Genomic DNA, 104,512 nt, shown 5'->3' on the forward strand with positions numbered 1-104,512 from the left:
CTGACAGGGTTTATTGTTTACAGCTTTAGTTGGGAAAAAGACCGCCTATATATATCTGAATTAAGAGATATTGAATCTAACTGAATCAAAAACAAAATTGGATCAAATTACAACCTTGTGAAACAAATTTGAATCATCAGGTTTTGCAGTTCAATACCCAGCTCTAGTGGATACTGTTATAGATTTTCACTTTAACTCACTTATTCTCTTTTACAGTCTAAGTCATACAGGTTTGAGTGACATGAGGGTGAGTAAATGAAATTCTGGATGAATTATTACTTTAAACATGATAAAATGTGTTAAATGCAGAGGTGGACAGTACACTGTAAAAAGTTTTCACCAGTTTCAACTTAAAAACTTAAGTTTAGCAGCTACCTTACTTTTTTAAGTTAAATCAACTCATTTTATTGTAATAAGTTAAAATGACTTGTAGTTTTAAGCTGATTTAACTTACAATTTTAAGGCAGCTGCTGAACTTAGGTTTTTAAGTTGAAACTGGTGAAAACGTTTTACAGTGCAGTTAAGTATTTTTACTTCTTTTAAGTCATTTTTTTATATATAGCATAACGTCATACTTTTTACTGCACTACATTTCATAAATAAAAGTTGTTGTTTGTTTACCTTTCATACTTTAGAACATTAAAAAAGTAGTTCTTTTTTGTACTCAAGTAAATCCTTGAATTACTTTTACTTGAGTAAAAGTAAAAAGTACTATATTTCTAATGCAATAAAGCATTAAATTATATTTAATATCAAAGTGCAGTAAAAAATGCAATATTATGCTTCGGAATATTGTGTAGGTGTAGAAGTTTTCTAAAGAAAAACACTACAGACTCTTGAAAGGTACTTTTAAAGCAGAGTAAAAATACTTCACTACTGTCTGCCTCTGGTTAAATTTGGTTCATTTTTTGCTGAACTATTTCTTTAAGAGGATCTGGTGTATTCGTGAGAACATGTTGTTCCTCACATAGTGACCAGGTTCACACACTCTGGTGTCAGCGCTCTAAAGCTGCACTATAATGAACCCCTTTTCCCGTCAAACCATTAGGAAACCCTCAGATCAGACGCAGCAACATCGGGACTGTGAGAACCTGGCGTGACGCGCTGCAGGTGAAGTCATTCCGATGTGTTTGTGATGTTTACCAGGCCTGAGTGCACAAACAAGCACAGGAGACACGACACAAGCTTCGCTAAAACCTTCAAGACCTTTCAAACCGAGAGGAAAAAGAACAACAGGGTCCGCTGGAACAGCAGGATCATCGTATCGATCTCTGTCTGTCAGCAGAGCGATTGTTTAAAGTAAATATTAGCGCACACATTACAGTCTGGCACGCCGCTCGCATTAACCATGGAGACCGTAAACTGTTTTTCACCTCTGACACAAACTCTCCGTAACGCCTCTGTTTTGAAGGACGGATCGAGTGCAGGTGTAAAACATGAGGTCATGTGAGTAATGAGACATGAAACGTATGATTATGCAAGTTAAGAGCATAAAACTCTTATAGCGAAGTCTCTGCCAGCGGCGCTCTCTGCCAAACTCTAATGAATCTCTAGTGGATGCGAGCAGGTCCGTCCTGACTAATGCTGGAAACTCTTCATCGGCCTGCTCTGCAAAACAACATTACGCAGCGAGAGAAAAGCGCTCGGCGAAGGGAAGGGATCGGAGAGCGGTGGCGGAGGCCGAGAGCGTGCCGTCGGGAGCGGGTGTCGTGTGAAGCTGTGCTGTGGTCCTCCAAAACCCTCCGGGACTGTTTCCCACTTCCCACCAGGACCAGAACCCAGCTCTGATTTACTGTGGGATAATCAGGCCTGTTTACCCGAGCTGGGGGGCACAGTCTGTGTGGCCACGACAAAATCATCTGCCCTGAGAGAGAAAGAGAGAGAGAGGCGGATGATAATATCATGCCATGATGACATGCAGATCCTGCAGCTCCACACAGACACTGGAGCAGATGCAAGAGTCTGCAAATTACACCTTTGCATGCGAACTGTGAACAGATGTGAGGAGCAATTAGAGAGGTACACGCACACACACACATTTCTACTCTAACACACACACTCAACCACAGTGGGGATGTTCCTTAAAGGGGTCATCTGATGCAAAACTCACTTTTACATGTTGTTTGAACATTAATGTGTTGTCAGTTTGTGAACACAACCACCCTACGATGATAAAATATTAAAAAGGAATCTTTAAAAGTAAAATCCCCTTTTTGAAATCAGCTCATTCTCAGCTTCTTGTGGTTGTGACGACACACAGACAGAGGCCCCTCCCACGATAGTTGATTGACATGAGCATCTTACCTTAGCCCCGCCCTCACCGAGCTGAAACAGTCCGACTCTGATCTCCATTGTGTGACTCAGGTGCAGACGAAGACTCTAATTGAGCGATTGAGGTGTTCTGTTGTTGGATGTCATAATGAACACAGCAGTCGTCATTTACTCCCGACAACCGAGCCGCTGAAGATGCAGACGATAACGTTACTTTCGTTTTTGAAAGGAAAGCGCTGATCCCGATCTACATATGCGTCTATGTTCATGTGAATCATTGCTGATGCAGCTTCACCCACAGCAGAAGAGAGTAGAAGGGTTTTTTATGCATCTTTGCAAAGGGCCTTTCTTAATAATGTGCTTGTTGGCAAGTTTCGCAGCTAAACGTGGCTAAACGCAGCTAAACACACCTAAACACAGCTAAATGCGGCTAAAGTAAACATTACGTCTCATAATCCCTCAGCAGAGAGGGGTGAGCAGAGCTCATTTGCATTTAAAGGGACCATGCAATAAAATGAGTTGAGTTTTTGCAGAGTTGATTTTGACAAGGTAAAAGGGTGTTTTTTTTACACTACTATTGAGAATTTTTAACCAAAGTATATTAGAGACTTTTCATTAAGACCATAAAGAATCATATGAACTTGTGAAAAATGGGCATCTGATGACCCCTTTAATGCTGGAATACACTACACCACTTTTAAAATCGGAGCAGATTTTTTAAACAATAACACTAACAGACTTTGAAGTTGTTCCGATCATGAGTTTGTTGTGATCGGAACGACTTCAAAGTCTGCTAGTATGATCCTCAGTCCTGTAGTGTATGATGCCTAGTTTTCCTCCGTCACTGTTTACAAAGCCGATAAGTGTATGATGCATATTGTTCAAAAAATCTGTTCCGATTTTAAAAGTGGTGTAGTGAATTCCAGCCTTAAGATACAGCACACTCGGTCAGATCAGTCTGAAGATCTGGGCTGAGGTTGGAGTTTGTCGAGCTAAAGCTCTAGTCTCAGAAGAAGAATAGTAAGCTTAAATAGCATTTCAGTAAATTGTTTTTCTCAACTTAATTACAGCTATGTATATGGACAACAACTTTTCTCTCTTCCCAGATAGATTCAGATACACAGATCATCTGTGCAGTCGTTCAAATAAACAGTGGAATAGTTAAATCACTAATTGGCATCATGACAGTGACATCTCACCAGATTTTATGGGTGTGAGTCACTCTTCCAATCCCAAATCCACAGGAAATTTCAGAAACCCTTCCAGAGACGGAGAACACATCCACCACATCAAACACAGACTTAATGGCTGAATTTATAATCAGTATCAGCCAATCAGAGAAGAGCTGAAGGTGTCTGCTCTCCCTCAGTGAATGAGTCACAGCAGCATCTGACACAGAATGAACTACAGCAGACCAACTTACCCATCCACACAAAGACACTGCAAAAAATGCTTTTCTTACTTAGATTTTTTGTCTTGTTTCCAGCCAAAATATCTGAAAATTCTTACATCAAGAAGGATTTTCTAGACGAGTAAAAATTATTTTCTTGTTTTCAGAAAAAACAAGCCAAAATTAAGTGATTTTCTGTTTAGAACAAGCAAAATAATCTGCCAATGGGGTAAGCAAAAAAATTGTATTTCAAACAGAAAACTAGATTATTTTTCTTACCCCATTGGCAGATTATTTTGCTTGTTTCAAGCAAAAAAAAAAAAAAAACACTTAATTTTGACTGTTTTTTTGGAAACTGGAAACAAGACAACAAATCTAAGTAAGAAAAGCATTTTTTCAAGCCTCACATCCTGTTCTTTTGGGTATATTAAAAAAATGGTTATTGCAATTTTTTATCTCACAATTCTGACTTTTTTTCGTGCAAATGGGTCAACTTCACAATTGCAAGTTTATATTTCACAATTCTGAAAAAAAAAGGCAGAATTGTGAGATAAAAGTTTTTAACCTTTTTTTAAATTTTTTATTTAGTGATAGAAACTTGCTTTACTAGTTAAAAATTTTTTTTGGCAGTAACAATATTTTATTGCCAACAGCATTTTATTGACAAAACAATAATTCTGAACTGAAATGCAGTTGCAGGCTTTGACATGCCCACTGATCTCAGAATCAGGTGTGAAGCTTGTGCTTGTGCTTGTGTGTGTGTGTGTGTGTGTGTGTGTGTGTGTGTGAGTGTGTGAAAGCAGCACATCTGTATCTCACAGCACAGACAGACGTGTGTGTCGATGGTGAAAAGTGAAAGTTCGTGACTGTAGAGCTCAGATAGTGATTGCTGAAATCAAGCTCACGGGTCAAAGCATTACATCACGCTGATGATGACAGGACCCCCGTCACCCACCCAAACACATGCTCTTGATGGACACGCCGTCTGGCAGCCATTCTGTCTCAACACAGACCAGAGAAAACACTGCATACTCTCACTCTCTGTCTCTCCAGAAGATAATGCCACACCACTATAACTAAATATATTCAATATACACATTTGACTATGTTTTTCTGCTGTTCAGGGATTGTATTTTCAGAAAAGAGTACAGCACTGATGTGTGAATATATTAACTAGATAAACAAAATTACATAAAAGATTTAATCTTGTTTTAAAGGAACACTCCACTTTTTTTGGAAATAGGCTCATTCTCCAACTCCCCCCGAGTTAATAAGTTGATTTTTACCGTTTTGAAATCCATTCAGCTGTTCTCCTGTTCTGGCGATATCACTTTTAGCATAGCTTAGCATAGATCATTGAATCCTATTAGACCAATAGCATCGCGTTCAAAAATGACCAACGAGTTTCCATATTTGTCCTATTTAAAACTTGACTCTTCTGTAGTTATATCGTGTACTAAGACCAGCGGAAAATGTAAAGCTGTGATTTTCTAGACCGATAAGATTAGGAACTACACTCCCATTCCGGCGTAATAGTCAAGGAAGTTTGCTGCCGTAATATGACCAAAGCAGGCGCAGTAATATCACGCAGCACAACGTGACCAACTGCATGATCAGGGAGCGTTCCTCGTTGGAAGTTACCTGGGAACTATTTTCAGGCGCTGTGTGATGTTACTGTGCCTGCTGTGTGCTTATTACAGCAGCAAACTTCCTTGACTATTACGCCGGAATGGGAGTGTAGTTCCTAATCTTATCAGCCTAGAAAATCACAGCTTTACATTTTCCGCTGGTCTTAGTACACGATATAACTACAGAAGAGTCAAGTTTTAAATAGGACAAATATGGAAACTCATTGGTAGTAATGTTTTCCTCAAAAAACTTAATTTCTTTGCGACATGAACAGACATGAATATCTTGTATGAAATGGGGGTGAGTAAATTATCAAGAATTTTTTATTCTGGAAGTGGAGTGATTCCATAACCAAAAACAAAAACATTTTTTACAAGAAAAAACAATGCAACAAAATAACCCAATTTTTAAAAGTCTTGTTAAGTTTTAACCACATGAGTGACTTGGAGTATTATATTGTTTCATTTAAAAATGCTTTTAAGTCAAGAATTATTCTCTGCCTCTGTTCTGTTTGTCGACATCACAAATAACTTGATGTTCCACATTTGTTAGTTGTTTCAGATAAAAGCATCTGCTGAAATGAATAAATGTAAATATAACAGTACAACTGAACTGAACTGATCATATTTCACAAGGGCTTACACAGATTTACAATCCACGCACCGAAGACTGTGTGTGTTTGAGGTGATCTGAACTCCAGCGACGGCTGCTCTCAATCTCTCTCTTCTCCAGGCGCCGCAGACGCTGAAATTAAAACCAGAATGTTTGAGCTCATTCTTTGCGTTACTACTGTTCAATTATGATTTACAAGTGAGCGCGAGCGCTGTGAAATCTCACGCAACAGTGTGACCCGAAGAACAGGATCTGTCTGAAAGCGTCTGCAGACGATCAGACTGTTCTGATGTGAACATCCTTCATGAGCTTCAGCTCAGTGCATCATGAACACTGAATGTGCCAATTTAAGAATTCAGATTTATTCAAACAGAAACATCTCAGAATGTCACGTGAAGGTCAGAGCGCTTTCTAAATGCAGTGTTGCATAAATGAACAATGCATTTAATGAAACGTGCATTGAGACTCCAGCTCACCTGTCTGTCTTTCTCTGTCCTCATTCAGAACCTGTTGATCATCTTCAGAGGTGAACATGAACTCTTTAACCTGTGTGGACTTCAGCAGCTTTATAAATCTTGGGCTGTAGCTGATTAAAGGCCAGGGGAGCATTTCTGAGATGATGAATGAAGCATGCTGACATTTAACTTTACTGCCATCAGCCACATCAAAACACACACACACACACACAGAGAGAAATGCTTGTTTGTTTTGAAAGTAAAGCTCCAACATGAGTTATTGTGGGAATTCTGGTTAATTCAGGCACTGAACACAAAAGAAAGTGAGTGAAAGTAATTTTATGCTCCACAAAAGACATGATAACTTTGGGAAAAAAGGTGCAACTTTTGCACCAACTTTTATAGGAGAGGTAGTGCAAAGAAAACCATTAAAATCAGATTGTGGAGGGAGATCCAGCGACTTCAATGAAACATGAAATGTGACCCTGGACCACAAAACCAGTCAATATTTATAAAAAAATAAGCTTTTTTATTGATGTATGGTTTGTTAGGATATGGCAATATTTGGCGGAGATACAACTATTTGATAATCTGCAATCCGAGGGTGCAAAATAAATCTAAATATTGAGAAAATCGCTTTTAAAGTTGTTCAAATGAAGTTCTTAGCAATGCATATTACTAATCAAAAATGAAGTTTTGGTATATTTACAGTAGGAAATTTACAAAATATCTTCATGGAACATGATCTTTACTTAATATCCTAAATATTGGCATAAAATCGATCATTTTGACCCATACAATGTATTTTTTGGCTATAATGACTTCTTTCTGTAAAAGACTGTAAAAGAGAATAAGTGAGTTAAAGTGAAAATCTATAACACCATCCACTAGAGCTGGGTATTGAAACAACTTCACGACTCAAATTTGATTCACAAGCTTGCAATTTGATCCAATTTTGGTTTTCATTTTCCAATTTTTCCAATTTCTTGATTCAGTTAGATTCGATAACGATTAATTCGGATATATAGGCAGTCCTTCTCCCAACTAAAGCTGTAAACAATAAACCCTGTCAGTTGGTACATTACATAGATTGTTTCTTGGAATTTAAGAATTAATATTGGTTCGTCAAAAATAAAGATAAATTCAAATCAATTTAAGAAATCAATCATTTCAACCCAGCCCTACTGTGAGAAAAATGGCAAGAAAGAATTTGCACTCAGAAATTGCTAGTAAATTTAACACAGAAACTGTAACATTGAAATAAATGTAAAATTTTAACTAGAAAAACTGAAATATGTGACCCTGTTATAAGGATCCATTTCTTAAAATTGAGAGCTGAAAGCTATTTGTAAATCTGGAATCTGAGGGTGCAAAAAATCTAAATATTGAGAAAATCGCCTTTAAAGTTGTTCAAATGAAGTTCTTAGCAATGCATATTACTGATCAAAATTAATTTTTGATATATTTACAATAGAAAATTTACAAAATATCTTCATGAAACATGATCTTTACTTAATATCCTAATGATTTTTGGCATAAAATTAATAATTTTAACCCATACAATGTATTTTTGGCAATTGCTACAAATATACCTGTGCTACTTAAGACAATTCGAAAAAAGAAAAACCAGTTCTTAAAGCAGAAGTGTAAACTTTCAGCAGTTGGTGGTGCTAGTGAGTTCATTGGTCCAGAGACTAGTCAGACCCGGCCTAATCAGTTCACCAGAGGTCAAACCATATGGTTCTTTGGGTCACCACAGACCCCCAATCTGAAGATGGTGTCAGAATAGAAAGGATATTAGCAACCCTAGTCGGCTTCTACAATTAAACGAAACATCAATGAAACATTGACATTTGAGTTGATAAAACGTTCTGTGCTTTTACCACAGATTTTCCATTTTTTCCTCTCCTCTGTGTCCATCCAAAGACTTGAGCAACTCAAACCGCAGCTATTTAAAGAGCAGCCCACCGATAACAGCCGCGATCCCATGAGCTCACTAATTACGAGGGAATGTAGAAAGCAGCGGCTTAACCCCAACATCACCCGCGCCTCAGAATAGACTGACCTTAAACCCGGGGAGCAGGTGAGAGCCAAACGCCATCCTTCAGACAAAACAAGCTCGCGCTTTCATCGGCCTCACATACGTTCCCGTGTTTATTGATATTATACGCCGGTGTTATTCTGCGTAAGCCCAGAGTAAACAGCCGCGATGTGACGCGGTGCAGGATTGCATGTTGGTTTGGATTCAGGTGCAATTAAAGCGGCAGGAGAGCTGAGAGAGTCGTCTAAAGTTCACAGACATCTCTCTCTCCTCTTTGATGTGTTCCTCGCTCTACCATTTCAGCAATAAACTCAAATGACCGCCGGGACTGTAAACACGTAGCGAGCGGGAACCAACAGTACTTTACAGTCCACTGAGTCTCCAGGACGTTCTGTGAGAGGAACGTGTTTATGTGAGGATGAAACTCGTTAAGAGAAGCACTGTCAAAAATCATTGTGGTAAAACAATTAAACCGCTGGGTGAATGTTAGACTTATAATAAAACACAACCACATTTACATTTAATCCTTCAGCAGATGCTAAAAATCCAATCAACTCACAAACAAACAGTAAACACGACCCAGACGACATTTATGACCTGCGCTCGATTTATGCTGATTGTGTTTTATGCGGTGTAATATTGGCCGTAAAGAAGGATTCAACTTTCTTTTGCACAATAAACCATTTTAACGTTCATACGCAGAAGCTCAGGATCGCAGAAACACATCTGCGTTTGATGGTCTTCCCGTACAGAATCACAAACATCCTCGGATCGCGTGCTCTTGTAAAACTTCATTATGTATTTAAGGTGAAGGGAAGCGCACGGCTTCTGCGTTTGCAAATGACCGTGAGCTTTCAGATCGGCCGTTTTACGAGCGATCGTTTGGGAAATGAAAGAGCAAAGCAGAGGTCTGCGTGTCTGTCGGCCGTACGCGACGCTTCCCTCGGGGCTGGAGCGCTGGGAACGTTTGATGTGCTGGGAGCCGCGGAGGCCAGGTGTGTAAAACTGTAAATTTGCCTAAATACAAACAGGAAAAGTGAAAGAGTGCTTGACATTCTGCAGAGATGAACCACTCCAGCAGTGAACGGCCCTCTGTTTAGCTTTTTCTCAATTGCGGCCCGCCTCGTTAGATTTATGACCCTCTTAGATTCACTATCAGCCTTTGAATTCGACTCTGGCTTTGATGTCTGTCTGTGCCACACCAACAAATGACAGACGAGACCCTTCGGATCACTGCGGGGTCTTGAGAAATCCTCCATCTGACGGCATGTGATTTTTCATAAATGTTGAAGCGGTGGGCGTCGATGCAACAACGGTTTCTTAAGAGTCTGCGTGCAGATCTCGCAGGATTCGTCCCACATACCTCAGAGAGAGAGAGAGAGAGAGAGAGAAAACGGCCGCCGCTCTTGTTTACGGCTCCCTCTCTCGTCCACCCGAGGCCTGGCCAGCAGAAACGGCCCATTCTCGCTCTCTCTCTTTCTCTCGTTCTCTCGCGCCAGCATCCCACTGACAGCTGAGTGGCTGAGACGTAATTGCAGAGAAGTGAGGTCAGCAGGAGGCTTTTATCTGAGATCGCACAGCGTTCAGCAACACGAGAAGATGCACAGCGCAGACGGGCTGCCCCCAAACTCTCTCTCTCCGTCACAGTGGAAGTTTCTCTGGAATCGTCGGGACTGAAGCGCTCATCCTGGAAGCAGAGGTAAGCTGCTTTCAAATATGTTTTTAAAAGGAATTATCCTAACATTTGACAGAAAACAGACGGAGAGACAGAGTGAAACAGAGACAAATATACTACTGACATTTAAAGTAGCAGTAGAGCAAGACTTGGACCCTTAGAACAGAAATGGAGCAATAGTGAAACATTTAGCCAACAATAGTGTGATACTGAAACATTTAGAGTAGAAACAGTGATACTATGACATTTAAATGAGAGAAAGAGCAACACTGAGACGTTTAAAGATGTGATAGAGCAATACTGAGACATTTAAAGCAGAAATACTGAAGCTATACTGAAATATTTAAAGTAGTGCTAGTGTGACACTGAGACATGTAAAGTGGAGATAGAGCAATACTGAGACATTTGAAGTAGACAGAGTGATATTGAGACATTTGAGGTGGTGACAGAGCGACATTGAGCCATTCAAACTAGTGACAAGAGTGACACTGAGACATTTTAAAGTAGTGACAGAGCAAACTGAGACATTTGAAGTAACAATAGTGATATTGAGACATTTGAGGTAGCAACAGAGCGATACTGAGACATCTGAAAGAGTGATAGAGAGACACTGATGCAATTAAAGTAGCGATGGAGTGACACTAAGACATTTAAAGTAGTGATAGAGCAATATTGAGACACCTGAGGTAGAGATAGAGAAATATTAAGGCAATTAAAGTAGCAATAGAGTGACATTAAGACATTTAAAGCAGCAATAGAGTGATACTGAGACATTTGAAGTTGCACCAGAGCAACACTGGGATATTTAAAGTGCCGACAGAGCAACATTGAAAAATTAAGAGTAGTGATAGAGCGACACTGAGATTTGATGTAGAAATAGAATGACACTGAGACATATGAAGTAGCGACAGAGCAACATTGAGAAATTAACAGCAGAGATAGAGTGACACCGAGACATTTAAAGTGGCAATAGAGCAACACTGAGAAATTACGTGTGCCGAAAAAGCGACACTGAGAAATTAAAAGTGGTGATACAGTGACAATGGGATATTTGAAGAAGCGACAAAGCAACATTGATAAATTAAAAGTAGAGATAGAGCGACACTGAGACATTAAATGTAGCAACAGAGTAACACTGAGACATTTAAAGTGGCAATAGAGCAACTTTGAGACATTAAATGTAGCAACAGAGTGACACTGAGAAAATTGAGAATAGTGATAGAATGACACTGAGAAATTTAAAGTAGTGATAGAGCAACACTAAGAAATTAAAAGTAGCAACATGGAGACATTTGAAGTAATGGCAGAGCAACACTGAGAAATTAAGAATAGTGATAGAGCAACACTGAGACATTTTAAGCAGCAACAGAGGAATATTGAGATATAATTGAATATTACAGAATCGTGTGCTATGCCAACTCGGACAATTCCAAGTATTTGTCATTCTCTTCAGCCTCAGTTCCAAAATCTGTCATTTGATAATCAAACGTCTTGCAGTGAATTCTGAGTAAATATCAGTGTTCAGTTAAATTCAGGAATCCTTTGTGTGTCTTACATCATTACTATGTTTTCTATAAAGCAGTATTATATAAGTCTATATATTTGTAGAATCTGTTTGATACATGTTTTCTATTGATGATTGTGGAACTGACCTGTCTCCTGTATCTTCATCAGGAATGGACAGTGTGAAGCGTCTGTTTGTTGATTTGTGTCACTAACAGCAGAAACGCCAGCTCTGAGGAGATTCTGCTGCTGCAGCAGGAGGTCTGAGGATCGTACCAGAAGCTTGAAGATCCAACCCGAGTTTTGCCTTCAGTATGTGGATCATGAACTCTTTGAGAAACGCAGTATAATGCGCAGATGGACGCTGCAATGGAAACTGCCTAAGTTTGCGTGTGGACTGTGGCTGGTGCTGCTGGTCAGCCGTGTGTGCGCGTGCCATGGAGAGCGGGCCGCGTCTGTGACCGACTGCTCCAAACACGAGCGCCACATCAGGAACTACGACTACATGGAAGGAGGGGACGTTCGGATCCGACGCCTCTACAGTCGCACGCAGTGGTTTCTGATGATCGACGAGTACGGGAACATCAACGGGACGCAGGATCCCAACAACTGCTACAGTAAGAGCTGCACTCACTTCTGACGCATCTGAGGTCTTCATGTCTCTGTCGAGGATAATAGCACTGGGTGACAGACGTTAGATGATGCTTATTTGAATATTTGAAAATACTGAAGTTGCATGATAGTTTCAACTGAATGTACATTTATTTTTGACCTGTATCTAAAGTTCATGTTTAGTTGATGATGATACAAGGGGCAATTTTAACGGGCAACTTTTTTTGAGCAATGTTGCTTGGGCACTTTCCCATTGAGAATGGGTAACACACCTCTATCTGGATCGTTTAGATCAGTTGTGGGCTCTGTATCACACCTGGCTGCTCGTTGACCGCAACATTTGTCAAAGTTGCCCGGCAACAGTGCTCAAAAAGTTACCCAGTGTATCATCAGCATTAAGTTCTAGTAGAGCATGTTTTCCCACTGAATGTGAGGGCGAAGGAATCGTCTGGTCAGATTTCCTGTGGGATTGAGAGCAGGTCGCGTGGCAGTTTGACGAGGAGTGACAGGCGTAAAGAGAAACAGGTGTTTGCAGGCATATTTATAGCGCTTGGTTGTAGGACTTAGTTATCAGATGTGGTCAGAACGGAGGTGCAGTTCAGTGATTGCAATCTAGTTTGTGTGGAGGGCGTCAAAACAACAACAAAAAAATGAGACTGGAGGCTGATGTGTTGTGCATGGACACATAGTGAGTTATTAAACTGATCAAATAAATATTCAAATAATTGATTATTGACTTTAATGATCACGTATATAACATCAGGCCCAAACACGTACGGTTACTACTCACGAAAAGATGTTGTGTTGGCGTGACGGCGTGAGTCTCTGCTCTGGAGGGAACATGATTACGTCAGCTGGCGCTGAAAAGAAGAAAAATGGATACAGCCAGATGTGGCCGACAACTGCACGCACGGAGCGCATGCGAGACATGCAGTGAGGGTCAGAGAGGGGCGGCCAGCGCCGCAGGAGAGGAAAGCAGACGCGTTCTGAGGGTCTGTCAGAGTTGTGCCGTGACAGCAGCTTATTATACCGCTGGAGCTGCTCACATGTGAAGCAAACACTTCCAGAGACGCACACACGCAGCTCCAAACGACAAGAGCCGTGTCCGCTTCTCATCCAAACACAACAAACAGACGCTTCAGCTGTCAAATATCTGTGCAACTGGAGCTTTAACTCGCTGCAGATCGTAATTAAACAGTCTCATACTGAGATTTGGCGACGTAGGAATGGATTTTGATCCATTTCTGTCAAGTGTGTATTTTTGCACCATTAAAAAAAATTGCAACAATAATTTCACTGCAATACAGCAGAAGTATTTTAACAGGCCAAAAATGGCACACATTATCTTTAAACCCCATAAGCTCCCAAACACTGTCAAATAAAGTAATAATTACTACAGACTAAGAATTTGATGTTATTTAAATACTACATTACAAAAAAGGCTTATCTTAGTATTTTTGTCTTGTGTTTAGTCAAAATATCTACAAAAAATTAAACATTTAGATCTCTTAAAATTAAGATCTTGTCTTGTTTTTAGTTTTTCACCCTGGAAAAAAATCTTTTTACTTACCCCACTGGCAGATCATTTGACCTTTTTTTTAAGCAAACTGCACTTTATTTAGTTTTTATCTCATGTCATTTTGCGTATCTAGTAAATGTTTCTTAACTTGAAAATTCTTATCTAAGAAACTTCTTTTAATATTTTGAGTGAAAATAAGACAAAAATACTAAGATAAGCCTTTTTTGCAGTGTACCATTGTTTTGAATTAGATTTTTGTTCATTTTAGTTAAAGTTTTAGTAATTTTTGTCATTTTTATTGGTTGCTAAATGTGTCAATATAGTTTTGATTCACTTTTACAAAGTTTACAGTTTTCTTTTGTGTGACCCTGGACCACAAAACCAGTCATAAGAGTAATTTTTTGAAATTGAGATTTAAACACCATCTGAAAGAATGAATAAGTTTGCACTGATGTATGGTTTGTTAGGATAGGACAATATTTAGAGACAACTATTTCAAAATCTGGAATTTGAGGGTGGAAATAAATCTAAATATTGAGAAAATCGCCTTTAAAGTTTTCCAAATGAAGTTCTTAGCATTGCATATTACTAATCAGAAATTAAGTTTTCATATATTTACGGTAAGAAGTTTACAAAATATTTTCATGAAACTTCATGATTTTTGGCATAAAATAAAAATGTATTATTTTGACCCTGTTGGCTATTGCTACAAATATACCTGTGCTACTTTTAGTGAAAGTTAGTTTACATTTTAGTTTTAGTTAACTATAATAAATCTGCCAGTTCATATATGACCTTAATAAGAATTAAGTCATTTCTAAGGACATTTCAGAGCAAATTTGTCTCTGAAGTTCAGCGTCCGCTATGAACACACCCATGTCTTGTGCGTTGATGCGCTCAGGCCGGTCCGCTGTGTGTGTTTCAGGTGTTCTGGAGATCAGGACGGTTTCGGAGGGTGGCGTGTTGGCCATAAAAGGACTGAAGAGCCAGTATTATATTTCCATGAACCGCACCGGAATGTTACAGGGCAAAGTATAAAGCCATCCGTCCTGCAAACACACAACAAATACCAGTTAATCTGATTCCAGCTAACACACACTCATCGTTCATTTAAGAGTAAATATAACAAATGCGATGGGTAACCCAGCAAACCGTACACAACATAACACAATACATCTCGTTTCTGACGCCCCATACGATCTGTTCTTCTTTCCCACACAGAAAGACTACAACGACAGCTGCAACTTCAAAGAAGTGTTTTTAGAGAACTACTACACGGCGTACTCGTCCGTCAAATGGACTAAAAACGGCAAAGAGATGTTCATCTCTCTGTCGCAGAAGGGCCGGCCGCTGAGAGGAAAGAAGACGAGGAAAGAGAGCATCTCTTCTCACTTCATCCCTCGAAAGTGCAGGGAGGACGAGAAGAAGCTGGCGTGAAAAAACACCAGAGACGGCGTCTGCTCCGCTTTACTCGTCCGATTCATCAAAACCCTTGATTCACACAAGAAGCAGTGGACAAAAGGCACGTTCGTATAGGAAAGTGTTTCGGACTGGTGTAAACAAACAGTTAGAAATGCTCATCGGTGTTTTGAGATAAAGCTATTTTTGTATTTCATAGAGATGTGTATGTTTCCGTTGCGGCACTTTCACCACCGTTAGAGCCCATAAGAATGAAAACACCAAATAAACACTGCAGCGCATTTATACAGATGATTATTCTCATTCTGTACAGCAGCGCCGTGTGTGTTCTGTGTGTCTGACACGGCTTGAAATATCACACCGTTTATATACATCCATTTATAATGTATAAATACACCTACATCCCTTCCACATTCATGCTGACCACTTTTGATTTTCCTTTAGAGACATTCCCTTCTCATTTGCAGCCCTCACTTCTATCTGGAAGCCCATTTCCACCACTGAATAAAAACGTTATCTCACAATTCTGACTTTTTTTCTCACAATTGTGAGTTATAAAGTCAGAATTTCATGAACTTGTAATTTTGAGAAAAAGTCGCAATTGCGTGATTGTAACTCACACATTTGAGAAATAATGTTGCAATTGCATGATTTTAACTCACAAATCTAAAACTTAAGTCAGAATTGTATGGTTTTAATTAGCAATTCTCAGAAAACAAAGTTGCAATTACATGATTTTAACTCAAATCTGAGAAATAAAGTCAGAATTGCATGATTTTAACTCACAAATCTGGGAAAAAAGTTGCAGTTGCAAGTTATAAAGTAAGAAATTCTATGAACATATCAGTCTTTTTCTCCTCAGAACTGGACTTTATAACTTGCAATTGCAAGTTCATCTCACAATTCTGAGGAAAAAAAGTCAGAATTGCATGATTTTAACTCGCAAATGCAAGAAAAAAAATCTAAATTCTGAGTTTATATCCTGAAATTCTGATTTTATGTCTCGCAATTCTGAGTTTATTTCTCACAATTGTGAGTTTATATCCTGAAATTGACTTTATATCTTGCAATTCTGAGTTTATATCCTGAAATTGACTTTATATCTTGCAATTCTGAGTTTATTTCTCACAATTGTGAGTTTATATCCTGAAATTGACTTTATATCTTGCAATTCTGAGTTTATTTCTCACAATTGTGAGTTTATATCTAGGAATTCTGACTTTATATCTCACAATGGTGCTTATATCTCAGTTCTGAGACAAAAAGTCAGAATTGCGAGTTTATATGATGCAATTCTGAGAAAAAAGTCAATTGTGAGATAAAAAGTCACAGTTGCTTTTTTATTTTTATTCAGTGGGCTTCCATACTTCTACAATAATAGCAGTTCCCTTATTTAATTTTATTCAAATTTAGTTTTTCAATCTTTGGGTTTGCCATTTATTCTAATTCTAAAAATCCCACGTGACTCATCAGTGATGGTGTTTATTCTAATACAGTGTTTGTCTTTTTCATTTTCCTTTTCCTCATCAATCCACCTTCATCTTGAGACACAAGACAATGGGATTTATTCTGGTAAACTTTACCTTGACGTTATTTAGTTTCTCATAAGCGCTCTAAAGCGATCGTGTCCACGTGTTGTTGTGTGTTATTTATGATATTTATGTGCCGCTGGCTCTGAGTTGATGAACGCAGTGCTGCAAACACACACACAGAGTTTGCAAGAGTTTATAAGTTGCTGCTATAAATCTGAGGTTTTATATGATTATAGATTCATTTCAATAAACAGCTATATACCTTTCTATGGAGTGGCGTGTTGTGAGATTTGTTGGTGAGGCCTTTATCTGGACGGGTGTTTATACAGAACGGCAAACACGCTTCTGATCCGCTTCATGAATCATGCACTTATCTGGTTTTCTCTGTTCAACAACTGAGAGAACGCTCATCTCAGATTACGTCCATGTTGTCCAAAAGGTTATTGCGACTTATCTCACAATTCTGACTTTTTTTCTTAGAATTCTGAGATATAATATAAAGTCAATAAAGTCAGAATTGCATGATTTTAACACTCAATTCTGAGGGATAAAGTCAAAATTGCATGATTTAAACTCGCAATTCCGAGAAAAAAAAGTCAGAATTGCATGGATTTAAACTCGCAATTCCGAGAAAAAAAAAGTCAGAATTGCATGGATTTAAACTCGCAATTCCGAGAAAAAAAAAGTCAGAATTGCATGGATTTAAACTCGCAATTCCGAGAAAAAAAAAGTCAGAATTGCATGGATTTAAACTCGCAATTCTGAGAAAAAAGGTCAGAATTGCATGGATTTAAACTCGCAATTCCGAGAAAAAAAAAGTCAGAATTGCATGGATTTAAACTCGCAATTCCGAGAAAAAAAAAGGTCAGAATTGCATGATTTAAACTTGCAATTCCGAGAAAAAAAAAGGTCAGAATTGCATGATTTAAACTTGCAATTCCGAGAAAAAAAAAGTCAGAATTGCATGATTTAAACTCGCAATTCCGAGAAAAAAAAAGTCAGAATTGCATGGATTTAAACTCACAATTCCGAGAAAAAAAAAGTCAGAATTGCATGGATTTAAACTCGCAATTCCGAGAAAAAAAGTCAGAATTGCATGGATTTAAACTCGCAATTCCGAGAAAAAAAGTCCGAATTGCATGGATTTAAACTCACAATTCCGAGAAAAAAAAAGTCAGAATTGCATGGATTTAAACTCGCAATTCCGAGAAAAAAAAAGTCAGAATTGCATGGATTTAAACTCGCAATTCCGAGAAAAAAAAAGTCAGAATTGCATGGATTTAAACTCGCAATTCCGAGAAAAAAAAGTCAGAATTGCATGATTTAAACTCGCAATTCCGAGAAAAAAAAAGTCAGAATTGCATGATTTAAACTCGCAATTCCGAGAAAAAAAAAGTCAGAATTGCATGATTTAAACTCGCAATTCCGAGAAAAAAAAAAGTCAGAATTGCATGATTTAAACTCGCAATTCCGAGAAAAAAAAAGTCCGAATTGCATGGATTTAAACTCGCAATTCCGAGAAAAAAGGTCAGAATTGCATGGATTTAAACTCGCAATTCCGAGAAAAAAAAAGTCAGAATTGCATGGATTTAAACTCGCAATTCCGAGAAAAAAAAAGTCAGAATTGCATGATTTAAACTCGCAATTTTGAGAAAAAAAAGTCAGAATTGCATGGATTTAAACTCGCAATTCCAAGAAAAAAAGTCAGAATTGCATGGATTTAAACTCGCAATTCCGAGAAAAAAAAGTCAGAATTGCATGGATTTAAACTCGCAATTCCGAGAAAAAAAGTCCGAATTGCATGGATTTAAACTCGCAATTCCGAGAAAAAAAGTCAGAATTGCATGGATTTAAACTCGCAATTCCGAGAAAAAAAAGTCAGAATTGCATGATTTAAACTCGCAATTCCGAGAAAAAAAGTCAGAATTGCATGGATTTAAACTCGCAATTCCGAGAAAAAAAGTCAGAATTGCATGGATTTAAACTCGCAATTCCAAGAAAAAAAGTCAGAATTGCATGGATTTAAACTCGCAATTCCGAGAAAAAAAAGTCAGAATTGCATGGATTTAAACTCGCAATTCCGAGAAAAAGTCAGAATTGCATGGATTTAAACTCGCAATTCCGAGAAAAAAAAAGTCAGAATTGCATGGATTTAAACTCGCAATTCCGAGAAAAAAAAAGTCAGAATTGCATGATTTAAACTCGCAATTTTGAGAAAAAAAAGTCAGAATTGCATGGATTTAAACTCGCAATTCCAAGAAAAAAAGTCAGAATTGCATGGATTTAAACTCGCAATTCCGAGAAAAAAAAGTCAGAATTGCATGGATTTAAACTCGCAATTCCGAGAAAAAAAGTCCGAATTGCATGGATTTAAACTCGCAATTCCGAGAAAAAAAAGTCCGAATTGCATGGATTTAAACTCGCAATTCCGAGAAAAAAAGTCAGAATTGCATGGATTTAAACTCGCAATTCCGAGAAAAAAAAGTCAGAATTGCATGATTTAAACTCGCAATTCCGAGAAAAAAAGTCAGAATTGCATGGATTTAAACTCGCAATTCCGAGAAAAAAAGTCAGAATTGCATGGATTTAAACTCGCAATTCCGAGAAAAAAAAAGTCAGAATTGCATGGATTTAAACTCGCAATTCCGAGAAAAAAAAGTCAGAATTGCATGGATTTAAACTCGCAATTCCGAGAAAAAAAGTCAGAATTGCATGGATTTAAACTCGCAATTCCGAGAAAAAAAAGTCAGAATTGCATGGATTTAAACTCGCAATTCCGAGAAAAAAAGTCAGAATTGCATGGATTTAAACTCGCAATTCCGAGAAAAAAAGTCAGAATTGCATGGATTTAAACTCGCAATTCCGAGAAAAAAAAAGTCAGAATTGCATGGATTTAAACTCGCAATTCCGAGAAAAAAAGTCAGAATTGCATGGATTTAAACTCGCAATTCCGAGAAAAAAAGTCAGAATTGCATGGATTTAAACTCGCAATTCCGAGAAAAAAAAAGTCAGAATTGCATGGATTTAAACTCGCAATTCCAAGAAAAAAAGTCAGAATTGCATGGATTTAAACTCGCAATTCCGAGAAAAAAAAGTCAGAATTGCATGGATTTAAACTCGCAATTCCACATTCCATGTTGTCTGTCAAACACACCAAACTACAGTTTTAGATTAAAATTTAAATGCAACAATAATATCTTAACACAGGGTTTTACAGCAGGTCCTTCGTGTAAAATCTATAAAGTCCTGAAGTTTTTAGGATCATCTCAGACTTGCACACACTCCTGAGTCTGACCCAAAGCGAGTGAGCGTAGGTGAGTTCCTCTGCCAAGTCACGCAAAGTTGGTTTTAGCGGATAATTTGTAACATGTCCCGAATGTAAACGGCGGCTGACGGGCCTCACGCTAAAAACCACATTATTCATTTCTCAGATAAAAGGCTCTGATTCGGATCATCTGGCTCAGGAGACGTGTGCGCTTCATCACCGTCTGTGAATCTTTTCTCAGACTCGCTTGTCATTTCATTAAGATGTCGTGGGTTTGATCTTTTATGAAAGCGTGTTATCCTGAACTAACGTTCATCTGGTGTTTGTTTGTTGGTGGTGTGTTTGAAAGCCTTCAGCACATCGCATGAGTTCAGCACATCTGAGCCCAAATAAAATCAAAAGCGTGGGCGATTCTGGCAGCGTGACCCGCGGACACGTCGACCTGCTTTATCAAAGCCTCCAATCCAAATGGAATCCGTTAAAGCCTAAAACAACACCGAGACTGAACACATACGAGCGAATCCCTCAAGATTAGGACCGGCTCACATTTCAATATCAAAAACACACTCAACTAAATAAAGCGGACTGTAGGAGCACTGCGCAGTCAAGTTAAACACACAGAATTCTCACTACCCGAATGCACAAAAACAAGCATATACATGTCAAATTTTAACTATTTATACAAGATGCTAATATTTAAAATATTCAATTAAGTGAGGGAAAAACTATTTTGTGGCAAATAAAAAGTTAAAGACGTTATGACAGATAAAAAAATAAACTATGTTGTGCAGCCATTTATTTAATACAAAAAAAATGCAATGTTCTGTTATAAAGGAATTGTTACATTTTCACAAGATTAAATTACATTTTGTGAATTCATTTTTCAAGAGCAGAAATGTAATAAAACTTTAAAACTGGTCCAAAAAAATACAACATTTTAACTTGTAATATATCCCCAAACAGCTGTCAATATCAGACAAAAATATTATATTTAATAAAAAAAATCCCTCAGAATTATATAAACTATAAATATAAAGATATAAGAGATATAAACTTGCAATTCTCTGAGAAATAAAGTCGCAATTGCGAGTTATAAGGTCAGAATTCTGAGATATAAACTTGCAATCCTATAAACATATCAATTGTTTATTTCTCCTCAGAACTGGATTTTATAAGTGTTTATATCTCACAATTTCGAGGAAAAAAGTCTGAACTGTCAGACACAAAGTCAGACTTCTGAGAAATAAAATTACAATTGCATGATATAAATTCGCAATTCTGAGAAATTAAGTCAGAATTATAAGATATAAACTCACAATTGTGTGAACATATCACTCTTTTTTTCTCCTCAGAACTGGACTTTATATCTCGCAATTCTGACTCTATAACTCGCAAGAAAAAAAGTCAGAATTGCACGTTTATATGATGCAATTGTGAGAAAAAAGTCAGAATTGTGAGATAAAAAGTCGCAATTACGGGCTTCCATAGTCAGAAGTAGTTATTTGTGTAAATGCAATGCAAAACTAGAATGCAAAACATTGGCAATTTCCCCCCCATCTCATTTTTTTGTGCCTTTAGAGGCTCCATAGAGCACTAGTAATCCCGAGTTGGAAATCTGAGAAAGTCTGTATCTAGATCAGGAAGATCTAATCAAATTTTGCTTTGAAAAACTGGCACATCATTCTGATCCAGATTAAACTTCTTGGACAACTGGACCCAAGTTTCCTATGAGGATCAGAGGTGTGTTCTCCTCAAGAGGGAGCTGCTGACCTTTGTGAAGGTCTGTCTGTTTAAATCATCGTCACAGATGGAGACTGAGCTCATCTCTAGAAAACACTTAGATTTAATGCCCATCATCTCATCACAAACACTGTGCTCATGAGAATAACACGCATCATGTGAGAACATCACATCTTTCTGATTTGTGACACTGACCTCAGGAACGTCTACTTTATCATACCTGATCCAACTGAAGAATCATCCATCTAGCCGCTGCTCTACTGCTCTTTCCTTTCTCTACAGCCGAGACAATGATCAAAACATCCAGAACTGATGGACAGAGAGACATTCAACTAAACGTATTAAAGGTTTATAATTAATCAGACATCTGGGTAAAGATGGAGTTCTGGAGCTTCACTCTGGTCTCAAGCGTCTGCAGGTGGTTCCTCAGGGATTCAGCATCGCTGTTTGGAAACGGGACTCTGGCTTTAAGATCTTCGTAGATTTCTCCAGAGTGCTGGAAGAGATGAGAGGAAGACTCATCCAGATTCTCCTCACAGGTCACCGGCCAATCCACCTGAAACACCACAGACACCAGGAACAGCTGACAGGACCGCAAACACATCACATGTACACGTATGTGCCCAAAAAACTGAATATTGAGGGAAAGTCATTTCAATAATTTGTTTCAAATAGTGAAACTTGTGTCATATTAGTTCACTACACACAAAGTGAAATATTTCAAGCCTTTGTTTCAATTTTGATGATTAAAGACAAAAAAAACCTTAGCCGTCTGAAAAGTGTGTTACTGTACTGTATTATGTCCTCAGTACTTTGTTGGGCCTCCTTTTGCACTAAGTTGAGGTGTTATGGAGCCCAAGTTGATGGAGCTTTGATATTGGTCTTCAGCTCGTCTGCATCTCGGGATCTCTGTTCCCTCATCTTCCTTTTGACAATACCCCATAGATTTTCAATGGGGTTTAAGTCAGGCCAGTTTGCCGGCCAATCAAGGACAGTTATTCCATGGCTAGTAAACCAGCTACTGGTAGTTTTGGCCAAATCCTGCTGGAAAATAAAATCATCATCTCCAAAAAGTTTGTCGGCAGCAGGAAGCATGAAGTGCTCTAAAATGTCCTGGTGGACAGCTGCGTTGACTGTGGACTTGATAAAAGACAATGGACCCACAGCAGCAGATGACATGCTCAATCCATCACTAACTGTGGAAACTAAACACTGGACTTTAAGCAGCTTGACTTTGGTGCCTCTCTGGTCTTCCTCCAGACTCTGGGACCTTGATTTTCTAAATGAAATGCAAAATTTGCTTTCCTCTGAAAACAGGACTTGGGACCACTGGGCAACAGACCAGTATTTTTTCTCCTCAGCCCAGCACAGACGCTTCTGACGTTGTTTTTGGTTCAGGAGTGAATTCTCCAGCTGTAGCCGCTGTCATGCAGATGTCTATATGTGGTGGTTCTTGATGAACTGACACCAGCCTCAGTCCAGTCCTTATGAAGCTCCCCCAGATTTCTGACCCGCCCTTGCTTGACAATCCTCTCAAGGCTACGCTCATCCCTGTCACTTGTGCACCTTTTCCAGCCACATTTTTCCCTTCCTCTTAACACTCTGTTAATATACTTCGATACGGCACTCTGTGAGCATCCAGCTTCTTTTGCAATTGCAATTTCCTCCTTATGGAGGTTGTCAATGATGGTCTTCTGCACAAGCGTCAAGTCAGCAGTCTTCCCCATGATTCTACTAATGAACTAAGCCAGACTGAGACCGTTAAAAGGCTGAGGAAACCTTTGCAGGTGTTTTGTGATAATTAGCTGACTAGCTTGAGACACAGGGAGCCTACAATGTTGAACTTTGTCATGATATTCTAATTTTGTGAAATACTGGATTTGGGTTTTTTGTCTTTAATCCATAATCATCAAAATTGAAACAAATAAAGGCTTGAAATATTTCACTTTGTGTGTAGTGAACTAATATAACATACAAGTTTCACTATTTGAAACAAATTATTGAAATAAACAGACTTTCCCTCAATATTCTAATTTTTTGGCACATACCTATACTGAAAGTCTGAGATATGAGAAAACAACAAGTAATGGAGTATTTTCATCAATGGGCCATATTGTCGGCCCTGAATGTAAACAATGCCAGTGACCCGAACAAAACTTGCATATTTTAGCTGATTATTGCTGCTGAAAATGGTCAATTTTTGTCATGTTTTGGCCTGTACTAATCGGTCAGACTGGATAAAACATTTGGAGTACTATTACAGGCTGCCAAAAGTTAAAACAAATCAAGGAGAAGAGTGCAAAAAACTGTCTGAGGAACAAAAGGTGTTAAGTGGTTGGCCAAACTCAACTGGTAATCTTGTTCTTATAATTTCTGGTCAGGTAGGTGAAATATCAGGCTAATATCTTCATTAATTCTGCTCGTACGTATCTTTACCACCTATTAACTTTAGTTGGTCAAAATATTGCAGCCTTCCCTGCTTACTGACTCCTTCTCTATATGATTTAGCAACACACATTTTTTCCATGGTTTAGACAGCATTAGTTACACAGCAGAACAGTGTATTCAGCAGTACATTAACCGCGCAGTCAACACTGTTGTTTACATCTGAGTATCTCCAATGTGGAGGGTAACTGACCAAATCGTGACGTAACTACAAACATTCTACAGAACACATTTTCTAAGACTCCATAAATCAGTATTAAACACTGCCACTTCATTCTTGTCTCGTTTGTTTCAGTAATGTGTATTTAATTGACAGTTTTTCTTCACCTGTTGGTTTGTTGACAATCTAAAACACTCGGACGGAAGCAAACGTCATCAGACGTAATTTGAATATTCATTCTGATTGGTCAGATTAGTAATGAACGACAGCTTTATGCTTTATCACTATAAAAAAGTATTTAAACTTAGCTGTTTTATTCTGGTTGATGGTTACTATTGGAACTCACCAGTCCTTGACATTGAGTAAATTCGTCCAGTGAGCAAATGTTGTTCTTCTCCGCGGCGCGTTGCGTCTGTTTCTCCATCTCAAACACCAGCGTCGCGTCTGTTGCTAGGAAGCCGCCCGCCGCTCTTCCTGCTTCCTCCGGTGCGGTAGTGTTTCCGGTGCGTGGTGCACACGTGGGTTTGTTGTCGTGCTGCTGTGTGCGGAGGGTTCGGGTTCTGTTCGGTGGTCATGTCGGATCAGGAGAGTAGCGCTTTGAGCGGCCTGCTGATCGCGTCGCACGCCCCGCTGGATGACGCGCAGCGCGCCGGCCGGATGAAGTGCTCGCGGTGCGGCGCGTCCCGCATGTTCTACTGCTACAGCTGCTGCGCGCTGGTCGGACTGGAGCCGCGGGACGTTCCGAGCGTCAAGGTGCGTCAAAACATCACATGAAAGAGTGACGCGATCATTCACGCCGATCATAACGCGCGTTTATACTGTCATGCGTCAGTAACGATCGAGAAAACATCCTGTAGATTCGAACTGTGCGCATCTAAAGGAGCAAACCAGCCTATAGAGTCCATTCTGTCATTATTTCTCGCCCTCATTCTGTCCCAAACACGGTCTTTCTTCAATAAAACAAAAAAGGAGATGTTTAGCAATGTTCGAGCTGTTTTTACAGTCAATTAAAGTATATTTACATTTACTTACATTGACAAAAAATGCTAAACATCATTTAAAATGACAAAAAGAACAATAAAACGTGACCCTGAACCACAAAACCAGTCACAAGGGTTAGTTAAAAAAAAAAAAAAAAAAAAAGTTTCCTACTGATGTATGGTTTGTTAGGATAGGACAATATTTAGCTGAGATACAACTATTTGAAAATCTGGAGTCTGAGGGTGCAAAAAAAAAAAATCAGGTTTTGTGGTCCAGGGTTACAAATATGAAATTTAAAGTATTAGTTACACGAATTTCCAAGAACTGAATAACACAAAACAGGGTTTCTGTGGCTCTTAAAATGCCTTTATTCAGACCTTAAAAGCTCTTCAAAGCAGAGAGTCTTAAATTAATAAAGTCATGCCATTAAATGTTGCATGCACTGCAAAAATAGATGTTCCTCCTTAGTATTTTTGTCTTGTTTTCCAGTACAAATAACTAAATATTTACTAAACAGATACATTTACTGGAGATGCAGAATGAGCATATGAAGTCTAGTTTTCTGAGAAATTGAACAAAATTGAGCGAGTTTATAATTAAAACAAGAACAAATGCGACTCTAGAGCACTAAACCATTCTTAAGTAGCACGGCTATATTTGTAGCAATAGCCAACATTACATTGTATGGGTGAAAATGATACAGTTTTCTTTTATGCCAAAAATCATTAGGATATTAAGATCATGATCCATGAAGATATTTAGTAAATTTCCTATCACAAATATATCAAAACGCAATTTTTGATTAGTAATAGGCATTGCTAAGAATTTATTTTGGGCAACTTTTTAAAGTGAATTTTCTCAATATTTAGATTTGTTTTGCACCCTCAGATTGCAGATTTTGAGTTGTATCTCAGCCAAATATTGTCCTGTCCTAACAAACCATACATCAATGGAAAGTTGATTTACTCTCAATTTATTAATCCCAATTTCAAAAAACAATTTTGACTGGTTTTGTGCTCCAGGGTCACAAATATCTGTCAGTGTGGAATGAAAACTTGCTTTCCTTTTGAATTGAACTCACTTTATTTTGATGAATTTCTCATCAAACAAGACTGTCACTTTGCAGTGTGATCAGAAGATACAGTAAAAAAGTTAATTTCATATTCTAGTTGATCTCTCTTTTTTTTATGCAAAATCAAAAAGTAGTGGAGATCTGTTGGAAGTTGCATTTTCAAACTCTGAAGTATTGCTAATGCCAGACATTTACATTTAGAAACCATATTGATTTATGTTTCCTTTGGTTCCTTAAATGTTAAAAAGGTGTGGGGAAAAAGACCCTGCAAAAACCCAGTCAAAATATGATAAAGCTATTTTCTAAGAATGTGTGAGACTTCAGATTCATTAGTCACTATTGGTAAATAACTAGACGAATAACAAGTGTAGTAAATGGTAAAACTATTGTCACAAACCAGTGTTTATTATGGAAGCCTGTTTCCTCCACAGAATAATAGAAAAAAAAAAAAAACGGTTATTGCAACTTATCTCACAATTCAGACTTTTTTCTCCGAATTGTGGACTGTAAACTCACAGTTGCGAGAAAAAAAGTCAGAATTCTGATAAATAAAGTTGCAATTGTGTGATAAAACAATGGATTGTAAGTCATTTCATAGTCCTCAGAACTGGACTTTATAATTTGCAATTGCAAGTTTATATCTCACAAATCTAAAGAAAAAAAAAAAAGTACCTTTTTTTAGTTTTTTATTCATTGGCGGAAACAGGCTTCCATGGCTATGATAGTATTTAAATCCTTTGACAAAAACCAGTTTGCAACTAGGGTTGCAAAAATGTGGAAAATTCCCAGTAAATTTCGGGGAACATTCCAGAAATTTTTCAAACTTTACAGGATTTTTTGGAATCTTCCTGGGATTTTTGGAAAGTTTCTGGAAATTTTCCACCCCTTTCCAACCCTATTTGCCACAAAAAATAAGTGGACATGAATGACACAAAGTCTCGCCCATTTATATCAGAAATGTCTGTCGTTCCTACGTTAAAAATAAGATGGATATAGAGAAGCAGAAACCCTTCTGGTGCTCGAGTTGAATATAAATGTGCGCAAATAGAGCTGTTATGAGTTTAATTTGTGGACCGACCCAATTCTTCACGGCTCCTTGAGGAATTAACAGTGTTTTAAGAATGGTGGTTTTGGATTTACGAGTTAAATACGGCCTGCGGTGAGCATTACTGGAAGAAATGTTCCACAACACGAGTGACTCCATAAATCCAAAACCACTTTTCTAAAAACCCACTGGAAATTCCTGAGGGGAAACGCATGGCTCGCAAATACTCATTCTTCTCATAGTTGCAGAGAAACAAAATGATTTGAGAGCAGGATTTCGGTTAATGTTAGTCACACACGGCTATCAAATGAATAAACATCTCCTTTTTTAACCCGTGGAAAATAAATGTGTGTTTGGAACAGTCGGCGTTTGTTAAAGCTCACGAAACGTCTGTCTGCTGCTTTCAGCTGCCGCTGAAGATCGATATCATCAAGCACCCCAACGAAACGGACGGAAAGAGCACGGCGGTGCAGGCCAAACTGCTGGCGCCGGGGGACGTCACCATCTACACCTACCCCTGCATCCCCGAGCTGGACCAGAGCGCAGAAAACGTGAGCCGGACCTCCGCAAAACCGCCGTGAGCTCAGGCCGGCTCCAGTAACACGCTCTTCTTCCCGCAGATCGTGCTGGTGTTTCCCGGTCCAGACGCCTTGACCGTGGAGGAGCTGTGGGAGCATTTCTCTCCCGACGGGAAGCCCAAGGTGAAGAGGTTAAAAGCGACCGACGCGGAGCCTGAATCTCACAGCTGCCCGATCCAGAGAGTGGTGTTCATCGACAGCACCTGGAACCAGACCACCAGAATCATCACAGACGAACGCCTCCAAGGTGCAGCGGATTGGTTAACTTTGGTGTAAAGCTGCAAACACACGTGGAGAAGAAAGACAAACAAAAAGCAAGTGCAAGAAAAAAAAAAACTGAAACATGGCCTTTAATTACAATGTGAGGTGATGCTGGAAATCCTTATCCTAATTTGGTGTTTGTGGTCGAAAATGAGCATCCTTTTAAAAAGGATTACTCCACTTTTAGAATAAAAAATTTGTGATCGTTTACTCACCCCCATGTCATCCAAGATATTCATGTCTTTCTTTCTTCAGTTGCAAAGAAATTGTTTTTTGAGGAAAACATTTCAGGATTTTGCTCCATATATTGGACTTCAATGGTGCTCAACGTTTTGAAAGTTAAAAATGCTGTTTTAGTGCAACTTCAAAGGGCTCTAAACAATCCCAGCTGAGGAATAAGGGTCTTATCTAGTGAAACGAGCTGTAATTTTCATAAAATAATTAATATTTATACACTTTTTAACCTCAAATGCTCATCTAGTCTAGCTCTGCAGAGTTCAAGACAGTTAGGGTGTGTCTAAAAACTCCCATCTCATTTTCTCCTTCAACTTCAAAAACCTACATCGCTGGTTTACCCTTTTTTTGTAAAGGGTGTTTGATCACTTTGTAAACACTGGGTCGGTACTTCTGCAGCGATGGAGGACGATTCTGAAGTTGGAGGAGAAAATGAGATGGGAGTTTTTAGACATACCCTAACTGTCTTGAACCAGAATACACAGAGTTAATGCAGAGCTAGACAAAACGAGCATTTGAGGTCAAAAGGTATAAAAATTTACTTTTTTTTTTTTTTACCAATCGTTTCACTAGATAGGACCCTTATTCCTCGGCTGGGATTGTTTAGAGCCCTTTGAAGCTGCACTGAAACAGCATTTTTAACCTTCAAAACATTGAGCACCATAGACGCCCACTATATGGAGAACAATCCTGAAATGTTTTCCTCAAAAACTTGAAACTGAAGAAAGAAAGACTTGAGCATCTTGGATGCCATGGGGCTGAGTAAATTATCAGTAAAGTTTTATTTTGGAAGTGACTGTTCGTAGTTTCATTGATCTGAGCTTATCTACATATCTATCTAGTTTCTGAGCAAAAAACAAATATTTATGGTTCAAAAACTGAGGAGAATAAGCTCAGATCAGTGAGGCCTACAAAACTGAATCCAGTACTTCTCATAATATAATACATATTAAGAAATTCATAAGCGTTTTTTTGTAGGCCACAAACACCAGAAGTGTGACAAGGTAGGGAGAAAAAAAATCTAAGAAAGTACAAAAGTTATCCAATTTTTTGCTGAAAATGGTCATGAGGGTTAAAACAAGAAAGATCATATGGTTGCATACATCAAATGATGACTCAAATCCACACGATCCAAAAATTATGAATAAACTTTGTACAGAAGTTATATATATTGACTAGTGAATCAAAATAAATGAACTAAAAAAATACTAACGTTATGTTGGATAATCCATAAACTACAAAAAAAAAGCTAAATCCACATGAAACATGACAGTAATTCTTCACTTGCTTTTTTAATTGTCTTGTTTGGGGTATTTCTTTTGCAACTTTTCGTCGATTTCTTCAGTTTATCTCAGACTAAACGCATGTCATTTCTTCACAGCTTTACCAAACGTGGAGCTGAAGAGCAGGAGAACCTGTTTTTGGCGACATCAGAAAGGATGTCCGGACACGTACCTGGCTACGATTGAGGCCATTTACTACTTCCTGAAGGACCTGCACTGCCACTACTTCTCCGAGTACACAGGAGAATACGACAACCTGCTGTTCTTCTTCTCATTCCTGCACAAACTGATCAACAAAGCAAAACAGGCTGCTGGGAAACTGTGACCCGAGGTCAAATCACATCTGTTTTATTTGAAAGCTAAATGGACTGGATGCAGTTTGTCACAGTGAGACTGAAATACTTTTATTTACAAGTCAAAGGCAGCATGCATTCATTGATTGGCTTTTTTAAGGCACTTTAATGTGTAATAAAGTGGTTTTCTTGTGCGCTTGTCTCGTGTGTGTTAGTAAAAGGCCTCTCTGATCTTGGCCTGTAAACTGTCGCAGGTCTTCTTGGCGTCTCCCAGCAGCATAGCAGTGTTGGGCTTGTAGAAGATGGGATTGTCCACCGCCGCGTATCCCACACCCAGAGTACGCTTCATCACGATCACCTGCACAAACACACACACAACGCTCTGGTCAGGACCCATTCACTGCTGCGGTTCATACTAGGACTGTTCATTTAACACATTTATTTGATGCAATTAATCTTGCAACTATCAATGCATCTAACACAGTGCCCTGTCCTTCATCTTACACTGATGCAGTTTCTGATCAACATGATGCAGAATGATGGAGTCTATTAGAATGCATTTATATGGGCCTAAAATTCAAGATATGAGGGCAAAAATAACCCTCTTATATGTGACCCTGGACCACAAAACCAGTCTTAAGTCGCTGGGGTATATTTGTAGCAATAGCCAAAAATACATAGTATGGGTCAAATTGATTGATTTTTCTTTTATGCCAAAAATCATTAGGAAATTAAGTAAAGATCATGTTCCATGAAGATTTTTTGTAAAATTCCTACTATAAATATATCAAAATGTACTTTTTTATTAGTAATATGCATTGTTAAGAACTTAATTTGAACAACTTTAAAGGTGATTTTCTCAGTATTTTGATTTTTTTGCATCCTCAGATTCCAGATTTTCAAATAGATGTATCTCGGCCAAATATTGTCCTATCATAACAAACCATACATCAATAGAAAACTTATTTATTGAGCTTTCATATGATGTATACATCTCAGTTTTGTAAAATTTAACCTTATGACTGGTTTTGTGGTCTAGGGTCACATATTTATATCATTTGATATGGTTTAGCAATATCACACTAGAAATAGTGCTGTTTTTTTCCCCAATATCTGCACCGTTGCAACGTTTAGTAAAGAAGTTCATATTGTGTTAAAATAGTTATTTTGCTTAAAGGATTTGTTCACTTTGCAGAACAAGAATTTACAGATAATGTACTCATCCAAGATGTTCTTGTCTTTCATAAAGAAATTTGAGGAAAACCTCTCAGGATTTTTCTCCATATAGTGGACTTCTGTGGTGCCCCGAGTTTGAACTTCCAAAATGCAACTATTTATATACTTTTTTACCTGAAACACTCGTCTTGTCTAGCTCTGCCTGAACTCTGTTTTTTCCCAATTCAAGACAGTTAGGGTATGTTGAAAAAACCCCATCTCATTTCCTCCCTCAACTTCAAAATCATCCTACATCACTGTTTGACCTTTTTTTGTGAAGGGCGTTTGATGATCTTTGCACGTTCACTTTGTAAACACTGGGTCGGTACTTCTGCAGCGATGGAGGACAATTTTGAAGTTGATTTTGAAAAGACTACGGAAGCCCGTTTCTGCCACTGAATTAAAAACAAATAATTGTGACTATATCTCAGAATCGTGATATTTAAGTGAGTTATAAAGTCACAATTGCATGATTTAAACTCGCAATTCTGTGTGTCTGGATCATACTTTTTTCTCCTCAAACCTGGGCTTTATAACTCGCAAATTGTGAGTTTATATCTCACAATTCTGAGAAACAGTGTCAGAATTGCGAGACACAAAGTCGCAATTGTGAGAAAAAAAGTCAGAATTGTGAGATACAAAGTTGCAATCTCAATTTTTTGTAAAGTGCATTTGATCTTCTTTGTAAACACTGGGTCGGTACTTCTGGAGCGATGTAAGACACTTTTGAGTTGAGGTAGAAAATGAGATGGGAGATTTTCAACATACCCTAACTGTCTTCAACCAGAGGACACAGAGTATGCATGTGCATTGCAGAGCTAGACAAGACCAGCATTTGAGGTTATAAAGTATATGAAATATTTTTTGTAGGAAAATAACTGATTGTTTGGCTAGATAAGATCTTTATTGCTCCTCTGGGATTGTCTGGAGTCCTTTGAAGCTGCACTGAAACTGCATTTTTAACCTTCAATCCGCTGAGCACCATAGAAGTCGACTATATGGAGAAAAATCCTGGAATGTTTTCCTCAAAAAAAAAACTAATTTCTTTGCGACTGAAGACAGACATGAACATCTTGGATGACACGGGGATGAGTAAATTATCGGGATTTTTTTCATTTGGAAGTGGAGTAATCCTTAACATCTCATCTCAACTAAAACTGATGTGCAATTAATTTTATTTTGCAACCGGCATAGAGTAAACCTCACACCTGTTTGGACTTCCACACTTCCAGCACGGGCATCCCGGCGATTATGGAGTTGGGATCCTCCTGTGCGGCCGAGTTGACGGTGTCGTTGGCCCCGATCACGAGCGCCAGGTCGGTTTCTGCACAACAAACACAGCGAGAACGATCAGAAGGTCCGTCCGCCGCTCTATTAGCCGCTCTCATGCGATGGGATCGGGTTTCTCCTCGCTCTACATGCTTATCTGCGCCAGCTAAACAAAAACACGTGCTGCCCTCCGACTCTGACCGCACAGACGCCAGTTGCGGCAACACGGGGTTGCTGGGATACGTTGCGTGTCTAGGCACAATTACATAATCAAAGTGAATTATTACAAAGATCAGAGTGCTGTAGGACTCCACATGTGTCCCGACCGCTGCCAAACAACTTTACAGCCGTCTGCGGATCCATCCGACTCAAAGATAGAACTTGACACTGCATGCGTGAGATGCACATCAAATCACATGCTCTTTGCTTTATATATAATGCAAAATGAAATTTGCATGTGGGGTACTAAAAGAAATGAATACTTCCATTCATCAAGGATGCATTAAAATGACCAGAAGTGACAGTAAAGGCATTTATAATGTTATAAAAGATTTCTGTTTAAAATAAATGCTGATCTTTTGAACTTTCTATTCTTCTGTGAATCCTGAAAAATAAAATGCATCATGATTTGCGCAAAAATATTGTGCAGCACAAGTTTTCAACATTGATAATCAGAAATGTTTCTTGAGCAAATCAGTATATTAGAATAATTTCTGATAGATAATGTGACACTGAAGACTCAAGTAGTGATACTGAAATTCAGCTTTTTCATCACAAAAATTGATTCGTTTTTAACAGATATTTACATAGAAAACTATGGAAGCCTGTTTCTGCCACTGAATAATAAAAAAAGTTTATTGTGACTAATTGTGAGATATAAATGAGTTATAAAGTCAGAACTGCATGATATAAACTTGCAATTCTGTGAACATATCAGTCTTTTTTTTTCTCCTCAGAACTGGACTACAAAGTTGCAATTGTGAGAAAAAAAAGTCAGAATTGTGAGATACAAAGTGGCAACTACGAGAAAGTCAGAATAGTAAGATTAAAACGTCGCAAATTCGAAAAAAGACAGAATTGCGAGTATATATATATATATTGCAATTTGGACTTTATAGCTCGCAATTGTGAATTTACATCTTACAAAAAAAAGCAATTCTGACTTATTTTCTGAGATATAAACTGCAATCGCGAGTTATAAAGTCAGAAATGTGAGCTATAAAGTCACAATTACCTTACATTATTTTTTATCCAGTGGTGGAAACAGGCATCCATAGAAAATAGCTATTTAAAAATTTGAAGAGTGTTACTGTATTTTTGATCAAATAAATGTAGCCTTGGTTTTGAAAGGGGCTTCTTTTAAATGTCTGAAATGTAGTGTAGACAGATACTACAGATTCAGAATTAATGTGATGGAAAACATAAAAATAAAACAAGCGTCATCAGCGTTTGTGTTGGATCTGACCAGGGAAATCCTCGTTGATCTCGTCCATCTCCAGAACCACGTCGTACGGGACGCCGGCCTCGGCCAGGAGCACGTTGAGCTGTCCGGGCATGCGGCCCGCCACCGGGTGAATCCCAAACCTGAGAGACGCACACGTGATGTTGGTTATTGGATCAGGTTTACATCAGAATGATTCACTATCAAACGTTTCAACATCAGAACACATGGGAGTTTATCCCTCATGCTGTAAATTCGCCATCTGCGCCGCTCTGATGTAAATACTCGCAGAATGTTTTACACTTTCCCTCTTTATTTACAGAAGGGCTGCATTTTTACCAGTGTTTTTTATTAGACACAGATGTGTTTTGTCTTCTTTTTAACAGAGTTACGCCGACGACCTGCCAAGCACTCGAGACGTTGGACGTGAAGTGTGAGAATTTAGCATGCCGTTATTTCTGGAGCTTATTTTGATCCGATCTGAACGAGCGTGTGACCGAGTGTCTGACCTCACGCTCTTGCCCTGCTCTCTCAACATCTTCACCATGTCAGCGATCGGATACTGAGCCTTGGCCGCACACAGACCCCATCCTGTGAGGAGAAAACACACACACACAGATTCATGTAGGTTATTAATCTAGTGTGTTTTCTGAGAATCTCAGGCGCTCTGAGGTCAGCGAGGAATCCCCCAAACCCCCAAACTCAGATGGTCTCAAGATCCACATTTGCTGCTAATAACTGGAGGAGCGTGGAGAATTGTGTCATCGGCCGCGTTGTGTGCTGACTTTCAGGGAAATCCGTTTGATTGCATTCAGACTGCAGAGTTTCCTGAACTCCAGATGTCTCCCTACAGGACGATCGCGTGTGGAGACGAGACACGCACACATATGTGACCCTCTCGCGTTCCTCTTGGTCAGATTTCTCAACCGTGATTTGTTTTGAGACCGTATTGTGGATTAAACTGACAATGTCAATAATTCGTTTGTCGGGAAACCCAAATGTTCTAAAACAGATTTCATAATGCTGGATATCAGCACAAACCCAATGACTAACCATTATTTGTATATCCAGTGTTATTCACGTAAACCATATTTACTAATCGCAAACCTCATCTGGTTGATGTTTGTTTCGTCTCTAAATGTAAACCATCCCATCATCCAGCTCTAAGACTGTGAGACGTTAAGATAGTAGAAACATTAACATTATGAATTTCAGTGCAGCTGCTTTGAAACCATGTGGATTGAGAGAAAACACACAAATAAACTGCCGGACTAGTTTGTAGTTGATGTGGAGCTTAAGGCTCTGTCTGCTGTTTCTGCAGGTGTGTCTGGAAGACAGAAGGAAACAGATGTGAGTTTGAGAGAGAGAGACATCCTTTGACAAACACTGACCTCTAGTGTTCAAACATCTGACAAACAGCTTCTTAAAAGGATTAGTTCACTTGCAGAACAAACATTTCCTGATCATTTGCTCACCCCCTTGTCATCCAAGATGTTCATGTCTTTCTTTCTTCGGTTGTAATGAAATTGTTTTGTGAGGGAAGCATTTCAGGAGTGTTCTCCATATAGTGGACTTCTATGGTGCCCTGAGTTTGAACTTCCAAAATGCAGTTTAAATGCAGCTTTAAAGGGCTCCAAACAATCCCAGCCTAGGAATAAAGGTCTTATCTAGTGAAAAAATATATATTTATACAGTTTAACCACAAATGCTGGCATTGTCTAGCTCTGTGATGCACACTCTGTGTTCAGGTTCAAGACAGTTAGTCGACAGGAATTTGGGAAAACTCCCATCTCATTAGTTATTTCTTCAAAAATGACTAATTGTTTTGCTAGTTTTGACCTTTATTCCTCAGCTGGGATTGTTTAGAACGCTTTGAAGGTGCATTTACAACTTTCAGTCCATTGAGCACCATTGAAGTCCACTACACTGCGAAAATGCTTTTCTTTCTTAGATTTTTTGTTTTGCTTTCAGCCAAAAATCTCTAAAAATTCTTAAATCAGGGAGGATTTTCTAAATGAGTAACAAAAAAAAGTCAAAATTAAGTAAATTTTTGCTTAGAACAAGCAAAATACTCTGCCAATCTTATTTTCGAACATAAAACAAGATTATGTTTCTTACCCCATTGGCAGATTATTTTGCTTGTTTCAAGCCAAAACGCACTCAGTTTTGACTTGTTTTTTCTGAAAACAAGACATTTTTTTTTACTCATCTAGAACAAGACAAAAAAAAATCTAAGTAAGAAAAGCATTTTTTGCAGTGCTTAAGGAAGAAAATCCTGGAATGTTTTTCTTAAAAAACTGAATTTCTTTGTGACTGAAGAAAGAAAGACATTAGCATCTTGGATGACAAGGGGGTGAGTAGTAAATTATCAGGAAATGTTTATTTTGGAAGTGGAGTAATCCTTTAAGTTCAGTGACAGTATCTGTTTATGTGTGTGTGTGTGTGTGTGTGTGTGTGTGTGTGTGTGTGTGTGTCTGTGTGTGTCTGTGTGTGTCTGTGTGTGTCTGTGTGTGTGTGTGTGTGTGTGTGTGTGTTTGTGTCTGTGTGTGACAAACCAGGTGTAATGATGATGCTATTGGCCTCTTTGATCATGTCGATCGACTGCTCCACGTTGACCTCTGTGTGTGTGCCGGTGATCTCCATGGGCTTCCCGCCGGCGGTGGATGAGGTTCCGTATCCTCCCAGAATGACGTTTGGCAGGGAACGGTTCATGGCCTGCGGAAGAACAGAAGAACACGCATCAGCGGAAGAGCTGGAGGAGTTTCTCTGGTTAATCACACTGTTCTCAGGTTTACTGACCACACACATGATGTAGGACAGGATGGCACCGGACGAGCCGATCAGAGCGCCGACGATGGTCATCAGGTTGTTGTCCAGCAGGAATCCCTCTGCACACAACGCCCATCCGGAGTAACTGTTCAACACCGTGATCACAACCGGCATATCAGCTCCTCCGATGGCTGCGGTGAGCGTCACACCCTACACACACACACACACACACACACACACACACACACACACACACACATTAATACAACCTTAAAGGAACACTCCACTTTTTTTGGAAATCGGCTCATTCTCCAACTCCCCCCGAGTTAATAAGTTGAGTTTTACCGTTTTGAAATCCATTCAGCTGTTCTCCTGTTCTGGCGATATCACTTTTAGCATAGCTTAGCATAGATCATTGAATCCTATTAGACCAATAGCATCGCGTTCAAAAATGACCAACGAGTTTCCATATTTGTTCTATTTAAAACTTGACTCTTCTGCAGTTATATCGCGTACTAAGACCGGTGGAAAATAAAGCTGTGATTTTCTAGGAAGATAAGATTAGGAACTACACTCCCATTCCGGCGTAATATTCAAGGAAGTTTGGAGTTGGAGAATGATCCTATTTCCAAAAAAAGTGGAGTGTTGCTTTAAAACAGAATGGCCATTTTAATAATGAATATACATTTTACCATTTTTTTTTTTCAAAGCTCTAAAAAAAAAAAAAAAAATCATAGAAATTGTGAGTAAAAATACCTTAAGCACATATGAAAAAAATACATTATGTACCAAGCTTTTTTGCAAATACAGGTAATTTACCTAGAAATACTTTGTTTTGTAACATTTATGACTGTTATAGCACCATCTGTGGACCGATCTCTTGTGGCCCAAAAACGTTGTTTGCTTGTTTAGAATCACAGGTCGCATGTGCTCACTAGGTTTCGTGAAGTTTTAAGGTTTTCCTTTAGGCTTTATAGAATTTGGGGTAAATTCAAAAAGGCCTCTTTTCTAAACGACCCCGTTAGAGCTTCTCAAAGGGTAAATGTAAACATTTTTGATAATTATTGACCTAGAGAGTCCAGAGAACTGTACTGACATGTTTTTTTTCAAATTGAGCAAAAAAACCAGGACTAGTTTGCAAAAGTAGTTTTTTTACATCTTCACATTTAACAAATGTTTTGATTGACAGCAGTGCTTCTAGAGGCAAAGTTGTCCAGAACAAAGAGTTCTGCCGTATGATACAAATATCACCTGTATGTGAGAAAAACCAAGCAATTTCTCTCAGACCTTTGAGGCCATGAGCCAAACAGGCCCACAGAGTTTCGTTCCGATCGGCCTCCGTTAACAATGTCTAGTAGGTGCTCAAACTTTAAGCGGCCAAAGGCCAAATGTTATTTTTAGATACGCAAATGTCCTTATAGTCACTTGTGGCACTTTGGACCAAGACTGTGCACAGCGATTCTCACGTTGATAGGACAAATAATAGCATAGGTATAGCCATTTTCATGTTTTTCCTTCTTATAGGGCCACCAAGTGGCCAAGCTTCACAATTTTTGTCCTGCGACCTTAGATTGAGCTCTTACATAAGTTTTCTGAGTTTGCAGAAGATATCTCATTCCGTTCAGGCATTTTACTAAAAGTGTTCCTGCCTCTTTCAAACGCTTTGGCGTCCCTTTGCTACCGGGAATTACAAAGTTTGACCTTTTTTTTTTTTTTTTGATAATTATTGGCATTTACTGTCCAGAGAATCTTTCCGCACTGGTGTGGTTCTGATCGGGCAAAAAACCTAGGACTAGTACGCAAAAGTAGCTTTTGCAAAAAATCCAAAATACCCCCCAAAAAAAGCTCAAAATCGTGTTTTGTCTGGTGTGAGCCAAGAATTTCAACAACGTAAGACACTTGAGCCTAGGAGTTATGAACGATTTTGTACTTTTGATGGCTGTAGCGCCCCCGTCAGGCCGATTGGGGCGAGCTTTGGTGACGTTGTCGGCGAAGTGAGTACTACCATCTCTCCAAGTTTCAAGTCTCTACGACTTACAGTTCGTCTGCATGATCAATTTACGTGGAGATCGCTGATCCGTGACCATTCTAACAATTACAATAGGGCTTGAACCCCTAAATATTAATTTTAAAATATGTGTTGGTCAGGGCTGAGCTCACCATGACGGTGGAGAGGCCGGAGACGCCCAGCAAACAGCCCATGCCCATGTTATAACTGTCACTCAGCATGAAGGGCACCATCCCGCCCACCGACGCCGCCATCAGACCCGCGTTCAGCATGTGGCGACCAGGCAGCATCAGAGGAGAAGAGTCCAACAAACCTGAACACAAACACACAGGAGCATCGTGATGTGTGCGAACATCAAACTGAGATCAGCAGTAAATGATGAAACACGTGGGAGATATTCAGGCTGAATCATGCAGATCAGTTTCTAATAAGAACGAGTGTGTTTGATTCCACTGAATCCACCTTGTAGTTTTCCGTAGGCCACCAGAGAGCCGCTGAAGGTCACTCCGCCGATGTAGGTGCCCAGATACGCCACGATCTTCAGCATGCTGGCGGCCGGATGGGCATCCAGGTGCGGGTGCTCGATCATGAACTCTGCGACGCAGGTGAGAACCGCCGCCAGACCCACCAGACTGTGGAACGCAGCGACCAGCTGAGGCAGATCCGAGATCTCAATGCGCTTGGCGATGGTCAGACCTGAGGATGTGACATAAAACACACCAGGTCATGCATTATGTCTTCAGAGAAATGATGCAATCTGAGATATTCTGTTTTTGAGAATCATTTGTACGAGTCTTGTGTAAGTCTTGTATTCTCCCTTAATCAACAGAAAAAAACACCACAAATGAGCTAGATTACTATTTTCTGATCAACTCAGCCCATTTCTCAGCCCAAATCCTGATTTCAAGGTCTGAATTATGGCCAAAGAGAGAAGAAAATGAAAATGCTTTTACTTCATCCACACAGCCACAGAAAATAGATTTTGTAAAAAGAAAAAAAATATACAGTACAGACCAAAAGTTTGGACACATCTTCTCATTCAGGTGTCAAAAGTTTTGGTCTGTACTCTAGATATGAATTCAACTGAAAAAAACTTGTGAAACAATATCTTTCAGGTGGTCAAATAGCAAATAGTGGAGCTCTGCAGCCACCTACTGGTAAAAGTTATTTGTAGTTGTTTTTTTAACTTTTAAAACTGGATTTTCCAAAAGATGGGCAAAAATCTTACACTAAACCATGTGAAATTATCCATGTACTCCCCATGAATTAAAGTTAGACACGTGAGTCTTTTATAAAGTGAATTTTACATAAAGCAGTTTTTGTATAAAAACCCATTTAAAAAAATATCAATGTAGAGTAAAAACTTTAATAAACAGATAAAATATACAGTACATTCATTTGAATGAGAAGGTGTGTCCAAACGTTTGGTCTGTGCTGTATAAACTCATTCTTTAACATTAAACGGAGTATTTGAACTAATTCTCCATTCCTTTGCAGATTGCAAGTAAAATAATACATTTTGAATACTTCTTTTTGTCATTAAAAATCTAACTTTTGACATTTGAATGCTTTTGCTTGTTTTGATAAGTACATAAAAGCTGATACAAACGTAAAATAAAAAACTGTTTTATTTTGTGAAATGATGAACATGATGAAATGTTTTTATTGATATTTTAACAATTTAGGTTCTATTAGGCCTTTTTTATTATTTAATATACAATGTACTGCAAACGTGCAGCTTTAATGTTTTGCTCTTTTAAGGCAAGACACTGCAAATTAATATGGAAAAATATTAGTTATAGCTATAACTAATAGTTATAACCTTACCTACCCAGGTGATTACATTAATAATTGCAAACATTGGTTGTATTACAAGTTTTCTCCAATGTTAGGTTTAAATATGCAAATGAGCCATTATTTAATGAAATATGCACCAAGTTGAATACATTTCTAGTACAAGAATCTAAACATCTGGATGAATTCAGTTTCAAAATTCTTGTTTAATTTTTTTGACATATTAGAGTCAAATGTTTTTGCAGAGGGAATTTGGGGTATTTATTTTTTGTCGCTTCATAATTCCAAAAATACAGACAGAAAACAAGATATTTTGACGATTTGGCGGATATAAAAGGTATATAATCACGCAAATTACATCTAAACAAATCCCTCAGTAAAAACCTTCAGGATATAGACAGAAATAAAGAGGTAAAGTGTGGTGTGTGTAAGTGCTACTGAAGTGGTAGTATGGCTCAGTGTAGGAAAAAAAACTCATTTTAAGAAAACAGCCTTAAAAAATATGTATTGTAATTGGAATCTATTGTCACAAATAGGTAAAGTGTTCTAAAGGATGTTTGGATGTTTTCTTTCCACTAGCTTGAAAAAACACTTTATGAAAAACCAAAAATCTGAAAATGAAAACTTGACAGGTGCGTGAACAAAAAGTGTTTTTGCCTGTAGTGTCTCTCCTTCATTCACATGCTTATAAATAAATGTGGAACCCAGAGGGGCATTCACTCCGAGAATCATCAATTAACTAGAATAAGTGTTTCTTACCCAGAGTTCCACCTGTGGCCATGGCAAGGGACATCTGCGACAGGAGCTCAGGTGAGGGTTTCAGAGCGCCCAGCGTAGCGGCGATTCCTCCGGCCACCCCGATCATTCCCAGAGCATTACCCAAACGACTGGTGCCCTGAGCGGAGAGTCCAGCCAGAGCCCCGACACAACACATACCCGAACCCAGATACATCATCTACACACAAACACACGGATTCAGACCTGAGCCCAGATACATCCTCTACACACACACACACACACACACACACACACACACACACACACACACACACACACACACACACTCTGATTATGGAGTCACATGACTCTCTCTCACACACCACACCTGCTCGATGCTGTATCCTCCGACCAGAGACGCCCCGTATCCGCCCACAAACGCCAGGCCGGGCAGAGAGTAGAGGTAGTTGTGCTCCGGAGGATCCGTCGGCCTCTTAAACATGTCCAGCATCCTCTGTGTGATCAGAAAACCCCCTGAAGAGCACATGCAGCAGATCAAACATCAGTACGGAGCTGTTCAGCACTACATGAAGGCTGTAGAACACAACATTATGTATAAATACAGTATGTTCAGAATGTGGCTCAGTGTCATTGCCTAATCATAACAGGGATGAGTTAAAATTATATTAATTATTTGCATTGATTATTGATAAAATATAGTTTGATATTGATTATTTGAACTATATTATATAATATTTGATTTACATAATTAACATAATAATAATTAGTAGTAGCAATGTAATGATGTGTGACCCTGGACCACAAAACCAGTCATAAGTGTAAATTTGTCAAAATTGAGATTCTTACGTCATCTGAAAGCTGAGTAAATAAGCTTTCCATTGATATATTGTTTGTTAAAATAGGACAATGTTTGTCTGAGATACAACTATTTGAAAACCTGGAATCTGAGGATGCAAAAAAAACTAAATATTGAGAAAATCGCCTTAAAAGTTGTCCAAATGAAGTTCTTAGCAATGCATATTACTAATCAAAAATCAAGTTTTTATATATTTATGGTAGAAAATTTACTAAATATCTTCATGGAACATGATCTTTACTTAATATCCTAATGATTTTTAGCATAAAAGAAAAATCGATAATTTTGACCCATACAATGTATTTTTGGCTATTGCTACAAATATACCCCAGCGACTTAAGACTGGTTTTGTGCTCCAGGGTCACATATATTGTTACACTGAAAAAAAGCTTTTCTTACTTACTTTTCTTACGTCTTGTTTTCAGAAAAAAATAAGTCAAAATGAAGAGTTTTTGCTTAAAAGAAGCCAAATAATCTGCCTATGGGGCAAGCAAACAAATCTTATTTAAAACAGAAAACAAGATTATTTTTCTTACCCCATTGGCAGATTATTTTGCTTGTTTAAAGCGAAAACACACTTAATTTTGACTTATTTTTTTCTGAAAACAAGACAATTTTTACTTGTCTAGAAAATCCTTCTTGATTTAAGATTTTTTCAATATTTTGGCTGAAAACAAGACAAAAAAAATCTAAGAAAAGCTTTTCGCAGTGATCATTTCAATATCAAATGATATTTAATATTAACCTAACTTTATTTAAATGCAAAAAATATATTTAATGAGGATGCAAGTTGAAATTATATATTTCCTTCTCCCCTCAATAACCAGTTTTTGCTGACAAAATGATACAAAATTACAAAAATCACAAAATGAATCATGGTTCATTTTATCTATACTGACTCTCCCAGTTTTTGTTATAGTTCATATTATATAAAGCAGGTGATCTTAGAATATTGTGTTTTTTCTGTCATAAAGGTTGAGAACTATTGTTTTATGTATTGTGTTGTGGTTCACAGGATGTACAGTTGAAGTCAAAAGTTTATGTACACTTTGCAGAATCTGCAAAATATTAATTATTTTACCAAAATAAGAGCAATCATACAATTATACAAAGTGCATGTTTTTTTTTTTTTGTGTAATACTGACCTGAATACGATATTTCATATAAAAGACATGATTTTGAGATCCATCTTTTCAGACTGAGGACAACTGAGGGACTCATATGCAACTATTACAGAAGGTTCAAACACTCACTGATGCTCCAGAAGGACAAACATGCATTAAGAGCCTTTTTTAATTTGAAGATCAGGTTAAATGTAAATATTTTGTCTTCTGGGAAACATGCAAGTATCTTCTGTAGCCTCTGATGGGCAGTACTAAATTAAAAAATATGATATTTAAGCAAAATAAGAAAAATTGACACATTCTCATTCTGTTCAAAAGTTTTCACCCCTGGCTCTTAATGCATGGTTTTTCCTTCTGGAGCATCAGTGAGTGTTTGAACCTTCTGTAATAGTTGCATATGAGTCCCTCAGTTGTCCTCAGTGTGAAAAGATGGATCTCAAAATCATACAGTCATTGTTGGAAAGGGTTCAAATACACAAAAATACTGAAAAAACTGAATTTGTGGGACGGATTTTTCTGAAGAACAGCAGACAGATTAACTGTTCAGGACAAACAAAGAAACTCATGAACAACTATCACTAAACCAAAAAACACACAGCTGTGGATCATTCAGGTCGGTACTAAATAAACAATAACATGCATTTTGTTCTGTATGATCTCTCTTATTTTGGTAAAATAATTAACATTTAGCAGATTCTGAAAGGTGTATGTAAACTTTTGACCTCAGCTGTTGTTACCGTGTTGTTCCTGTCTGACCTGCGATGTTGATGGAGGACACAAACGCAGCGAGCAGCGCCAGAGACTCAGGAAGAGATGAAGGTGTCAGACCTCCACCCATCAGCACCAGCCCACCCACCGCCGTCAGACCTGAACATCACAAACAGATTTAGGTTTCTAGAAATTGTGACTTTCCGTAGACTTCTTCGGTTCTTATACAGACCAAACAATATATTCTTCACAGTACAGAAAACTTGTTTGCATTGTTACACTTTCAGATAAGCATCATTTAGTATTGTTACATTTTCTCCCCTTGTGAGGACCGCAGGACACACTCTCACTGACAGATATGATCAGGCGTATCATCTGACCTGAGATGGCGTTGGTCACTGACATCAGCGGCGAGTGCAGTGCTGGAGTCACGCCCCACACCGTGTGATATCCCACAATTCCAGCGAGGCCAAACGTCGTCACCATCTGAGTGAAGGCAGCGTTAGGAGAGGCGATACCCAAACCTAGCACGGTCGAGAGACCTTCATAACAACAGAGAGAGAGAGAGAGAGAGTTCCTCCATAGTTCAAAAGTTGTCTTTACAAACTTGATCTAGTTCATTATTTTAATCAATCTTTAAATGTATTGCCATATATCATCTACACTGACTATTCTATGGCAAATACAGATTCAATGTTCAGTAAATACAAACATTTTAAATTATAAACATTTGAAAACATGCATGTAAAAACATACAAAATAACTCAAAATATTAGTTAATTGTACTTGCTCAAAACTCTAAAAAGTTTTTTCTAGTCCTCCTTACAAAACAAGTAATGTCCTGTTTCCTTTTTGTTCATGCATTCCTATATTCATGCATTCATTCATTGATCTATTTGTTTGTCCATTCGTTTGTTAGTTTGATTTCTGACCTGCAGTGTAGACTCCTGCTGAAGTCATGGTGCGTCTGAAAGGGGAGATTACTGCCTTTTTCTCAGCTTCCAGCTCAGCTACGGTCTTCTGTTTGGCGGGTGCCGGCGGCGGGCTGGTTTTCGGCAGCGGAGAGGGAAAAATATTCTTACCTTGCTGTAAAAAGCAAAATAAAACATGAATTTACAGTGCCTTGCAAAAGTATTCATTTTTTTCACATTTTGTTGCAGCATTATGTTAAACTGCTTTGAGTTTTTCCCCACATCAGTTTACACTCCATACACCATAATAATGACAAAGCACAAACCAGATTTGCAAATTTGACAAATGTATTAAAAATAAAACACTGAGATAAGTAGATTGCATAAGTATTCATACCCTTAACTCAGTCCATAGTTGAAGCAGCTTTACAGCCTCAAGTGTTTTTGGGTCTGATGTGAGCATCTTTGCACATCTGCATTTGGCAATTATCTGCCATTCTTTGCCTCACCTTTTCACCTCTCCATCTCTGTCAGCTTGGACATTTTCTAGAGTCCTAGTTGTTCCAGTCGTCTTCCATTATGGAGAATGCTTCTGTCAACCTTCAATGCAGCAGATTTGTTTCTGAACTCTTCTCTAGATCATCGCCTTAACGCAAGTCTGTCACTGAGCTCTACAGACTCTGATATGATTTTTGCTCTGATCTGCATTTTCAGCTGTTAGACCTTTTCTGAGAGGTGTGTGTCTTTCTAAATCAGACTCATTCAAATGAATTTGCCACAGTTTAACTCCACTCCAAGTGTAGGAACATCTAGAAGCAATATGATGCTCCTGAGCTCAATCTCGAGTGTCCCAGAAAAGGGTACGAATACTTATGCAATGGGATCTTTTCAGTTTTTTATTTTTAATAAATTTGCACTAATGTTAAAAACCTATTTTTGCTTTGCCATTATGGAGTAGGGAGTGTAGATTGATGTGGGAAAAAAGTAATTTAAAGCAGTTTAACATAAGGCAGCAGCATAGCAAAATGTGAAAAAAATGAAGCGGTATGAATAATTTCTCAAGGCCCTATGCACACAATCAAATCTCATAAAATATCATGAGAAGAGTTTGTTTGGGTTCGGGCACCTTCATCACCATCGTCCCCCTGATCACGTGATCCAGCGTCCCGTAATCGAACTCCTCGCGGGGCTCAAAGTGGAAGAAGTCTTTATCAGGGCTGATGGCCTTCAGCAGCTTGATGACGTTGTTGGAGTAGAGCGAGCTGGCCTGTGTGGGCATGCGGCTGGGCAGATCCGTGTAGCCGATGTGCGTCACTCCCTGATGGACGTGCAGCTCTCCGGGTTTGGTGGTCTCGATGTTTCCTCCGGCCTCCGCCGCCAGATCCACCACCACCGAACCGTCCCGCATGCTCTCCACCATCTCACGCTTGATCAGCACCGGCGCTCGTTTACCTGAACACACACAGCGACACCACTGGGATCAAACCAGGCTGGATGAAGATCAGTTAAAGATGAGAAAATGTTAGGATTCAGTTGAATGGAATAATGGAAATCTCATATTAGCAGCACTTCACCGTTTAAAAATACTTCTTTATTGCTTTTAATTCATTTGACAGAGAAATAGCTTGTGGATTCAATATATCTAAATATTAAATACATTCACTGCAAAAAATGCTTTCCTTACTTAGATTTTTGTTTTCAGACAAAATATCTAAAAATTCTTAAACCTAGAAGGATTTTCTAGACAAGTAAAATTTATTGTCTTGTTTTCAGAAAAAATAAGTCAAAATTAAGTGAGTTTTTCCTTGAAACAAACTAAATAATCTGCCAATGGGGTAAGAAAAAAAAAATCTTATTATAAACAGAAAACAAGATTATTTGTCTTGCCCCATTGGCAGATTATTCTGCTTGTTTCAATCAAAAACACACTTAATTTTAATTTTTAGTTGTTGTTTTTTTGAAAACAAGACGATTTTTACTCATCTTGAAAATCCTTATTGATTTAAGAATTTCTAAATATTCTGGCTGGAAACAAGACAAAAAATCAAAGTAAGAAAAGCTTTTTTGCAGTGTTGATTTAAAGGCGTTTAGACGTTTGTACTTGAAAACAAAACAAAAACACTGCAGAAGATATTTATGTTTTGCAGCACAAGCTTAAATCGGAGCAGAAAATCTTAAATTCTATAAAAAGTCTTTCTGCTCTGATTTAAGACATTTTTAGGCCTTCATTTGTAGAAGGGTGAGGTTTGAGACTTGCAGAAACCTTGTCAAATGTGACACATTTGTACAGAAGTGAATGCGAACACATAAACAACTTGTTTTCTAATTGTTCACCAGGAATCAGAGCCGTGCTGATGACGATGTCCACGTCCTTGCACTGTTTGGCAAACAGACTCATCTCTGCCTCCAGGAACTCTTTAGACATTTCTTTGGCGTATCCTCCGACGCCTTCGCCCGACTCAGCGATGTGGATCTCTAGCGGCTCCGCTCCGAACGACTTGAACTGCTCCAGTGCTGCCGGTCTAACGGGAGACACACAGACGCCAGTCAGGATGCTTCAGTTTGATCTCAAGTCAAGTTCAGACTGATAAAGCGGCGTCTCACGCACCTGGTGTCGAATCCTCTGACTATGGCACCCATTGATTTAGCAGCTCCAGCGGCAGCCAGACCTGCGACTCCTCCACCGATAACCAGCACCTACACACACAACGCTCATTTTAGCAATGTTTACTTCAGGAACTCTTCGTTGGGAGCTCAGGAAATCATATTTGATTAGTAAAAGCTTTGTTTATACACTCTGGGTGTCCCAAAATATATATGGACAGTTAAATCACACTTACAAATATCTGAATCATGTGTACGTTTTTCAAATAAAGATACACAAACACATTTTTCAAACAAAACATTTAACAAATAGACATTTGTTTGGTTTGAAATAGTAAAACATCAGCTCTAGTGTTAGTGCAATATTACATTTACATTTATGCATTTGGAAGATGAATGTGTCGCATTGCATTCTAGGTTTTTATTTTAACCAGGTCATGCATTCACTGGAAATCAGTGTTTACTCTATAGGAATGCTCTTGTACACTAAAAAAAATATCCGAAAAACAGGGCATCTGCAGAGTACTTTCAAAAAATAATTAAGCACCAGCAAATAAAATGACAGAACAAACCCATAGAACCTTAAAATTATGCATTTCATATTGTTTTACTTAATTAAACACATTCAGCTAAAAACAGGGCAACTGCAAGTTACTGAAAATAGATGTTTAATTTAATAATTATTGAAATTAGTTTGTGTACTGCTACATTGAATACATACAGTACATTGTATTTGTTGATACAATAACATGTTTAAAGAAAAGCTATAAACTTGTATTAATACCAGTGCAATCTATAGTAGTAAAATACTAGTAAAATATTCAAAGTGTTTCCTTCCTATAAATGTGAATTAAGAACATTAAGGATTTTTAAGGACCCTAAAAACTGCTGATTAAAAGTTCCTGCATCATTTGAGACACAAATACTGATGCTTGACTTGATCAGTGTTGTTTTAGTATTATTGAGATATTGACGTTTTGTTAATATTTTTGATTTTTAAAAATGTTTTTGCTTTCATGTTAATTTTAAAGTTTTAGCAATGTTGCTATTTGTATGTTTTTTTTAATATGTCTATAGGTTTTATTTGTTTTGTAGCAACAGCCAACAATACATCGCATGGGTCAGAATTACCTATTTTTCTTTTATGCCAAAAATCAATGTTCCATAAAAATATTTTTTAAGTTTCCTACTGTAAATATATCAAAACTTAATTTTTGATTAATATGCATTGCTAAGAACTTCATTTGGACAACTTAAAAGGCGGTTTTCTCAGTATTTAGATTTTTTGCACCCTCAGATTACAGATTTTCTCCTAACAAACCCTTGTATTTTACCAAACCAAAAAGCTTATTTATTTAGCTTTCAGGTGATGTTTAAATCTCAATTTCAAAACTCAAGACTGGTTTTGTGCTCCAGGGTCACATTTCAGTTTTAGCTTTAGTTATTTTAGTACATCAAGTTAAACTAATTGAAAATGAGACATTTTGCCTTGATTTAATTATTTATTTATTATTTATTTATACTTCAATTTTATGGCTTTTGGTTTAGTTTTAGTTAACTATAATAACCCTGGACCCTGCATCAGAAGGGATACCTTCGCTGGAGGAACTTTTCCTGCCGCTGTGATCTGACCGGTGAAAAACCTTCCGAAGTGATTGGCTGCGAGAACCACGGCCTTATACCTGAGGATGAGAGTGTTATGAATGAGGTTTGACTATCACACAGATCTCCACACACAGACAGAGAGAGGATCGGCGGCTCACCCGGCGATGTTGGCCATGGAGCTGAGGGCGTCGTATCCCTGAGCGATGGTGACCCGCGGCACCTGGTCCATCGCCAGAACCGTACACTGCTGTTGGCTCAGTTTGTCCATGAGCTCTGGGTTCTGCGCCGGGTAGATGAAGCTCACCAGTGTGGATTTGGGCTTCAGGAGCTCAGCCTCATGCATCCGTAAACCATCGTTAAACACCGGCCCTCGAACCTACGACACACACCAGTCACATCACTAAACCACACTCAAAACACACATTATCTGTGACCTTAGAGCACAAAACCAGTCTTAAGCAGTGTTGGGGAAAGTTACTATTAAAAGTAATGCGTTACAATATTGAGTTACTCCATAAAAAAAGTAACTAATTACGTTACTTTTGCGTTACTTTTTAAATCTGGGCAGGGCTTGCTTGTTTGTTTTTAATATAAAAAGTTGTATTTTTGTCAAATGTAAAAAGCCTTTTCACAGCAAAAGCCTCAGGCTTAGAGAAAAGTAAATCTCCGTCTGTACAGTAGACCGCAGAAGAACAAATGTCAACTCTTCAGCAATAAAAAAGGAAAACAAATGTTCGATTATCTTGAGTCATTTTTGCTTATTAGTATGGATGAATTGGATCATCAAAGATCGGCAGCAAAGACATCGGTTCATAAAATGGGATTAAATACATATTTTTTGTATTTTTTAACAAAAAAAAAAAGTATTTGTATTGCAGGTTTGCGTCATATTCTGAGTTATACTAGAACTAAAGTAACATCTTACTCACAATTTCTCTCAACATGGGGACAGGAGAGCTTTTAATCAATAAATGGGAGGAAAAGTAACTCTGATATTTTTTTGTCAATTAAAAAGTAATGCATTACTTTACTAGTTACTTGGAAAAAGTAATATTATTATGTAACTTGCGTTACTTGTAATGCATTACCCCCAACACTAGTCTTAAGTAGCACGGGTATATTTGTAGCAATAGCCAACAACACATTTTTCTTTTATGCCAAATATCATTAGGATATTAAGTAAAGATCATGTTCCATGAAGATATTCAGTGAATTTACTACCGTAAATATATCAAAACTTAATTTTGGATTAGTAATATGCATTGCTAAGAACTTCATTTGGACAACTTCAAAGGTGATTTTCTCAACATTTAGATTTTGTGCACCCTCAGATTACAGATTTTTAAATAGTTGTCTCTTAACAAACCATACATCAATGGAAATCTTATTTATTCAGCTTTCAGACAACGAATAAATCTCAATTTCCCAAAATTGACCCATTTGACTCTCTTTGTGGTCCAGGGTCCCATATTAGCTTATCCCTGCTATTGAGAATTATTAGTCCTTCATCACTGCAGTCTGAACCTGGTTTAAACAGACAGGATTCTCACCTTCAGGACCAGATCTGATCCAAACGCTCCTTTGGTGTCTGTGATCTGGGCTCCGGCGGCCCGGTAATGATCATCAGAGAACTTAGCTTCACGTCCCGCTCCAGACTCCACCTGCACCTTGAAGCCCTGTTTGACCAGCATCTCCACACCTGCGGGCGACACGGCCACTCGCCGCTCATTCTGATAGATCTCTTTAGGAACGCCCACCAACACGTCTTTATATCGCACACCTATCACACACACAGACAGGAAGAAAACACTTAGGGTAGGAACATCCCAGAACACCCTATAGCAACTATATAGTAATGTGCTAGAAAACCTTTTTAATAAACATTATTTAGAGGCTCTGTGAAGTTGTATCATATGAAAGTATTTTAACTTTTAACAAATTGGAATGAATTGTCTTTTTTCCTCACAATTCAATTCAGAATTGCGAGATACAGACTCAAAATTGAAATTAACTCAGAATTGTAAGATATGCATTCATGCATACTTTCCCATTCTGAGTTTATTGCAATTCTGAGTTCATAAATATCTTGCATCTTGTAATTGCGTTTCTCGTAATTTTGAGTTTACATCTCGCAAATGAGTTAATATCTTGCAAATTTTAGTTCATATATCGCAATCCTAAACTGACATGACATCAACTAATAATTGCAAGATGTAAACTTGCATTTGTGAACTGCATTTGTGAGATATGATCTCAGGATTGCGAATGCGATTAACCCAGAATTGCAAAATATGCATTCAGACCTGCGATTCAACTCAGAATTGCAAGATACTAACTCAAAACTGCGAGAAAATCATAACTGCGAGACATGAACTCAGAATTGCAAAGAACTCAGAATTGCAAGTTTTGCAACATATACATTCAGAACTGTGATTAAACTCAGAATTGTGATTTCCAGATGCAAACTCAAGACTTGCAAGATGTAAACTCATAATTGTGAGATGTAAACTTAAATTTGCAAGAAACTCATAATTGGCTTGCGAGATATGAACTTAAAATTGTAATTAACTTGGAATGACAAGATATTCATTTAGAACTGTTATTTGGAGATGTGAACTCAGAATTGTGAAAAACTCAGAATTGCAAGATGTAAAATAGCAAAATATGAATTCTGAGAAAAAAAAATTGCAGTTATATATATTATATATATATTAGGGACGGGACTTTAACGCGTTAATTTAGATTAATTAATTACACAAAAATAACGCGTTAATTTTTTTTAACGCATTTTAATCGCACTTAATTTTGCACCGCGGAACGTTTCTCACTGGATGAGTTTCAGCGGACCGATTATACTGGAGCACCAACTAGCGTTCAGACAAAGGAATGCGCATATCACCGCAGCACATCGAGCCTCACGTATCACCTCAATGCTTTTACAGAAGGTCTACCTAACTATAGGGTACCTGAATTTCTGAAATCTAGGCTAGTATATTTCTAAATATCCCAGTGTTTCCCCTTCCATTATCTTAGGGGGGCGCGTTTACAATGTCTCCTCCAAGAAAACACGGACTGGATCGCGGACTCCATTCATAAAAAACGAATTTACTATAGCGCGGAATACCACGTAAATTCGTCGATTTTTGGATTGATAAATCAAAAGTTGGTCTGTCACTTAATTCAAATCGCGATATGGACTAGTATCTGTGAAAACTGAAATGCAAAAAGGCCGTTTTAATATGAATCCTGCATGTAAAGTTTGCCTCTTTATGTTAGAATGGCAGAGACGCTTTTTTTTTTTACTGCATGAGTGATGCTCCCGTTAATTTTTGGCATTTGCATCCCAAATGAACAGATAGACTCAATCTCCAAAGCTACTGTCAGTGTCACTTTTACCCTTTCATTTGAGAAAACTAGCATCATATCATACTTTACACACAGAAACTTCACGGCAACCTGTCAAAATAAAAGTACGGTTTAACATGAAACAGAACAATATTCCTATTTAAATAATTGACAAAAAACAATATATATGATAAAAAATAAATATAACAACAAGATTAACCACTTAATTGTAGAAAAAAAATACTACGACTTTTATTTAAATATTAAATTATTATTATTTATTGTTTTTAACAGCAAACCTCTGTTTGTTTGCCAAAAATTAAAAAGTTTTATTTTCATTTGATTAAAAATAAATAAATGTTTATGCTTTCAGTTGATTATGAGAAAAATTAAAACACAAGAATTTCTTTAGAAAAAAAAAAAGCAAAAGATTGTAAAGCCCTATTGTTCAAAATGTTAAAATAGAGAGTTTTGGATTTATTTTTTCACTGAGATAAATGTTTTCGTTATTACACAAAGTAGGGTAAAGTACCGAGAAAAAAGTATAGAAACCTAGGGGAAACACTGTATCCTATTGCTACACTTAATGGCAATATTGCACTGGTCTGTTGGACTTGGTTGAACAAAAATAAACAGTATTTTGTTGCTTAAGTTTATGTGTTCAGTCATTATTCAATGGTATACTAAAAATCCATATGAAAAAACTTACTTCTCACTGTTCTCAGGTCAAATATTTATATGCGATTAAAATGCGATTAATTTCGATTAATTAATTACAAAGCCTCTAATTAATTAGATTAATTTTTTTAATCGAGTCCTGGCCCTAATATATATATATATATATATATATAATATTGGAAATAAGCTGCCATAGTTTTCTAAGTGTGTGGCTCCCACAATGCTCCTTTCCAGGTTTTACATCCATTTCATAATGCAACAGTGGGGACATTTTGTAGACACACACACACACGGACAGACAGCGTTCAGAGCAGCTCAGCGTCACGGCCAGATCAGCTAACACATTTCTCTCCATAATTGGCGTGGCGACATCCAATCAGAGCGAGGCAGCAGACATTATTAGAAGCTTATTGGCAGAGATCCAGTGGAGTCGCACAAGCATAAACTAAAGGGAAGTGACATGCAATGATAAGGACACTTACGAGGACATTGAGAGCGAAAGATCATCTGCATTTCACCTTTATCTGACCTCGCTTACCTCCACCACAGAAAGATCCATTCACACACGTTACATCGCTCAACACTTTCAGCTGAGAGTAAGAAACTCTCTGAGTGTTCTTTCACACTAGTTTAGCTCAGTTATAGATCTGAGGAGCCTGACTCACCTTTATGAGCCTGTTGATCATACAGAACAGGGAAGGACTGGAAGAATCTTCTCCCCGGCCGCTGCACGGAGCAGCACGTCACGCAGCGCAGCAGACACGCCATGTCTCAGACGTCTGAGGAACACAAACACACAGTCTCAACAACACACACACACTCTCCGTCAGATGCAGACACACATGGTCCAGCAGCGGCAGCCGGGCACAGACTACAGGCCCTGAGGGTGACACCTGCCGCTCTCGAACGGCCACGCGAGATCAGACCGGTGACGAGAGATCAGGGAAACATGCCAACACACACACACACACACACACACACACACACACACACTGCACTGATCATCACATCACATCTAATATAATAAACTAATCTTAAACTATACAAAATTAACAATTACAGAGTAAAAACATACTTCTTTATCCAGGCAAATTCTGACCTCTATCATGACTCTGAACTGCGTTTCCTACTGCTGACCTCAATCATAACCTGGATCTCATCACTGACCTTAATGCCAGTCTTAAAGGAACAGTTCACCAAAGTTAAAAACCAAGATGCAGATATGTTTGTTTCTCCATGGGAACAGATTTAGATAAATGTAGCATTCCATCACTGAAGTGAATGGGTGCCGTCAGAATGAGAGTCCAAACAGCTGATAAAAACATTATAATAATCCACAGCACTCCAGTGCATCAGTTAACATCTTGACAAGACAAAAGCTGCATGTTTGTAAGAAACAAATAAATTAAGATATTTTAACTAAACAATCCGTAGTATTTACAGATTCCTTAACACATAATAATGCGTCCATCCTCCTGTGAGTTTTGGTTTGTAAACAATGCTTGATTGTGCATATTTTGCCTTTTCCATCCTACTACCATAGCAGTTACTCTTTACTAATTAACTAAATTTTATATGTTTTTAAAATTAAGTACATGTAAATGTATTACTTTTTTTGTTAACCAGGCAACACATCCCTTACTCCAAAAAAAAAACATTGCTACTATAGTTAAACCATCCAAAGTTCTGATTTAAATCAAACGATTCAGGAAGCCACACCGAAGTAAAGATCTGAAACAAATGATTTGCGAAATCGTTGTGAAGTCCAATCAAAACAAATGATTTGCAATCCGAAGCTCCAATTTCAATCAAATAATCTAAATCAAATGATTCAAGAATGACGCATCGAAATACTGATCTGAATCAAATGATTCGCGAACCCGCTCCAAAGTTCCTATCTAAACAAATGATTCACAATCTGAAGTGCTGATCTGACAAGACAAAAGCTGTGTGTTTGTAAGAAACAAATAAATTATTGAGATATTTTTAACTAAACAATTCATAGTATTTACAGATTCCATAATACATTAATAATGCTTCCTAAGTTCCTCCAGTGAAAAAGTCCATCCACTGTTGTATCTCACATCAAAATTAAAATCAGTTTTGGTTTGTAAACAATGCTTGATCTGTGCATATTTCTCCCCTGATTCAGACGAGATGTTTTACTCTTAACTAATGAACTAAATTTGAATAAATGTTTTTAAAATGAAGTACATGTAAATTTAGTACTTTGTTAACCAGGAAACAAATCCCTTACTCCAAACAAAACTAAACAAAACATTGCTACTATAGTTAAACCATGGTAACTGTTTAATAAACAAAATCAGAAAAAAGCGAGACGCTTCTATGTCCAGAACTGAATCAAATGATTCACGAACCCACTTTAAATTTCCAATCTAAAATCAAATGGTTTGCGAGCCGATTTGGAAACCATTATTTCAGATAAGGACTCAGAGCACGGGTTGTAAACCATTTAATTTCTTAAAGTGATTGGCAAACACGCTCCAAAGTTCCGATTTAAATCAAATGAATCAGGAAGCTATACCGAAGTACTGATCTGAATCAAATGATTCGCGAACCTGCTTCAAAGCTCCGATCTAAATCAAAAAATTCCCAATCCGACTTTCCGATCTGAATCAAATGATTCGCGAACCTGCTCAGAACTAAACAAATGATTTGTGATCCTAAGTTTAACTAATCTCGAGTTTCAAAATGCTCCGTTTCACCCATCACTTTAAGTTCTTTCTTAAATCATTAAAAGCAATGTCGAAATTCGAAAACGGATGGTTCTTTTAGTATGATCTGTTTTTTTTGCTAGTGAATCGCGTGAAATGAATGATCAAAGTCACGAGTTTGAATCAATCGGAGCGGTTCCAGCATAAATGACTCACTCAACTGATTCGGTTCTTTGTTCCATTTGACGCGTTGTTTAATTTGTTTTCCAAAGATGTGCTTATTGGAAAAATGTAATACTTTTTCATAGATGCATTGTCTTTCAATAATTCAAGCACGTTTCAAGTACCTCTTCAGGAATATTGCTATTTCCAAGGGTTTTCCAGGCCTGTAATTTGTAATTTGAATGCTGATCGTCATTGGTTCTTGTTCAAAATATATGGAAACATATTTTATATTGCCATTTGCCAATGCTAGGCTTAAATACAAAACATAACGACCACTCACTTTAGCACCTTGAATTGTGATTTACAGTTTTACACAGCTAAACCAGAACATCTACAGTGCAGTGGCTCAGGAACACTGTATAAAGTCTGCATGAGTCAACAAACACAGCAGAAACACGATCTTACCATAAACGGCTCCAGAACAAACAGCTTCAGACTGTTGTTTAAATACGTTATCAAACTATAAATAGTTCGCGCGATTCACATGATTCGTGGAGGCTCTGCACATGGAGATCATTTCCAAAACATTTAATACACATCAGAGAGGTTTAGGTGGAAACCAGCATTAACTTACACGACTATAAACAAACAGGTGTTCATCAACTATTATTCTCAGAACAACGCCGCTGGGTGTTCACACTTCAGTGTTTTCGTGCATGACTTTTAAATCATTTACAAAGTGCGTCTGATAAGGTAATTATAAGCTCAGTCGGCGACATTTCCAAAGTTGTGTAAATATACAGCAATATTCCAGTCATTATTTCAGACTCACCCGCGTGTGTGTGTGTGCTGCTGCTGTGCGCGTGCTCGTGTCTCTGCGTCCTTCACTGTTCGAGTAAACACTCTCTCTCTCTCTCTCTCTCTCTCTCTCTCTCTCTCTCTCTCTCTCTCTCTCAATTCAATTCAATTCAATTCAGTTCAATTCAAACAGCTTTATTGGCATGACAAAAGCACATTTTGCATTGCCAGAGCATACAAAACAATAGAGAACATATACAACATATGGTAATTTGGAACAATTGAGTTGATTGAAATAACATTTGTAGAAGTAAAATTAAAGGATGGACGTTAGAACAAGAAAGAAAAAAGATAAGAAGGTTGAATAGTAAAAAATAAATAAATAAATTGTGTAACAAATTTAGTTGTTTAACTTATAAACTGAGAAACTGAAATCAACATATCTACAGTTACGTGTATTGGTTGGTTAGCCATATATTCATTGCATATTGTTTTCTTGGCTGTGGTTGTGCCTAAGGAGATGGCAGGCAGCTATAAATCTTGCAGCTATATTTGCACATTCAGATTTTTCGCCGAGAATGAAGGGGAGTTTTTCAATTGTGGTGTAATTAATAAATTGGGGAAATATTTTGTTTATTTTGGGATAATACTGGTTTCTGATAGTTTGGTATTTGGTGCATTTTGTGAGAAAGTGTATCTCAGTTTCTATTTCTCCCAGGCTGCAGTGGGAGCAGATTCTCTCTTCACGGGACAGCCATATCTGTCTGCGCGGGCCCGTCTCTATGGCCAGACTGTGCTCGCTGAGTCTGTACATTGTCAATGTTTTCCTGTGTTTCACATCAGTCACTGTGCTCAGGTAGTTTGCCATGGTGTATTCTCGATTTAGTGCCGAATAACATTCTAATTTGTGTTGATTTTTGATTGTGTTTGTCCAATAGGTGACATACTTGTCTTTTTCTGTGTTGATGATTGGTGTGGGCCGAATGGTTGCGAGTGTGTGTGAGTCCTGAGGCTCTCTCTCTCTCAGTTCAATTCAGTGTGTGCTTTATTGGCATGATAATTGTTACAATTTATTGCCAAAGCATAGTGTTTACATTGAATGTAGAACAGATATATATGCAATAAAAACATGCATGTTTATACATTTAAAAAGAATATTAACATTTTAGAATTCTATGAACAATTTAAAATTCAATGTGTGTGTGTGTGTGTGTGTGTGTGTGTGTGTGTGTGTGTGTGTGTGTGTGTGTGCATCACTGATTTGCTGACTCCTCCCTCTTTTTGTGACAGGCATCAATGTATCTTGCTGCTAGTCTTGTTAAGGAATGCTCCTCGTTCTGTGTCTTTACCTGCAGCAAGATTTTTCTGGTCTTCTTTATTTGGTAATATCTATTTAAAGCATGGAATCTGTCAAATAAGTTTTGTATCAATAACAAATTTATCCTATAATATAGAATTTATCCTGCAAAGCATGTTTTGGAAAGATTTAAGATTAATATTTCATATACCTGTGAATTTTGTGGTCAAGAAAAAGAAACCATTTGCATCTTTTTTTCCATTGTATTTATTCAAGATTATTTTGGAAGGATATGGAATTCTATATTAACAGAAAAATGGGATGTATGACAGAAATTTGTATATTTTATGTGCTTTTTTATACAGAAAATGAAAGATTGAATTGTAAAGAGCAACATATTATACATTTGTATATTGTATTAGGAAAATTCCATTTACATAAGAAAAAGTGGGCTCAGTGTAAACCAAATTTTTCTCATTTTATCAATGACTCTAAATTGTATGTAAGTCTCTCGGAACAAACAAAAAACAAAAAAGTAATGTAATGCCCTAAAAACATTGAAATTTATGTAATTTAATTTCTTTTTTCTATTTTATTTCTTCTTTTTCTCTGGCAGCTAATGTTAATTTGATATGAATATGTAATACCTCTTGTTCTTGTGGCATTGAATAAAAAAAAGAAAAAAGATACAATTTTGTTTTTCACCTAAAGAAAATTGAAGTTGTGTTTTCTTGTTTAACATTGTAAATAAAGAAAAAAATCTCTCTGTGTGTGTCTGTGAAATGCATCTGATGTTCTTAAAGCAACTGATCAATATAATAATGTTGGTTTTAAATATTATTTTGTGCTTTGGAATTTGACGGTGGTTGTAAATATTAAAGTTTAGGAACGAGCTGCGTGAAGAATCCGCAATCTTTTACCTTTTGGTTGAACTTTTCCATCATTTGTTCATGGATGTATTGTTTGTTGTACGTTTATTTTATTCCATGCTATTTATATCCTATGTTGTGAGATTATTATTTTTTGTCATGGAATAAAAAAATAAATTAAAAAGCTAATTGTCATTTTTTTTATCTCACAGTTCTCAAAAAAAAGACAGAGATGTAAACATGGAATTCTGAGAAAAACATTTAGAATTGGGAGATTAAAAAAATTACAATCAACTTTTTAAATTATTATTAATTCCATGACAAAAAAAAAAAAAAAACTGAATCTGAGATGTAAATGTAAACTTGGAATTCTGAGAAAAACATTTAGAATTGTGAGACAAAAAAAAAATCACAATTACCTTTTTTATTATTATTCCATGGCCATAAAAAAAAAACTGAATCTGAGATGTAAACGTTAGTGTTACTTTTGTTACCATAATGAAAGCAAATGTTACAGTTTTCTGTCAGGGTCAGACATATATTATCCACATAGCCACATTGTCTCCAGTCCAGCAGGTGTCGCTGCATGAGCTTCATTGTGTGACACTGCAGTGAAGAAGACTGAGAGGACATGTGAAGATGTGTGTGTTCTCTACAGAGCGCTGAATATAGTATTCATATATGATCTTGAGTCTGGGTAAGAAAACAGCGTCACTGTTGGATATGAATGAGGATATTAGGGGTTTATAGTTTCTCAATCTGTTTGTATGTGTTCCGCTGCCTCTCTCACGTTTAAGTTTATTCAACTCATATTCATAGCATGTGTGTCCAGTAACTGATGCAGAACTGATTTAGAGTTAAATTTCACTTTGATTTTTGATGCAGCCGCACATAAATAATAGTCTGTATAAAGCATAGCTTGCATTAACTGTTCTATTTATTTTAATGATTGTTATTTTTTTGTCCATTATGCAGTGATGCAAAATGAATGATCACCCTCTTGTCATTATGAAATTGTGTTTTATAAGGGAAAACGTTTCAGGAATGTTCTCCATATAGTGGACTTCTATGGTGCCCTGAGTTTACATTTCCAAAATGCAGTTTAAATGCAGCTTCAAAGAGCTCTAAATGATCTGTTATTTTTTTATGTACAATTTATGCAATTTTAAACCTTAAATGCTGGTCTTGTCTAGCTCTGTGATGCACATGTGACTCTGTGTATTGCGGTTCAAGACAGTTAGGGTATGTCTAAAAACTCCCATCTCATTTTCTCCTCCAACTTCAGAATCGTCCTCCATCGCTGCAGAAGTACAGATCCAGTGTTTACAAAGTGAACGTGCAAAAAAAAAAAAAATCAAACACCCTTTACAAAAAAAAGTTAAAACAGCATGTAGGACGATTCTGAAGTTGGAGGAGAAAATGAGATGGGAGTTTTTAGACATACCCTAACTGTCTTGAACCGGAGTACACAGAGTCACATGTGCATCACAGAGTTAGACAAGATGAGCATTTGAGGTTAAAAAGTGTATAACGTTAAAAAAACGTTGAAAAAAAATAATTGTTTTGCTAGATAAGACTCTTCTTCCTCGGCTGGGATCGTTTAGAGTCCTTTTAAACTGCATTTTGGAAGTTCAAACTCGGGCACCATAGAAGTCCACTATATGGAGTGAAATCCAGAAATGTGTTCCTTAAAAAGCAATATCTTTACAACTGAAGAAAGAAAGAAAGACATGAATATTTTGAATGACAAGGGCTGAGTACATCATTTGTAAATTTTTGTTGTGGAAGTGATCTAATCCTTTAAAAATGATTAACTGTTGCATATAGTAATTTACATAAAACATAAAACAACTGTGAATATATTTACAGTGTATTCCAGCTTTGTTTTCTCTTGTCTGATGAGCAAACTGTGAGTTCTGTCGTCTTATTGTGTGTTTGCAGTTGCATCTCCTGTCAGTCTCATTCTGTATAAACGCATCAGTTCTTTAATTTGCATTATTCTCAATCTGAGCTGTTGTTTAGGTTTGTGAGATGACGTACATGGAGGATCTGAAAGTTCTTCCGCTAGACGCCGTGGACTCGGACACGCAGCGCTGTCGGATGGGTCCTGCTCTGATGTCCAGGTTAGGATTGAGGCTGGGTTCTCCGGTTCTGATCCGGGTTCAGCAGGGCGTGTGTCTGTGCAGCGCATGGCCACGACAAGACCTCGCTGAGGGATTCCTGCAGATCAGCACTCAGTGTGCGACACCAGACCTCAGCGCACAAACACTCAACGGACTGACGGTTAAACCAGCGCACATCAAAGCTCTAACCTGCCTTAAACTCTCCTGTGTGACTGTGAAGGTTTTTGTGCAAAGTCTGGAATACAAGAAGAAGGTTTCTGAGCGGAGCGTTCAGGAGCTGCTGAAAGATCTGCTCGAGGGTCTCTATGTGCACCAGGGTCATTTAGTGGACTTGTCCTGTGCGAAAGCAGAGATCAGGTTTGTTCTGGTTGAGAAGGTGAACTCAGGCTCACAGAAAGCTGGTCTGATTACAGCTCGAACCCATGTGGAGGTCAGCCTGCTGCAGACTGTTAAACACTTGGAGAAGCAGAAGGAGGTCTCAGCGTCGTCTCTGGGCGGACTGGAGGATGTTTACGCCTCGCTGAAAGAGATGATCACATTTCCACTGCTCTACCCAGGGACTCTGAGGCAGCTGGGATTGTTGTGCCCAAGAGGACTCCTGCTGATCGGACCGCCCGGTGTTGGGAAGACCCTGCTGGTGCGCCGCACGGCGAAGGACATCGGAGCCACGTTAGTGACTGTAAACGGGCCGGAGGTCACAGGATCTCGACCCGGAGAGAGTGAGGAGAACCTGAGGCGGATTTTTGATCAGGCGAGGGAGGCAGCGGAAGAAGGTCCGTGTGTTTTGCTCATCGATGAGATCGATTCTCTGTGCCCGAGGCGGACGGGGAGCAGTAGCGCACCGGAGAATCGCCTCGTCGCTCAGCTGCTGACACTAATGGACGCCATCGGCAGTCACCGGGGCTTCGTCATCATCGGAGCCACAAACCAACCGGACGCTCTGGACCCGGCGCTCAGGAGACCCGGGAGGTTCGATAGAGAGGTATTTCAGGAGGTGTTTACACAACACCGTTTTTAATTGAAAACAGAACACTTTTTGGGTTGTGTTTGGGTGATTCAATTAAAGGGTTAGTTCACCCAAAAATGAAAATTATCCCATTATTTACTCACCCTCCAGGTATCCTAGATATATGACTGCCTCATTTTAGACTAATCCAATCAGGGTTATATTAAAAATGGTTCTGGCTCTCCCAAGATTTATCATGAAATATAGGTTGGTGTTTTTCATCAGTCCAAAACAAGTCCAATAAAGTGCATCCATCCATATTAAAAAAGTGTCTCACACACCTTTGTGACTTTGGGGGGTGAGGCCTCTTGTAAGTGAATCAATGCGTTTTTTTTTTTTAAGAAAAATGTTGGAGGATTTCGATAGGAGCCAAGAGGAGACTGGTTTTCCTTTGCTAAAGTAAGCATGTTCAATGCCGACATCATCCGCCCGGAACAGCTTCTGTGTAGAACAGTTTGTGCAAGCTAGGTTCAAGTTATTATGTTTTAAATATGGATATTTTTCCTACAAAAACGCATTTATTCGCTACTTTATTCACCCCCTTTTTATTATGGATGGATGCATTTATTTATTGGACTTGTTTTGGACTGATGAAGAGAAACACCCACCTATTCCATGATAAAGCTTGGAAGAACCAGGATCATTTTTAATATAACTCCGATTGGATTTGTCTGAAAGAAGGAAGTCATATACACCTAGGATGCCTGGAAGGCGAGTAAATAATGGGCTAATTTTTATTTTTGGGTGAACTAATCCTTTAAATGTCAACAGCATTTTGGTGGCCTCAAAACAAGCACTGGATGAGGAGATATTTACCTACAGTCCATCATACTGCAGGAAACAAAGACTTGCAGATGTTTGTCGTCTATGAAGCAGCTCTTAAAAAGATAAAAATGAAAATTCTGTCATCAATTACTCTCCCTAATGTTGTTAACCTGTATGTTAACCTCATACAAACCTGTATGAGTATCTTTATTCTGTTGAACATAAAGGAACAGTTGCTGGTTACCAGTTTTCTTCGAAATGTCTTCATTTGTGTTCAACAGAAGAAAGAAACTCTTAAATGTGACCCTAGACCACAAAACCAGTAATAATTGTACATTTTTTAAACTAAGATTTATACATCATCTGAAAGCTGAATAAATAAGCTTTCCATTGATGTATGGTTTGTTAAGATCAATATTTGGAAAAAATCTGGAATGAGAGGGTGCAAAAAATCAAAATATTGAGAAAATCACCTTTAAAGTTGTTCTGAGCAATGCATATTACTAACTAAAAATTAAGTTTGGAATTTTTTTTCTGACAGAAATGTACAAAATATCTTCATGGAACATAATTACTTAATAATAATTACTTAATATCCTAATGATTTTTGTCATAAAAGAAAAATTTACAATTTTTACCCATACAATCTATTTTTGGCTATTGCTACAAATATACCTGTGCTACTTCAGACTGGTTTTGTGGTCCAGGGTCACAAATGATGACAGAACTTTCATTTTTAGGTGAACGATCCCTTTAATTGCTTATGAATGAACCCATACGGCAAGTAAAGTTATACATTATCCTGTCCATACAACCATACCAGTGTCAACAAATGATCATCAAAAATACTCCTGGCTGAAGTTGAAATGTCTCTTTACTGTGATCCGAAGGCATTTCTAAACAGCTACCTGTATTTGAATAAGCAGCTGCTTTGATTTTCCACTCTTGCTCTGTTTTATGGCTCTTGCTGTTGCTCATGTTCTGCAGGTGATCATCGGTGTTCCTTCGCTCCTGCAGAGGCGCAGTATTCTGAAGTGTGTGTGTCGAGAGATGCCTCTCTCCCCTGATGTGGATCTCGATGCTGTTGCTGAAATGACCTGCGGCTACGTCGGGGCGGATCTGAGCGCGCTCAGTAGAGAGGCAGCGCTGCAGGCCATGCGACAGTCGCAGGTACAGTCACTGAGCTTACATTTTAACATTAGAAGTCTCTTGTTTCCTCTCGTCAAGACGTTTTGGTTGTTCAGGCAGGAGCGAGTGAGCCGGTGTCGATGCAGCACTTCATGCAGGCGCTGCGGCTCGTCCAGCCGTCGTGTTTGAGGAGCAGTATAGGAGCGACTGACTTCAAACCCATCAGCTGGGAGCAGATCGGAGGACTAGACGAGGTCAAACTCAAACTTAAACAGGTATGAGAGTAACTGGCGGCCTTAGTTCAGGCTAATTTGTGACTTTGGTTCTCTTTAATGATGTAACGCTGTCTGATGTGTGTTCAGAGTATCGAGTGGCCCATGAGGTTTCCAGAAGCATTCGTGCGGTTGGGTGTTTCTCGGCCCAGAGGAGTGCTGCTGTACGGACCGCCCGGCTGCGCCAAGACCACGCTGGTGAAAGCAGCCGCTTCTTCATCACACTGCACCTTCCTCTCCCTCAGCGGAGCAGAGCTGTTCTCTCCTTATGTGGGAGACTCTGAGAAAACACTCGCACAGGTCTGACATCACTCTGATTCACTGCTTCTGTTTAGGGCTGTTCATTTAGTGCAATTAATTAGAATCCATGGGTTTGAATGAATCAAGTGAGTCAGTGATTGACATTTTAAATTATCTTTTGCGGTAATTTCTCAGCCAAAATTGATGTATGTTTAAAGGTTTTCTCCGCTTTTAGAATAAAAAAAATCCTGAATTTACTCACCCCCATGTCATTTAAGATATTCATGTCTGTCTTTTTTCAGTCGCAAAGAAATTAAGTTTTTGAGGAAAACATTCCAGGATTTTTCTCCATATAGTGGACTTCAATGGTGCTCAACGGATTGAAGGTTAAAATGCAGTTTAAATGTTGCTTCAAAGGACCTTAAACGATCCCAGAGGAGGATCTAGTGAAACAATCTAACATTCTCTTAAAAAAAAATATTTATAATTTTTTATAATATTTATACGTTTTTAACCATAAATGCTCATCTTGTCTAGCTCTGCAGTTCAAGACAGTTAGGGTATGTTAAAAAACTCACATCTCATTTTCTTCTTCAACTTAAATATTGTCCTACATCGCTGTTTTACCTTTTTTTGTAAAGGGTGTTTGGTCTTCTTTGCACGTTCACTTTGTAAACACTGGGTCGGTACTTCTGCAGCGATGGAGGACGATTCTGAAGTTGGAGGAAATGAGATGGGAGTTTTTTAACATACCCTAACTGTCTTGAACCAGATGATACACTGAGCAACTTTTTGAGCAATTTTATCGGGCAACTTTTTTTGGGCAATGTTGCTTGGGCACTTTCTCATTCAGAATGGGTAAAACATTCCTATCTGGAAAATTTAGATCTGTTGTGGGCGCTGTATCACACCTGGCTGCCTGTTTACGGCATCATTTGCCAAAGTTGCCCAGCAACATTGCTCAAAAAGTTGCCCAGTGTATCATCAGCATCACAGACCTAGACAAGACAAGCATCTGTGGTTAAAATATAAATATAAATTTTTTTCAAATGACCAATTATTTCGGTAGATAACACCTTTATTCCTCGGCTGAGATCGTATAGAGTCCTCTGAATCTGCACTGAAACTGCATTTTTAACCTTCAATCAGTTGAGCACCATTGAGGTCTCCTACATGGAGAAAAATCCTGGAATGTTTTCCTCAAAAAAAACAGATGAATTCCAGCAGCTCTTTCCTGGAACTTTAGACAATTAATATTGATATCTCTCTCTGTCTGTGTATCAGTTGTTCGCTCAAGCGCGTGCGTGCGCTCCCTCGATCGTGTTTCTGGATGAGATCGACAGTATGGTGGGCTCTCGAGCGGACGCTTCCTCTCACAGCGTGCAGTCGCAGGTTCTGTCGGTTCTGCTGACCGAGTTGGACGGCGTGGGAATCCGGACTGTGGAGAGACGCAGCACCGGCAGGAAGAAGATCGCTCAGATAGAAGGAGGAGAGCAGGAGGAGACCAAACTACAGCGGGTCAGAGACACAGCATCACTTTATTCATATATGTGACCCTGGACCACAAAACCAGTCATAAGGTTAAATTTCACAAAACTGAGATGTATACATCATATGAAATCTCAATAAATAAGCTTTCTATTGATGTATGGTTTGTTAGGATCGGACAATATTTGGCTGAGATACATCTATTTGAATATCTAGAATCTAAGGGTGCAAAAAAATCAAAATACTGAGAAAATCACCTTTAAACTTCTCCAAATTAAGTTCTTAACAATGCATATTACTAATCAAAAATTACATTTTGATATATTTATGGTAGGAATTTTACAAAAAATCTTCATGGAACATGATCTTTACTTAATTTCCTAATGATTTTTGGCATAAAAGAAAAATCAATAATTTTGACCCATACAATGTATTTTTGGCTATTGCTACCAATATATACCCCAGCGACTTAAGACTGGTTTTGTGGTCCAGGGTCACATATTTGCTGAGAGACTTCTTTCTGGCTAAGGCCATGTTTACACTAGTGCAAATGTCATTTTAAAACGTTGTTTTAAAACCAAAACGATCCTCATCTACACTAGCGTTTTTACTGCATTTCAGAAACGATCTCCATCTACACTACGCAACCGAAAACGCATGTCACATGACCATTCATGCAGGTACAACCATAGATATGTATACTGCCCTCCAAAGGCAAAGCGCAATAACTACATATTTGGTCAAAATTGAGTTAAGGCTTAAAATGGACTTTGTGACAACAGTTTTGTCCTGTGGCAAAGTCTCCTGGTTCAATTTGTCCCAGAAAAACGAGAGTGTGGAGAAACAAGAATGTCAACATGTTTGACTAGCTGGCGTGAAAGCTTTAAAGGCAGTTTTCTCAGTTTCAGTGTTGGTGTAGTTACTGCTCTTTGCCTTTGGAGGGCAGTATAGGTAGATTCCCTATTGTTTAGATGGAGGATGTGCTTGGAGCGGTTGAATGGGGCATCTACTTATACATATCTATGGGTACAACATCGAGTATGATGTGATTGTTTACATTGTTGGTACCCAGAGAAAATGTGGGCCGCTACGCCATGTTTTGGTCCGTTTACACTGAAACACAACCCCAGAGTTTTCATACTAATATGGGGTCTGCAGCGGTTTCAAAAGCCTCCGTTTTTGGGGGTTGAAAATGCCAGAGTAGTGTAAACAACAGGCGTAACCGTAGCAGAAGTTATGCGTTTTAAAACGAAAACGCACTAGTATAAACATAGCCTCATATTCCTTCCCAAACTCAAAGGAAAGAAACCAAGAATTAAATTTTGCTCTCTGCTGTGCTGATTTGTATTTAGCAGATGGTTTTATCCAAAGAAACGTATGTTGCATTCAATGCGTTTTTCAAAGTGTTGCTGTTTTCACTTGATGTTTCTTTGTTACTGTGAATTTGTGCAATTTCTGAGTAAAAATTGTTTATAAACTTTTTTTTTTTTTTCAGAAAATGTTGCACGTTGTAAATGATCTTAATGGTTATAAAAATGGGCATCAGAAGCTGCATTTTCAATGCCCCTTAAATTTTGCATAATGAAATTGCGAATTGAAAATATGCCTAATGGAACCAGGTCAATTGCTCAAAAACTCCCATTTATCGCAAAACAGTTTTTACACTTGCATGAGGTGGTTTTTCAGGCAATTTGAAAAAGGAATATTTTGCAAAACAGCAATGGAAACTTTGTTTTTTTTCGCATTTACAGGTCACATTCGATTAAATATAGCAAACATGCCACAAAAATCAGTTGCCATGACTTATCGGGAGAGTAAAAAATTAAGTTTTAGTCGCATAACATCGGTTAACGGAAACGCTGTCATTTCGCAATACTTTTTAATCGACATTTATAAAACATCGCCAAAGTTTTGTGCAAATCTGTAATGGAAAATATTATGGTGGATTAAGGTCTGAACAAATTCTTTGTAAGATTAACATATGCTCCTGAATGAGTTGATTTTAAATTGCTATTAACACTGTGTTTGTGTGTGACCTACATTTCAGATGGAGCTCCAGGAAGTGTGTAATAAGGATGTTTTGATCGTGGCTGCCACTAATAGACCAGAGGCTCTGGACAGCGCTCTGCTCAGACCCGGACGACTCGACCAGATCATATATGTTCCACCTCCAGACCATGAGGTAGATTCTAACATCAGATGAGATCTAATCGCCATCTACTCCATCTTCCTCAAAAAATAAGCCACACCCGTTTCACTGATTTAAAGTCAGCATGAAATGGAAGCTGCAACCAACTTTACTTCTGTATTGTGATGCATTTGTGAGAGAAACTCTATGAAATGAAAATAAAGGCCAGAGATTTATTTTATCTGTCTTGGATTGTGAAAACTGCAGTGCAGACTTGCATGTGTCAAAATTAATGCATGGATAAATAGTGCACAATAAGATAAGTAGATGCATTAAGAAAATAAATCAGGGTTAGTTTTGATTTCATGCTAACTTTAAATGGTGTCAGCCTAGTGTTTTTCCTTGTACATTCTCTGGTGTCTCCTAAACAGGCTCGTCTGGCCGTGTTGCACGTCTGCACTAAATGCGTCCCGCTGCATCAGGATGTGTGTCTGCAGGATCTGGCTGCTCAGACGGAGCTCTTCTCTGGAGCTGATCTAGAAAACCTGTGCAAAGAGGTAAAGCACACACTCAACTTACCTCATTCCTTCATTTCCTTCTGTTGTGTAATACTGAAGTCATCTGTGTGTCTCAGGCGGCTCTTCTGGCTCTGCGTGAGGACGGATTCGCTGTTTCCAGCGTGAGGCAGAAGTATTTTCTGAAGGCGCTTCAGAGTTTGAGTCCATCGCTGAATCCTGGACAGCTTCAGCAACACTTTCACTCAAGTCTCTATTGAAAATGTATACAATAAATTTACAATAAAGTTGTACAGATGTCTTGTTTTCCACAATCTTCAGTTCTCCAAGTACAGTGTAAAGCATTTAATTCCTCGTCCAGAAATAGCATATTTACTGGTCTCTATTGACTTCGGCCTCTCTATGGGTTTGTAAAGCTCTGTTCTCTATAAAACGACTGAGGAACAAAATGTGACCCTGGACCACAAAACCAGTCATAAGTCGCACAATATTTGTAGCAATAGCCAACAATACATTGCATGAGTCAAAATTACAGATTTAATGCCCAAAATCATTAGGGTATTAAGTGGAGATCATGAAGATATTTTGTTCATTTACTGCGGTGAATATATCAAAACTTAAAGGTGCCATAGAATGCATTTATACAATATTTTAAATTGTTCTCTGATATCTACACAGAAGGTATATGGCATAGGAAAGGGCAAAAATTCTCCAGAAACGGTTTTACAGGTCCATTTAAACCCTAGGATTTGTCCCTAGAATAAAATGCTCTGTTATTGCCTTATTTGGAAGCTATATGAATATTAATGAGGAGCTCTGCTCTGATTGGCTGTTTCACAGAGCTGCTTATTTTAATAGCTTGCACATAGAGGAAATATATATTAATGCTGCAATCCAGGCAGGTTTTTGAGCTCGTAAATCACGACTTCAATTCCAGACAAGTCACGCCAAACTGGTTGGGCGCATTTATTAATTATTATTTTACTGATATACTGACGTTACTGATGATTGGGCGATGCAAATGTTGGAGGCGTAACTATTAACGATCTCAAGGAATGTTTCGTAACAGTCGGTGTTATGTTGGAATTGACCTATTTTTCGGTGGTCTTTTGCAAATACTAGATTTATATAAGAAGGAGGAAACGATGGTGTTTGAGACTCATGGTGTGTCATGTCCATGTACTGAACTGTTATTATTTAACTATGCCAAGGTAAATTCAGATTTCCATTCTATGGCACCTTTAAAACACAAAATATATTTCCTTCAAGAACAACAAACGATTTCACAGTCTCTTTTAAAGTCACGGAAATATCCAAAACTTTGTTTGACCATAAAGAGAAAGTTTCTTGTTTAGACGTTTCACCTCAATATCCGGTTGCCGTAATTACTAGTGAGTGGATTTTCATATATTAATCTAATGTAATTTTGACATTCACTTCACAACAGACGCAAATTCGCATTATGGGAGGGGCTTCTGCCACTTGTCAGCGGGAAAGTAGTTGTAAAAAAGGGGAATGAGCTCAACTAAATCTTATGTGTACGTTATGTAGGTCAAATTAAGTAAAGAGCGTTTTTTTTTAAATTACCAGATTGTCCGACCTCTTGACTCACTTTCTTCCAAGCAAGATCCTTTTTATTCCTGTTTCGATAAAAAAAAAGGAACTTGTATCCAACCCTGAGTGTCTGCACACAGCAACGATAATTTTCTCCTCCATCTTTGTTAAAAAATTCAGCCTCCGCTCACTGATCACGTCACTACTAGAGCAGGCTCCTGATTGGTTACCGCGGCGCGGAATTTCGCCAAAGCTCAGATTTTTCAACTCGTGCGTATCGCGCCGCAGGATGGCTATTCGCGTCTTTGCATTGACTCAACATGTAAATCACTCGCGCTTGCCTCTTCATTCGCGTCAGGTGTGAACGCGCCTTTAGATCTTCTGCAAGAGTTAACTGTTTTGTGCCGAACGTAATTCTTCATCTGCATTTGTACGTGATTACATGAGCACAAATGGCCACAGACCTTTGAACTGTGCTTTGAAACCATGGACTGGTTGGAGAATTACTTTTTTTCTTGTTCTTTTGGACACAAAAGATCCTGACATTTCGAACTGGTTTGATTTTTGCTTCTGTAACGGACTGAGAGACTGTGTTTTCCGAACTGGAACTGATCGAAAGAGTGTTCAAATCTCGGAATAGAATCATTTGATTCACAAACTCTGATCAGTTGAATTATTTGATTTTTCTTGTGTTTTCAACTTCTGAGGTTGAATATACTTTTGAGTTTTGAAAGGAAAAATGTTTATCAATTTTTTTGAATTTTGAGTTAAGGTGAACATCCAATTACAAATCTTTTTTTGCTTAATTGGGTTATTGAATATAAAGTTTTAGCAAAGAGTCTGTTATTGTGAATTGTGAAACCTAGTCATTCAAGAAACAACCATGCGTACGCTCTTATGCCGAGGCCGAGCTCAGACTGCACGATTTTTAGCCCCGATTTTGACTCGCCGTCAGGTTTTGAGAAATTGCAGACAAATGCTCGAAATCACAGGCAAATCGGTGGTTGTTCACTCGAGTGACAATCATACAGTGTGAACTAGTGATGGGGACGAGACTGCCTATGCCGAGTCCGAGTCGAGACCGAGTCTTTGAAAGGTCGAGACCGAGTCCGAAGGTTTTCAAATACAGACGAGTCCGAGTCGAGACCAAGTCTTTAAGGAGTCGAGACCGCATCGAGACCGATCAAAAAAAAGAGAGCAGATTTTCATGATTTACTTACATTTAACATCACCCAAGAATCATATTCAGCCATTAAATTCATGAAGGGTAGAGTGGGGATCAGTGATGCGCGGGTTGATCCAAAATGAGTGGTCACCCGTGGTTTCGAGTCATCCAGAAATATTTTTAATGATATTCGGGTAGCGGTTGGTCGGGTCGTTTGAAATAAAGATGCCAATTAAACCTTTGTAATTTATATAGTACTAGACACAATTTTATATGAAATACATAGACCTACACTTTATTGGCTGAATAATATTTACCTTTTGAATATTAAGCGTTATTAACTGTTGAATAAATGCTGAGGCGGAAAACAAAATGCCTGATTTTCCAACACGTTGAACTGAGCAATGCCATTGTACCATTTTAATAGGCTACTTTTGAATGCATATAGCTCAGTAATGTCAGTTTTATGTATTTTCTGAGAGGGGTGGGATTTTTGTTGGGAAAGTCGGAGGAGAGACACACACTTTGATTAGACTGGATAAACACATGCAGCATCTTAATTGTTAAGAAAATGTTATTCTTAATAAATGTCTCGAATATTTTATGTCCAATAATGCTTCTCTTTCTTTTTGAAATTATTAGACACATTTCAATATGTCTTTTCAAATACCTAGGTCTGTTTAATTTCCTTAACTATAAAATTTCTAGCACTATTTTTAAAAGTTTATTCAAGCAATAATATATAAATTATCTCATGTATATGCTTGTTTAAAACCAGGGATTAAAAAACGAACGGTATTTTTTCTTTACATTTCCAGAGAGCGAAACGAATGAAATTAAACTTTACTTAATTCAAAGCACTATAATTTCCTTATTCATTTGATACAACTATTAATATATATAAAATAATATTATTTTGTCATATTTGTGATTCCTGAATATATGAAAACTTGTATAAGAAAATTCGTTAACCTAACCTATAAGTTGATTTAATATTCTTGATCATTTTTAGAAGAAGTTAAAAGTTAAGAAAAAAGGAATTTGTAGTCTATATATATTTAGGGCTATTAAGCTAATCTTTTTCTTGACTTTTATTACACTGAAGATTGAAATTAAATAATTATTGATCATGTTTAACATCGGAGAATCACTGACATAATTTAGTAGACTAATTCGAAAACTATTTAAATCTGTATAAAGGAAAGACAAAATAAATCACAATAAGAACAATCTGTATTTTTCTTGTAATCAAGAAGATTTAATTTGACAAAATTACCTTATTAATGCCGAATGATGTTTGACAGTGAACGCATCTCCACCGCATAGCCGCATAATTGCTGGTGTCAGTCGCAAATATTAAACATGCAGGTCAGGAAGCGGGTCGGGTACAATACAATATATATTTTTTATTTATTTTGCGGTCCGAGTTGCAGGCGGGTTATTGAAAACGTCGGGTTCGGGTTGTTTATACATTGACCCCCGCATTACTGGTGGGGATTGTTGGCAATAGGAGCAGTCTAGCTGGCACACTTGTCTACCAAACTTTTTCTAAGAATAATATTTTAAGACTAGGGAGCTCGCCGATTGCACACTCATCTTTGCTAGTTCCCTTCTACCCGCTCCAGAAGAAGCTGCTGCACCAGTGTGTGACGTTTGGACAAACTTTGTATCAATATCTTTTAAAGCCTTTGCTGCGCAGCATAGCACCATGGGATATATTTCATTTATTATTAGGCCTATTATTATTATTATTATTATACGAAAGTTCATAGTAGTAAATTTTTTTAGAATATATACCATGAAATGTTCACATTTGAAAACATGGGGAAAACAGTCTCGTTGTCTCGGTCTAAAATTACGAGTCCATGTGACGCCGGGGGCGGCAATAAAAATACTTTGATAATTCTAAAAGACTGTTAACCAATCCGCTGCCGACTACGGCACCTGGATTTTATAACTGAGATCCAGGACTCAATTTGTGGTTACAAATTTAGCTTAATAAGACTCAACTTCATCACTGAGGGCAAGGCATCAACACAGACACTCAAGGGATAGATTTCATTACAAACACTTTAATTCCAATAAAATTATTAATTAAAAGCAACATAGAGGAAGAAGGATTTGCAAAGAGGGATGCAGTCCATACACAGTCTTTAAGCAGTCCACACGTAATATCTTTCTGGTCTACTCTCTTGTGCATATAATACACCACAATCCACTCCAAACCAGTGCCACAGCACACAAAAAAGGAAAAAGAATTAGTGTTTATAAGCTAGGATATTGGTAATGCCTTTGCTAAGTCTTCATATACAAACTTTAAGTGATGTGGAGTAAACCCATTAGCCCCAGGTGCAAACCCAGCAGCCCCATGTATAGTGTTATTAGATGCCTGCATCAACTCTGAAAGGAATTCTGGCCACCTATCCTGCTTGTCCCTTTCGAATGTACGCAACAAGTCAAGTCAAGTCACCTTTATTTATATAGCGCTTTAAACAATACAGCTTGTGTCAAAGCAACTGCACAGTATTTAAACAGAACAATAGTGTGTAAGTAACGCATTATTGTAGATAATCAATTTTCAGTTAAAGGCAGTTCATCAATGAATTCAGTGATATCATCGTCAGTTCAGTTCAAATAGTATACGATATCGCTGGAAAGTGTCCCCAACTAAGCAAGCCAGAGGCGACAGCGGCAAGGAACCAAAACTCCACAGGTGACAGAAATGGAGAAAAAAACCTTGGGAGAAACCAGGCTCAGTTGGGGGACCAGTTCTCCTCTGGCCAGACCAAACCAGCAACATACTCAATAAGGTCTTGTTCAGTCTCTCTACTCTACCATTCCCCTTTGGATGATAGGAGGTTGTTCGACTCTTAGCTGTACCATACAGTTGACAAAACTCCTGCATCAATGTAGCTTCAAAATTTGGGCCCTGATCAGAGTGAAACCTCAAGGGACAACCAAACACCTGTACTACATGTTCCCACAAGGCCTTAACTGTATTCTTAGCAGTCTGATCACTCGTTGGGATGGCCCATGCATAACGAGTAAACATGTCAACAACTACTAAAATATTCTGACATGGATCAGTTGGACATCCTAGCGTAAGAAAATCTAGGGACACGATTTCTAAGGGAAAGGACACCGAAATTGGGTTAAGTGGAGCCTTACCATCATTCCTTGCTCTCTGCAGGCCACAAGTGGCACAGCCCAGATCGAATCCCTTTATCGCCTCCTCCATCCTAGGCCAATAAAAGTGGTACCTCAGCCTTGAAAGGGTCCGTGCAACTCCTGCATGTGCAGATGCCTCATGGTATCTCCTCCACACCTCCTCTTGTCTGGAAGCAGGGCAAACGATCTGAAAATGTAACTCATGTGTACTGGGGTCAATCATTCGCTTGCACAACATCCCATCTCGGAGCACAAGCTTAGAACTCTGTCGAAGTAGTTGTTTCACCGTCACTGACATCTCATCCTGCTCTTCCGCAGTAGGCAGACTTTTTAACTCCACATACCTCAATACCTGTTGAAGCTCTTCATCTGCTCCTTGCTGTTGACTCCACTCTTCCGCGTCTAGAGTGCAGATCGTTGGCTGGCAGCCATCTTCCATCACACTGACCTGTCAAGACTCAACAGGAGCGATGGGATCTACTGGAAACCTGGACAAGCTATCAGCATTAATGTTTTCACGTCCAGGTCGATACTTCACTGTGAAATCAAAGCTTGCCAACTGGGCTACCCAGCGTTGTTCCACTGCTCCAAGTCTTGCTGTCTGCAGGTGTGCCACAGGGTTATTATCTGTAACCACAATGCATTTAGCCCCAGTCAGATAGTCTTTAAATTTCTCAATAACAGCCCATTTAAAGCCAACAACTCCAACTTAAAAGAGCTATAATTAGCGTCATTCCGCTCTGCCGGATGAAGGCTGCGACTTGCATAGGCAACGACTCGCTCTTGCCCATCTTGAGTCTGCGACAGTACCGCGCCTAAGCCTTGATGGCTCGCATCCGTATACAGGACAAAAGGCAAGGAAAAATCAACGTATGCCAAAATAGGGGCCTGTGTAAGACACATCTTTAACTTCACAAAAGCAGCTTGACATTCCGTAGTCCATTTAACTGAGCGATTACTTAACTTCTTGTCCACTGGAACTCCTACTAGGAGTGCATTTAGAGGTTGAGCTATTTTGGCAAAATTGGCAATAAACCGTCTATAATAGCCAAACCCAAAAATGCCCTCACCTCTCGAACAGTAATAGGAACAGGCCATTACTGCACTGCAGCCGTTTTGCCTGGATCTGGACTTATACCCCTCTTGTCCACTACGTGCCCAAGAAATTTCACTTGTTGCTTGAGGAACTGACACTTGTCCCGTTTTAACTTCAGTCCATACTGTGATAGCCGCTGGAACACCTGTTCTAAATGACAAAGATGAGTGGAAAAATCGGCAGAATATACAATAATGTCATCCAAATAGACCAACAGAAAATCAATAATGTGGCCACTCAAGCAATGTTGCATTGGTCTCTGAAATGTAGCCAGTCCATTGGACAAGCCAAAGGGCATACGCTTAAATTCGAATAATCCTAGGGGAGTTGTAAAAGCAGTCTTTGGACAGTCATCAGGGTGTACCCCCACTTGCCAGTAACCACTGGCCAAATCTACAGTGTTAAACCATGCAGCTTGAGTTAGTGTGGTCAACGTTTCCTCGATTCGGGGGAGTGGAAAGGCATTTCTGTGTGTAACTGCATTCAACTTTCTATAGTCAACGCAGAAGTGCCAGCTTCCATCCTTCTTCTTAACCATGACTATCGGAGCTGCCCATGGGCTACTACTCTCAGTAATGATTCCCCTTTCCAACCTGTTTGTCAATAAAAGCTTCATCACCAGTATGGATCCTATGCTGCACAGCTGCAGTACAGCCCAGATCATCTTCATCCCTAGCGAACACTCCACTCCACTTCTTCAGCAGTGCATCAAAAGCTTGTCGTTGTTGATCAGTTACGCCAGATTCAAAAGCCAGAGGACTCACCCCTTCGATGACAGGTTCTTCTTCTGAACAGTAGCTTCCACTACACTGATGTCCACGACCCCATCAGTCCTCAAAGCAAGGTCCAGATCTCTTTGGCTGTAAATATCCACATCAGACATCTCATACAGCCGACCAAGCCTCTGATAGCGGCCTATGGACACTCTGTAAGGGCGTAAATTACATAGACGAACAGGAATTTTACCATCTCTAACCACAGCCACAGTTCGTGCAGCAGCCACTCCATCCGACTCATCCAAGGGTTCCACTAAACTGCAATAGTTACGGTTCTGTGGACCCATTCGGGCACGCCCCCACACAATAATCTCACTTTGAGGTGGAATCCATATCTTATGACGAGTGGCTGGCCAGACATAGCCAAGGAATCCATCATTCTGGGTGCGAGCAGCAATGCGTTGACACGTCGCCATAGCCTGTTTCCACACTCGCTGTTCCGTGGGGCTCTGGAAAGAGAATGACTGATTTGGGCCCTGAAACAAGGCACTCCAACATGATGAAATCACATTCATTCCAATAATTAAAGGATTTGTGGAAAACTCATCTTTTAAAATAACGACACCTTCTCTCAGGAAGTCGGATACCTGCCACTTCAAAATCCAATACTGCATACCCAACATATGGAATTTCCAAGCCATTTGCGGCTCTCAAAGTCAATAGGGGGGCATGACCCAATCTGTAAGTAGGAAACTACGTGTCTAGCATACTTTGCTGGTTTAAAGTTACTTGTGATCCTCTGTCTAACAAACTCTTACAGGGAATATTCTGAATCAAAACATCCACCGTAGGGCAGTTAGCAATAAAAGCGTGTGGTCCCTTGGCTATTAATTGAAGTCCTTAGCCCTGCAGTTTGGACCTCTACAACAGGGCAATCTAGTTTAAAGCTGGTCAAGGCTGTAAATTCTCCATACAATTACGAGCTAGGTGGCCTGGGTGCTGGCAGCGTCGACAAATGGGTCGACCATCAGAGTCCCACCTGTTTGTTGACTGATAATCTCTCCTTCTAGGGGCAGGGAGGTTCTGATGTAGTGATGATACATGATCCACAGGAGTTGCAAGCACAGAAGGTCTCAGCTCTCCTGAATCACCTCCTGAGTCAGCTCTCGAATTTGTCCCTTGACCTCCTCCAAGATCTCACGTTTCAAATCAGCTCTCCAGTCGGCCTTTTGGGAACGAGAATTATGTACATCAGGCTGACTTATAGCGGCACAAGCAGTCTCATACCTAGTTTGGCCATACTCCATCTCCAAGGACAGAGCCTCCTGGTGCAGTTCAGCAAATGTTCCATTTGGGTTGCGGCGGGCATACATCTTCAAAACCTTCAACATTGGGCCATCCTCCATCCCCATCAATAGCTGTTTCTTTAACTGGTCTTCGACAAAGGTTCCCTCTGGGCTGCGCCGCTGTAACCTGCAAAACAATTCTCTCAAACGCAAAACAAAAGCTTGAAAAGGCTCATCCTACATCTATTTACCCCTGTTATCGTCACTGCCACGGCAAACACTCGCGGACTGGAACTCTCACGCTGACATCCACTGAGCCATACATTCCTTTAGCATTCCCGCATGTTTTTTTCCCGACAGAGTTGATTCACGCAAAGGCTGCGTACTGCAGCTCTACAGGTTTACCACACGTGATTGAGCGTAACAACGAGCTTCCTCTCCTGGCCTCAATAGTGCGCTCTTAAAGGGCAACAGTCTCCGCCCCATCATGAACAGCGTATCACACTGGACTGTTAATAGTCTATTAAACAATTATTGAAACCAAACAATATAGAGACATACATTCATATCAAATAAATAACGTTTTAACAATTTGATACCCTAACACCCACCTCCTTCCAATTTAGGTTGAGACCGAGTCAAGACCGAGTATTTTTGCTTTCAAGTCCGAGACAAGACCGAGTAAGCAAAAAATGGTCTCGAGACCGGTCTCGAGGACTACAACACTAGTGTGAACTATCAAAGACGCAATCGGAGAGAATCACCGACGTGTTGCCGACACCCATGAGATATCTGGCGATTCAAAATCATGCCGTGTGGAATGTGTTCTGACTGAAAATAACGTCTGCGATTATCTACAGCCAATGAGAAACAACATCCAGGCCAGCGGGAAGTTGGGGGAGGATTTACAAAGGTATAGACCACAATATCAACAAGTATGGTTTTCGGTTTCTTTAGACCCAAGAAATGGAAAAAAATTTGTGGAAATTTGGCAGGAGCAGCCGTGTCTGTTTGATGTGTCATCTGAGCTGTACCACAACTGGGTCGAACAAGAAAAAAGTTGGAGAGAAATTGCTAATTCCCTTCAACAGCCAGGTGAGCAAAATAAGTAAATTTTCTATCCCACTAAGGGCTTCTTCCTCATTATGTAGGTAATAACAAAATATATACTACGTGATGACATCAGACAAAGTTTGCGGACCAGGACAAAGTTGTTGGCGATTCTTTCTATTGTAAAGTCATGCAGAGTGAAACCCCCTGTCGCCGATCCATCGTGCAGTGTGAACAAAGCAGCGACAGAATGCTACCCCAGATAGACATGCAGTGTGACAAGATCTGTGATGCATTGCAACTACTTTGAAAATCGTGCAGTCTGAACTCGGCATTAGTCACATTACTCCTTCCTGCCGACAATGCCAAAATACACCCTTGACAGTTAAGATCCAGCCCCGGACACCAGGTGCCTCGTTTATAAAATGTTGTGAAAAAACCATCCAAAATTTGAACTACAATCATCTCTCCACGGCTCTACGCTTACTTTTCTTAATAGGAGCACAGTCAAAATTACACCAGCACATTCTAAACAATAATCAAAAAATTGCTTTCCCATTGTGAGGTGATATTTGACTCCTTAAAGTGATTTACAGGGGAATTTAGTTTTTACCTTTGTTTGTCCTTTTCATATATTTAATGAGGCTCAGAGGTAGCATGAGTGAAATCAAATTCATAAATTTATGTTGAGATTTATGTTTTAAATCTAAAATTTTAAATATAGAAATATGATTGAAATCAGAAATGATTTAAATAACTGAAAAGATCATTTAAAAATGAAACTAAATCTGCCAGTAGGTGGCGACAAGACGCTGATTTAATTACTAAATTACTCATTTATTTGATTCATTTGAACGGGTGGTTAATTCAGGAATAAAGCAATTGACTGTCTTTATGAATGGGAAATGTATTCATTTCACTAGATTTGTTTAAAAAGCACATTCATTCATAAACCAAACACCGCTGTGTTTGAATGGAGATGCGCAGCGGCTCAGCTGTGACTTGTTTAAACTATTTTTGCCCACGAAACAAAACTAAATCAGGCAATATTGTTATAGTCAGACATAGTTATTAATAGCTTCCTTATTTAACTGTTGTACTAAATATCTCATTTACAAACTTCCTTAAAAATGATTAAAACTGCCAGTCATCTTAATTTGCGATCTCTATTATAATCAATGAAGCTCTCTCCACTGCACAATCGATCTCCTATTTACTCTCTACACTTTGTTTATGAAAGGATTGGTGAGATATGTCTGTGATTCATTACTCAATACCCATTGGCCCAGTTACGGAACAACTAGTTAGCAGAGCTGTTGATACCCAAACCCAGTTAATAGCAAGGTACCCAAAAATATGACGTTGAAGAAGTTGACTGAAAAAATCCAGAGAACAGCAGAAACATGAGACAAAGTGATGACAGTAAAACAGGAGCAGAATTTATTGTACAATCTTAGTTGTGTATTTCTCAATGATTAGATTTGTCTGACGAACACAAATTCAGCAAGTAGTATTATACCAAACTGATTCACAACAACATCCCGTAAACCCTGAGTTTCCATAAACATTCCTTCTTATCTCTTATTCATACAGACAAAACAATTCATTAAAAAAATGCTAAAAATAATTGACAAATTATATAAATGACCATGAAATTGTTAACTGTAGGGACAATGAAATTGTTAACTGTAGGGACAATGAAATTGTTAACTGCAGGGACAATGAAATTGTTAACTGCAGGGACAATGAAATTGTTAACTGCAGGGGTAATGCAATTGTTAACTGTAGGGACAATGAAATTGTTAACTGTAGGGGTAATGCAATTGTTAACTGTAGGGACAATGAAATTGTTAACTGCAGGGGTAATGCAATTGTTAACTGTAGGGACAATGAAATTGTTAACTGCAGGGACAATGAAATTGTTAACTGCAGGGACAATGAAATTGTTAACTGCAGGGGTAATGCAATTGTTAACTGTAGGGACAATGAAATTGTTAACTGCAGGGGTAATGCAATTGTTAACTGTAGGGACAATGAAATTGTTAACTGCAGGGGTAATGCAATTGTTAACTGTAGGGACAATGAAATTGTTAACTGCAGGGACAATGAAATTGTTAACTGCAGGGACAATGAAATTGTTAACTGCAGGGGTAATGCAATTGTTAACTGCAGGGACAATGAAATTGTTAACTGCAGGGACAATGCAATTGTTAACTGTAGGGACAATGAAATTGTTAACTGCAGGGACAATGCAATTGTTAACTGTAGGGACAATGAAATTGTTAACTGCAGGGACAATGAAATTGGTAACTGCAGGGACAATGAAATTGTTAACTGCAGGGGTAATGCAATTGTTAACTGCAGGGACAATGAAATTGTTAACTGCAGGGACAATGCAATTGTTAACTGTAGGGACAATGAAATTGTTAACTGTAGGGACAATGAAATTGTTAACTGCAGGGGTAATGCAATTGTTAACTGTAGGGACAATGAAATTGTTAACTGCAGGGACAATGAAATTGTTAACTGCAGGGACAATGAAATTGTTAACTGCAGGGACAATGCAATTGTTAACTGCAGGGGTAATGCAATTGTTAACTGCAGGGACAATGAAATTGTTAACTGCAGGGACAATGAAATTGTTAACTGCAGGGACAATGCAATTGTTAACTGCAGGGACAATGCAATTGTTAACTGCAGGGACAATGCAATTGTTAACTGTAGGGACAATGAAATTGTTAACTGCAGGGGTAATGCAATTGTTAACTGCAGGGACAATGAAATTGTTAACTGCAGGGACAATGCAATTGTTAACTGTAGGGACAATGAAATTGTTAACTGCAGGGGTAATGCAATTGTTAACTGTAGGGACAATGAAATTGTTAACTGCAGGGACAATGAAATTGTTAACTGCAGGGACAATGAAATTGTTAACTGCAGGGACAATGAAATTGTTAACTGCAGGGGTAATGCAATTGTTAACTGCAGGGACAATGAAATTGTTAACTGCAGGGACAATGCAATTGTTAACTGTAGGGACAATGAAATTGTTAACTGCAGGGACAATGCAATTGTTAACTGTAGGGACAATGAAATTGTTAACTGCAGGGACAATGAAATTGTTAACTGTAGGGACAATGAAATTGTTAACTGCAGGGACAATGCAATCGTTAACTGTAGGGACAATGAAATTGTTAACTGCAGGGACAATGCAATTGTTAACTGTAGGGACAATGAAATTGTTAACTGCAGGAAAAATGCAATCGTTAACTGCAGGGACAATGAAATTGTTAACTGCAGGGACAATGCAATTGTTAACTGTACTGACAATGAAATTGTTAACTGCAGGGACAATGCAATTGTTAACTGTAGGAACAATGCAATCGTTAACTGCAGGGACAATTAAATTGTTAAATGCAGGGACAATGCAATCGTTAACTGCAGGGACAATGGAATTGTTAACTGTCGGGACAATGCAATCGTTAACTGCAGGGACAATGCAATTGTTAACTGTAGGGACAATGCAATCGTTAACTGCAGGGACAATTAAATTGTTAAATGCAGGGACAATGCAATCGTTAACTGTAGGGACAATGAAATTGTTAAATGCAGGGACAATGCAATCGTTAACTGCAGGGACAATGGAATTGTTAAATGCAGGGACAATGCAATCGTTAACTGCAGGGACAATGCAATTGTTAACTGTAGGGACAATGCAATCGTTAACTGCAGGGACAATTAAATTGTTAAATGCAGGGACAATGCAATCGTTAACTGTAGGAACAATGAAATTGTTAACTGCAGGGACAATGCAATTGTTAACTGTAGGAACAATGCAATCGTTAACTGCAGGGACAATTAAATTGTTAACTGCAGGGACAATGCAATTGTTAACTGCAGGGACAATGGAATTGTTAACTGTAGGGACAATGCAATCGTTAACTGCAGGGACAATGGAATTGTTAACTGCAGGGACAATGGAACCGTTAACTGCAGGGACAATGGAATTGTTAACTGCAGGGACAATGGAACCGTTAACTGTAGGGACAATGGAACCGTTAACTGCAGGGACAATGGAACCGTTAACTGCAGGGACAATGGAACCGTTAACTGTAGGGACAATGCAATCGTTAACTGCAGGGACAATGGAACCGTTAACTGTAGGGACAATGGAACCGTTAACTGCAGGGACAATGGAACCGTTAACTGTAGGGACAATGCAATCGTTAACTGCAGGGACAATGGAACCGTTAACTGTAGGGACAATGGAATTGTTAACTGCAGGGACAATGGAACCGTTAACTGCAGGGACAATGGAATTGTTAACTGCAGGGACAATGGAACCGTTAACTGCAGGGACAATGGAACTGTTAACTGCAGGGACAATGGAACCGTTAACTGCAGGGACAATGGAATTGTTAACTGTAGGGACAATGGAACCGTTAACTGCAGGGACAATGGAACCGTTAACTGTAGGGACAATGCAATCGTTAATTGCAGGGACAATGAAATTGGTAAACGCAGTTCCAGTTCTCTGTGTTGTCGTCCATGGTTCTCTCTTCCTTTTGGTTGATCTGTGAGACAAAACAACATTTGCCAAATTTGTAACATTACTTTGATCAGTCACTGCAGACTTCATTCAGAATTTTAAATCATACAAGATCTTCAAATAAAGTCTTCAAATTGTACACACCTTTGTTAACAAGCACTATATTTTTTTGAATGTTCAATGGTTCTAGGCTGTAACCATCATAATTACCTTCGTCTCCTCTGTTGCCCCCAGTTATGTCTCGCACACTTTTGCCTTTATCATCCTTCAGGAGTACGTTGAATTCTTCAGTTTTGTTTTGAATCTCAGACTCAGGTATAGAAGAAGATGATACACCAGAGTCTCTGGCAAACCCTTTAACTGGGACCACAGGAGCAGAGAAAGAACCTTAAAAAAGAACAAAACACTGTTAATCATTCTGCATGTGACATGAGCTTTCATTACAAAACGGATAAACTTTTCCTCACCCGCACAAACAAGGACTTTCCTCTTTTTTTCACATAAAAAAAGAGTAATAGCAGCAGGCAGAAACGATTTACGATGCGTTTAGTCTTATATTGGTGAGATCTAAATATGCTCTACCAAAACACATGTAAGGCACGTAATGGGTGTGAGTCATTGTTCATGATGACATTTATTTCTCTCAGCATCCTCACCTCCACAACTTGCTTGACTCAGTCCTGTTTATTGTCAATGATAGAGCTTGCCTTTTTGATCAATTTATTTAATCTGTTCCTGTCAGATATGTTTGTGCCCAATCCCCAGCACACCACCCCAAAAAAGAGAAAACTGGCCACGACAATCTTTTAAAAGGTATACAGTAAAGGGTGGCGACTTCCATGTGGCTGTTCCCAAGACTGGATCTGGTTTGGGCCTCTTACTCGTAAATTCAATGACCATTATATTGGTCTTGGAGATGTTAAGCCTCAGATGTTTTTTATCACACCAGTCCAAAAAGTCTCTGATTCCTCCTCATAACCATGCCTGATACATCCCACAACCGTTGAATTGTCTGAGGGAAAGCAGGTATCTGAGTTTGGCTAAAAGCAGGGGTGGAGCTTCGAGTGGGTCTGGGTGGGCCTATTGACAGCTTGCCCACCCAGTCAGATCAATGGAAATAAACATTTAAAAAATAATAATAATCATTTTATTTATCGTTTATGACAGAACAGCTAATCACGATGTTCTTGTCTTCTGAAAAGATTATTAAGATTATCATTCTTCAGTTTTGGATTCTAATGGCAACATGGCTAGATTTTGATTCATTTCTTTATAACATTCATTTAGAAATATGTTTAAAACATTTTATGTTTGTTAAATTCAAGCTTTTGTTTTTTAAAGTAACGACCAACGGTTTTGATTTAATTTGTCTCTTGAATGTTGGTAGCCACACAACATTATCATAAAATTGTCATAATTGATAGACTGAGACTTGCGTGCTACAAATAATGAATTAAACCCCTGCTCTGCACTTTTTGCTCTCCCTTATTTAACAAACCTGATTGAAATCATCAGCTCGTTAGTTCAGTTAATGGATCTCTCTCTTAATGAGCTGATGATCTCAACAGGTGTGTTAAATAAGGGAGACATGCAAAAAGTTCAGAGCAGGGGTCCCCCAGGACCAGGATTGAGAACCACTGTGTTAGAGTATAGTTACTGGAGTTTAAAAACATGTACGCAGACCGGCCTATGAACTCCATCGAGAGTGTTAAAGGTGACTTCTGCTGATGAAAATGCAAACTACTTTCTTCAGTAAACATGGCTTTGATTGACTGAATCTCTAGTTGTTGTTCATCATAACTGGTCCTTGGGTTTGAACTGTAGACTCTCTGACAAGCTACGCCATATCGAGCTTAATATCGAATGCGATATTGAGCGCGATATGGTGTAGCTTGTCAGAGATTTACGTCTCTGTGTATTAATTGCCGCTCCAGCGGAACCTGAGCGGAACGCACGTGATGGAGATTTACTACTAATCAAAGCACCGGCTTCATTGACTAAACGCGCCTCACAATATCGTTCGATATATTGTCCAGCCCTACTTTTATTCAACCATTTTTTTTTTATACAGGCTTCTCACAAGAGATGAGACGACGATGTACAAGAGGCATCACTGTGGAAATTTTTTTTTCTCAGGTTTTATTTACATTCGAACAAAAAGTGGCATGTCCAAAATTATTCATACCCTTTGCAAACTGTCACAGTCCATGGGAAAATCCAAAGTTCTATACCATTCCAAATAGTCCAAGCTGTTTTAAAGCATCCTAATGACCCTGATTCATTGAGAACAGCTGTTTTAATCAACTCAACAGAAGCTCCCTGCTGTTGGTTTGTGGACAGTCATGGCTAAGACAAAGGAGCTCACTGAGGATCTGCAGCTGCGCATTGTGGCTGCTCACAAGTCAAGAAAGGGCTATAAGACGAAATCTAAATGTTTTGAAGTTCCAGTGGCTACAGTGCAAAGTATTTTTTTTTTTAAATACAAGACGTTCCCCACTGTGAAAAATCTCAGACGAGGTGGTCGAAAGCCAAAAGCGACACCTGTGCTGGTCAGGAGGATAGTGAGAGAGGGAAAAAGAATCAAGGATCACCACCAAGGCCATCCTGATGAATCTGGGCTCTGCTGGTGGAAACATCTCAAGGCAGACAGTCCACAGACACTGAACACCGCTTGGTTCCACAGACGCAGACCAAGGAGGACACCACTTCTTCAGATAAGGCACACAAAAGCCTGCTTGGCCTTTGAGAATTCTCATCTGGACAAAGAAGACGACTTCTGGTCTTCTGTTTTATGGTCAGATTAAACAAAAATTTAATTGTTTGGTCACAACGATGTAGCCTTCATTTGGCGTAAAAAAGGAGAAGCCTTCAACCCTAAGAACCCCATCTCCACTGTCAAACATGGTGCTGGGAACCTGCAGAGAAACTTGGTCTTGGGCACCAGTGGACATTTCAGCATGACAACGACCCAAAACACACAGCAAAAGTGGTGAAGCAATGGTTAGCAGACAAAAACATTAACGTTTAGCAGTGGCCCAGCCAGAGTCCTGACTTAAATCCAATTGAGAATCTGTGGAGGAGCTAAAGATCAGGGTGATGGCAAGGAGACCCTCCAACCTGAAAGAGCTGGAGCTCATGGCTAAAGATGAATGGACAAAAATACCAGTGGAGACATGCAAACAGCTGCTCAGCACTTACAGGAAGAGTTTGATTGCTGGAATAGCCAATAAAGGCTTTTCTATTGATTAATTGAGAAGGGTATGAATAATTTTGGACATGTCACTTTTTGTTCAAATGTAAATAAAAGCTGAGAAATATTTTTTTTTCACAATGATGCCTCTTGTACATTGTCTTATTATCTTCTGGGAGACGTCTGTGTCATTTCTAATAAAGCTCTTTCTGATTCTGATTCTAATAATTAATTTAACGCTCACCTGTGATATACAGCAGAAGCCAAGGGACGATGAAGCATCTGTAGAAAGAGAAGATAAAAATATATTAACAGTGTGCTAACCTATTGTATAAAAGCCATTTAACTTATAGCCTTCAAATCCAACCAAGATTCACAATTCATTGAAAAGGACTAGATCTACCTCCATAGTCGACGCTGTAAATCATGTTGTTCCTGCCATTGAGCAACATTCTATTATATTAATCTAAACACCATACATCTCTTAAGTATTTTGATTTCAAAAATCTACATTTTATCAAAACTTGACTAACAGCAACTTATTTTCAGTTTCAGCATCAATTGTTGATTAACAGGATGCATTGTCTAGAATTAGTTTGAGTAAAGCATGCTAATATAATTCAGAGTCATTTACTTCAAATGCACAGAAATAATCTTCAGTTAATTAATAACAGCACAGGTGTTTGTTGATGTTTTTTGTTACAAATAACAGTATGTAGTAGGAAAAACAACAAAAATGTATTAAATCCACACATCTAATTTATCTAATCTAATAACCTAATATCTAAAAACCGCAAGACTCTACAACAGTGAAGATTGCTGCAAATATTATTTGTGTCCCTTCCCCCTTTTCCATGCACGATGCTCCAGTAAGGCTTTCAGCATCGTGAAGTACCCCACCCATCCCTCCCACAATCTCTTCCAGCTCCTGCCATCAGGTAGAAGGTACTGGAATATCAAAGCTTTCTCTGTGAGAGCCTTCAACCCCAATCTCCCCCTGAAACCATGAAAACCTCAGCCCCACAACTCATTAAAACTGACAAAAACTTGAAAATTTTCCTAAGTGCAAGTCTGAGTGTGCTACACACAGGTGAGTGGGCCAAACCACCTGTAGTAACACACTCATGTACACTAGACACTTTCTATAACCACTTGCTGCTACAAAGACTCTATATAATTATATGTTTACGTGTGCATTGCACTACAAATCATTTTGCACCATGCACCGTGATCCTGTGCGACGCAACATTTCGTTCCACTATATGTCCATACAAATAGCAGAATGGCGAAGCTCGACTTGACTAACCTAAATAAATCTAGCCTGAGCAACCAAACTATATTCAAGACTTTTAAACTAATCAATTTTCTAAAAAGTGATATATATATCCGTATTCATAACATATTTATCTGTAATAATTATAATTCATGCTACCCATCTCAGCAATGACACAGCTGTAACTGTTAGCCGCCACGACACCCGAACGATAATACATAGCTTTGACGATGTCATTTTGTTTATTTTTGCATTTTTTTACATTCAAAAACATACCTTTGTGCCATGGTATTTTTTTCACGTAGTAAGAGGCAAGTTAACGAATCAAAAAACAAAGTTTCTTGACACAAGTTGTCGAGCACGGTCCACGTTAAAATCAAAATTGAAGCGGCGCATGCGCATATGGACACAGGTACACATCCTTATCTGCTTACCAGCTGATGACGTCACATATTTCCAATGGTTAAAGACATTAGTATTAGCATTAGTATTAACAGCTTTTTGTTAAAAGTTTATTCATTTTTAAATATTATAATTAAATATTAGGTAGTCCTTGATCTACACCCCCTTCCTCAAATAGCATTTGAGCCAAAGAGTTCACTTAGAGAAACATGCCTATTTGTATTACTACTCAAAAATATTTGTTATGATATTTTATGTAATTATTGTACACATTTGCTAGAATATTAGCTATTGAACTGTCATAAACAGATCAGAATATTATTGGGTGTGTTTAGTGTAAACATCACTGTGCTCAGAATCCACCCACCAGTTTTATGACAGGTACTATATTACTGAATAAAACTGAACAAATGGATTAAAGTACAACCAAAAGTCTGATTTGACAAACAGTTTACATACCCTTGATGAAGATCTGTGATTGATGGGTGAAGATTGAATACATCCTCCCTGGTTCTTCAGTTGACTTTGAAATGGAAATATTGTCCCTTTTTTTAAAAGATTTAAAATTATTTTTTTTTTTGGCATTTTTGCCTTTATTATGATAGGACAGATCAGACATGACAGGAAGCAAAGTGGGATAGAGATGGGGGGTCAGGATCAGGAAAGGTCCTCGAGTCGGGATTCTAACACGGGATGACCGGAGCACAGCGGCGCTGTATGTCGGTGCACTGCCCACAAGGCTATCGGCGCCAACAATAGTGTCCATTTTATGGTAAGTTGAGGTTGAATTAGTAATCAGCGTCATGTAATCCTTTTTTCTTAGATGAAGGGAGGTGACAGGCTTGCCTTGAAATACCGCATTCTTTTTTGTAATCTTTTCTTTCACTTTCAAAGAAAGTTCCCCAAGTGATCTGTTAAAATTAAAAGAAAATTAATCAAAAGAAAATGAAAAGAATAATAATAAAAAGAAACTTAAAAGAAGAAGAATAAAAAGAAAATTAAAAGAAACTAAAAATTCACACAGAACTGCTTTTTTTTACAGTTTCAGTTTGCCTTCAAAATGTTTGTTACCAGCATTAACATATGACAGCAACAGACATTTAAGAAGAATATGCTAAATGACTTGCCCCTCTTTGCCCACTAAACAAAATCAAATAACAACTATTAGATCTGGCTTACCTTAAAATTATTTTCTTTTATGGTGTGCTGCCTCTTTCTGTCTCTTTCTCCTCTGTTCCTGTACAGGTGATGAGGAAACATATTTATAGTTTTGGGAGGAGCAAAAAGCCACCAAACTTGCAAAACCAATGCAAAAGAGAATGATGCAAAAAAGGAAATGCAAAACTACCTACTGGCTTCAATCAACATCAGTCAGGAAATGCAATCTAGACTGCAGCAAAATGTGAAACTTTGCACAGGATTGCCTTTTTAGTTTGATGCATTCGCATGAGTACAAGTCAAGATGAAAAGTGCAGTGTGGCCATGCCTTAATAAGTCTGCCACGTTTGTTCTGACCAACTGACGTGAGATCCTTGAGCAAGGCACCAAACCCCTAACTGCTCCCCGGCTGCCACAGCAATATGGGGTTAAAAGAATTTCTTAATAATAAATTACACTTGTAAAACAATTGGATATTAGACTGTACAGAAATTGAAATCTACATGCTCATGCACACTATACTCATAGTCACACAATGCTGATGTTGTTAACATTAATAATTTCAGAATAAAGTATAACAATAACAATTTGAACGGTTTGATGTGATATGAGCTAACTGATCCTTAGATTTATTCACCATTGGTAGAGCAATTTATTGTAATGTTTTTCCGTCAGTTGGTCGGAACAAACGTGGCAGACTTATTAAGGCATGGTCACACTGCACTTTTCATCCCATTGACTTGTTTCAGACCGGAAACGCAAGCCTGTGCAAAATGTTTTGCATTTTGTTGTGTTCTAAAGTTCAAGCTTGATGAACTCTGACTTGAGAATTTGCATCACATGACACAGTGTGACCCACAGGAGATTGATACGACACAGCATGACCTCTAGCTGAATGAAAAGAACCTAAATTTAAAACTGCACGCTGTGGGAAAGTGTAGTAGCTTGTATGTTTTTTACATTTTAAATGTATTATTGTTTGTATAAATGAAGCTTTTACACACTGGCACATTGAAAACTGTATTGGACTGTGGAGATTTAGCATCACTTATTAGTCAAGTCAAGTCACCTTTATTTATATAGTGCTTATAACAATACAGATTGTGTCAAAGAAACTTCACAGTATTAAACAGGACAGTAGTGTGTCCATAATGCAGTATTGTAAACAATACATTTTCAGTTAAAGGCAGTTCATCATTGAATATAGTAATGTCATCATCCAGCTCAGTTCAGTTCAAATAATGTACAACATCGCTGAAAATTAAGTGTCCCCAACTAAGCAAGCCAGAGGAGACAGCGGCAAGGAACCAAAACTCCACAGGTGACAGAAATGGAGAAAAAAACCTTGGGAGAAACCAGGCTCAGTCGGGGGACCAGTTCTCCTCTGGCCAGACCAAACCAGCAGTTTGTACCAATGTCCGACTGTAGAGAACTCATCAGGATCCTGTGGTGGGGCACCGATGGCAGTCTAGGTTGGCGAGCTCTTCAGTGATGATCCGTCTCTGGAGCTCATCTGGTTGACATTCATGGCTGTAGAGGTCGTCTCTAGGTGCTGATCCATGATCAGAGCTGGGTACAGACTCTGTAAAGTAGTTCATAAAGTCATTACTGCTGTGCGGCTGGGAAATGTCAACGCTTGTTGGTGCTTTGTTTTTTTTGATAATGTAGCCACTGTATAGAATAAATACCTAGAGTTTGTTTTCTTCTAAAAGAGACGAAAAGTAATCAGATCTAGCAGTTTTTAATGCTTTTCTATATGATAGGGTATGTTCATGCCAAGTGGTACAAAGAACCTTTGTTTTCCTCCAGCTGCGTTCCATTTTTCGTGTTTTTCTCTTTAGGGCGCGAGTATGATCGTTATACCACGGTGTTACACTGTTTTTCTTAATCTTTTTTGAGCGCACTGGAGCAACTGTATCTAAAGTGCTAGAAAAGAGAGAGTCCATAGTTTCTATTACATCATCAAGTTTTTCTGAACTATTGGATATGCTGAGGAATTCAGATAAATCAGGAAGATTACTTACAAAGCAGTCTTTTGTAGTAGAAGTGATGGTTCTACCGTATTTGTAGCAAGGAATTGAATTAACAGTTTTAGCTATCTGGATTATACAAGAGACTAGATAATGAGCTGAGATATCGCTTTGCTGCAGAATTTCAACGCCATTAAAGGAGAACTCCGGTGTGATATTGACCTAAAGTGTATTGAATCATGATACCGAGTGTGAACGTACCTTGCATATTTCATCTCGTCTTGTCCACTGCTGTCCGAAATCTGGGGTCAGTTATCCGATGCTCACAACAGGTTGTCAATGAGAGTTAACAGAAGGAGCCATGTAAATAAATCACTGTTTTATGCCATTTACGAGGCACAGAGTAGCTCCACACTTCATTGGTAGACTTCCAAGGGCCCTGACATTTAAAACGAGACATTGAGAACTCATAAAAAGCACCGGTAGTTTATTTACGAGAAGATTTATACAGACAGTGACAGCAAGAAGTTAAGCGATCGCCGCCATCTTGAATGTAGTCACGATAAGTCAAGTGTCGAGCAGGAAGGAACTTGTCAGGTTTTCAACTCATCAGGTTGTAGTTTCCCGGTAGTTTCCTTCCTGCTCGACACTCGACTTATCGTGACTACATTCAAGATGGCGGCGATCGCTTAACTTCTTGCTGTCACTGTCTGTATAAATCTTCTCGTAAATAAACTACCGGTGCTTTTTATGAGTGCTCAATATCTGGCTTTAAATGTCAGGGCCCTTGGAAGTCTACCAATGAAGTGTGGAGCTACTCTGTGCCTCGTAAATGGCATAAAACAGTGATTTATTTACATGGCTCCTTCGATGCCCTGTTAACTCTCATTGACAACCTGTTGTGAGCATCGGATAACTGACCCCAGATTTCGGACAGCAGTGGATAAGACGAGATGAAATATGCAAGGTACGTTCACACTCGGTATCATGATTCAATACACTTTAGGTCAATATCACACCGGAGTTCTCCTTTAATTAATAATCTAATGACACATGCACGTTTCTGACCATATACAAAACAACGTTATAAACTCTGACACGTTTTTTTTTTTTTTCATCTTCATTTTCTTGCGGTTTTGGACGTTTCCCGCCCGACACTGAGCATAAAATTTATTATGCAGCAGAACTACAAGCAGAAAAAACAGCATCACACACAGTCTCAGTATATAAGCTGTGACTTTAAGCTGTTAGTCTTTCTAGGGACAAAAACATGAAGTTTAAACCTATTGGCTTTACATCATCCCTTCAGCTGTCACTTTATTTTGGCACAAGGCCCCTTAAGCAAAACCTAAATAGAATGTTGTGATTCGTGACGACCTTCACGACTCATCACTGAATGCCATTGTTGTGGAAACATTGTCAGATGCACATCTATAAGAATTGTCGCGTTTGCTTAGATATTCGTATATAATATATATAATCCACTTATTATTCATAGTGTGTAGGGCCTGTATAATGTATTGTTTATAGACCTAGTCACTAAGAATGTATGGAGTTTTAATTAGTGTGTTAGATTGTCATTGAGTCCAGCAGAGGGCGCTGAAAGCACAGATGCGCTCATAGTTTCAGTTTGAAGGAGAAGCGCGTGAGATCATATGTGTGTGCGCGTGTGTGTGTGTGTGTGTGTGTGTGTGTGTGTGTGTGTGTGTGTGTGTGTGTGTGTGTGTGTGTGTGTGTGTGTGTGTGTGTGTGTGTGTGTGTGTGTGTGTGTGTACGTGCCAATAAACGCGTCTCCTTTGCGTTATAAGAGCAGTACAGTCAGAATGATGCTGCATCTACAGCTTAACTCCAGCAGGTCTGTTCTCTCATCTTCAGTCTTCATCACGACTCACTTTCTCATGTTTGCTGTTTATTTGCTGTGACTCAAACTCTCACTGGATCTGAATGGAATGTTCTGAATTTAGCTTTTTTAGGAAACCTCAGTGTATCAGGTGAAAGATGTATGGAGGATTTTTTCAACTGCTTAAGAAGAAGAAGGAGGTGAGGAAGACTGCATCAGCATCATCATCATCACTCTCATCAGTCTGCTGTGGATTATTATAATACTGCCTCTGTTTAATTGTTTATTTACTGATTGTTGTCATAGTTAATTCCTTTGATCGGGTTTGTGGGATTTGCTGCAGTTGGAGCAGCAACAGCCTCCATTTACTTCTTACTGACCAAACCGGACGTCATGTGAGAAACTTATCATTATTATGGGTTTAATATTATGATTTATTTCATTTCTGGGTTTAATAAGTTAATACGTTTTTGCTATTAATCTCTATTAATCTCTATTCATCTCTTTATTATTTTATTTTTTATTCTAAACTAAGTTATTGTTGAGAAAATTGAAGTTTTAAATTGAACATACATTAAATGAAACTACCTGAGCAAGTCTGATATGCAGCTGAAAAGTTAATATGTGACCCTGGAGCACAAAACCAGTCTTAAGTAGCACAGGTTTATTTGTAGCAATAGCCAAAAATGCATTGTATGGGTCAAAATGATCAATGTTTCTTTTGTGGCAAAAATCATTAGTATAGATCATGTTCTGTGAATATATTTTGTACATTTATACCGTAAATATATCAAAACTTAATTTTTGAATAGTAATATGCATTGCTAAGAACTTCATTTTGGACAACTTAAAAGGTGATTTTCTCAATATTTAGATTTTTCTGCCCCCTCAGATTCCAGATTTTCAAATAGTCGTATCTCAATCAAATATTTTTCGATTTCAGATGATGTATAAACTTAAATTGAACAAAATTCACCCTTACGACTGGTTTTGTGGTCCAGGGTCACATAAAAGCTGTACGGTGATTTCTAAAGTTCAAATTTCTTGAATTTTATAGTTTAAACAAAAGGGGTAATCCAGAGCCATGGGAGACATTAGATCCATCAAAACCACAAAAGGTAATAAACACTCTTTATTCATACTTTATGCTGCATGTAGATTGTAAACAGCAATAATATCAGATAAGTTTGGAGTGAATAGTGATGACCTTTGAGATGCTCTGAGGATGAACACCATCCTGTTGACTTTAGACATTTAAAGTACCCTTAGTTTCATCTGGAAGCTCATGTAAAGCTGATAATCTCCAGAGAAAAGCATTAACAGGTTGTTTCTGTCTCCGTTCAGCTCATAACCATTAACCAGCAGTGGAAACCAGTGGAAGAGCTGGAGCTGGTGAAGAAACTGACCAAATGATTTGCTCTTGTTCTCTCATTCTGAATGTTCATGCTGTTGTAATCGGGATATTGTTTATCTGAACACTAGATTATATTGTAAACATGCACTGTGAAAATCACCTGTGTACTGGATCTTAAATAAATGAATGCTATGAACTAAAAATGTATCTGTTGTTTTACTTTATGAAGGTTTAAGTCCTTTTGGATTCATTCATTTACAGATGGATTCGTCGGATTAGCTATTAATCCGTCCAGTGAGGCTCGTCTGGCAGCGTTTCCTTCAGCCAGAACAATAAGAGAATAAATCAAACCTGTTGACAGTTCAGAAAGTCATTATGTGTAATCTAATTGAAGAGGAAGCGCCGCTGAGGTCTCCAAACGTCTGGGCACATCCTGCTTCCGTATTCATGTTTGTTCCATTCATGTTTGAGAAACACAAAGCACAGATCATTACAGAGCTTCATGTGTGTGTTTATCATGAACGCAGCTCATATTGTGTTTGAAACATGAACCCAACTTCATGAAATTTGCTTCATCATGATGAACATTCACATCCACCCACATTCTCCAGCCATACGTCTGAACTAGATAGGACTTGTCATGTCCTGTGTGTTTGTCTGTGTACGTGACTCTGTGTTTTGTGATGATGTCGCCCATCATGTGATCAGGAAGTGTTTGACGATGAGCTCTGAATCAACAAGGAGAACTAAAAAACTGAAGACTGACAGCCAACGACTAACCGCCACACGTCTGTAAATGTAGCATGAAGATGAATGAGTCAGGTTAAGTGTTTTATCTGCTGTATTTCATGTGTTGCTCCTCTTTAAAAGTTTGTAAAAACTAGTATAATTTTAAATGTGATTTTAGTGATTAGTTTAGTAGAGGAATGGATCATGCAGAAATGAACACTTTAGGATTAGGATGAGTTTGTATCTTAATCAGATTTGTAGAAATGTGTCATTCCGTCACTTGCTCACTTTAGTGAATGGGTGCCGTCAGAATGAGTCCAAACAGCTGATGGTTAACATCTTAAGACAAAAGCTGAAACAAATCCATCATTAAGATGTTTTTAACTAAAATACATTGAGTCCATAATCCATAATAACTCTTCCTCCAGTGAAAAAGTGGTCTGGTCTGAATCAGGAGAGAAATCTGCACAGATCAAGCACTGTATACCGTTCAAAACAGCTCTTAACAAATATGTGGCTGGATTTTGATTTGAGAGACAACAGGAGATGGACTTTTTCACTGGAGGAAGCGTTATTATGGATTATGGACTCATATTTTAATTCAAAATGTCTTAATGTTGGATTTGTTTCAGCTTTTGTCTTCTCCAGATGTTAACTGATGGACTGGAGTGGTGTGGATTATTGTGATGTTTTTATCAGCTGTTTGGACTCTCATTCTGACAGCACCCATTCACTGCAGAGGATCAATTGGTGAATGATGAAATAACACGCTTGTCCAAAACTGATGAAGAAACAAACTCATCTACATGATGTGCTTTTTGATGTATTATTCCTTTAAATGTAATCTTCAAATCACTTTCAGCCTGATTCTCATTCTACTGTGAGTAAACTGTCGTCCAGCTCCTCCATCAGGTCCTTGACGCTGATCTTAAACTCAAACTAAAGTCACTGTCCATTCAGATGATCACCTAGCAACAGCAGCATCCACACCTCTGTTCCTAAGAGACCATCTCACTGAGACGTCATCAAATCACAACACCACCCTTGAAAACATCATTACAGAGCAAACAGGACACACACGCTAAGTTTCGCCCAAACTTCATAATGTCTCCAAGTAAATAAAAAGATAATGTTTTTTGCCTGCAGAATGATTTAGAGATAAACCACAAATGAAAACTGAATACAGGCATTTAAAATGTATTTATTTCAAGTTATTTCAAGCGTCAGTGTAAATCGATCATCCTGATGCCCTCAGACGCACAGACCCACATTAAACAATACTGCAAACAGAAAGAAACCACTGACCAACCTTCACTCGGATGCAAACTACTGATATTTTGTTACACATAAAACAAAAAAAACAACAAAACCATAAAAATAATAAAAAGGCATAATGGCCAAATACTGCTGACGTTGACGGTTAAATAATAATTATATGTGCAAAAGAAATCAAATAAAAAGATAAAAGGGACATTTTGTGTCATTTTGTTCTGAGTTTGTGAATGGATCACGTTGGCACACAAGGATTCTAAACGTCTGAGACGCGTGTGGAACTACAGTCCCATCAAACTATGATTGTCAGTTGCTAAATGAGTTCAAAATGTGATGAGATATGAGGAGTTATGACGATTTCAGTGCAGTCAGCACTCAGAATGTGAATCTCATGAAAGCTGTCAGGAACACGTTCAGGTCATATTTCACCAGACACATCAAATAAAGCCTGCTTCTTTGCACATGCAAACTCAGCACCTCCTCAGTTCTCTTCATCAGGGATGTGTTGCACTGCCTTTAATCATGCTGATTTGAACCCAATTACAGTAATGAGAATCAAAACCAAATGCATATCCAAATGCATTGTTTTTTAGTGTTTTTTGCATTATTACAATGAGAATCCAGCATGTGCTTAACTGTGATTAAAATACTGTCAAGGTTGAAATAACAAAACAGGCTTCATTCAGCTCAAGATAATGGACGTGTTTTCATGAGATTCACCCCAGAACACACAGACGCACAAACATAACAGCGTCCCTCCGTCTGTCGACGTTCCTCGAGTCCGAAAACAAACTCAAATGGAGCGGGTCTGGTCCTCCTGCTCGTCTGTATTAAAGGTTTATCAAAATGAGGTCAATATTCAGTTCCCTGTCTCTCTCTCGTCATGTGTGTGTGTGTGTGTGTGTGTGTGTGTGTGTGTGTGTGTAGTGGGACAGCGAGAGACAGACGGGTGCGGGTTCAGGCACTGGGTGTGAGGCAGTGTGTGCAGGACTGTGGCGCCCCCTGTCTCTGCGTCTGCAGCTGCACCGTGCAGTGAGTCACGCCGTGTGTCATCGTCAGCAGCCGCCGTGCGTTTGACTGCACTTCCTCCCAGTTACCCACAATCCCCGGCGCTAAACACACAGCAGAGGCAGATGCAAAACATTAGTCTAATATCATGATGTTAACTTATGAACAGTTACACCTATGTACTGTATGCACATCTAGTCTTGGGGAAAGATACTTTTAAAAGTAACGCATTACAACCAGTGTTGGGTGTAACGCATTACAAGTAACACAAGTTTTGTAACTAGTAAAGTAACGCATTCATTTTTAATTGAGTTACTTTTCCAAATAAGTAACGCCAGTTACTTTCCCCCCTCATTTATTGATTAAAAGCTCTCCTGTCCCCATGTTGAGAGAAGTCAAGAGTAAGATGTGACTTTAGTTCTAGAATAAATGTGAACATGCATTAATTCATCTCACTGATAGCGTTCGGGGTTCAGACACACTCTGTATGTTTAAATCTAGATTAAAGACTCATCTCTTTAGCCAAGCATTCACATAATTTATCTCGTAACGTTGTACTTCAGTTACATCTGATCAAATGCACATCAACATTCTTCAGCTTGGGCAAAACACATAATTTTTGCTTTTTTGGAACAGCAGCTACGCTAATTATTTCTCTATTTGTTTTCCTGTTTCTGCCACGGGATTTACATCCTGTGGTAACTAGAATCTACACAAGATTCAGCCTGGATTCAGAAGAAGAGATGATGCCAGCCTTGAAACAACATACAGCACTACACCATTTCTCCACAAGTTTGATTGCAACACATAATCATTACTATTAGTGTTCATCATCTGTTTGATTACACCATTACTGTTTTTAATACTCATACCATATGTACATCGACTTAACATACAGTAGTCACCACTAATAAGCTACTAAATATATTGTAGTAGCCTAATTTTTGTTTTTGTTTTTGTACAGCTGCTTTGAAACTATTTGTATTGTGAAAAGTGCTATACAAATAAACTTGAATTGAAATTGAATCTCACTCACTAAAAAAAACAGATACAGTATTCCTCAAAATGAATAAAAACACTGAAATTCAACGTAAACCTGCGATAATTAAATATGTTCAATAATACAAATATCCTTTATTTTTAATCCTTTGTATTTAATCCCATTTTATGAACTGATGTCTTTGCTGATGACCTTCGATGATCCAATTCATCCATACTAATAAGCAAAAATTACTCAAGATAATCTAACATTTGTTTTATTTTTTGTTCCTGAAGAGTTGACATTTTTTCCTCTGCGGTCTACTGTACAGACGTCAATTTTGCTGTAAAAAGGCTTTTACATTTGACAAAAATACAACTTTTTATATTAAAAATAAACAAGCAAGCCCTGCCCAGATTTAAAAAGTAATGCAGTAACATAATTAGTTACTTTTTTAGGGAGTAACTCAATATTGTAATGCATTACTTTTAAAAGTAACTTTCACCAACACTGATTACAATATTGCTTTACTCCATAAATTGTCACTTAGGGAAAGTAATGCACTTTTACATTACTATTTGTCACCCGGGCTGGGTTTGCTTATTTGTTTTTTAATAACAAAAAGCCCAAAAGGTATATTTTTGGCAACTGGAAAGGCCCTTTCAGACCTGTACTTACTTCCGATTACTTTCAACACAACGACATGAAAACTGTCAGTTAATAAATGGGAAAATAAAGTAACTTACTTATTTAAAAAATTAGCTCCGATATTTTGTTGTAAATTTACAAGTACTGTGCTACTTCACTAGTTATTTGAAAACAAATCAGATCACGTAGCCCGCATTACTTGTAATGTGTTATCCCCAACACTGTGTACATAAAGAAAGTAGAAGAATTCATTAAACAGTTCATGAACTAGTAACGATGGCTTGGATACTTGTGTAAGGAAGCTGTTTCAGAGTCAAAAACATTGAATATTCAGGTTGTGGTGAAACAAGGATGAGCACTCGCTCTTAAGTTGTGATTATTGTTAGCGATCTGAGACTCACCGAGCTGGAGGTGAACGATGGCTGCGGTTTTATCGGCCGTCAGCGCCCAGAGCTTCAGCTCCTCCACACACTCCACATGCTGCAGCTTCAGCAGATCAGCTCTGATATTAGACACGTCCACATGACGCGGAACACCTGCAACACGCAATATGGTGGACATCTGTCAGATAGACAGATGGATAGACAGACAGACAGGCGGACAGACAGACAGACAGACAGACAGACAGACAGACAGATGGATAGACAGACAGACAGACAGACGGACGGACGGACGGACGGACGGACAGACAGACAGACAGACAGACAGACAGACAGACAGATGGATAGACAGACAGACAGACAGACAGATGGATAGACAGACAGACAGGCGGACAGACAGACAGACAGACAGACAGACAGACAGACAGACAGACAGACAGACAGACAGACAGATGGACGGACAGTCAGATGGATAGACAGACAGACAGGCGGACAGACAGACAGACAGACAGACAGACAGACAGACAGACAGACAGACAGATGGATAGACAGACAGACAGACAGATGGATAGACAGACAGACAGGCGGACAGACAGACAGACAGAGAGACAGACAGACAGACAGACAGACAGACAGACAGACAGATGGACGGACAGTCAGATGGATAGACAGACAGACAGGCGGACAGACAGACAGACAGACAGACAGACAGACAGACAGACAGACAGACAGATGGATAGACAGACAGACAGACAGATGGATAGACAGACAGACAGGCGGACAGACAGACAGACAGACAGACAGACAGACAGATGGACGGACAGTCAGATGGACAGACAGACAGACAGACAGACAGGCGGACAGACAGACAGACAGACAGACAGACAGACAGACAGACAGACAGACAGAGAGACAGACAGACAGACAGACAGACAGACAGACAGACAGACAGACAGACAGACAGACAGGCGGACAGACAGACAGACAGACAGACAGGCGGACAGACAGACAGACAGACAGACAGACAGGCGGACAGACAGACAGACAGACAGACAGGCGGACAGACAGACAGACAGACAGACAGACAGACAGACAGACAGACAGACAGACAGACAGACAGACAGACAGACAGATGGACAGAGAGACAGACAGACAGGCGGACAGACAGACAGACAGACGGACAGACAGACAGACAGACAGACAGACAGACAGACAGACAGGCGGACAGACGGATAGACAGACAGACAGACAGATGGATAGACAGACAGACAGGCGGACAGACAGACAGACAGACAGACAGACAGACAGACAGACAGACAGACAGACAGACAGACAGATGGACAGAGAGACAGACGGACAGGTGGATGGACAGATTGACGGACAGACAGAGACAGATGTACAGACAGAGAAAGACAGATGGACAGAGACAGACAGGTGGACAGACAGACAGATGAATGGATGGACAGACGGACAGACGAACAGATAGAAACAGACAGATGGACAGAGAGATTGAAGACGAACAGATGGACAGACAGACAGACAGACAGACAGACTGACTGACAGACAGACAGACAGAGACAGACAGATGGACGCACAGATGCATGGACAGAAAGATGGACAGGCGGACAGACTGATGGACAGGCGGATGGACAGATGGACAGATAGACGGAAAAAAAACAGACAGAGAGACGGGTGGACAGACAGTTAGGACATACAGACAAAAAGATAGACAGACAGAAAGCAAGACAGACAAACAGGTGGATGGATGGACAGGCAGACAGACAGACGGTCAGATGTCTCACCCTCCAGGAGAATGATGCCGGTGTCTCTGATGATCTGGAATGTGCTGAACAGCACCAACACGGAGAACAGGTATGTACAAATGGGATCGGCCAGCTTATACTCCGGCTGACACACACACACACACACACACACACACACACACACACAGGCATGTTATTATCGTCATAAAGTCATTTCAGACATGTGACAGACAGAAACAGCTCAACAGGTCGTACCTTAAACCTGACGATGTACGCAGCGATGAGCACACCGACGCTCTGAACCAGATCACCCAGAGCGTGGATGAACGCCGCTCTCACCGCCAGACTGCCATGACCCCGCTGACCCTGAGCCTGACCCCGCCCCTGACTCCGCCCTGGTGACCCGTGAGAGTGGGTGTGGCCGTGTGAATGAAGATGGCCAGACTGGTTGAGGAGGAAGCCCATCCTACACAAACACACACACACACACACACACACACACACACACACACACACACACACACACACACACACACACACACACACACACACACACACACACACACACGGTACATAAGAGCAACTCAGCCTGAAGAGTGAACGATAAGCAGCTCCTCTGGACTTTCAACCCAAACAAAAACACTTTACAAGCCACAGCCATAAAGTCACATGATTCAAACAGATAGCAGAGTTTCAGATGAGCAGCACAAAGCTCCTTCAGGACACTGTTCTAGACCAGTTCTGCTGGGTTTTTCAGTGACTAATCACAGTTCTAGACTCATTAACAATAACTATAACCAACCCTGAGGAGTGTCCTTCTATGAGGATCCATTTGTGTCATAAGAGTTGACTGATTGGTGCTCTACATTAGCCCAGATCTACAGTATATGTTGAAGTGTCATCTTGTTTGTCATCTGTCATTCTGGAAAACTTCTGTCATTTATGGAAAGCTGTATTTGGATGTAATGTTACATCTACACAAGCAGATTTGTTCACAGATGCCTTTCCAAAACACATCTATAGATCAAAACTTGGCATGCACATTCATGACCTTGAACGAGAATGAGAAGTCACAAAATGTCTTAGTTTTATTAGAAAGATGGAAATCCGTACTTCCAATTTTGAAACTTTGATCAGAAAATAAAGCGGCCTAGTCACAAACTTTACAATCAGAATGTGACACAATAAAGTTTGTCTTCAGTGAATAAAAGAGGACGTCATTCACCTGATTAAAATAAAAATTAACCATGTTTTTCAACTGATTAGAAACTGTATTCTATTAAATTCTTACAGCAAAGTTTGGAAAGAGACTGGACAAGATGACAGTAAGGACAACAGAACAAGATGACAAAAAGAACCCACACATCAACATAACCAAATCATCTGAACAGGTAAGTAATGACAATCTTTTTTGTGTCTACAGACTTGAATATTCAAGAGCAAACGTTTTACAAGCAGGAACACATCTGACCGCGGAGAAGAGGAATCCCAGCTCATTACACTGATCAAGCTCATTTCTGCCACAAAATAATAAATTAAGGTAATTGCAACTTTTTATCTCACAATTTAGGCTTGTCTGAGTTTATATCTCACAACTCTTGTTTTCTTGAAAACAGAAAAAAAAAGTCATAATTGCGAGAGAAAAGTCACATTAACCTATTTTGTGTCAAAAACTAAAACTCAGAGACGTCAACTCAGAATTGTGAGAAAGTCAGAACTTCTATCTTGCAACTCAGAACTTCAAGTTTATTTTTCTCATAATTCTGAGTTCTTTCTTTTTTTCTCAGAATTGAAGTTTTTTATTTTGTGGTAAAAACAAAACAGAATTCTGATTTGTTTTCACAGAATTTCAAGTTTATTTTCGAGTATTTCGAGCAATTCTAACTTGTTTTCACAATCCAAGTTTATATTTTGCAGTTCTTTGCTTCAGAATTCTGAGATAATGCTAAGAAACCAGAATTAGCCTTCTTTTTTTTATTTAGTGGCAGAAACACAGTCGAATTGCGAGATGCAAACTTAAAATTGTGAGAAAGTCACTATAGCCAATTTATATCTCGCAATTCTGAATTTTGAGTCTATATCTTCCAACTCCGACTTTTTACTTTCAGAACTGTCCTGCATGTATGTGCGTGACGTGTGGCGTGTTTGAGACTCACAGCAGGTTGACGGCGACGCCCACCGCGGCTGTGATCAGCATCACGTCTCCGTCGATGGTGAAGTCCTGATGGACGGTTCTCTGCACGGCTTCGTTCACCAACACACCCGTCAGGATGTAGATGAGCAGCACGCTGATGCCTGCGGACAGAACCTCTGAACACACAGAGAAAGAGACACAGATGAGACATCACACACGTGACAGAGACACCGAGAGACCAGACCGGACCATTACCGAGCCGGTGGAGGCCGAAGGTGAATCTGTGTGTCGGCGGTTTGGCGGAGAGCCAGAGCGCCAGCAGCGACACCACGATCCCGATGAGATCCGTCAGCATGTGCAGCGCGTCCGTCATGATGGCCAGACTGTTGGCCACGTATCCACCTGAAACACAGAGAACACTGATTCAACCGAACGACCCACGGGTCTCCGCACACCCTCACCTTCACACCGATTCTCACCTATCAGCTCGCCCACCATGAACAGGAAGTAGAGCACCGCGGCGAAGCCCAGCTTCCTCATCACCTTCCTGCGCTTGTCGCGCTCTCTGGTCCTGCGGCACCCGTCGCAGGGGTCGGCCGTGGCCCCGGGGCTCCCCAGACTGGATGAGGAGCCCAGCAGAGAGTCGTCGTCGTCCGCCACCAGCGTGCTGACCGTCGTCCCGTTGCGAGCGGCTGGAATCTCGTCCGACTCTCCGGACACCACCACCTTCAGCTGGCTGAACCGGGGCATGTCGTCGTCCTCCAGCTCGTCGGAGAAGTCAAAGGCCGCCGTGTCGCTGAGGTGCCAGCTGTCCGTCCGCCTGCGGAACGCCGACCTCACGCGACCCATCAGCCCCGACCCAGACATCTGTGAGGAAACTCTAGTGACAGTACAGCATCAACGTGTCCGGCTGACCGCTGCTCTCGTGGGGCATATCTCTCTAGGTTACCTGAAACACAACACACACCTGAGTTAGGTCACTGGAGAGGGATTTCACAGCTAAACATCGGCGTCTGATGATCGTCAGAGACGCTGAGGTGGATGTGGACGGACTGTCAGTCGTGCTAGCGGCTAACGGTCAGTTTGTTTACACTGGAAACTCAACGAAAACACGCCGGTTTATATAGAAACGAGCACCAACCTTCCGAAACTCTGCCGTTTGCTGGTTCTGTCCATTGGATCTCGGAGTGTCTGTGAGCGTGTCTGAGTGTGTTCAGCGTTAGCGCGTCCACTCTGCGCTCGTCCCAGATCTGCTGCACTTCCGTTTGTTTGTTGACAG

The 104,512-nt window shown here is 38.9% G+C and overlaps 6 protein-coding genes across 6 annotated transcripts; 4 read left to right on the top strand and 2 right to left on the bottom strand.

The window, feature by feature from the left end:
• The first annotated feature begins 9,420 nt into the window (after positions 1-9,420).
• On the top strand, positions 9,421-15,413 carry fgf7 (fibroblast growth factor 7). The gene is made up of 4 exons (XM_073850530.1): positions 9,421-10,097; positions 11,748-12,193; positions 14,633-14,739; positions 14,929-15,413. The coding sequence occupies exons 2-4, from the start codon at positions 11,926-11,928 to the stop codon at positions 15,142-15,144; spliced, it is 591 nt and encodes a 196-aa protein (XP_073706631.1). The 5' UTR covers positions 9,421-10,097; positions 11,748-11,925; the 3' UTR covers positions 15,145-15,413.
• A 9,294-nt stretch (positions 15,414-24,707) lies between these two features.
• Positions 24,708-30,047, top strand: dtwd1 (DTW domain containing 1). Its single transcript, XM_073850056.1, has 4 exons — positions 24,708-25,021; positions 27,774-27,917; positions 27,987-28,191; positions 29,821-30,047. The coding sequence occupies exons 1-4, from the start codon at positions 24,842-24,844 to the stop codon at positions 30,045-30,047; spliced, it is 756 nt and encodes a 251-aa protein (XP_073706157.1). The 5' UTR covers positions 24,708-24,841.
• On the bottom strand, positions 30,040-53,980 carry nnt2 (nicotinamide nucleotide transhydrogenase 2). Its single transcript, XM_073850055.1, has 20 exons — positions 53,746-53,980; positions 50,608-50,837; positions 49,216-49,433; positions 49,047-49,134; positions 47,457-47,545; positions 47,183-47,370; positions 45,975-46,300; positions 44,870-45,023; positions 44,318-44,479; positions 43,986-44,096; positions 41,617-41,762; positions 41,271-41,466; positions 39,180-39,413; positions 38,870-39,030; positions 36,740-36,919; positions 36,496-36,655; positions 34,450-34,531; positions 33,965-34,083; positions 32,439-32,554; positions 30,040-30,373 (listed from the first exon to the last, which is right to left on the bottom strand). Exons 1-20 carry the CDS (start codon positions 53,846-53,848, stop codon positions 30,227-30,229), a joined length of 3,210 nt encoding a protein of 1,069 aa, XP_073706156.1. The 5' UTR covers positions 53,849-53,980; the 3' UTR covers positions 30,040-30,226.
• Positions 53,981-59,503: 5,523 nt separating this feature from the next.
• afg2b (AFG2 AAA ATPase homolog B) lies at positions 59,504-68,819 on the top strand. The gene is made up of 9 exons (XM_073850852.1): positions 59,504-59,581; positions 60,907-61,989; positions 63,766-63,948; positions 64,023-64,181; positions 64,269-64,478; positions 65,703-65,936; positions 67,954-68,088; positions 68,466-68,591; positions 68,669-68,819. The coding sequence occupies exons 2-9, from the start codon at positions 60,916-60,918 to the stop codon at positions 68,807-68,809; spliced, it is 2,262 nt and encodes a 753-aa protein (XP_073706953.1). The 5' UTR covers positions 59,504-59,581; positions 60,907-60,915; the 3' UTR covers positions 68,810-68,819.
• A 24,269-nt stretch (positions 68,820-93,088) lies between these two features.
• Positions 93,089-94,497, top strand: c11h15orf48 (chromosome 11 C15orf48 homolog). Its single transcript, XM_073849934.1, has 4 exons — positions 93,089-93,166; positions 93,273-93,361; positions 94,024-94,084; positions 94,311-94,497. Exons 1-4 carry the CDS (start codon positions 93,125-93,127, stop codon positions 94,377-94,379), a joined length of 261 nt encoding a protein of 86 aa, XP_073706035.1. The 5' UTR covers positions 93,089-93,124; the 3' UTR covers positions 94,380-94,497.
• A 1,991-nt stretch (positions 94,498-96,488) lies between these two features.
• LOC141345556 (probable proton-coupled zinc antiporter SLC30A4) lies at positions 96,489-104,501 on the bottom strand. The gene is made up of 8 exons (XM_073850421.1): positions 104,375-104,501; positions 103,713-104,182; positions 103,489-103,635; positions 103,256-103,409; positions 101,355-101,565; positions 101,139-101,244; positions 99,358-99,492; positions 96,489-97,433 (listed from the first exon to the last, which is right to left on the bottom strand). Exons 2-8 carry the CDS (start codon positions 104,098-104,100, stop codon positions 97,279-97,281), a joined length of 1,296 nt encoding a protein of 431 aa, XP_073706522.1. The 5' UTR covers positions 104,101-104,182; positions 104,375-104,501; the 3' UTR covers positions 96,489-97,278.
• Positions 104,502-104,512: the final 11 nt, after the last annotated feature.

The sequence above is a fragment of the Garra rufa genome, chromosome 11 (assembly GCF_049309525.1).
Source record: "Garra rufa chromosome 11, GarRuf1.0, whole genome shotgun sequence".
Taxonomy (NCBI): domain Eukaryota; kingdom Metazoa; phylum Chordata; class Actinopteri; order Cypriniformes; family Cyprinidae; genus Garra; species Garra rufa.

What these genes read in the sequence shown, in the direction of transcription:
- dtwd1 (XM_073850056.1), top strand. Translation starts at nt 24,842, where the DNA reads ATGTCGGATCAGGAGAGTAGCGCTTTGAGCGGCCTGCTGATCGCGTCG. An exon ending in TGGACCAGAGCGCAGAAAAC is followed by an intron (nt 27,918 to 27,986) that starts GTGAGCCGGACC and finishes TTCTTCCCGCAG; the next exon opens with ATCGTGCTGGTGTTTCCCGG. An exon ending in CACAGACGAACGCCTCCAAG is followed by an intron (nt 28,192 to 29,820) that starts GTGCAGCGGATT and finishes ATTTCTTCACAG; the next exon opens with CTTTACCAAACGTGGAGCTG.
- LOC141345556 (XM_073850421.1), bottom strand. Translation starts at nt 104,100, where the DNA reads ATGTCTGGGTCGGGGCTGATGGGTCGCGTGAGGTCGGCGTTCCGCAGG. An exon ending in CGTACATCGTCAGGTTTAAG is followed by an intron (nt 101,245 to 101,354) that starts GTACGACCTGTT and finishes TGTGTGTGTCAG; the next exon opens with CCGGAGTATAAGCTGGCCGA. An exon ending in CGGCATCATTCTCCTGGAGG is followed by an intron (nt 99,493 to 101,138) that starts GTGAGACATCTG and finishes TGCGTGTTGCAG; the next exon opens with GTGTTCCGCGTCATGTGGAC.
- afg2b (XM_073850852.1), top strand. Translation starts at nt 60,916, where the DNA reads ATGACGTACATGGAGGATCTGAAAGTTCTTCCGCTAGACGCCGTGGAC. An exon ending in CTGAGAAAACACTCGCACAG is followed by an intron (nt 64,479 to 65,702) that starts GTCTGACATCAC and finishes TCTGTGTATCAG; the next exon opens with TTGTTCGCTCAAGCGCGTGC. An exon ending in AGGAGACCAAACTACAGCGG is followed by an intron (nt 65,937 to 67,953) that starts GTCAGAGACACA and finishes CCTACATTTCAG; the next exon opens with ATGGAGCTCCAGGAAGTGTG.
- fgf7 (XM_073850530.1), top strand. Translation starts at nt 11,926, where the DNA reads ATGCGCAGATGGACGCTGCAATGGAAACTGCCTAAGTTTGCGTGTGGA. An exon ending in GGATCCCAACAACTGCTACA is followed by an intron (nt 12,194 to 14,632) that starts GTAAGAGCTGCA and finishes TGTGTGTTTCAG; the next exon opens with GTGTTCTGGAGATCAGGACG. An exon ending in CCGGAATGTTACAGGGCAAA is followed by an intron (nt 14,740 to 14,928) that starts GTATAAAGCCAT and finishes TTTCCCACACAG; the next exon opens with AAAGACTACAACGACAGCTG.
- c11h15orf48 (XM_073849934.1), top strand. Translation starts at nt 93,125, where the DNA reads ATGTATGGAGGATTTTTTCAACTGCTTAAGAAGAAGAAGGAG. An exon ending in TGCTTAAGAAGAAGAAGGAG is followed by an intron (nt 93,167 to 93,272) that starts GTGAGGAAGACT and finishes TTGTTGTCATAG; the next exon opens with TTAATTCCTTTGATCGGGTT. An exon ending in ATCCATCAAAACCACAAAAG is followed by an intron (nt 94,085 to 94,310) that starts GTAATAAACACT and finishes GTCTCCGTTCAG; the next exon opens with CTCATAACCATTAACCAGCA.
- nnt2 (XM_073850055.1), bottom strand. Translation starts at nt 53,848, where the DNA reads ATGGCGTGTCTGCTGCGCTGCGTGACGTGCTGCTCCGTGCAGCGGCCG. An exon ending in GAAAAGTTCCTCCAGCGAAG is followed by an intron (nt 47,546 to 49,046) that starts GTATCCCTTCTG and finishes TTGTGTGTGTAG; the next exon opens with GTGCTGGTTATCGGTGGAGG. An exon ending in TAGCATCATCATTACACCTG is followed by an intron (nt 34,532 to 36,495) that starts GTTTGTCACACA and finishes TTCTCCTCACAG; the next exon opens with GATGGGGTCTGTGTGCGGCC.